The sequence below is a fragment of the Mytilus trossulus genome, chromosome 3, assembly GCF_036588685.1.
Source record: "Mytilus trossulus isolate FHL-02 chromosome 3, PNRI_Mtr1.1.1.hap1, whole genome shotgun sequence".
NCBI classification, from domain to species: domain Eukaryota; kingdom Metazoa; phylum Mollusca; class Bivalvia; order Mytilida; family Mytilidae; genus Mytilus; species Mytilus trossulus.
In genome coordinates, this window is record NC_086375.1 from 4,487,354 (window position 1) to 4,631,532 (window position 144,179).

The 144,179-nt window shown below is 31.9% G+C and overlaps 7 protein-coding genes across 11 annotated transcripts; 4 read left to right on the forward strand and 3 right to left on the reverse strand.

Annotated features, from left to right (window-relative positions):
- Positions 1 to 2,955: 2,955 nt before the first annotated feature.
- LOC134710022 (uncharacterized) lies at positions 2,956 to 15,728 on the reverse strand. The gene is made up of 5 exons (XM_063570168.1): positions 15,527 to 15,728; positions 10,376 to 10,454; positions 9,527 to 9,687; positions 5,897 to 6,022; positions 2,956 to 4,488 (listed from the first exon to the last, which is right to left on the reverse strand). Exons 1-5 carry the CDS (start codon positions 15,710 to 15,712, stop codon positions 4,285 to 4,287), a joined length of 756 nt encoding a protein of 251 aa, XP_063426238.1. The 5' UTR covers positions 15,713 to 15,728; the 3' UTR covers positions 2,956 to 4,284.
- A 16-nt stretch (positions 15,729 to 15,744) lies between these two features.
- On the forward strand, positions 15,745 to 17,014 carry LOC134710020 (phytanoyl-CoA dioxygenase, peroxisomal-like). Its single transcript, XM_063570167.1, has one exon. It carries the CDS (start codon positions 15,799 to 15,801, stop codon positions 16,804 to 16,806), a length of 1,008 nt encoding a protein of 335 aa, XP_063426237.1. The 5' UTR covers positions 15,745 to 15,798; the 3' UTR covers positions 16,807 to 17,014.
- An 829-nt stretch (positions 17,015 to 17,843) lies between these two features.
- On the forward strand, positions 17,844 to 20,542 carry LOC134709894 (protein SON-like). The gene is made up of 3 exons (XM_063570021.1): positions 17,844 to 17,859; positions 18,762 to 19,645; positions 19,706 to 20,542. The coding sequence occupies exons 1-3, from the start codon at positions 17,844 to 17,846 to the stop codon at positions 20,540 to 20,542; spliced, it is 1,737 nt and encodes a 578-aa protein (XP_063426091.1).
- A 10,850-nt stretch (positions 20,543 to 31,392) lies between these two features.
- On the reverse strand, positions 31,393 to 82,703 carry LOC134710023 (HEAT repeat-containing protein 5B-like). Its single transcript, XM_063570169.1, has 38 exons — positions 82,609 to 82,703; positions 71,190 to 71,327; positions 70,341 to 70,552; positions 69,022 to 69,130; positions 62,567 to 62,716; positions 61,986 to 62,163; positions 58,924 to 59,069; positions 58,266 to 58,515; positions 57,610 to 57,759; positions 56,811 to 57,061; positions 56,314 to 56,425; positions 55,426 to 55,578; positions 54,498 to 54,597; positions 53,695 to 53,804; positions 53,233 to 53,396; positions 51,488 to 51,520; positions 50,105 to 50,179; positions 49,519 to 49,725; positions 47,317 to 47,385; positions 46,907 to 47,028; positions 46,555 to 46,714; positions 44,058 to 44,247; positions 43,435 to 43,604; positions 42,838 to 43,156; positions 42,181 to 42,304; positions 41,857 to 41,975; positions 41,457 to 41,560; positions 40,364 to 40,441; positions 39,717 to 39,962; positions 38,953 to 39,142; positions 38,257 to 38,481; positions 37,606 to 37,768; positions 37,235 to 37,347; positions 36,468 to 36,764; positions 35,771 to 35,995; positions 34,476 to 34,627; positions 33,327 to 33,540; positions 31,393 to 32,400 (listed from the first exon to the last, which is right to left on the reverse strand). The coding sequence occupies exons 2-38, from the start codon at positions 71,313 to 71,315 to the stop codon at positions 32,075 to 32,077; spliced, it is 6,132 nt and encodes a 2,043-aa protein (XP_063426239.1). The 5' UTR covers positions 71,316 to 71,327; positions 82,609 to 82,703; the 3' UTR covers positions 31,393 to 32,074.
- A 1,292-nt stretch (positions 82,704 to 83,995) lies between these two features.
- Positions 83,996 to 112,294, forward strand: LOC134710024 (nephrocystin-1-like). Of its 5 annotated transcripts, none has more exons than XM_063570171.1 (30): positions 83,996 to 84,137; positions 84,946 to 85,034; positions 85,308 to 85,368; positions 85,971 to 86,045; positions 86,363 to 86,389; positions 86,442 to 86,476; positions 87,814 to 87,953; positions 90,662 to 90,785; positions 91,031 to 91,253; positions 91,691 to 91,785; positions 92,550 to 92,619; positions 93,146 to 93,182; positions 93,963 to 94,026; positions 94,623 to 94,665; positions 96,573 to 96,590; positions 99,860 to 99,944; positions 100,557 to 100,651; positions 100,862 to 100,937; positions 101,430 to 101,482; positions 102,559 to 102,633; positions 103,298 to 103,370; positions 104,023 to 104,060; positions 104,741 to 104,761; positions 105,298 to 105,315; positions 107,855 to 107,937; positions 108,472 to 108,548; positions 110,539 to 110,638; positions 110,955 to 111,067; positions 111,447 to 111,520; positions 112,183 to 112,294. In XM_063570171.1, exons 1-30 carry the CDS (start codon positions 84,075 to 84,077, stop codon positions 112,267 to 112,269), a joined length of 2,232 nt encoding a protein of 743 aa, XP_063426241.1. In that variant the 5' UTR covers positions 83,996 to 84,074; the 3' UTR covers positions 112,270 to 112,294. The 5 variants fall into 5 exon arrangements, with proteins under 5 accessions (XP_063426241.1, XP_063426242.1, XP_063426240.1 ...); XM_063570172.1 differs by lacking the exon at positions 96,573 to 96,590 and adding an exon at positions 97,208 to 97,222; XM_063570170.1 differs by lacking the exon at positions 96,573 to 96,590 and adding an exon at positions 98,195 to 98,221.
- Positions 112,295 to 117,776: 5,482 nt separating this feature from the next.
- LOC134710025 (nephrocystin-1-like) lies at positions 117,777 to 119,761 on the forward strand. The gene is made up of 3 exons (XM_063570175.1): positions 117,777 to 117,922; positions 118,520 to 118,678; positions 119,257 to 119,761. Exons 1-3 carry the CDS (start codon positions 117,821 to 117,823, stop codon positions 119,272 to 119,274), a joined length of 279 nt encoding a protein of 92 aa, XP_063426245.1. The 5' UTR covers positions 117,777 to 117,820; the 3' UTR covers positions 119,275 to 119,761.
- Positions 119,762 to 122,705: 2,944 nt separating this feature from the next.
- On the reverse strand, positions 122,706 to 132,746 carry LOC134709180 (BPTI/Kunitz domain-containing protein 4-like). The gene is made up of 3 exons (XM_063569359.1): positions 132,473 to 132,746; positions 124,628 to 124,717; positions 122,706 to 122,905 (listed from the first exon to the last, which is right to left on the reverse strand). The coding sequence occupies exons 1-3, from the start codon at positions 132,549 to 132,551 to the stop codon at positions 122,808 to 122,810; spliced, it is 267 nt and encodes an 88-aa protein (XP_063425429.1). The 5' UTR covers positions 132,552 to 132,746; the 3' UTR covers positions 122,706 to 122,807.
- Positions 132,747 to 144,179: the final 11,433 nt, after the last annotated feature.

Consider the following 144,179-nt stretch of genomic DNA (forward strand, 5'->3'; position numbering starts at 1 on the left):
GAGAGGGTAAGGAAATTTGAGATGTCACTGAAAAATGAAGATGTATTGGATAGGGACAGAAATTTAGCCAAAGGGTAGAGAAGTCAATGATTAAAATCACAATCTTTTAAATATATAATGGAAAATATAAACACCTTTTTTTCCTTCTTTCTCTGGATTTGTATGGGTGTAAAACATATTAGGCAGTTGTGCCATACTTCTGACAACACAAACCCTTGAAAGTTAGAAGGCTTGAATATTTTTTTAACATTGATATTTTTGACATTTTTTTTAACAGAATCTCATTCTGTAAATGCTGTTATTTTCTACCAGTAATAATTAAAGTTTTCATGTTCTGAAGTTATGGTTGACATAAGGATGAGAAACGGCAACCCCTTTAAACTAGACCAATGACACAGGAATATAAATTGTGTCCATTTTTGGAAACATAGCATAACAGAACAACAATATGCATCCATAGAATACCATGCCTTTTTTTTTAATATCTCTATCTCATCTCTATATTTAGTGATTCTGAAAATGTGGGTAAATATCATAATTTTGCAAATATTCTATACAAAGTCACATCACAATAAACATGTGTACTGAATTTATGTGACCACAACTTCAAGACAGACCAGAAAGAATAATATTATGTCCCTCTTCTTTCATAGATGAGGCCAAAAAAATAAAGATTAGTTATTGCAGGCTTGAGTTTTGAGCAAAGATGTTACAACTGTCTTAATCTAGGCTTTACAAATATAAAGAAAATGTTTGTCTGCATCCAGAAATGATGTATTATTGGTTAGTGTTATGATACTAACCACCCTAATAAAGTTTGAGTGATCCTTCCCCTTTAAGAATTCCTATAATTTTTGGAATTTTGATACCAAATGTGTAAAATATGATTAAGAAAATCATATAATGACCTGAGCTTTCTCATTGGCATTAAAATCTTTATTGCCAGCCCTTCATTTTAATTGATTAATTGTTTTTGTTAGTGTTTAATGCCACTATCAACATATTTGGCTATTTTGTGGTAGTCAGATTTCATTGCAGGAAGCCAGAGTGCAAGAATTGAATGAAATGTACCGGACACCAGGTAGGGTTGCAACCCACAACCTCAAGTGTTGAAAGGCCAGTGATAAAATTGTTGGTGTACTTAAACCACTAATGAACAGTCGCCACTCATTCACTTTGACATATAAATGTGCAGCCATATCTTTTTGAAAATGGGATGTTAACACTGATGCCTCACACATTACTGTGTCACCCTATTCTCACACTTCTCATCATTCAAGTCAATAAAATTAAATAGATCTACCAAATGAATTCATTGATATTTTGATCTTTTTCCTATATATACAGGACATATTTAAACTGGAAAGTATCAGCAAATCACCATCTGTCAATCACTTAGTGCACATCTGGTAAATTGTTTTGAGTAAAAGACAAGTGTATGCATATCATGTTTATCAATCATGGACTTTTGACAAGGTCATTTTGTTATATATGGACCTGTTCAGATTATATTGACCCTGGTTGAAGTACTAGTGTCAATATAATATAACTTCATAGTATTCTTGTATTCTTATCACTTGCATTTAACATCAAATTTTAGAAATCTCCTAATAAACTTGCACCTGTCCTAAGTCAGGAACCTGATGTTCAGTGGCTGTTGTTTTTTTATGTGGTTCATAAGTGTTTCCTGTTTCTTATTTTTTGTATAGATAATGATTATACTGTGGCTTTTCAGGTTTGAATGGTTTTACACTAGTCATTTTAGGGGCCCTTTACAGCTTTACTGCTTTCTGTTTTGTTTAGACAAGGCTCTGTGTTGAAGACCATAGTTGACCTAGAATGTTTGTTTTTTTAATTGTGACTTGGATGGAGAGTAGTTTCATTGGCACTCATACCACATCTTCTTATATCTATTTATGCAATGAAATATCAAAACTAATTTTAAACTTCGTTTTTATTCTTATATATTATATACAATGTATATGCATATATACATCTTTTTTGTGTTTTTTTTCCCTCTCCATTACAATTACATATATCAAAACCTAAAAGGCTTATATAATATGCAATATTAATATCATTTACTAGTTAAGCTTAAGACACCCAATTCATTGCAAAACTATCACATACCTTTTCTAATGTCATTCTAGTATCAATACAGGGGGAGATAATTCAAATTAACATTTCTGCAAAATGCTTGTTAATAAACAATCAAATTTATGAAGTGCTATTTTAATATTTCTGCAAATGTTGCACCTTCTCATGTAATTAAGGTAGTACCTAACACTTTAACTGAAATTAATTTTGGCTCTTTTAATTTTCTTAAAATTTTGACAGAGTATTTACTTTGACCCTTTGACAAAAATATAAAAATTTGAACCAACCATTTTATCAGAAAAATTACACTGGTTATATAGCAGTTTGAAAAACACTTATTTTGATCATTGAGAAGCTTAATATTCCCTTATGAACACAACGTCATTAAAACGTTCTGCTGATTTTACAGAGTTATCTCCCTGTAGTGTTAGGTACCATCTTAAACATATAAATACATATTTCTAGGTTGATTTTTTAATTTTTGTAAAAGTAGCCAATGTAATTAACTATATAAAAGAGAGTTATATTTTTTTTTTAGGGAGGTCATGATATAAAAGACAGGAAGCATCTAAATTAATTACATATAAATTATGCTTAAAAAATATTGATGGTTTTTGAGATTCAACCTTATCTCTTGCTTTTGTTTTAGGTGAAATTTTTAAAGATTCTGAACTAAAGTTTATCAAATTTGTATACATGAATTGGGAATAGATGTCAGATGTACAGCAATTAGACCAGGCCCCTAGTCAGGAATTTCAAAGGGGGGTATTTGGATGCACAAACTTGTCTTTAACAGTCACAATTTGAACAGAAGTTGACTTTAACAGTGCAGCTGCTTATTTGTTTTCAAGGGGTGGGTGGGGTGGGGGGGTTCGTCTGAACCCCCTGGTTACGGGTATGTAGACAGCAAATAAAAAGAACACAATACATGGTCAAATTCATTGCTGACCTGCTCTTATCAAAGCTAAATTTATACAACATAAAAGCTACAATAATATACATGTATTTAAATCAGTTCTTATATAAAGAAATTAACAGTCTTAACTGCTGTAACTTTCTATACATGTAAGACAAAAAATAAGACAAAACAAATACAGATAACCAAGCATTGCACTCTACATTTGACAAACCCAATAATCAGGAAATGCAAGTAGGAGGGTCTGAAAGGGGTTTATAGTGAAGAGAATAAGCAGCCAATACTATGTAGAGAAAAATGGACATAAAGAATAAGGAAAAATTGACCAAGAATACTAAAGAGAGCGAGAAAAATAGGCCAAGAACACTAAAAAGAGAGAAAAAAAGGGTAAAAAACACTAAAAAAAAGGAGAAATGGGGTGCTTTTAAATATAAAGAATAAGAGAAATGTGACCTAAAAAAAAGAAGAACCTTATCAATTTTGTATCCTTTTTTTATTTCTAAAATATTAAATAGACATGATTTTAGCAAATGGTGAAAAGCAGCAGAAATTACTGTGCTAGAAAGTCAAATCACTATATGAATAATAATTGAGGTTATTAATGACCTTGACTGGCTATTAAAGCTCTCATGTGGTGGCTTAACACTACAGAGAGTTTGCTGAAGACAAGTTTGATTTCAAAAATAAAAATTTTTAGGGTTTGAAATTAAATGGCATGGCTATATGAAGAGCAAAGTGAGGTTTTGAAATTTTAATTTTAATGTAAAATTCTATGTATGTCATGGGAATACCAAATTTTAACAGTTTGACTTTGAATTAATGTTATTAAGATAAAACGATAGATACGTAATTGCATTGCCGTACCAATATATTCCAATGTTTTAACCTTTTTCCCTTGCTTTTGAAAGAGGATATTTTTGCCCCCTAAGAAATCAATGGAATCCTGATTTGACTCTGTGATCACTTATTCAGAAAACCTTTAAAACAAGAAAAAAAGAGAATACAATAGAAGGACATGACACACAAAATCGTTTCATGCTCGGCAAAAAATCCACACAAAAAACAAAGTGCCAAAGTCACAGTGCTTTTATTGCCGTTCTTTATCTCAAAGTCACAGTGAGGCCTTCAACATGAATAAAGTCTAGATTCTAATTATAAACAGAAAGAAGTAAGGTAATAAATGTAAAAAAATCACATAAAATGCATCACAGCACATTTTGAAATTTAAATACATGCATTAATCTGGTAAAATAATTGTCAATAGTACATTATTATTCCGACAGCTTCAACCTTGTCCGTGGTTTACTAACTGTGTGTAATCTAGGAGAAAATCTCAGTTTTTTCGATGAAACTGTCTGTTTTTCTATTTTCTTTGATGGTGTAGTCTGTAAAGTGTTCATTTTTGATGAATTATTTCTTTTTATTTTCATCACAGCTCGTAAATTCTCTGCTTTTGTTACTTCTCTTCCAGAGGTCTGAAAGAAAAAAAGTTTATTATTTTAATCTATTTATTCTAGAACAGTGAGAATATGCATATATCCTAATAATTCAAAAAAAAGGCAAGCACTTGGTGTGTTTCAAACGTCTTATCCTAATGCTAGCCATTCAGGTTAGAGGTTTTGGTTTACTTGCTTGCTTTGTATAAATGTTTGCTCTAATAATATTGTAATTAAGATTGACATATGCTATCAATGTATAGATAAGGCTTCAGCTTGCATACATTTTATTTACAGATGTTATTGGAAGTTAAGCAAGTTTACAAGTTGGAGCCCTGTCTATCTATTGACTGAAGATGTCAAGCTTGAGCAAACATTTATACAACACAAGCAAACCAACCAAACCCTTTAACTTGCTAGCATAAGGAGAACAGCCTTATTTCGTGAACACACAAGCCCTGACCCCTAGCAAATGAGAGTACATTTGGTAGGATAAGAATTATTGTCTAGGAGAGGACAACATTTTTTCAATGATTTTTATAGCGTGCTGTTAGTTTTTCTTTGGCATGGGCAAATGTCTTAATCAACAGCACATGGATACAATAAACCATGTTGATCTTTATATACATGTAGTTGAAATTGATTAATTATTTCAGACTTAATACCCCTGTGATAATATGTCATACAAATTCAGGATGAGAACTTATCAACAATTGATACAATAGGCTATGATGGGTAAATGTACATGATGTAACATAGACTATATTAGTCTTGGAGGTGTTTCTTTTAAATTTGGTTCATTTGTATTTTCCAGAGTTTAGCCTGGCGCCCATTTCTCTGATCTACATGTAGTAAACTTTATTGTTATGCGAGAAGCCTGTCTCCAGGTGCAGGATTTTTTCTTGGGGTTGAATACCCATTGGTGACCGTAAGACTATTTTCTACTCTTTGGTTGGGTTGTCTTTTTGGCACATTCCGCTTTCCTTAGGTGAATAAATTGACTTCAAATAAGGAAATGTAAATATTAATGCATGTCTGAAATGATGCAAATGTCTAGTCATATAACATTCAATAATGGATATTTTTCTGGTGACATTTTACGGCTAGTGACATGGAGAATTTCAATTGCAAGAAGACATTGTTAATTTTAGAATACAATTTCTTGTTTCTGTGTAAAAATAATATAAATTGTTGGGTTCTTCAAGCATGTACAAATGCATTCTTTTGCTGTCTAGTTTGAATTTGCCTTGTAAGAATCTAAAGGACTATGGGTAATCTTATTGTTTGTACACTAATATAATAAAGTCAAGTCATTGGTCGAATTTTCATGGTTGAGTACGTTATAAACCAATCATAATTAGGTATGGTGTACACTTTTGAAAGTATTACCCATAATGCAGTCCTAGATTCTGGAAAGACGAATTATTTGAGTAAAATCTGTACATACCTTTAGTATTGATGACAATGTAGATTCTGTGTCTTTCAAACGATCTAAAACTTCCTGTGACGACAACACATTATCTGGTAGGGGTAAAGGCTCTGTTTTAGGGTTACATATTACCTTCAACTGGCCCTAAAAAAAAGAGTCAAATTTACTTCAATAACAGTAAACACATTAAATGTAATCACATGTCCCTGCCAATGCATATATTTTATTAGTTCTATAGCAAGAATTGAAAGATTACCCAGGACTTGATATGAAATGTCCCTCAACAAAAAGATGCAGTCAAATAATAACAAGAGTGCACACGCTGAAATGTCTCGCCTTCTGTACTAATCATTGATATTATGTTGAAAGTCCTAAGTATAATGCTTTATTACAACTGTCACATTAACTTAACATTAATTAAGATAACTAAACAAAGACCAATGAACCTTGAAAATGAGGTCAAGGTCAGATGAACCATGCCAGGCAGACATGTACAGCTAACAGTGCTTCTATACAATATATATAGTTGACCTATTACTTATTGTTGAAGAAAAATAGACCAAAACACAAAAACTTAACTCTGTGCAATGAACCGTGAAAATGAGGTCATTGTCAAATAAAACCTGCGCAACTGACATAAAGATCATAAAATATTTCCATACACCAAATATAGTTGACCTATGGCATATAGTATTAGATAAAAATACCAAAACTCAAAACTAACTATAAGTTATAACCACCGAACCATGAAAATGAGGTCAAGGTCAAATGACAACTGCCAGTTGGACATGTATACCTTACAGTCCTTCCATACACCGAATATACCAGCCCTATTGTATCTGAGATATGGACTTGACCACCAAAACTTAACCTTGTTCACTAATCCATGAAATGAGGTCAAGGTCAAGTGAAAACTGTCTGACAGACATGAGGACCTTGCAAGGTACGCACATATCAGATATAGTTATCCTATTACTTATAATAAGAGAGAATTCAACATTACAATAAATCTGAACTTTTTTTTCAAGTGGTCACTGAATCATGAAAATGAGGTCAAGGACATTGGACATGTGACTGACGGAAACTTCGTAACATGAGGCATCTATATACAAAGTATGAAGCATCCAGGTCTTCCACTTTCTAAAATATAAAGCTTTTAAGAAGTTAGCTAACGCCGCCGCCACCGTTGCCGCCGGATCACTATCCCTATGTCGAGCTTTCTGCAACAAAAGTTGCAGGCTCGACAAAAATGGACAAATGAAATGCAATATACCCTTGTTTACCATTTATGTGTGGTCAAGACTGAAATGTATTGAAAATCTACATACATTTTTTACATTTGTCATTTTAGGACCTTTTATAGCTGACTATGCAGTATGAGCTTTGCTCATTGTTGAAGGCCTTATGGTGGCCTTATGGTGACCTACAGTTGTTAATTTCTCATCACTTGGCGTCAGTCTTCGTTGTCCTGCGGTTACTTTTACAAAAATCTTCTCTGAAACTACTGGGTCAAATTTAACCATACTTGGCCAGAATCATCATTGGGGTTTCTAGTTTTAAAAATGTGTCCAGTGATACGGCCAACCAACCAAGATGGACGCCATGGCTAAAGATAGAACATAGGGGTGAAATGCAGTTTTTGGCTTATAACTCAACAAGAGGCTGTCACAACGACAGCAAACCGGATTTATTAGCATTTATTTGTGTCCTGGCAATATCACAAGAACCATTACTGATGATTGGTGAAAGTGAAAATCGTCAATATCAAATTTGACCTCTATTTTGTCATCAGTATCAACATATTAAAATTTGAAAAGCTTAGATTGAATGGTTTGTGAGTAAATGCAACAACGTGAATGGAAACACCATTTTAAGATCTTTTAAGAACCATAACTCCTGAACGGTAAAAGTCAAAATCGTCATTATTGAACTTGACCTCTATTTTGTCATCAGTAACAACATATTAAAATTTGAAAAGCTTTGGTTGAATGGTTCATGAGAAAATGCACGGACACGAATGGAAACACCATTTTTCAATCTTTCAAGAACCATAACTCCTAAACGGTAAAAGTCAAAATCGTCATTATTGAACTTGACCTCCATTTTGTCACCAGTAACAACATATTAAAATTTGAAAAGCTTAGATTGAATGGTTTGTGAGTAAATGCAACAACGTGAATGGAAACACCATTTTAAGATCTTTTAAGAACCATAACTCCTGAACGGTAAAAGTCAAAATCGTCATTATTGAACTTGACCTCTATTTTGTCATCAGTAACAACATATTAAAATTTGAAAAGCTTTGGTTGAATGGTTCATGAGAAAATGCACGGACACGAATGGAAACACCATTTTTCAATCTTTCAAGAACCATAACTCCTGAACAGTAAAAGTCAAAATCGTCATTATTGAACTTGACCTCCATTTTGTTACCAGTAACAACATATTAAAATTTGGGAAGCTTTCATAGAACTGTAAATGCGTAAATGCACGGACACGACTGGAAACGCCATTTTTCAATCTTTCAAGAACCATAACTCCTGAATGGTAAAAGTCAAAATCGTCATTATTGAACTTGACCTTCATTTAGTTGTCAGTAACAACATATGAAAATTTTAAAAGCTTTGGTTGAACAGTTCATGAGTTAATGCACGGACAACATTTGATTGCCGCCCGCCCGCAAGCATCCCCAATTTAATAACCGACATTTTTGTCACAAAAATCTGGTTAAAAACCAAAGCATTAAGAGCAGTCTGAAATGGGGTAAAAGTGTTCATCAGGTCAAGATCTATCTGCCCTGAAATTTTCAGATGAATCGGACATTACTTTGTTGCCCCTGAATTGGTAATTTTAAGGAAATTTTGCCGTTTTTGGTTATTAGCTTGAATATTATTATAGATAAAGATAAACTGTAAACAGAAATAATGTTCAGCAAAGTAAGATCTACAAATAAGTCAACATGACCAAAATGGTCAGTTTACCACTTTAGGAGTTTTTGCCCTTTATAGTCAATATTTAACCATTTTAAAAAAAATCTTAGTAATCTTCTCCTCTGAAACTACTTGGCCAAATTAAACCAAACTTGGCCATAATCATCATTGGGGTATCTGGTTAAAAAAAATGTGTCCGGTAACTAGGCCAATAAACCAAGATGGCTACCATGGCTAAAAATAGAACATGGGGGTAAAATGCAGTTTTTGGCTTATAACTCAAAAACCAAAGCATTTAGAGCAGTCTTCATGCTGAGTGGCAGTCCAGGCTTGTAAAATTGCTTGTTATTATCTTAAATATTATTATAGATAGAGATAAACTGTAAACAGCAATAATGTACACCAAAGTAAGAACTAAAAATAAGTCAACATGATCAAAATAGTCAATTGACCCCCTAAGGAGTTATTGCCCTTCATAGTCAATTTTTAACAATTTTTATAAAACTTTTCATTAACATTTTCCAAAGAAACTACTGTTATAGAAAGAGATAATTTAAAGCAGCAAGAATGTTAGTAAAGTAAGATCTACAAACACCTCATCACCAACACACAATTTTGTCAAGAATCCATCTGTGTCCATTGTTTAATATTCACATAGACCAAGGTGAGTGACACAGGCTCTTTAGAGCCTCTAGTTTATACATACAAATGTACTTACTAGTTTACATAACTGTTTAGCAGTAAGACGCGACAAACAGGACCTGTATCTTGATGGACAATGTTTCCTTTTTGCAGCTACTTCTGTGACTGTCTGATGGAGCTGATTGGTCAGTTCTCCATTGATGTATTCTTTCTTCTCTACATCTACAGGTTCAAACTCTGTAATAATTAAATACGCCACATATTAGGTATTCTCTCTTTATCTACAGGTTCAAATTCTGTGGTAATTAAATATGCAATATATTTGGTATTCTGTAGTGGTTAATTTTTCTACTTACCTTGATTTAAGCTTAAAAGTCTAATGAAAGGAACCACTTCTTGTGTTCATCCAAGTTCAATAAGGGAGCTATATATATATATAAGCTACCATTTGATTTTTATGGATGAAAAATTGTGTCCTGCAATTTTTTGGGTTGCATAATGCAATCTGTCATACCTTTTTATTTTTCATTCCAATTTGGGCCTATCTTTTTTAGTTTTATAAATTTGTTATTTCTGACATTTTTTTTACATAAATGGTCTTCCTACCTTTTTTTTAACTCAAAACTTATGAACCACTGTACAGTAATTACCATGTCTCATACATGTATACTGTGACTTTCGTGGTAGGCAAGACAAAAAGAGATCGTTCAAAATTAACTCTTCAGAAATAAAAAAAACAACCTGTAGAGCAAACAGTTTTTTATTTGACCTAAATATAATTCATAATAATACATAGTTTGGAACTAGGTCTCTAGATGAAGGAAACAGAATCTACTGATTCTTCAATTAAGCACATTATTTTCAAAAAGTTGTCTGAATGAAAATCAATGCATTGTACAGAATTCTTACATTACAGAATTCTTACCTGTGGTATCATTACCATTACTCTCACTCCATGACTGTCCATCTATGGACACACATTCATGCAAAGCACCCTCATAAACCTGAAAGTAACAAGAACATATGAACACCTTTAAATTAAGTTTTTTCCATTTTTTTTATTGTCCCTCATTTGCGCAGACATCTCTTTCTTTCTTTTAGTCCATTGGTCATGAGACTTTGAGTACAATATATGTATCATGGATATCATGTATATATTTATCTAGTAAAATATAGGAAGGAAAAGTTTAAATTATACAATAGCTTTTTAATTTTATATAGTTCTTAATATACATCTATAATACTAAAATTACGAGGTCCAATTTGTCAGCCGTCATCACGTAAAAACGACGAATCAAAGAATTCAACTTTATATATAACTTACTTAGTACAAAGGTGTAGATTAAAAATTACACCACTCCAGGCCCTTTTGTTTTCCACGTAATTAATATTGCCAATAATTAAGAAGTTCCGGGTCGAGTCCTATACCAATACCAATAGTATAATCACCTGTTACTTATTACCTTATCTGTACGTTCCGCATCTGACAGGGACACCACCAAACAGTGTTTGCAGGATTAATATGCTATATACACGGGTCATAATCACAGGGTTGACACTACTAAATTGTCAAATTGTTACCTATTGTAGTATTTTAATCAGTAAGGCCAACCTTAAAAATATGTTTGTTTGCAGTTTTCTGACTGTACCTTCAGACTGAAGGGTCGGTAGGTAGGAAAAATATTTTATTTTATCAGCCAAAATACAGTTTAAACAAGCAGTTACACTAAACCAAGTTTCTTGTGAAGAAAAAAAAACAATTTTAAAACAACAAACACTGGACATGCTGAAAACCAACATCAAATGAACAAGCATTTTCAGATAAGAAACTTTTTAACCAAAACTGAAACTTTAACATAGTGTCATTATCCAATTTATGACATAAAATATGGTATAATTATTAAATTCTGGAACACTTATAAACAAGGAATGTCATAGATGTAGGAAGATGTGGTGTGAGTGCCAATGAGACAACTCTCCATCCAAATAACAATTTAAAAATTAAACCATTATAGGTTAAAGTACGGCCTTCAACACGGAGCCTTGGCTCACACCGAACAACAAGCTATAAAGGGCCCCAAAATTACTAGTGTAAAACCATTCAAACGGGAAAACCAACGGTCTAATGACTAGAACTGTTTTAAAGAAATATTCAGACATGTATGCTACTCGACTAGAATGTTTTCATGAGAAGAGTATTTTCATCAGAAAAATGTATATATTATAGATTTATAAGACAAGTATTAAAGAGTGTATTTTTAATAATAACAAAAATAACCATTGAATCTTCCTCAATTGAAAAAAAGGCAACTTGAAAAAAAGTATTAAGACATCCGACTGTTTTCATATTTCTAACAATATTTAATTATATGTGTCAGATAAGGTTGTATTTTTGCCAGGCTTTAATGAAAACCAAAGAAATCTAAAGTTTGGGGTAAAATCCATAGCACCCCATTAAAAGTAAATGGTCTGTACTGAAATGTAATTAATGCATAAAAAAAATTGGCAGCATAGCTCTTAAGGACATGTTTTAATAGAATCCACACAGGCCACACAGTTTGGGTATATGTAATATTGTAAGAAAGAGAATAATTGCAATGAATGGGGCAGCCCCCCCTTATCATAAAGAAGCATACTCGTTGCAATCGAAGATAGATTTAATATAGAGAGAGTATATTTATTTTTCAAGCTAACCATTCATTTTCTCTACATCTTTGTGTAGTTAAGGTTGCTTCTTATTGATTTGACATGATCTATATCCATTAACATTTCAAATGAGCCCTTCCTCCGTACAGGCTTGTTTACAGATATCCATGAAGATTTAAGTCACGGAGGAGTGGTTTCATCTTTGTCGTCTTCACAACGATTTGAATAAAAATATGCCATACTTCAATCTGGCGATTCTGCTGTCGAATTATTTAACCTTTGAAATTGGTTCCATAAAGTCAGGCTCCACAGATTCTGAACCCGATTTGTGTGAGACAGAATGGTTATTGTGTCAGTTATGAATATCCGCTGCATCATCGTCAATGATATCATCACACATCATTACATGTACCTGAATCTGTATAAACAGTTTACTAATAAACTTTTTTGTTTGTTATTTGTCTTGAAATTGACACGAGACTTCAGCGTAAAGTACTCCTCCGTGACTTCATGGATACCTGTAAACAATTTCCATGTGCTTTATCATTAAATGGTCACATGAACGCTTGACGGGAAGCTAAGAAAAACCGAACTTGAAATGCGTAATTGACCCAGATTTTAAATCATTTCCGGAAAGGACCCAAAGTTCCGGATCGCTTCAATTGTGGTACCGTATAAAAAAAATTCTTCAAATTTAAAGCAATAAAATGTTCAGAGTCGGAAGGATTTTCAAGGGTCGGTCGGTAAACTGCAAACAAACAATATTTTAATTTAAGCCTAAGACATTCTAAGATAACAATACGTTTACTAAAAATCTGGACTAAAAATAAGGCGTTTAGGTACAGTTTTCAATTTGTTAGCGGGCATGAGTGACGTAAAACAGCGAATCAAAGAATTCAACTTAATTTATAACTACATTTAATATAGGACAATGCTGTTGATTAAAAAATACTCCATTCCAGGACTTTTTGTTTTCCAAATAGTATTTATCATGAACAATAAATGATAAGTTCCAGTTCGACGGGTTCAAACAGAAAGCAGAGAAAACTGTGTATCTTATAATCGGCATGATTTTATCAGATGACAATACTAATTCTAAAGTAAGGCCTGCGCATAGTTATATATTTTAATTCAGTCACAGACCTGCAATGTCATGGGTGTGTTCTAGTGTACATGTATATGAAAAAAAAACATAATCTGATGATAGCATTTCTTTGTTTACAACTAATTAAATCTCTAAAATCTGGACCAAAATCATAACATTACTGTATTTCTGTTTCTTTTTTTTAACAGATTTTGAAGTTGATATATGTTTGAATTTAAAATATCATTCATGAATACAGACTTCATTCCCATACACATATTATTAAATATGTATAATTGACCAATCACTTTTGTTTATGGAACATGACTAAAGTGATGCTTGGTCGAACATAGTCCAAAAATTTTGTCTTGGAAGGCTAATTTCATTTTTTGCTTAACACCATCTTGCGACAATTTATGGCGTCAAAGAAAAAAATTATCATAGCCTTCCAAATTGTCATAATTATCTGGACTAGGCCGAGCAGTGCCCAGCGTCAAAGAAAAAAAATTATAATAGCCTTTCAAAGACTTTATGATTATTTGGACAAACAGTCTTTAGTCTTTAGAAGTGTCAACTTGACACTATAATCTCTCTGTAATTTGAATCACACTGGTAAATTTACGTCACTTTTGTATAAAACTCATTGGTACATTTGTATTTATAATGTGGCACTGCAGAAAAAAATTTGTAAGGGTTCCGCGGAACCCAGTGTCTCGCCTACTTTTGCTGTAAATTCCAGGCTCAACAAAATCGAGGGAAAAAATCAATAAAAATATTCTGCTTGATACTATCTTTTGATTGTAAGAAGAATCTGTCCAAGTTTGGTAAAAATCCAGGATAGTTTATGAATCTAATAAATATTTTAAAAACTTTAACTGCAGACTGGATGTAATGTTAACTGGAAGAAAAACTAAGTCCATTTATAAGTAAAATACAGATACACAGGTACAAAATATTAACAAAATTTCCTTCTTGATACTAGCTTTTGATCATAAACAAGCTTCTGTCCAACTTTGGTACAAATTAAAAATAATATACCCACAGAGTTAATGTTGCAGGCAGAAAATCTAAGTCCATTTAAAGTAGAATACGGAAAAAATGGATTTATCGTTTTACAAATTTACTTCTGAAAACTATCTTATGATCATAAACAAGCTTCTGTCCAAGTTTGGTACAAACCAAGAATAGTTTAAGAAAGTTATTAAAATTTTAAAAACTTTAACCACAGAGTGAATGTAATGTTTTCCCACAGAAAAACTAAGTCCATTTATAAGTAAAATACGAAAAAAACAGAATTTTATTTTTACAAAATTTACTTCTGGATACTAACTAATGATCATAAACAAGCTTCTGACCAAGTTTGGTAGAAATCCAGGATAGTTTAAGAAAGATATTAAAATTTCAAAAACTTTAACCACAGAGTGAATGTAATGTTTTCCCGCAGAAAAATTAAGTCCATTTATAAGTAAAATACGGAAAAAATGGAATTTTATTTTCACAAAATTTACTTCTGGATACTATCTTATGATCATAAACAAGCTTCTGTCCAAGTTTGGTACAAATCCAGTATGGTTTAAGAAAGTTTTTAATATTTCAAAAACTTTAACCACAGAGTGAATATTTGTGGACGCCGCCGACGACGACGCCGACGGAATGTAGGATCGCTTAGTCTCGCTTTTTCGACTAAAGTCGAAGGCTCGACAAAAATATGTAACTAATTAAATAATTAAATAATTAATTACCCAAAAAAATTAAATTAAAATTGAATAAATAATTAACCCTTATAAAACCTTAACTATCTATTTTGTGAACCTTCCAGTATCTTTAATAAAGACCCCTAACAAATGTTGAATATCTTCTATGTGATGTTTGTAAATATCATTTTCTGTTGTTGCTAACAATACTTCAGATTCAAGTGTTAGTTTTGCTGTTATGAAGTAGAGTGCTGAGCGGAGTTTTTCTCTAGCCTCCTCATAATTTTCACAATCCAGTAGGTAATGGTCAACTGTTTCTACTTGTCCACAGCTGCATTTGTCGATGAGTGCTGGGCATATTGTTGATTTGTAAAAGTTTAAATTGCAATATCCTGTGCCCATGATATGCCAATAGCCAAAATATTTCTCGTTTCAATATTTTTGTAGTTTTCATTTGGGAAAAATTGTTATTTTCTTTCACAGGTATCACCTGCATTATAACAAAGTGCAGGAATAAATTTTTTCCATTAGTTTAGCACCGAATAAACAACAGGTTACATAGATTATCCTTTAGTTTAAATCTTTAAAATGCCACAAAAACAAAACAAAATTCTGACTTGAAAATTATTCGAATATTTGTATGGATTGTTACCTCTTTAAAACATTTTTCCCAATGACATTTTTGGTTTTCATTAATTTCATAAGAACTTGTTGTCGCTTCAGTAGCTGAAATTATAATCTCTTCAATCAGAACATCTGTACACTTTCTACTTTTAACTTCGATTTTCGAAGTGCGGAAATCCGCCATTTTTAAATATGCCGCAATTTCATTGCGCATGCGTATTTCCGATTACAACAAATCAGGAAACAGACACGTATTGCTTTCGTTTTACAAACGTGCCAGTTGTTGACCTTGCACTGTTTATGTTCGAAGTCCAAAAAGAGAAAATGGCAGCCCGACTGAAAACGCTTTTTGGTCACATTCAGGAACATAAGACACCAACTGATGTCTCAACAGTCTTAACACATGCTAGTACATACACTGGAACTTATAAGTATACTCTGAATTCACCAAGGTTGACAGAAAAACAGAGACAGTTCTATGAAGATAATGGGTATTTGGTCATTAAAAAACTTGTTCCTGAGTACAGCTTGCAGAAGTACAGAGAAAGATTTGAACAGATATGTAAAAAGGAAGTTGTAGTACCTGGTTTGACCATTATGAGGGACGTTGCCATTTCGAAAGATGAGTTTGTACCAGGACAAAAAGCTGTAACCAAAATCCAGAACTTTCAGTTAGATGAAGAACTATTTGAGTATTGTAAATTTCCAGAGGTATTGGACTATGTGGAAGCTATTGTTGGAAGCAATATCAAGGCAATCCATACTATGCTGATTAACAAACCGCCAGATCCAGGTAGGAAAACCTCCAGACATCCGATGCACCAGGATCTCCATTACTTCCCAATGAAACCACCGGAGAAGATCGTCTGTTCCTGGACTGCAATGCAAAAAGTTAATCGTGAAAACGGTTGCTTAGTTGTACTTCCTGGTACCCACAAAGGTACATTACTTCAACATGATTATCCTGAATGGGAGGGTGGTGTTAATAAGATGTACCATGGTGTGAGAGATTATGATCCCAGCATGCCGCGTTCACATCTTGATATGGAGGCTGGTGACACAGTTTTCTTCCATCCTCTTTTGATACATGGATCAGGAATGAACAGGACAAAAGACTTTAGAAAGTCCATTTCATGCCACTATGCCAGCAGTGATATCGAATTTGCAGAACAAGATTCCCAGAGTACAATATCTGAGGAAATACTTGATTTGATAGTTAAACAGTACAAGGTTCCCAGGGACAGCGTTAAATATGAGGACATATGGAAAATCAAAAGCCGTACTGTTAAAGGACATTCCGATTGGTAATGTAAAATTTACATTTTCAAAAGTGTTAGTCTAAATTATTCAAGTGATACATGAACAAGATGGAGGTGTGACTTTAATTTTAGTTAACATATTAATTATTTGGACATCATATATCTATGATTTAGTTCTGAAATGCATGTACATGCATATTCAAAATGACATTTGATTTTCTGAAATGAAATAAATGACTTGACTTATATGCTTAATTGCTAGGTTGACTTTGATTCAAATATGTAGAGATTTTGTACATAATTATTTAAATTTATTAATTTTTCGTTGTAAATTTTAATTTATATTTGATCATTTGTATTACTATTATTTCTTACGTGATTATCATGATTATTTTGCAAATGTTTTAAGTCTAAATAATAAATATTGAAATTTATTTATTCTGCATATTCTATGGTTAAATGAAGAAAAGTATAGTTTTTGGTATTGATTGTTGAGCTTATAATATAAGTGTTTTCAAAACTTTTTTGTTTGAACTCAAATAAAATACATGTTCTGTAGCTAACATATTATGGATTTTAATTTTCACTTAGAAATTTGTTATTTGCAAACATAGAATTTTTCTGTGGTGGCAATCACCACTTTGATATTTTTTTATAAGTATTATAAAGAAGATTTAAAGGTACGAAAAAATGTATATTTTCAAGATGAAACCAATTTACCCCTCTTTTTAAAAACGTACAATACTATAGGTTTTATCAGATTAGACAGAAGTACTGATTTTAGTATTTAAATTAAATATTTTATTTTAAAAAAACCCATCAGATATGTGATCCAATTACAGACTGTATATTAAACAAATAAACTGACTAAACAAACAAATCTTATCAGGATACAATGTTTACTTATGATGTATAAATGACAAATAACTCATGATTTTAACAAATAAATTTATCAGTTATCATGTACATGTAGTACATTGTATTATCAAAGTAGAAATATTGTATTTTTTTCTATAAATGCATATGTACAGGTACATTGTACTAAATATTAACAGGTACATTTTTCCTATAAAGTATGAATATAAAATGTGCAGTATCATAGGTAATTAAGGACAACCAGACTAAATTTTTATCTTTAAATTAAGCAGTAATGCTTAAATTCAACCTAAATATTTAGAAATTTGACACATTGTATATTTGATTTACTATAGCCATTGACAAATGATTGAACAAATATATGTTCAAAAAGATTGTGATTTTTACATAATTTATTAAAGATTATTAATTTTGTTTGATTTCTATTATTTTCATTCACCAATTTTGACAATGTTTGTATAAGGTGTCAAGCTGCTGTTGGAGACCTAGTATGGAAACTGATGATATAAATGAATCATAAGTAAAGAGCAGAAGTAGAATTTTTGTGACATTGTCCCCTACACCATTCTGAGCATCTATTGTCTGTACATGTATCTGTCTGTTCTTCCTTGTAAGTCCTCTCAATTCATGCAAGATATTTATGAAATTTATATCAAAGGTTTATAATTTTGTCAGCAATGTCTTGGACAAATTCTGAAAATCAGTTCCAAGCAACTATTTTTACAGGAGATTCTGACCAGATTTTTCAATGGTCACTAACTTTAACAATCAAATGAAAGACAGAAAATAATTTGCATAGCATGGTCAATACAGGACTACTACCACAGGAATCAACAGCGGTTTGTTAAATGAAGAAAATAAAAACACCATTTACATCTTTAACATAGAGGTTCTATAAAGTCTTATCTTAACATTTAATTGAAATCTGAAGTCAACTAATATCAACTTCTCAGGAAAAATTGACCATCCACAATTTGGCTCTTCTGTTTTTACCCTGTTTTATTTTCAATGATCTTATATATTTATATCATGGCTCTCTTTATTTTAAAAGTCCTGAATACCTGCCAAAACATTAGTATTAATCATACTTCTATAAAACAGATTTGAAACCAAAAAATAATTAAAAAGAAAAGACATCCACAGGTCAAAGACACCAAAACAGACATCCACCAATCAAAGACACCAAAACCATAACAGACATCCACAGGTCAAAGACACCAAAACCAAAACAGACATCCACCAATCAAAGACACCAAAACCAAAACAGACATCCACAGGTCAAAGACACCAAAACCAAAACAGACATCCACAGGTCAAAGACACCAAAACCAAAACAGACATCCACAGGTCAAAGACACCAAAACCAAAACAGACATCCACCAATCAAAGACACCAAAACCATAACAGACATCCACAGGTCAAAGACACCAAAACCAAAACAGACATCCACAGGTCAAAGACACCAAAACCAAAACAGACATCCACAGGTCAAAGACACCAAAACCAAATCAGACATCCACAGGTCAAAGACACCAAAACCAAAACAGACATCCACCGGTCAAAGACACCAAAACCAAAACAGACATCCACCAATCAAAGACACCAAAACCATAACAGACATCCACAGGTCAAAGACACCAAAACCAAAACAGACATCCACAGGTCAAAGACACCAAAACCAAATCAGACATCCACAGGTCAAAGACACCAAAACCAAAACAGACATCCACAGGTCAAAGACACCAAAACCAAAACAGACATCCACCAATCAAAGACACCAAAACCATAACAGACATCCACAGGTCAAAGACACCAAAACCAAAACAGACATCCACAGGTCAAAGACACCAAAACCAAAACAGACATCCACCAATCAAAGACACCAAAACCAAAACAGACATCCACAGGTCAAAGACACCAAAACCAAAACAGACATCCACAGGTCAAAGACACCAAAACCAAATCAGACATCCACAGGTCAAAGACACCAAAACCAAAACAGACATCCACAGGTCAAAGACACCAAAACCAAAACAGACATCCACCAATCAAAGACACCAAAACCATAACAGACATCCACAGGTCAAAGACACCAAAACCAAAACAGACATCCACAGGTCAAAGACACCAAAACCAAAACAGACATCCACAGGTCAAAGACACCAAAACCAAAACAGACATCCACCAATCAAAGACACCAAAACCATAACAGACATCCACAGGTCAAAGACACCAAAACCAAAACAGACATCCACAGGTCAAAGACACCAAAACCAAATCAGACATCCACAGGTCAAAGACACCAAAACCAAAACAGACATCCACCGGTCAAAGACACCAAAACCAAAACAGACATCCACCAATCAAAGACACCAAAACCAAAACAGACATCCACCGGTCAAAGACACCAAAACCAAAACAGACATCCACAGGTCAAAGACACCAAAACCAAAACAGACATCCACCGGTCAAAGACACCAAAACCAAAACAGACATCCACAGGTCAAAGACACCAAAACCATTACAGACATCCACCGGTCAAAGACACCAAAACCAAAACAGACATCCACAGGTCAAAGACACCAAAACCAAAACAGACATCCACAGTTCAAAGACACCAAAACCAAAACAGACATCCACAGGTTAAAGACACTAAAACCAAAACAGACATCCACCGGTCAAAGAAACCAAAATCAAAACAGACATCCATAGACAGACATTCACAGGCCAAAGACACAAAATTCAGAACAGACAGCCACAGGCCAAAGACACAAAAATCAAAACAGACATCCACAGGTCAAAGATACCAAAATCAGAACAGACATCCACAGGCCAAAACACCAAAATCAGAACAGACATGCACAGGACAAAGACACCAAAATCTGAACAGACATTCACAGGCCAAATAACCCAAATCAAAACAGATATTTACAGGTCAAAGACAACAAATTCAGAACAGACATCCACAGGCCAAAAACACCAAAATCAGAACAGACATGCACAGACCAAAGACACCAAAATCTGAACAGAGATCCATAGGCCAAATTACCAAAATCAGAACAGACATGCACTGGTCAAAGACACTAAAATCAGAATGTGTATTCATAAGTCAAAGACACAATAGACATTCCAAGGTCAAAGACACCAAAGTCAGAATAGACATCCACAGGCCAAAGACTGTTTTAATATTAGTGTCTTTGACATGTGGATGTGTTCTAATTTTGGCATCTTTGACATATTGATATCTGTTTTTATTTTGGTGTCTTTGACAGGTGAATGTCTGTTCTTATTTTGGTTTCTTTGACAGGTGGATGTCTGTTCTTGTTTTTATGTCTTTGAAAGATGGATGTCTGTTCTTATTTTGGTTTCTTTGACAGGTGGATGTCTGTTCTTATTTTGGTTTCTTTGACAGGTGGATGTCTGTTCTTATTTTGATGTCTTTGACAGGTAGATATCTGTTCTTATTTTGATGTCTTTGACAGTTAGATATCTGTTCTTTTTTTGGTGTCTTTGACAGGTGGATATCTGTTCTTATTTTGTTGTCTTTAACAGAAGGTTGTCTGTTCTTATTTGGGTATTTGACAGGTAGATGTCTTCTTATTTTGGTTTCTTTGACAGATGGATATCTGTTCTTATTTTGATGTCTTTGACAGGTGGATATCTGTTCTTATTTTGATGTCTTTGACAGGTGGATGTCTGTTCTTATTTTGTTTTCTGTGACAGGTGGATATCTGTTCTTATTTTGGTGTCTTTGACAGGTGGATGTCTGTTCTTATTTTGTTGTCCATGACAGGTGGATGTCTGTTCTTGTTTTGTTGTCTTTGACAGTTGGATATCTGTTCTTATTTTGATGTCTTTGACAAGTGGATGTCTGTTCTTATTTTGATGTCTTGGATAGGTGAATATCTGTTCTTATTTTGATGTCTTTGACAGGTGGATGTCTGTTCTTATTTTGTTTTCTTTGACAGGAGGATGTCTGTTTCATTTTGATATCTTTGACAGGTGGATGTCTGTTCTTATTTTGATGTCTTTGACAGGTAGATGTCTGTTCTTATTTTGATGTCTTTGACAGGTAGATGTCTGTTTTTATTTTGATGTCTTTGACAAGTGGATGTCTGTTTTTATTTTGATGTCTTTGACAGGTGGATGTCTGTTCTTATTTTGATGTCTTTGACAGGTGGATATCTCTTCTTGTTTTGCTGATCTTGACAGGTAGATGTCTGTTCTTATTTTGATGTCTTTGACAGGTGGATGTCTGTTCTTATTTAGATGTCTTTGAAAGGAGGATGTCTGTTCTTGTTTTGCTGACTTTGACAGGTGGATATCTGTTTTTATTTTGGTGTTTTTGGCAGGTGGATATCTGTTCTCATTTTGGTGTCTTTGACAGGTAGATTTCGTTCTTGTCTTGGTATTTTTGACAGATGAATACCTGTTCTTATTTTAGTGTCTTTGACCAGTGGAAGTCTGTTCTTATTTTGATGTCATTGACAGGTGGATGTCTGTTTTTACTTTGTTGCCTTTACAGGTGGATATTTGTTCTTATTTTTCGTTGACAGGTGGATATCTGTTCTTGTTTTGATGTCTTTGAAAGGTGGATGTCTGTTTTCATTTTGATATCTTTGACAGGTGGATGTCTGTTCTTATTTTGATGTCTTTGACAGGTGGATGTCTGTTCCTGTTTTTGTGTCTTTGACAGGTGGATGTCTGTGTTTATTTTGGTGTCTTTGACAGGTGGATGTCTGTTCTTATTTTGGTGTCTTTGACATGTGGATGTCTGTTCTTATGTTGGTGTATTTGACAGGTGGATATCTGTTCTTGTTTGTGTGTCTTTGACAGGAGGATGTCTGTTCTTATTTTGGTGTATTTGACAGATGGATATCTGTTCTTATTTTGGTGTATTTGACAGGTGGATGTCTGTTCTTATTTTGGTGTATTTTAAAGGTGGATGTCTGTTCCTTTTTTTTGGTGTCTTTAACAGGTGGATGTCTGTTCTTATTTTGGTGTATTTGACAGATGGATATCTAATCTTTTTTTGGTTTATTTAACATGTGGATGTCTGTTCTTATTTGTGTGTCTTTGACAGGTGGATGTCTGTTCTTTTTTTGTGTGTCTTTGACATGTGGATGTCTGTTCTTTTTTTGTGTGTCTTTGACAGGTGGGTGTCTGTTCTCATTTTGGTGTCTTCAACAGGTGGATGTCTGTTCTTATTTTGGTGTCTTTGACAGGTGGATATCTGTTCTTATTTTGGTGTCTTTGACAGGTGGATATCTGTTCTCATTTTGATGTCTTTGACAGGTAGATATCTGTTCTTATTTTGATGTCTTTGACAAGTGGATATCTGTTTTTATTTTGATGTCTTTGACAGGTGGATGTCTGTTCTTATTTTGATGTCTTTGACAGGTGGATGTCTGTTCTTATTTTGATGTCTTTGACAGGCAGATGTCTGTTCTTATTTTGATGTCTTTGACAGGCAGATATCTGTTCTTATTTTGGTATTTTTGGCAGGTGGATATCTGTTCTCATTTTGGTGTCTTTGACAGGTAGATTTCGTTCTTGTCTTGGTATTTTTGACAGATGAATACCTGTTCTTATTTTAGTGTCTTTGACCAGTGGAAGTCTGTTCTTATTTTGATGTCATTGACAGGTGGATGTCTGTTTTTACTTTGTTGCCTTTACAGGTGGATATTTGTTCTTATTTTTCGTTGACAGGTGGATATCTGTTCTTGTTTTGATGTCTTTGAAAGGTGGATGTCTGTTTTCATTTTGATATCTTTGACAGGTGGATGTCTGTTCTTATTTTGATGTCTTTGACAGGTGGATGTCTGTTCCTGTTTTTGTGTCTTTGACAGGTGGATGTCTGTGTTTATTTTGGTGTCTTTGACAGGTGGATGTCTGTTCTTATTTTGGTGTCTTTGACATGTGGATGTCTGTTCTTATGTTGGTGTATTTGACAGGTGGATATCTGTTCTTGTTTGTGTGTCTTTGACAGGAGGATGTCTGTTCTTATTTTGGTGTATTTGACAGATGGATATCTGTTCTTATTTTGGTGTATTTGACAGGTGGATGTCTGTTCTTATTTTGGTGTATTTTAAAGGTGGATGTCTGTTCCTTTTTTTTGGTGTCTTTAACAGGTGGATATTTGTTCTTATTTTTCGTTGACAGGTGGATATCTGTTCTTGTTTTGATGTCTTTGAAAGGTGGATGTCTGTTTTCATTTTGATATCTTTGACAGGTGGATGTCTGTTCTTATTTTGATGTCTTTGACAGGTGGATGTCTGTTCCTGTTTTTGTGTCTTTGACAGGTGGATGTCTGTGTTTATTTTGGTGTCTTTGACAGGTGGATGTCTGTTCTTATTTTGGTGTCTTTGACATGTGGATGTCTGTTCTTATGTTGGTGTATTTGACAGGTGGATATCTGTTCTTGTTTGTGTGTCTTTGACAGGAGGATGTCTGTTCTTATTTTGGTGTATTTGACAGATGGATATCTGTTCTTATTTTGGTGTATTTGACAGGTGGATGTCTGTTCTTATTTTGGTGTATTTTAAAGGTGGATGTCTGTTCCTTTTTTTTGGTGTCTTTAACAGGTGGATGTCTGTTCTTATTTTGGTGTATTTGACAGATGGATATCTAATCTTTTTTTGGTTTATTTAACATGTGGATGTCTGTTCTTATTTGTGTGTCTTTGACAGGTGGATGTCTGTTCTTTTTTTGTGTGTCTTTGACATGTGGATGTCTGTTCTTATTTTGATGTCTTTGACAAGTGGAAATCTGTTCTTATTTTGATGTCTTTGACAGGTGAATGTCTGTTCTTATTTTTGTGTCTTTAACATATTGATGTCTGTTCTTATTTTGGTGTCTTTGACAGGTGGATATCTGTTCTCATTTTGGTGTCTTTGACAGGTAGATATCTGTTCTTATTTTGATGTCTTTGACAAGTGGATATCTGTTTTTATTTTGATGTCTTTGACAGGTGGATGTCTGTTCTTATTTTGATGTCTTTGACAGGTGGATGTCTGTTCTTATTTTGATGTCTTTGACAGGCAGATGTCTGTTCTTATTTTGATGTCTTTGACAGGCAGATATCTGTTCTTATTTTTGTGTCTTCAACATATTGATGTCTGTTCTTATTTTTGTGTCTTCACAGGTGGATGTCTGTTCTTATTTTGTTGTCTTTGACATATTGATATCTGTTCTTATTTTAATGCCCTTGACAGAAGGATATCTGTTCATATTTTGGTGTATTTTACAGGTGCATGTCTGTTTATATTTTGATGTCTTTGACAGGTGGATATCTGTTCTTATTTTGATGTCTTTGACAGGTGGATATCTGTTCTTATTTTGATGTCTTTGACCGGTGGATGTCTGTTCTTGTTTTTGTGTCTATGACAGGTGGATATCTGTTCTTATTTTGATGTCTTTAACAGGTGAATGTCTGTTCTTATTTTTGTGTCTTTAACATATTGATGTCTGTTCTTATTTTGGTGTCTTTGACAAGTGGATGTCTGTTCTTATTTTGATGTCTTTGAAAGGAGGATGTCTGTTGTTATTTTAATGTCTTTGACCGGTGAATATCTATTCTTATTTTGATGTCTTGGACAGGTGGATATCTGTTCTTATTTTGTTGTGTTTGACAGTTGGATATCTGTTCTTATTTTGATGTCTTGGACAGGTGGAAATCTGTTCTTATTTTGTTGTGTTTGACAGGCGATATCTGTTCTTATTTTAATGTCTTGGACAGGTAGATATCTGTTCTTATTTTGTTGTCTTTGACAGGTGGATATCTGTTCTTGTTTTTATGCGTTGACAGGTGGATATCTGTTCTTATTTTGATGTCTTTGTTAGGTGAATATCTGTTCTTATTTTTGTGTCTTTGACAGGTGGATATCTGTTCTTATTTTGATGTCTTTGACAGGTGAATGTCTGTTCTTATTTTTGTGTCTTTAACATATTGATGTCTGTTTTTATTTTGGTGTCTTTCACAAGTGGATATCTGTTCTTATTTTGATGTCTTTGAAAGGAGGATGTCTGTTCTTATTTTGGTGTCTTTGACAGGTGGATATCTGCTCTTATTTTTATGTCTTTGATAGGTGGATATCTATTCTCATTTTGATGTCTTGGACAGGTGGATATCTGTTCTTATTTTGTTGTCTTTGACAGATGGATATCTGTTCTTATTTTGATGTCTTGGACAGGTGGATGTCTGTTCTTATTTTGTTGTGTTTGACAGGTGATATCTGTTCTTATTTTGATGTCTTTGACAGGTGGATATCTGTTCTTATTTTGATGTCTTTGACAGGTGAATGTCTGTTCTTATTTTAATGTCTTTGACAGGTGATATCTGTTCTTATTTTGATGTCTTTGACAGTTGGATATCTGTTCTTATTTTGATGTCTTGGACAGGTGGATATCTGTTCTTATGTTGTTGTCTTTGACAGGTGGATATCTGTTCTTGTTTTTATGCGTTGACAGGTGGATATCTGTTCTTATTTTGATGTCTTTGTTAGGTGAATATCTGTTCTTATTTTTGTGTCTTTGACAGGTGGATATCTGTTCTTGTTTTGATGTCTTTGACAGGTGGATGTCTGTTCTTGTTTTGATGTCTTGGACTGGTTGATATCTGTTCTTGTTTTGATGTCTTTGTTAGGTGAATATCTGTTTTTATTTTTGTGTCTTTGACAAGTGGATGTCTGTTCTTATTTTGTTGTCTTTGACAGGTGGATGTCTGTACTTATTTTGGTGTCTTTGACAGGTGGATGTCTGTTCTTATTTTGGTGTCTTTGACAGGTGGATGTCTGTTCTTATTTTGGTGTCTTTGACAGGTGGATGTCTGTTCTTATTTTGGTGTCTTTGACAGGTGGATGTCTGTTCTTATATTGTTGTCTTTGACAGGTGGATATCTGCTCTTATTTTGGTGTCTTTGACAGGTGGATGTCTGTTCTTATTTTGGTGTCTTTGACAGGTGGATGTCTGTTCTTATTTTGGTGTCTTTGACAGGTGGATATCTGTTCTTATTTTGTTGTCTTTGACAGGTGGATATCTGTACTTATTTTGTTGTCTTTGATAGGTGGATGTCTGTTCTTATTTTGTTGTCTTTGATAGGTGGATGTCTATTCTTATTTTGGTGTCTTTGACAGGTGGATATCTGTTCTTATTTTGGTGTCTTTGACAGGTGGATATCTGTTCTTATTTTGGTGTCTTTGACAGGTGGATGTCTGTTCTTATTTTGTTGTCTTTGACAGGTGGATGTCTGTTCTTATTTTGATGTTTTTGACCGGTGTATGTCTGTTCTTATTTTGGTGTCTTTGGCAGGTGGATGTCTGTTCTTATCTTGATGTCTTTGAAAGGTGGATGTCTGTACTTATTTTGTTGTCCTTGACCTGTTGATGTCTGTTCTTATTTTGGTGTCTTTGACAGGTGGATATCTATTCTTATTTTGTTGTCTTTGACAGGTGGATGTCTGTACTTATTTTGTTGTCGTTGACCTGTTGATGTCTGTTCTTATTTTGTTGTCTTTGGCAGGTTGAATTCCTTCTGTTGTTGGTGTCTTTGACAGGTGGATGTCTGTTCATATCTTGATGTCTTTGACAGGTGGATGTCTGTACTTATTTTGTTGTCATTGACCTGTTGATGTCTGTTTTTATTTTGGTGTCTTTGACAGGTGGATATCTATTCTTATTTTGTTGTCTTTGACAGGTGGATGTCTGTTCTTATTTTGTTGTCTTTGACAGGTGGATGTCTGTTCTTATTTTGGTGTCTTTGACAGGTGGATGTCTGTTCTTATTTTGGTGTCTTTGACAGGTGGACATCTGTTCTTATTTTGGTGTCTTTGACAGGTGGATGACTGTTCTTATTTTGATGTCTTTGACAGGTGGATATCTGTTCTTATTTTGATGTTTTTGACCGGTGGATGTCTGGTCTTATTTTGGTGTCTTTGAAACATCCACATGCCTATGACACTAAAATCAAAACAGACATCTTGTTCTGACTTTTGTGTCTTTGACCTGAGAAAGTCTGTTTTGATTTTAGTTCTTGTTTTGTTGTTTGTTTGGCCTGTGGGTATCCCTGACCTGTGGATATTGTTCTTACTTTGGGGTCTTTGACCAGTTGATGTCCAATTTTTGAGTATTTTTTTAAACTAGCAATTTTGTCATAGTTGCTACATTGACCATTGATCTTTACACAAGCATTTGATGTTTTGTTCAAACCAACAAAATCCATGTCAATTGTTACCCAATTTAAATATAATAAATACATAGAAGGTTCCCTGTAAACAAATCATAAACTTTATTTGTCTCCACCGTTGAATGCAGCAACAGCCTATATATAACTCACATCTATGACTTTGTTGCGACGAGACAAAAAAAAATCAAATATGTAGCTTGTAGCATAGATTTATTAATGATACTGTCTTGGACAATTATGACAAAACATTTATGATATGATAATAGCAATGAGCTCAGCCCACGTTATGTTACAATGTTACATAAGCAAATAGTAAACTAATATTTTGTACATAAATTTTATAATAATTACATTGAAGAAAAATATCCATACACAACAAAGTTATATATCCTTTAACAATTCAGGTATATTTGTGAATAAAAAAAAAATAGGAATCAAAATAATTAATGTGTTGTTCAGTCCCTCATTACTAGTTTGTCAACATTGGAATTCTTGGATAATTAACACATCAAAATTAAGGTGAAAAAAAGATACTCAGTGTGCTTCTCGTACATCTAATAAAAATTAAAGAACCTTAATGAGCACGCTCACATACCCCACGTCCCCACATTGTCATTGGAGAAATTAAATAAGTGTAAGAAAAAAAAATTGTATAAGAAAAATTAATTTCCTGCCAATATGCACATCTACATAGTATGTCCTTATTATCTACAAAATTTCATGAAATTCTGTTGTGTGGATTCAGAGGAGTTGAGATGACAAACTATTGCAGAAGTACATTGAAGCAAATAAGTTCAAAGGGGCGTAACTCCTAGAAAAAAAAAATGAATCGCAATTTTCCATTGATATGCACAACTACATAGTATGTCCTTATTATCTAAAAAGGTTTCGTGAAATTCTGTTGTGTGGTTTGAGAAGAGTTGCGATGACAAACTGTTGCAGTAGTACATTGAAGCAAATTAGTTCAATGGGGCGTAACTCCTAGAAAAAAAATTGAATCGCAATTTCCCGTCGATATGCACAACTACATAGTATGTCCTTATTATCTGAAAAGGTTTCGTGAAATTCTGTTGTGTGGTTTGAAAGGAGTTGCGATGACAAGAAACAGGACTGACGGACAGACTGACGGACAGACTGATGGACTGACGGACTAACTGACGGACGGGTCAAAAACATTATACCCTCCGCAACTCGTTGTGTGGGGTATAATAAATTTCTATGCGTTTTTCATGAAAATAAATGACCTTGAGGTAAATAGATGTGAAACATTACCAAACAAGAATGTGTCCATGGTACACGGATGCCCCATCAGCACTGTCATTTTTCTATGTTCAATCTTCCATGAAATTGGGGTCAAAACTCTAATTCTGCATAAATGCATAAATATATCTTTGGACGAGAAACAAAAAAAAAAATATTTCATAAATGATTTTAACTATGATTTACATACATAAAAAAAATCTTAGGTATTTAAAGAAACAAAGTCATCTCAATACATGAATTAACCAATGAACAGTGACAAACAAAAATTAAAGAATTCATTGTTCAAAATAATGACGATGAAACAAATATGTCATCAATAAATTTCTTTTAATGGTACACAATTCCACACTTCATTTATATAAACAACCAATCAAAACACTTCATTTATTCAAACAACCAATCAAAACATTTCATTTAATCAAACAACCAATCATAGCACACTCTAGATATGATCTTATTTCACATTTATTATAATGATAGCACTATATACCAAAAACATTTAAAGCTTTCACACATATAGCCTGCTATAAATATGAAATGGAAGACTTTCATGAGCTATAATTATATAAGATACAATAAATTAAATATCTTTTTACACCTCTACAAAATTCTTGATGTCTTAATGAATAACTATTTGGAATTAATCTTCATTAACAATAGCCTTTCTAAAAATAAATTGTTAAATTATGTTCTATGAAAACAAAACTATTTGTTCAAATCTCTGGTAAAATTGTATATATAATGATATAAGAATCAGATAAGTTTGATATAAAAAATAGTTTTACCATTTTCTTTTCATGCCGTTTTAATTTTTTTTGCGCAAAAATCTTGTTTTGAATATCAGCATGACTGGAAATTGCATATTACAAAATGTATGCATAGCTTGATTGAAAAGCATGCAAAATACTTCCCCTAGCGAAACAATTTAGTGCTTTCTATAGGATTTTTATTAATTGCCCAATCTTATAGTACAAAAATGCTCTTTTTTATCACAGATTCTATTTCTTCCCTGCAATGTGAGATAACACTGTTAAAAATCATTTAAATGACATCTAATATCAACTTTACAAAACTTTAATGCCAAGTGTTAGACAGAAGTAATAGAGATCTGCAACTCTGTAGGAAAAGATGGTCAATTTCAGAGTTAGCGATAATACAAATAATGAATAACTAAAAGGGGGAGGTAATGGCAAAAAGACTCTCAAAAACCAAAAGACATTCAAAAACAGACACCACCACTGTCCAATGATATGTGATAACAGGACAAGACAAGTCTGAACTTCACAGCAAACCAAAGACTGATCAAAAGACAAACCCCATCAGAAAACAAAGAAGGCCATCAAGAAACAAAACATTTTTACTTGTTTTTTTCTGAATACTGTGAATTCACTCATTTTCGTGGGTATCAATTTTCGTGGATTATGGAAAACGTACATATTTGAGGATACTTAATTTCGTAAAATTTGCCAAAGATTACATACAAGTCTACAGGAAATTTCTCACGAAATCAGAGAAAATTGGTATCCAACAAATACTAATAATAACACATTACTTTAACAAGTTACATACATTGTATCATTGTGACAGAAAACAACAACTTCATTCTTAATAACAGCACCTAAATCATATGTACATAAATCCTAAGTATGACAGTCTGTTTTTTACAATAGTTAATACCAATCTATAAATACTTATGTACATTTATATATATAGTTTTTTTAATTTATATTTACACATTTATATAAAAATATTTTTACATATCACAGATATTGATTTTGTTCTGATTACATTTAGAACTACATGTAATAAATTTAATTATAAGGGTTTAAGAAAAAAACAAAGAATGCTACACAGACATTGCACAACTTTTGATCTGAACCCACTTTGCTAAAATGAAAACAGGAAAATAATGCAAGAAACTAGTTCAAAGAAGACATGAATATAAATGGTGTTCTATTAATGCCTGACAAATAAGCAACAGTAAACTGACACTGCATGCCCAGTAAAAACTTTATTGCCCAACATGTGTTTTAAAGTAAATGACCATTTTCAACAAAAAATTGCTTAATTACAAAATTATCATTGTTTGCATTGTAAAATTATTGAACTTGCATCAGATAATGGATTAACTTTAGTTATATTGCAAGACATGCATTGCATTTGAAATTCTCAGATCCAGACATCCTAGCATTTACATTTGTCAGGAGGTGATGAAATCCGGATTCCTCTAGATTTTTCATCTATTTGAAGGGGATAACTGATTATTTATATTGCCAATTATTTTTTAACCAGAGGTTATAGTATGTTAAAAAATCAAAATGGAGATAGTATATAGTGTCTTTAACAGTATTAAAAGAGTAAAATTACTATATTCAACTGGTTATGATATATATCAATTAAATTAATTTGCAATAAGTCTATGGAAAATCTAGAGGAATCTTATCCGCATCACCTATCAACATTGTTTACATAACAAAAATGCTAATCATTGATTGGTCAGTTACATGTTGTGATGTCACTGCAGATCTGAGAATTATCAACTACTGGGTGAATGCTTGAGAAAATATTAACCAGAATGCACTAATATCAACTAACTTAACTTCTGTTTATGAAAGCTCGAGAAAATATTACCCAGAATGCACTAATAACAACTAACCTAAACTTCTGTTTATGAAAGCTTGAGAAAATATTACCCAGAATGCACTTATAACAACTAACCTAAACTTCTGTTTATGAAAGCTTAAGAAAATATTACCCAGAATGCAATAATATCAACTAACTTAACTTCTGTTTATGAAAGCTTGAGAAAATATTACCCAGAATGCACTAATAACAACTAACCTAAACTTCTGTTTATGAAAGCTTGAGAAAATATTACCCAGAATGCACTAATATCAACTAACCTAAACTTCTTTCCATTCTCAATTTTATTCTGTGTAATCAAAAGATGACAATAGCTATCAATGGTATACAAATAATGATCTACTGTGTAGTCTTTAACCTGTATAATTCCCAAAATTTGTCTTTAACGTAATCCTTGGTTTAACAGGTACACTGGTAGCCTTTAGGTCATGTGAATTAGATTTAGATAAAGCCATATTTTTAGCTGTCTGACTGAGTTTTATAGCACTTTCAAGTTTTGATTTAAGAATGGATTGTCCTGCCATTATTGTACGGAATTCCGTTGGATATTGTGGTCCTATTTTCATCAATCGTTGTAATGAATCTTCATGGAGTGTTCCCCTAGCTGTAGATGCACTGTCAAAATCATCCAATAGAAATGAAACAAGAATAGGAATAAATATAGTCAGCACTGTTAATTCTGAAATAAAAAAAAAATCTTTTATGTTTCACAAGAATCTTTAATTATGATTGGCTGACAACAGTGTAAGGAATTAGTATTTTATTTCTCAATGAAATATTTATGACTGCATGTGCTTCCCATGAGAAGGTTACAACAATGCATTGGAAAACAAACTAAAAATGTGCTTCGGTAAACTCTTTAACATCCTAATAAAATCATACTAAGAAGCATTTATTAATTTTAATTTTTAAATAAATTAAAAATAGAATTCTACATCTCAATGGTTTGATATGGTATCAAATGAAAAAACCCAACTTAATTTATTTGACTACACTATTGAATGCAATTTTTACTGTTTCTCTTTTATCCTAACATATTCATCAGTAATACCTATGTTCAAACATATGAAAGTAATCAATAAACAATACAAAACTGTTTGCTAAGTAAAATATGGTCTGACGTATTCAACAACTGTTCAATCACGTCAATAGTTTACAAATTTCGAGTTAAAATAGATTTTACACTATAAGGATTGTAAACTTACTAAGAATGATTTTTTTTTTAAAACAAATTTCAAATTTCTGATAAAGAGGCCAATGAGCAATATAAGGTGAGAGTAAGAAGAAATTTAATAGGTCATTGGTTAATTTAAGGATATTGGTCTTTTTGATCAAAGAAAGAATGTTGGTAGTGGCAAGATATTGAAAGTCACTTCCTGACCTCCCCCTCCACTGTAATGGAATAGTCCTCTGAAGTAAGTGAGAAATTATTGACTTACTTTTATCATCATCAGCTAATGGCACTAATGATTCAAACGCACCCAATGATGCTATTACAATATTTAATTCATCGTCCACTTACTTTTATCATCATTAGCTAATGGCACTAATGATTCGAACGCACCCAATGATGTTATAACAATATTTAATTCATCGTCCACTTACTTTTATCATCATTAGCTAATGGCACTAATGATTCGAACGCACCCAATGATGCTATAACAATATTTAATTCGTCATCCACAACTGCTACATTGTCTTTAACACGTAACAAATATTCTGCTAACTTTGGAGCGAAACCTTTAATGAAGCCACCAGCACGCTCTTTACCTAAATGTTGTATTATTGAAGTAAACATCTGGATACTTTTTAGTTGAATCTAAAAATAAAAAGAATTGTCAGTGAACAAGAAGTATATCAATGTAAAGATTTTCTACGTTTTCTGTACATTTTACATAATTGTTGCAAACAAATAGTTATCATCAAAATAAATCACTAGAAGTAGAATCAATATAATTAATGTTATTAATTCGTATATTTTAACAAATTTGATTCGTTTAGAGATAGTCACATGTTAAACTATATTTTCGAAGGAAGAGAGAAAACGGTGGATAGCAAAAAGCATATTGACCTGCAAAAAGCATATCACACGGTTATTTTTAGAATATCTAAAAACCGATATACTTTGTGACGTCATGTAATGAATTTCAAGATATTGTTTAATGTTTTATAACAGATGATATCTGTCATCGATTATTTGACAAAAAAAATTTAAATACGTAAGATGTAAAAAAAAAAAAAAAAAGTTAATGAAATAACAACTAATATGTGGTTGTTACTGTCAAGGAGACAATGTAATATCTATAAAATTCCAATAATCCTAAATGACGATTTTGATACAAATATGGTCGGAAATTAATAATATAACAAATATAGCCTTTGTATGAGGTCAATACAGGATATATCGACCCAAAGAAGTATATCGACCTCGGACTTCGTCCTCAGTCAATATACTTCTTTCAGGTCAATATATCCTTGTATCCTCATACAAAGGCTGTATTTGTATAGTACATCCACATGAGTCTTACTTTTGATAAAACAAGATGATAGGGGTATTTCATAAGACTAAAATTTACTTGTTTTGCTAATTGTTGAAGGCTGCATAATGACCTATAGTTGGTAGTATTTATGTCATTTGGACTCTGGTAGAGATTTGTCTCATTACAATTGATGCAGAATTATATTTAAAACTGCAAGTCCAATATAATGATTCCTAATTTACCTGACATAGATGAGAAGAATAAGTATGCATACCTCATATATATGTGAGGCCCAGGTGTTTAGAAACATATCCAGACATTGATTCCTGATATCCATACAGTCAACAATTTCTGGAGGTGCATATAATAAAAATATTGTAACAGTTCCTAATAAAGTCACATCATCCATGGCAGGTTTCTCTTCAGCTGTAAAAGATGAAAAATAGGGTTAGAATTTTTTAGCCATTATTTTAAACCAAAACCAATAACAACTGCAGTACTGTGGGTTCATTTATTTTCGTGGGTATCAATTTTCGTGGATTACTGAAAACTTACATATTCATGGATATTTGATTTCGTGGTTTTGCCACTCTCTGTACACAATGCCTATTGAAAATATGATATTTGTTGAACATCTGAATTCGTGGTTTACCAGTACCAACGAAACCCACGAAAATTGGTATCCAACGAATAATAATGAATCCACAGTATACAAGATAGAAGATTACAGTACATACATGTAAATCATGAAATGAGTTGTTATATCAAAACAATAAGTTTACTTTTAGTATTTTATTCTCTTCAAGAAATTACGGTAAAGCTAAGTTCTAAAATCAATAACAAACAATAAACACATAAATCTTCTTTTATCTGTGTGGGGAAAAAAAATGTCACACAAAAGAAAGAACAGTTTTTGCCATTGATCTTCATGCCTTTCTGTATTCTCTCATTTTAATTTGTGGGATTTTCCTCGCTGTATTCAAGACCCATTGATGGCTTTTGGCTATTATCTGCTCTGTAGTTGGGTTGTAGTTTCTTTGACACATTCCCCATTTAAACTCTCAATTTTATTATTTGAATCAGCTACCTATTTTGTTAAGCCACATCAATTTTATAATTCAAAAGATATTCAATAAATAATTGAAAGGTGAAAACAGATTTAAGTGAATATAGTTTATACTAAAAAATTTCCCCCCTCAGAAACAGACAATGGAGGATGCAAAATCTTGATCAAAGTGAGGTAAAACAAGAATGTGTCCTCAGTACACAAATGCCCCACTCACACTATCATTTTCTATGTTCAGTGGACCGTGAAATTGGCATAAAAACTGTAATTTTGCATTAAAATTAATAAGATCATATCATAGGGAACATGTGCACTAAGTTTGAATGGATTGGACATCAACTTCATCAAAACTACCTCGACCAAAAACTTTAACCTGAAGCGGGACAGATGGATGGACAGACAAATGAACAGACAGAGGAACGAACGGACCCACAGACCGGAAAACAAAATGCCCCTCTACTATATTAGGAGGGACATTAAATATGTATAAGAAATAGACTTACTTTGGTTAGCACTATTGAGAACAGTTTTGAGAGCACTCTGTAACAACTGTGACCATCGTCCAGAGATAGTATCGTCAGAGAGGAATGATGAGGTACAAAGTGATTTCAGCGTGCATAAACATGAGCTAACAACAGCAGGTGATTTCCTCTCGGCAGACTTGGAAGACATTTCTCTTAACACACCCGTAATCAAATACAAAACTGTAGGTAGGACATTGGTACTACCTGAAATAATAAAAACAGATAGTAAGAAAGTAGTTTAAAAAAATCATACATACCTTTTTATAAAATTCTTTCTTCTTCTATCTGTTATCATATGATTTCTACAGTGCGAGCAACAATAGTTAGTCAAGAGTAGGGTTTTTTAAGAAATGAAAGTGTATCATTACTTTTGCATTTTAAAACAATAAATTTCTGTGCTGATGGGTCAATGAGTACCTTTTTAATTAGCTGCATACTATAGATTCATTATTATTTGTGCATTTTGTAGGTATAGGTCAACCACAAATTCAAGCTTTCAATGAACTAAAATCTTCATATGAGCTTGAAAGCAAACTTCCATAAACCATGAAACCAAGTATCCAGGAAAATTGAACTTTTTCTAATCCACAAAAATTGGTACTAAAGAAATGAAATTATCCACTGTAATGATAAAAGCTGTAACTTAAAGACTAGTTATGTATCCTGTATTACTTACCTGCAGGTGAACACAGACTGGGCAGATCTCCTAGTACAGACACTACAGCAGCCATCAGTTGACAACACTCGTCTGACAAACGTCGTGCAGGAGCCTGGAAACCAGTTGTGGGAGCTGAGGGGTTCAATACAGGGATATGTTTTGATATGACACACATACAGGCCTCTAATGCAGCAAAGACAAGAGATTTTCCTTGTTCTATTTCCCCTGATTCCCCTCCTTCTCCAACTGTAACATTACTATCTGTGGTATCCATGGACTCTGTACTACTCTCGGTACTCACAGGAGATTCTTTCTCTAAAAACATACAATTAAATAATGACAAAATATTTAAAACCTTCTTAGAGGAGTTATTTCCCTTTGATTATTACAAAATTTCTCTGATTAATGCATAAAATTCGTTTTTAAAAAAAGCAAGTTTTCTGCAATGATTTTAAAAATTGGAAATTATTTTTTAAATACTCACTGTTCCGTAATAAGAATGGTGAAACATTTTCATTTATTAGAATCAATTGCTTTTTCATTTCAAGTATGCCATGTTGGTTGATTGTCAGGAGAGATCTTATAAAGTGTTGATATTACTTATCAACTATATACTATTTAAATGGAGGTGGCCAAGTAAAGAGGGATTGCCAAAATCCCCATAAAACCAATATACTTCCTTTGTCATACATCAATTAATGAACACAACAAACTTCCCTTCCTCCTGTCCACCATTAATTTAAATGAGATAGCCTTTATTACGAGTCTGGGACATTGTACTGTACCTTTATTAAAGATTTTCTGTGAGTCTAAGAAATCTGTGTAACTAAGGATAACTTGTTTTACTACATCAGCAGCTACTAAATGAAGTTGTAGATTTTCTCTTGTTAGGAATGTTCTGTAAACAAACAAATAAAACAATTTATAAATAAATATTAATCAGAGCTTTTTAATTTGTTTTAAGGAAAGCAGTTTATCATTTGTCTGATCATTTTATAGCTTGAAGAAAGACAATTCATGAAACATTTGATGGCTTCGATTGACAAAAGACTAATACCTGGTCTGGAAAAGATTTATAACATGATAAAAGTCTGTAGATAAAATATACTTTGTTTAAACATCAATTTTTCAAATATTGCAGTATAATCAGACTCACCTATGCATCACAGTTAGAATTTCTACAGATAATACCGGATCTTCAGCGATGTATTTACGTGGCCAATCAGAGACAACCATTGCATGTAATCCTTTTAACAAGGACATAAAATTCAGTTCAGGTATAATAGTTGTATGATTGGTTAAAGCTTCCATTGTTACACCTGTAAATATTATTTATTTATAATTTATTCATCTTTCATCAATATATATTTTCATCAACAAAAATATCTTTTTATTGTACATTCTTCTGTATACTTTTTGTTATTATCAAGTGTAAAAAGGTGATAGTGCAAACTAGTGTAATGCTGTTTATGTACCTGTAGAATGTCACAAACTAGAGCTATCATAGCCTCTGTTTAATTGATTCACAGCCCCTAAGTGTTTATTTCATTTTCTTCACAAATACAATTAAGATTTACATGTTAAACAGATATCAGTCTACCGTCTATTGGTGAAGACCATGTGTATCTTTTGCATTTTTGGTGTCTCAAATTAGTTGTCTCTTTGAAGAATGCTTTTACTCATATACATTATAAAGCCCACATAACCAACTTCTCCAAGTGCCTCTCATGCATGCATAAAACTTGTTCTGGAATAGCTCTGGTATATAATGACAACTATGTCCCCAAAACAACAATATTGTTTTTACCTAAGAGTAAGAAAAATCTTTCTTTATTCACATCATTCATGTTAGCTGGAACATTGTTCTCATTGCCATCATCTTTATCTTTATTTGTAAATTCTGTCTCTTTTAGCCATATGGTTAATGCATGTAGTATAGAAGGCCAACATTGTTTATAATGCTGCTTAGCCGACTCTATTGTATCTGGATGATAGAATGTTCCACCTTCTGATGGCAACTGACTCGAGTATTCTACAACAAAATAATTCATACATGAGAAATGAAAAAGAAAAATATTTTCAAAAGGGGGTGGTTACTTTTTGTTTAGATGTACAAAATGATTTTTAAAGATTCTTTTTCAAGCATAATTGAAGATATATATAAATATAATTTGGATAACTTCAGTAAGGTTATCTAAAGCTACTTACCCATAAATGTTGAGATTGTGAATTTATTTTTAACCATTTATCTATCATTTCACACCTTATACCATGTGTGACTAGATTCTTTCTTTGACATATTCCAATTGACTTTATTATCTTTCTTTCTTTTTTTTAGCAAAAATAAATTTTCCACAGTTTCTGCATTGTGTGTATCATTAATTCATAAAATGAAATTTTGATAAATATAATATTTGTAAATTGTATATAAAACGGGGACGTAATAATAAAATATATGAATTCTATCCAGAAGCAGATGACACTAAAACACCTGCAAACTTACCCGAGGGAAGTGAGAGATAGCCATAATCCCTGAGAGCCCCATACCAATTCTGACTAAGGGTAGGTAACTCTGGTTTGACAAGAGATAATAAACTTTCTCTAGAGTTGTCACTATATTCATCGTCAAACTTAGATTTATTATTTACTCCTTTTTCATTCTCTTTATCTCTTTCAACAGCTACAATGTAAACCTGTAAAAAAAAATAGAATTCATTGAGATTGATATATACATCAAAACACTACCTTACATGACAAAACAAAAAGAAATCTTCAATTCCACATACTATCCTCATCAATAGATTTTTGTTTGGTTTATAGGTGTTTTACTTTCAGAAATTTAGCTATACCATGGCAATCTGGGTTTTTGTTGGTGGAAGCCAAGTTATCCGATGAGACCCACTGATTTTGGTAGAAAAACTGGTTATCCTTGCCATTTAAGATCAGTATTACACAGTGCGGCGATAGCGGCCTTTTTACACACAACCTCAGATGACAGACTTGTGATCAACAGACAATATAGACCATTTGGCCACCAACAATTGTCTTCAATAATAGATTGCAATAGTAGAGACTAACTAAATCTGAAAGACATTACAATACAATTTGCCATTTAGACAACAAGTTCTATACTATGTAGTACATACTCAAAATATCAAGTGGATTTATTTAAACATTGCAGTACTTTATCTTCTGTACAAATACACATTACACATGTATGACGTTAATTATTAACATATATGTGTGGGTATAAAACTTAATACTAACCTCTGCCCAAGCTCGTAATACTGCTAGTTTTTCCATTGTGACTGCACTTTCGTTGTATATTTGTGACTGTGATTTTCCTGAGTTAAGTTTTGCTAATGAGGATACAAGTAGTTGATGAACTCTGCGTAAATCATTTAAATCCCTGGCAACACCACTTCCAATCCATGTACTACATACATTACAAGCTGCTGCAGTCACATCCGAGGGTGTGTCTTGAGAGAAAGCTGGTCGCAATGCTGCACTAACCTATGAAATGAGAATATATCATAGATCTCTACTTTAAATTTTAAATGTAATACACATATTAAACAGTAAAACAAGTAGTGTGGATTCATTATAATTCATGAAGGTACCAATTTTCCTAAAATTGGAGAGTATAGAGCAACAGATTTTTTGTTATAAGTACAAAAATGTATTCAAAGTAGTATGTATATTTTTATTGGCTTGTACACAGTACTTTGAAAATCCATGTAAACAAAATTTCATGACAACACAATTCTTCTCAGATCAAAAACACCATTTCCTAAAGAAATACAGTACTTTATACCAAAAGGAGTAAAAATGGTGATCTTTCATGCAATCTGAAGCAATTATCAAGAGCAAATAACAAATGAATATATCCCCATAATATCAACTTAAAAACATACCTGTGCTTGAAACTGTTCTAAGATCACATGACCTGGAAATTCTGGTTCTGGTACCTTAGCAAACTTCATAATAACATCCTGAAATAGAATATAAGGTTTTCAAAATTACTATTCATACATAGGGAAAACCTTAAACTTGTAGTATAAAAATAAAATTGAGGATGGAAATTAGGAATATGTCAAAGAGACAACAACCCGATCATAGAGCAGACAACTGCCGAACACAACCAATAGGTCTTCAATAACCTGCCATGGGTTTTAATATGCCTCTATCTTTTATTATAACTGTTACAGACACACAAATTATATATTCATCAACTCCTTTTTTTCAAATTTACAATAGAAAACAAAAAATAACTTTTCTGAAACAAGAATGTGTCCACAGTACACGGATACCCCACTTGCACTATCATTTTCTATGTTTAGTGGACCGTGAAATTGGAATTAATTCTGTAATATGGCATTAAAATTAGAATGACGTTATCAAAGGAAACATGTATACTAAGTTTCTATACTAAGTTTCAAGTTGATTTGGACATCAACTTCATCAAAAACTACCCTGACCAAAAACTTTAACCTGAAGCGGGACAGATGGACAAACGAACGGACGCACAGACCAGAAAGCAAAATGCCCCTCTACTATCGTAGGTGGGGCATAAAAATATGATCTGCCTTTGTTTATTTGTTAGGGCATCTATACACGTTATCGCTATTTGTCCTTCATTACTGGAAATCACACCGGTTCCCGTAAAAATTTTTACATCATAAAACAAACTATCTGACGCCATAATGGAAAAGTAATTGTAGTGTGCGTCAAAAGTTCAAGCAACCGGGTCAGCCGGGATTAGTGATAAGGTGTATTGCTTTTTAAATGTGATAAAGTGAATGCCTGCACAGAATTAATTCACAGATGCATGTGCTATTTACATGTACACCATTACAGTACCAAAATTACAGGTGACAGTAGATATAACTAAATTACAGTTCTCTAATGATACAAATATTATTTGTGAAGTAAAATTCTATCATTACTTTATATCAGGATATAAAGGTCTGTCATTATGTGAATTTTAGGAATTTAATTTAAGATTACCTGTAAAGCAGAGAGTCCAGCAAGTCTAAGTTGGTTGCTGTCTGAGGTAGCTGCTATGAAGGCCATCCTGACCAATTCTGACAGATGTAACACTAAGTAATTCACTAAAATTATACATACATCACTAATAAGTACAAGGTTATTTCAATTTTACATTCTTTTTATGCTTTTTTGAAACAAGATTTTTGTGTTTTTATCCTCATTTTCTAAAAATTAACGAAGGCTGTTTATTTTCTCTTTGAATTGTTTTAAATTTGTTATTTCGGGGCTTTTTATAGCTATGTAGATGTAATTTTCTACCTCAATTGGACTGTTGTGAAAAGTTGTCTTACTAGCAATCAGGCTACATCTTTTTTATAAGTAAGTATATGTATAAAACGACTTTTAACTTAGTTTATACCTTGACCAGTTGTATTCTTGAGGTTCCTTGCTTTTTCCAGATCAAAATGTGTATCATCTACTTCACAGGCTGTTACAATCATTCTTAAACATTCAGTAGCAAACACTCGAGTCGGCCATCTACAAGTAAATATAAAGAAGTAATGATAATAATTTCAATAATTGAAGAGTAGGTAATAGGTAGGTAATGTTGGTTTTTTTTAGCCTGTACAGGGTTCATACTACTACATACTAGAAGTGACTTCTCTTTCTTAATCTGGCAGTGTAGAAAATCCAAGTGGTTAAGATAACAAAAAAGTACTTTACTATTAAAATCTGAACCAACCTTGGAGCTACAGTAGGGTGAGTTACATCAGCTTCTAAAGCAGTAAATGTTTCATTGTCATCTTCATCTTCAGAATCTTTATCATCTAAATCATTATCTCCATCCTGTAAACTACTGGTTGTGTCTGGAAAAAATAAACAAAAATATTTTATCTTATTTTATTTGTGGTTTAACGCCACTTTTAAGCACTGCATTAAGGCTTTTGCGTCACAGCCAGGTTTTATTGGTGGAGGAAGCCAGAGTGCTCTGAGAAAATCACTGACCTTCGAAAATAAATGAAGTTTTATCTTATAAAAACACATTTTTTTTCTCACAAAATGGATTGATAGTTCCTTATTCTTTGAGTGTTTCACATGTGTCTAATTTTTGCACAGCATCATTTAAACTGCCAATTATTAATTCAAAACTGTGAAACACAAAAATTAGATATTTGGGTTTTTATGTTTTGAGTGTGTTTGAGATAATGACACCCTCTATTATTGAAGACTGCAGGCTTCCCTGTATATTTTTTTTCTTTATTTTTGTCATTGGAATGCTGTCTCATTGATACACATAGAACTTTTTTCTATTAATTTAATTTTTATTTGAACCAGACATTCCAAAACTTATTAGTACCAAGAAATTAAGTTTTCCTCTTGATCACATTCCTTCACATACCTGTTGATGCTGAGAGGACGTCTTTAAGAAGTTTGAGCCATCGAGTGAGATTACGGGTGGCCAGTGCTTGTAATAAGCTATCAATGGTGTCCTGTACGTCTGATATCAGTTTACCATCCGTCTCTGTATCCATCATCCCAAATAACGACCCCTCTAATCCCGTGTCAGTAATAAAGGAATCAGGTTGTCCTTCCTTCCCTTCACTGACGGCTAGAGTTAGGGCCTGCTCACTGACCTCCCCAGCCTCTCTTGTCACCAGCTGACGTAAACAGCCCACAGCAGCTCTTCGTAACAATAAATGACCACTGGCTAAATTCTCCTGTAAATAGAATAAAAACATTACAACATGTGTTTCTCTAGAAACTTATTAATTTTTCTTTCCTTGTTTTTGGTGGGTAAAGTGTTGCTCAATTGTAAATCGTGCATTGTGTATGAGTTTCATTAAATTTGGATGAAAAAAAAATAATGACCGATAGAAGAATATTAAAATGTAACATTTGATGCCCCAATTTCGTAGGTTCAAATTTAAAACATTTAAATTGACAATGGCCAACTTCTGACTTATTTTCAAATTTGATTTCAGTAACAATAACTTACACAAAGCTGAGGAATTAATGATGTCAGATTGACGTGACGGGGAGCGAACATATGTAATTGTTGTAGACATGTGATGGCCTCAGCGTTGACTAAAGAGTCCTGATGGCACTGCATAATAGCACAGCACACCATACAGTATAATCTGGCTGTGGCTATTGAACCACTGTTTCCTACAATGAAAATAATTTTATATTATCACTATAAATAGATTCATTAAAAGTAAGCAGTGACTTAATTGTAAAAGGTTTAATTACTCTAGATTAAAACTATTTTACAATAATTATACAGTGGAATGAACATTTCTCCATATACACATTTGCTGTAATTAGTTTGACTCACAGTTAAATCATACCATTGTTCAGATGAATCTGTGACGTGTGTTGGTAAAATACAGTAAATTCATAATTTTTCCACGAAAAAAACAATATTTGTGAAGTCTGTTGGTTTGGGTAAACCACAAATTTAAATGTTCACAATGTGAAAATATTCTATAGGTTTGAATCAACACTTAAGCAAAACTACAAATTCAAATATCAATGAAAATATATTTTTCCTCAATCCACAAAAATTAGAATCAGCAGAAATATATGAGCCCTCATTAATCTTATTTCCCTAATGTTTACCTTGTAATTCAGGTCCTAATGATGTTATGAGTGCAGACAAACATTTCCCCAGGCATTGATGAACATCTACTGTAGAGGGAGGCACTGTCAGTAATAACTGTAACACTAAGGTCAAGGTAGGCTCCACGTAACTACGGAACATAGGACCTCCTGAATCAGCTATTAGTCCTAAAGCATGTAATGACCAAACCTGGAAAATATGAAAAGGGAGATATTTAAAACAGTCAGTTATTACACCAAAAGGAAGGTCTTATATAAAGATTGCATTTTGTAACATGAAAAACAAATTTTTAGTTATTCTTTTCTATAAAACAAAAGGTAAATTTGTACATGAAACACATATGATACCCTCACTTGCATATAACATTATTAAGGGGGCATATCTACAGAATGGTACTCAAATCTCAACTTGATTCCATAAGTTTTATAACATTTTGTTGAAGTAAACTAAAGTTAGAGAAGGATAACCATTTTTTGGACAACAGTACATATGTAGGGAAAGAGGTAAACCTTAATGTCCCCTCTCGTAAAAATCTAATGATCTGAAGACCATTTCCAACTATTCTTATTCAGCAATTTTTTAATGCAACTTGGCACAGACCTTTTTAAACTAGAGGCTCCAAAGAGCCTGTGTCGCTCACCTTGGTCTATGTGAATATTAAACAAAGGAAGCAGATGGATTCATGACAAAATTGTGTTTTGGTGATGGTGATGTGTTTGTAAATCTTACTTTACTAGTCTTGCTGCTTACATTTATCTCTATCTATAATGAACTTGGCCCAGTAGTTTCAGTGGAAAATGTTAATAAAAATTTACAAATTTTATGAAAATTGTTAAAAATTGACTATAAAGGACAATAACTCCTTAGGGGGTCAATTGACAATTTCGGTCATGTTGACTTATTTGGAAATCTTACTTTGCTGAACATAATTGCTGTTTACAGTTTATCTCTATCTATAATAAAATTTAAGATAATAACCAAAAACAGCAAAATTTCCTTAAAATTACCGATTCAGGGGCAGCAACCCAACAATGGGTTGTCAGATTCATCTGAAAATTATAGGGCAGATAGATCTTGATCTGATTAATAATTTTACCCCGTGTTGGATTTGCTCTAAATGCTTTGGTTTTTGAGTTATAAGCCAAAAACTGCATTTTACCCCTATGTTCTATTTTTAGCTGTGGCGGCCATCTTGATTTGATAGTCAGGTCACCGGACACATTTTTAAAACAAGATACCCCATAGATGATGATTGCCAAGTCTGGATTAATTTGGCCCAGTAGTTTCAGAGGAGAAATTTTTGTAAAAGATAACTAAGATTTACGAAAAATGGTTAAAAATTGACTATAAAGGGCAATAACTCCTAAACGGGTCAACTGACCATTTCGGTCATGTTGACTTAGTTGTAAATCCTACTTTACTAAACATTATTGCTGTTTACAGTTTATCTCTATCTATAATAATATTCAAGATAATAACCAAAAACTGCAAAATTTCCACAAAATTACCAATTCAGAGGCAGCAACCCAACAACGGGTTGACCGATTCATCTGAAAATTTTAAGGCAGATAGATCTTGACCTGATAAACATTTTTACCCCATGTAAGATTTCCTCTAAATGCTTTGGTTTTTGAGTTATAAGCCAAAAACTGCATTTTACCCCTATGTTCTATTTTTTGCCCTGGCGGCCATCTTGGTTGGATGACCGGGTCACGCTACACATTTTTTAAACTAGATACCCCAATGATGATTGTGGCCAAGTTTGGTTCAATTTGGCCCAGTAGTTTCAGAGGAGAAGATTTTTGTAAAAGATGACTAAGATTTACGAAAAATGGTTAAAAATTGACTATAAAGGGCAATAACTCCTAAACGGGTCAACTGACCATTTCGGTCATGTTGACTTATTTGTAAATCCTACTTTACTAAACATTATTGCTGTTTACAGTTTATCTCTATCTATAATAATATTCAAGATAATAACCAAAAACTGCAAAATTTCCACAAAATTACCAATTCAGGGGCAGCAACCCAACAACGGGTTGACCGATTCATCTGAAAATTTCAGGGCAGATAGATCTTGACCTGATAAACATTTTTACCCCATGTCAGATTTCCTCTAAATGCTTTGGTTTTTGAGTTATAAGCCAAAAACTGCATTTTACCCCTATGTTCTATTTTTAGCCGTGGCGGCCATCTTGGTTGGTTGACCGGGTCACGCCACACATTTTTTAAACTAGATACCCCAATGATGATTGTGGCCAAGTTTGGTTCAATTTGGCACAGTAGTTTCAGAGGAGAAGATTTTTGTAAAAGTTAACAACGACGACGGACGACGGACGACGGACGACGGACGCAAAGTGATGGGAAAAGCTCACTTGGCCCTTCGGGCCAGGTGAGCTAAAAATAGTAAAACAAGTAAGATCTTTACATTTTTTCTACATGAAACTTTTTCTGTGATGAAAAGGTAGGAATGTAAAACACATCTTATTAATTTACCTGCACAACTGGTGAACTGGAATCTTGTGCTAGGGCTAAGAGTATGCTAACACTTGTATTCAGATGTTGTCCTGACCCCATCCCTCCAACATATCTGTGAAGACAACCCAGAGCAAGGGAATGTCCAGTCCTGCTAACTACATCTCTGGCGGACTTCAAACTAAAAAAAGAAAGTATATTATAATGTGGAATGATTATCAATCCTTGAGTACCAATTTTTCACTGGTATAAGGAAGCCACACATATAAATGTTCAATTGGCTAAATAAATAAATAAACTCTAGTAAAACCGCAAAATAAATACCAAAATTGTTACTCACGAAAATAACTCTATTTAGACAATGCACACTAACCTATTAAAGCTACTTTGTGCCATATCAGCAATAAATCTACTATCTCCAACCACCTGAGCTATTCTACCCAAGGCCTCTCCTGCAGCACATCTTAAGATTGGGTTCTGACTTCCTAAAGCACCCTGTAAATAAAGTTAGGTACATTTATAGATATACATTAAATTCTAGCATCTCTATTGAAAATTCTCATAGTCTGTTAGATTATCACTGTGCTTTACAAAAGTTCAAATGTAATAAATATTGCTCTGCAAAGTGAAAAGAGAAAACCACAAAATTTTTCATTTCTTGTAAAATTAAAACCGCTTTATATTTGAGTGGTAACATGGTTTTGACAAAACAGAAAAGTATTGAAATATTTCATCAGATTTGTTCCCTGCTTTATTTAAATGATGAATCAGTAAAGACTTTACCAATATAAGGTTGAAAGCTGCCTGTCTAACATCATCTGGTCCAACACTGGTCTTTGTTTCAGCCAAACTCTGAAAACATAAAAGTCAAATATTATTGTCAAGTTGAAAAGTGTTGATTAACCATCTTACACACCCAAGCAGAGTACCCCTTATCACCTTTGAAAGGTACTTTCTAGACAAACTTTAACAAACATAATACACAAATTTACTTTGTTTTGACTGTTGTCTAACCTTTATGATTTTATATTTTGTATGTATGCATGCACATAGGAACTCATAAATACAGTCCATGCGCTCTCAGGGGGAACAGACTAACTGAAGAGATATCTGTATAAACCAAGGCCCCAAAGTTTCCATGCTAGTTAAACATGGTCTGTGTACCAGTGATGTGCTTGGGAAGCTGAAAAATATAGATTCCACAACTGCAACTAGTGTATTACGATATTTCTCCACTCGAGACAGTTAAATTTTAATATTTAAAGCGCGAGGCTTGCTGAGCTTATTAAATAATTAAAATTCATCTGTTGAGAGTGGACAAAATTGTAATACACAAGTTAAAGTGGTGGAATCTGTTTCTCTTATGATTTTTATCCTTCCTTTTCATAGATTTGAGGAAAGTTGTGTACTTTGAGGTGACGTCATTAGGCATGGTTGCCTTTTTAGCTCACCTGGCCCGAAGGGCCAAGTGAGCTTTTCTCATCACTTGGCGTCCAGCGTCCAGCGTCGGTCGTCGTCCTGCGTTAACTTTTACAAAAATCTTCTCCTCTGAAACTACTGGGCCAAATTTAACCAAACTTGGCCACAATCATCATTGGGGTATCTAGTTTAAAAATTGTGTCCGGTGACCCCGCCAACTAACCAAGATGGCCGCCATGGCTATAAATAGAACATAGGGGTAAAATGCAGTTTTTGGCTTATAACTCAAAAACCAAAGCATTTAGGGCAAATCTGACATGGGGTAATATTGTTAATCAGGTTAAGATCTATCTGCCCTGAAATTTTCAGATGAATCTGACATTCCGTTGTTAGGTTGCTGCCCCTGAATTGGTAATTTTAAGGAAATTTTGTTGTTTTTGGTTATTATCTTGAATATTATTTTAGATAGAGATAAACTGTAAAAAGCAATAATGTTCAGCAAAGTAAGATCTACAAAAAAGTCAACTTGACAAAAAATGATCAGTTGACCACTTTAGGAGTTATTGCCCTTTATAGTCAATTTTTAACCATTTTTCGTAAATCTTAGTAATCTTTTAGAAAAATCTTCTCCCCTGAAACTGCTGGGCCAAATTATTTGAAACTTGGCCACAATCATTATTGGGGTATCTAGTTTAAAAATTGTGTCCGGTGACCTGGCCATCAAACCAAGATGGCCGCCACGGCTAAAAATAGAACATAGGGGTAAAATGCAGTTTTTGGCTTATAACTCAAAAACCAAATAATTTAGAGAAAATCTGACATGAAGTAAAATTGTTAATCAGGTCAAGATCTATCTGCCCTGAAATTTTCAGATGAATTGGACAACCTGTTTTTGGGTTGCGGCCCCTGAATTGGTAATTTTAAGGAAATTTTGCTGTTTTTGGTTATTATATTGAATATTATTATAGATATAGGTAAACTGTAAGCAGCAATAATGTTCAGCAAAGTAAGATCTACAAATAAGTCAACATGAACGAAATGGTCAATTGACCCCTGTAGGAGTTATTGACCTTTGTAGTCAATTTTCAATCTGCTTCCTTTGTTTAATATTCACATAGACCAAGGTGAGCGACACAGGCTCTTTAGAGCCTCTAGTTTCATGATGTCACAATAAGAAAATTCAAAAGAAAACAAGAAAATTTAACGTCAAATTTAATTCCAACCAATCATTCGCTGAGAACAGATTTTTCACTAGTAAGGAGAATTATTTTTTCACACGGGTCAGGAAATGTGAAAAAAGCAAAAAAATTAGAGAAACACCTACTTAAGTATTGGAAATTCCAATACCCTGAGTAAGGATTAAAATTCAGGACCTTCAGCACTCTAGTTATCAGTCTTAATCACTTGAAATTGAACCAGATTTTAAATATTTGAACTGCTCATTATTACTAAAGTGTTGATTTAACTTTAATGAACACAACACTGCAGTAAATATATTCATCTGTACAGCCTGTTGTCTGAATGATTTGGCTTGTTTAATGCATTCATTATAAAGTGTAGATTTACCTTTAATGAACACAACACTGCAGTAAATATGTTCATCTGTACAGCCTGCTGTCTGAATGATTTGGCTTGTCTGATGCATTCGTTAAAGTGTTGTAACATCTGAAACCTGTGTTTATGTGCCACACGTGGGAATACTGATCCATACAACTTGACAGAACTATCAATCACTGCTACACCCAATGGCAGAGGTCCTGGAACTGGGTCACTCTGAAAAATAATTACTTGATATGAACTTCTCATATCATTTAAATTTGATTATTCAAAAGGTTTTGTGAAGTTTTTCATTATATATGTAACCCTTCTACTTACTTCACCCCCCACCCCCCCCCCCCCCCCCTTCCCTCTCCCCCGAGTTTAAATGGTAAAAAAAATTATTCCTGCTTCAGAGTGGCATTGTTTGAAGCCCAATAATACCTCATCTTTTCTATTAAATTACCTCTCCAACTTAATTTGTAGAATAACAATAAGATAATTCTGCAAGAGTTTTCTCAACTAAGCTTGTTGATTACTTGTGTAGGAATTTAAAACTAGCCAGACTGACCAGATGATATCATGATATATATCAAATGGACAAAGAAAGACTTACCAGAGGGCATCTTTGATATAACGAGTGTGAATCATGTTCTAATGCTCCAGACCCTGATGCACTGTTTGGTTGAAGCTGAAAGAAAAAATATTTTAAGTCATAACAAAATATCAACAATAATTTGTGAAAGTAAGTTGTGTGCATTCAAGAATATAACAATAACAGTTTTCTGAGCACAGAAATTGAAACTTTTTTAAAAGTCATTGTATCATATTTTGCTAATGGTTTTGTAAAACGCCATTTAAGCTAGTGTTGACCTACTCTGAAGCACAGTTATTTGTGCCAAACAAAAAACCTACACTACATTGTGTATAAAATTCATTAAATTTTTGCATGATATGAATGTAAATAATGTATTTTTTAAACATGTGTTTTAAAGAATATACACAAGTTTTAGTCATTACTTGTCAGATTGTTTATCTTAATTATTGGGAAAGATAGGAAATGAGGTGGATGTACCGCAATTTCATAAATATTTAATTTTTGTTTTTTCCATATTTTTGTATTAAAAATTTTGTTTACATTATTGTCAAAAAGCTATGGTTTTGAATTCATTTTCTTAATTTTATTTCTCAAAACACTAGGTTAGACTAGGTACGCCAAAAAGGGACTCATTATTGGTTTTGATTCCCTTTTTTGGACAATTCTAAATTTCAGAAAAGAGAGATTTCAAGAGCTGACATTTATCATAAACTCATTACAGTCTTCAGCAAAAAAAAATAACAATCACTTATTCATAGAAGAAAATAATGTCATATCAAAAGACAAAAGTATACTCCATGCTTTTTAATCAAACAGTTATCTAAGGTTAAATATCAGAAAACATTTTAAACAATGCACAATGATGTTTTATCATTGGAAAAAAATCAAAGCTGAAGAGTCAAAGGTATACATCATGCCATGGATATAATCAACACTTTACCATGCAGATTTCAAAAACATACAATTCTTCTGTTCAAATATGAAATAACTGCCAAGAATAAACCTTTCATTCTTTTTTAAAAACTCATACAAGAATTCACAGTCTCATTTTTTATTGACAAGTTTAAAATTAAAAAAGCTTCTATTTATTTGTAAATCATGAAGAAATTCTTACAAACGCTTCAATGAATCTAAAATTCAGCCAAGTTGCATTTTGATCCAGAACCTTATCTTAAGAAACGTTAACTCAAAAACCTTTCCAAATGAAAAAAAAAAAGAATTAAATAAATAAAAAGTTTTGCAGGTAAAGATCACCCTATTGCCAAAACTATACTAAAAGAATTTCTAAATAAAATTTTTTTTTTACAAACACAATCAAAAGATTTAAGGAAGAATTATGCAACTGGGCTCTGAGAAGCCATGCGGACATTGATTCATTCATAGGTTAGTCAGTGTACTTACTACATTTGAATCCACTTTACGTTCAGGTTCAAACTATAATAGTTCACACAAAGTTAAATTAATTCTTTGATCTTAATTGATCTGTTACCTTGACAGCTATTAATATGCTTCACTTTTATTCTTTCGATACCTTCCATTTAAAGTTAAAGATTTACAACTTAGGTTCAGCCTTCAGTCAACTGACCAAATCATATCATATGTCGATCAACCATGCTAAAAATAATTTGTCAGAAAAAAGGAATAGTAGCACAGGTTTTTAGAGAAAAGAAAAATCCTGCGAGTTTTAATCTTCTGTGTTAAAATCAATTTATATCAAATCATTGCCTGAACATGACAAGTAGAGAGTTTTTTTAAAGGTGCTAGCTTTTTTTTAAATGGATGTTCAATCTATCATTTATTTACTTGTCCTAACAAGCTTTTGCTGAACAATTAAGGATAACCTCCTCAAAACTTCAAAATCTCATTTCGATAGTTGGGCAAGTGAAATAGGAAAGGGAATTTGTTGTCTGAAATTTTTGCAGGATTTTTTAATTCCTATCTACATAAAAATTTCACTTTCTATATTGTTGATTAAAATGAGACTGTAAATTCTATACAAAAATTTGCCAAACATAAAAGAAAAAAAAGGCAGTACAAAATGCAGCATTTCACAGACATATATAAATTGTGGTCAAGATATTAGTTTAATTAATAGCATTTCAATTGTATGGAAAAAGGTTTGCATTTATAGTTCTTATTCTTAAATGATCTTCAGCTGGGTTGCTAGGCACATGCTTGCAATAGCGTCTTTCATTTTAGAAAATTTCATAGTAATATATACTAAATAAGGCTTGACACTTAAAAGTCTTCTGCAATATTTAAATTATTTCAAAGGTCAATGAACTTGCTGCAAGGAGTATAATAATAATAGCCTGTCATGTATACTGTGGATTTTTTTTTTTTTTCGTGGGTACAAATTTTCGTGGATAGAGGAAAAATTACAAGTTTGTTGATATTTGAATTCGTGGTTTTGGCAAAGTTTGCATATAAACCTAGAGAAAATATATTATTCATTGAACATTTAATTGGTTCTTCTTTGCCCACGAAAATTGGTATCCAATTAATAATAATGAATCCACAGTAATTTTCAAATTGGGAACCTTAAAGTTACCACATGGATTGTGAAAGTGAGGTTAATAATATATGATAAATGAGATATTTACAATACATGGACATATCTAACACATCCTGTGACAATGACTCAAAATATTTAACTTATTTAAAAGCTTGAAAGTGGAGATACTGTGGATTTATTAATATTTGTTGAATACCAATTTTACTTGAATTTCATGGGTACGAGAGAACCATGAATTTAAACGTTCAACGTTTTCTAAAGGAATGAATGCAGACTTTGCTACAACCACAAAATTAAATACCCACGAGTATGCAAGTTTTCCTCAAACCCCGAAAGTTGGTATCCACGATAATATATGAATCCACAGTGGTATATGGAAAGATTTGTAATTTTTATTGTTGCTTCAAATCCTGCTGTAAAAAGTGAATTCACTTCTTGTGTAACTACCAGTGAGACAAAAACTATATACGCAATGATTAAATATCCTAAATTGGTCCAGAGTCTTACTCTATTTTAATTAAAAGTATAGACCCCACTCCTTTCTTTTCCAAAACATAAGCCAACGAAAAAGAAAATGAACAAAGCTTTTTTTTTATTTATGTATGATATTACATCAGCATTATTTTTATACCTGATCTTCTATAGCTTTATGGTCAGTTTCCTGTAACCATGATCCTAATATAACACTATCGTCCACGTGACAGAGAGATCTCAGGAGTGATGTTGTTGTATTGGCTGGATTATCTGTCAATGTGAACTCGGCCACCAACTCTCTCAGCAATACTGTATAGGTAGCTGCAACAATAAACAATAATATCACATCAGAATTTTACTAAAACATTGAACTTGTCTAATGCAATAAAACTGTTGGACCTCATAAAATTTATTTGACAGTTCTAGAGAATATGATCCTAACATGAGAGTGTCATTTGACAACAAAATTTACAAACAAACTACTTGAATTCAAAGCAAAAACAGATCTTTTAATTTTCTCTGATTATTAATTGTTTGTATTTCTCAATGTCTTTAAATTTCTTGATGTATTAAATTAAGACTCTCCTCGAATAATCATGTGATTTAAATAAATACCTACCCTCAAATGTGTCTGGAGGGAGTAACGATAAGACATCATATAAGCGCAACCTAACCATAGCAGCACTGGCCTTCAACTGGGAGCCACACTGTTTTATAACACCAGGGATACTGCAAAATAAATATAGATTACATTTAAACTCTTTATTTCTTATAAAAAATACAGCAAATTATGCAATTATTGCCAGTTTTTTAATATTGAAAAAAAATTTAAACGACTGACGATGGCTATAACAAAACCTCATGTCCTTAATCTTATTTATAACCAAATCTTGTGATTGGTTAGTAAATTTAACCTGCAGCATTTACAATTAATCTTAAAGTCTGAGTTATCAGTGATGATTGTTTATTGATTGTTGGTCTTTAATGCCACTTTCAGAACTATCGGCTAATTCATGGATGTCAGTTTAAATAGAGTCCCTGAAGAAAATCACTGACCTTCAGCAGGAAATCTGACAATCATAGTACATAAATTTTGGAATGTAAAACCCCTGCCCTATACAGTATTGGACTACAACCTGAGAGTTGATAGGCTAGTGACACAGTAGATGAACTACATATGCCAGTCAGCCACAGAGGACCCTTTTAATCAATTAAGGCAGGTGACATTTATAATACTGTGCTTGTTTATTGGTACCGGAGATAACTTTAAAGGATCAACATACATTTTAAGGTCATCAAATTAGAAATTTTAAACAGTTGATTTAGTACCGACTTTTAGCCATCAAAATGGAAAAAATCCTCCTTTATTAATGAAAATATAATGTCCATATAATTTTTTTTAATGCATTTAATGGTACCTACTGTGAAAACATGAGAAGTGCACACTCTAGAGGTGCAAGTAATCTTCTAATAACATCCTCTGTGACCAATTCTCTACAGTTCAGCAAGAAACTGTACATAGCTGTTATCAAATAGAAAATTATATACATGAACAAACAGTGCAAAGAAATGAATTAAACACAAATGAATATTATAACATTAACAGATATGAAGTAAAGGATAAAAATCAATGAAATTGAAAAGTGATTTAAATTATGCTGTTGTTATCTAAATTGAAGATTAAAATATCTTATTTCTTATGAAAAATCTCATTGAAATCAAGTTGAAATGCCAATTATTCAGCAATATTGAAGAAATTGGTGCTAAAAATAGAAACCAATTTATTGTATTTACAGAAAAGTCTGAAAATACACCAAGCTTATCTAATTATAATGTTATGAAAACATTTATTACATCATATACTACTGTGATGCTATAATTAATCCTAAGATAACATTTTTGGTGGATTTTCTAAATAAAGGTGAATCAAGAATTTTAGAGGTTCAATAAAGTATAAACTTTTAAAAGACTTTGGCAAAATAACAAACAGAATATTCAGAAAAACACAATTTTTCTTGATCCACAAAATATTGGTACTCAGGAAAGGTATCAACCATATACACAATCCATATGCTCAGTTGATTCAGCTTGCATCAGATGAGTTAATTTGAAAGTTTTCTGAATTGTACTTGGTAAATTTTACAATACACCTTATTGCTATTTGTCTGCCATTAATTGATATCACAAAAGTTCCCGTAAATTTTCACGTCATAATAGAAAATATCTGAAAAGTGATTGTTGTATGACATCAAAAGTTCAAATGAAACATATTCTTGGGTCAAACAGAACAGATTTCCAAATAGTGATAAGGTGAATGCAAAAGAAATGCCACTAATTTTCTATTTCTTACCTCCTAGTGCACCAGCCCTTGCCTCTAAAGTGACCTGCCAAGTAAAAGCGTCACCTCTTACTTTCTCAGATTCTAATTCCTTGTTAGATCTGGGGAATGCATTTCTCCATAGTAACAACATTCTGGGTAAATGGTTCTTCACAACTGGTGTTCCTAAACAATAATAATCACAAAATATAATATAACTGTCAATCACTGAAGGTTCTCTAATAATAAACCTTTGAGATATTTTTTTAGCATTTTTTAATCTTAATAGTATAATGCTAAAGTTGAAATCCACTTAAGATTAAAATCCTTTTAAATTATGAAACTTCGTTATATATTTTTCGTATTCAAACTATGCGCCTATATTTAATAATGGCTAAATTCAATCTCTAATGTGCATATGCACATTTGAATTTTTTAGTGTCCATGCATTTCTTAAACAACCAAAAAAGCTTTTCATAGGTAAAATCAATAATTAATGAAATTCCAGTTACAATGTATGCCCTTATAAAATGTGAACTTAATCTGGTTTATCAGGGATTCATCCTTTCAAATATTGGTTCTATCAAAACAAATAATTCTAGATGTAATAGTTGTTAAAATTTTCAAACACAAAACCAACGAACACTTTCTGATTTACACAGGGCCTCGGTAGCCAAGTGGTCTATGTAGTTCTATTACTATAATCACTAGCCAGTCAACACTGAGGTTGTGAGTTCGAACCCCCCTCTTGCTGTTGCACTCAACTCTAATCTTAATTGACTATAGGGCTGTCAGTTTTCCTATCAAAGGTCGGTGGTTTTCTCCAGGTACTCTGACTTCCTCTGACAATAAAACCGGGCCACCACAAAAAGCCCAAAAAGTGGTGTTAATACACCGACAATGAATCAACTAATGCTTTACCCAATGTCATCAAAGATCCAAATAACAACCATCCAGACTGTGTTCTCTGTAGAGATAATCTACTGTTCTGTGATGCAGTCCTCAGTAACTCCTCCGCCAAATTAAATAATTGCTGAAAGAGTCAAAATATATCATGTTAATAAAACATAGAGTGATATAGTCAACTAGACAGCAATCAAATAAGGAAAAGGAAATATTCAGGTCAGTATAAAACAAGAGCAAGTATCAGTACATGTTAAGCTCTAAATTGCCTACAGCCTTGGAAAGATATGAATAAAACAACTATGGTTAATATTATTTAATTTGAGAAGTTTGAGCTGAAATAATCCTTTTCTTTATATTTGAGTTTTTATTCAGTTTGTTTCTTCTTGTAAGCACATATTTTATCATTAAATGCATAAGTTTATACACAAGGGAAAAATCATAGAAAAAGATAAAAGAAATATTGTAAATCATTATTACAGTGTGCCAATCATTTAATTATTGATAATTTTTACCTTTCCCTTTGCGTGAGGTATTCCCAGAGGACATTGGTAAATGCCGCCCAAAAGGGCAGCTATAGCACTACTGTATCCAGACACTGCCTCAGGGGAACTCTTCAATTTATCCATTCTCTCTACACACCGATCTAATAAAGGAGTCAACTGTGAGGGTAGAGCTCGAGCTATACATCCAAGACACCATGACGCTGAGAGTCGGGAGGCTGGACTGGGGTGTATCAATACTGACACAACTGGTTCTATAATACCTACAATTTAAAACACATTTTGTATATTTGTAGGCCATAGGTATAAGAATGTACCGTATTTGGTCATGTATAGTCTGCATTTGTGTATATATTGCGTTCCCCCTTTTCATCCCTAAAATTGTCAGATTTGGCAACTGTTCTTTGAAATGATGCAATAATGAAGAAAAAGGTTATCAGAGCCTTTAGCAATGTTTAATATGCATCCCCTCTCCTCCCAATTATATTTCATGGGTTTGAAAGTGTGTATAAAACAGGCTCTTACATGGTACATCTTAAGTTAATTCTATACAGGTGAATTTTATTAAGAGTCAAATTTTTCTTAATTCCTTCAATGTATTTTAAACAGTATGCAAAATTACTTAAATCAAAGCATACCATCAATCTGAAAGGGTACAAAACATAATCATGTTAACCGTCGGACCACCAGTTAACTAAATCTACTGATCTGACGTAAATTTTAATGGTCTGACATAAATACTAATGGTCTGACGTAAATTTTACTGCTCTCAGACCACCAGACCAGTGCTTATTTCGACCCCTGACCATACCTGTTGCTGGTTCTGCTACTAAGGGACTAGCTGAAGTTCCTAATCTAAGAACAAGACTTCCCAACTCGTGTAGAGCACACACCAGCACATGTTGCCCACCTAGTATACTTTGTGACTTGGCGTCATTGGCACTATCCACTGCTGCCTCCCCTAAAATAAAGGTAATGATTCATGCATAGTCTGAATATAGTTTTTTACTTAGTTTGAAGATTTAATATATATTTTTATAGCCATGTAATAAGGGAGACAAACCTGTGGGTTTTTTTTAATTTAACAAAATACATGTTAATATTTTAAGCGATTTCAAGCAGTAAAATAATAACCCTGTAATTTTTTTCTGAGTCATATAAATAAAATCTTGGGTGTTTTATTTTATTTTTATAAATCATTTTAGAAAGATGAAGTGACCTAGTTATAATTTTTAATACATGTAATACAAAAAATAATTCATTTTTTAAAACATTTTTGATGAAGCTCATTTAACTTTGATTAAGTTTCCAGACACTTCCTATGAAAAAAACATTGAATATTATATACTTAACGAAGGAGAAAGATAAATCACAAATAGATCAAAAGCTATACAGTACAAGGAAATTCATCATAAAACTTTCTATGATAAGTTTTTTGACAATATGAATGATTTATTTATATCTCACCAACAGTATTCATTTGTTTGATTATAATTTGGCATATTTCCTTGGCAGCTGCAATCTGAGCTTTCTCTCCCAGTAATTCACCAATACAACATCGCATTATAAATAGGACACACTTCCTGGCATAGACAGCATCCACATGGGTGGGTGTGGCTTTAGGATTGGCCACCAGGTTAAGGACATGGTTTAGAAAAAGAGAAATGTTTCGTTCCAACCATAAACCTCCCATTGTTCTTACAAACCCTATGTAAGCCTGAAAAGACGGGAAAAAATAAATCAGGAATATTAAATGCCAATGGACATAATACATAAAAGATATCAATAGGACAGTACTATATTTAAAGCTATTAATCTTTTTGTGTGACTAGTACAAATAAGGGTCTCAATTTAATCATTGAAAATTTTATTAGACTCTTTAATGGTAACTGTCTACTTGACCAAATGTCCAGGAACTAGCCATACAGTGACCTATTAATGCTAAACTTCCACAACATCCATTCTGGTGGAAAGTTGCATGAGGCAAATGATATCTTTTTATTTTTATATCTGACACTTTCTAAATCAGGCATTCTTTTTTTTTCTAAGGTCAAACCTTTCATTTGTGTGACATTTTAAAAGAGAAAGGATGAAACTATTGCAATCTTTCATTCATTCTACTCACATGTGTAATGCCCACTCTGATTTCTCGGTTTATTTCTTTAGAGCTGCCTTTAATCATTTCACCAGAACTCTTTAAGAAACCAATACCTCCTTTAAGGAAACCTGATGCCAGGAGAGTTAGAACATCTTCTACTTTAACAAGCTTAGCTTTACCTGTAAAAGAGGAAATGTTTTACAGAATTATTGACTGTTTTTAAACTCCAAAGTACAAAATAATAAAGAGGTACCTCAAATATGAAAAATTAAAAAATTTAGAAAAATAAAATAGTTGGAATAAGGAATGATGAATTTACTGCAAGAAATGTAGAATAACCTATCAAAAAATTACCAGACTCTGAATCACCCCTATATAACTACTGTTTGTGGTTGCATTTTACCACACCCCTTTTGAGACTAAGAGGTCACTAGTTAATTGGGGAATTTAACAGAGCTTTGTGAAACCAGACTTACAAACAGTTGCAGTAATTAAATTAAATTATTAAGTCATTATTATTTCCAATTCAGCATAAGTATATTTCATTTTTTTAAAATAAATTTCATACATCCTATAACTTGAATTTATTCAAGGTAAAATATAGCACAAAATGGAGAATATTTCCAATAACCAACTTAAAAGGAGACTAAGTTACTTCTTATGTGTGCATGAAAAATAATGTGGTGTTTTTTTTCTTTCTCAAAGATTCTCAAAGGATTAGGATTAATTCTCTGGTATATGTTTTTTGTTTGTTGGGTTGCTGCCTTTATGCTATTCATATCATGTTTGATAATTACACCTGCGTTTTTATGATTTTTCACAAAGAAATAATACATTATTATATTTATTCATTAACTAAATTTTGTATTCAGTCATTATTTGTTCACAGTGAGATTTAATAACAAATCTATCGTCAAATACTGCACTCTATGTCAACACAATCAGGACTAATGATGTGGAGAATAAACAATTATTAATTTCTTCAAATATTACAAATATTTACTCTGGCTTCAAGAACCTGACTATTCACCTATAGATAATGACAATTATGTAATCCCATCCCAGAAATTATCTATCATTTCTATGGAATTCTATTTATCCAAGAAATTATCTATCATTTCTATGGAATTCTGTTTATCAATCATTTAAACATGCTACAACATTAATTATACATCAAACTAAAATAGATTTGATCTTTGAGAAATGTTTTGATAAGCAAACTATGTTAAAGTATAATTTCATGTAATTACATTGCAATTTGAGGGGTAAAAAAATAATAATAAATGTATTTTTATTATGTCACCCGATCGACAATGTCGGGTGACATATTGCTTTTCCTCTGTTTCTTTTTCTGTATTATTATGTCACCCGATCGACAATGTCGGGTGACATATTGCTTTTCCTCTGTTTCTTTTTCTGTATTATTATTATTCTTCCACCTATTTTGTCCGGCAGTTTTCTCGGAGCCAATGGAACCAATCGTAATGATAGTTCACTATAATGAGGAACACCAATTCTAGTTATTATTCTTCCACCTATTTTGTCCGGCAGTTTTCTCGGAGCCAATGGAACCAATCGTAATGATAGTTCACTATAATGAGGAACACCAAATTTCGGGTTGCAGTATGGTCTAAGACCATAAAAAATGGCTGCCGTTACCATGGAAACGGAACAATTGTGAAAAATTCCAGTTTTTGGTTAAAATGTATTATTTGGAGTTGCTTTAACTTAGAATCATTATATTTTGATACAATGTAGGTGCCGGGCATATACTGGTTTTGGATGATTTTGGCAATCATTGGAACTATCATGTTGCCATGGAAACTACACCAAAAATTTCCAAAATATCAAAATGCTCCAAATTTAATAAAACTCCACAGTAACGATGAGCAACATTGTTAGATGTGCAATTTGGCATTGGAATTTCAAAAATGTCTGCTGTTACCATGGAAACAACTCAAAAATGGTCAAAATGCTTCAAAAACCTTAAAGTGGCATTTACTTTCTTAAAATGGTAGGTCAAATCCATTGTAACTTTGATGGTATGTTCCTTCCCATGTACCAATGTGGTATCTGCCATTAGAAATTTGGAATGGTATCTGTTACCATAGAAACCAGCCAAAATGTCAAAAATTTCAAAATGCTCCAAAATTGGTGAAACTTAATATATATGTTGACTGTCAAGTCTGCATGAGATTTTTGAAGTTGGAATTTCCAAAATGCCCACTGTTGCCATGGAAACTGCAGAAATGTCAAATATTTCCAAAATGCTTCAAACTTATGAAACTTAATATTATTGTTAACTACCATGTATAGATGAGACTTTTGACTTCAGAATTTTCAAAATGGCTGCCGCTGCCATGGAAACAAAAGAAATGTGAAAGTTTTGACAATGCTTAAAATGTACTCAAAATTTACAGAAAGATTTATCACAATGTCATGAATGTGTTGATCTGCATTCACTGTTAAATTGTTTTCAAATGGCTGCCGCTTAGTGGCAATAGGGTGACATCCGCTATTGCTTGCAATGGCAATTCTAGTTATATTTGCTTTTAATAATTCCTAATTATGTAAATCAATAGACTGTAAATTAATGAATCTGGTTTTCATTCGTTTGCCGAATAAAGAGCTTTTGATCTTTGTGTTTTTTATATTTTTATTTGGTTCACAGGCTCATAAACTTTGTGGTTCTAGGACATATTTTTGCTCATGAACTTCTCTACTTTGTAAAATTTAAGACTTTTATTTATTGGTCCACAAAAATTACAACTTGTTGTTTCTAATCATGAACCATGGAAAATTCAGATGTTTCAAATTTGTATTTTGCTCATACAGTGAAAAAAATGTCAATTTTCTACTTTAATAAAGATCTTCTTTTTTATATTTTATATGCACAAAATAAGTTTGACAATAACGCAATCATCCTACAATACATCTTAGCTCTGAAACAAAGGGTGATAACAACACTTACCCACAGGTGTAAGGGAGATAACAACACTTACCGACAGGTGTAGGGGAGATAACAACACTTACCAACAGGTGTAAGGGAGATAACTACACTTACCCACAGGTGTAAGGGAGATAACTACACTTACCCACAGGTGTCTTCACAGACTGGGCAGAATAAAGCAGTTCACCAAGAAGTTTACCAATAGCACAACGTGCATCATAATTAGATCCATCTAAAGCTCGGAAACAAAGGGAAGTAACTGTTTCTAGTTCTGCTGTATACATAAACTGTGCTTCTTTAACCAACTGCATCATACACTGAAAGGAGCATTAGAAATGAAAGAGAGGTACATTCAGTGCTTAGTCTATTGTATAATTTTATGGGTACATTTTTTTTTTTTATAATACATGTACATGGAATACAGGGATTACAAGAAAGTCGCGTTTAGATCACAGCAGGTCATCATCCAGGAAAAAATATTATGACCCCTTAGCTTAAAATAATTAAAGTAGTAGAGACCCAATATCAGTTTGATAACTTTGCAGGTATTTCCATGATAACTAATTGATTATTAGCAACATGGTGGTGACTGAATTAAACTGATCTATAAAGTCATGGCTCTTCAAAGATTCCAAAATTTATATCAAGACACTGAGTTAATTTTTGTATCATGACTGGAAAATATCACCATATCATACAATACCCATAATTTGTATGTACCTTTGCTGCTGAACATCTTACAGACATGGCCCTATCTGTCATACACTGTTTAGCTGCCTTATATATGTCTTTGTATATCCCACCTCCTGCAGACCCCAGACCTCCAATTACCTTCTCCAAGGTCAACATTATCTCACTACGTCCTTGACTCTGAAAAATAAAAAGTTATTAATCATTTCATATATATTATTGAAATTTATCCCTTCAACTCATAGGATTTCTGTCTTGGCAATGTTATTATATTTCTTGAAAGTAGACATCTTATCATAAGTGGCAGAAACTATTAAAATTCACAAATTATTGAGTGCATCATTGCAATCATTGCAATAATTCAAGAATGAACAAAAAATGATTTTTGCAGTTTAAAAAAAAATCTGCTTATTATGTCCATGTTTCAGTTTTTACTCAGAATGCTATTTGAGTAGTTCTTATCATTGTGATACTCATCAAGTCGCAGTATTCACTTTAATAAAAACCTGGCAATAATTTCTGTATTTACAGGCACCTAAATATAAACACAAACAAGTGAATCCTGCAAAAGTTTTTGAGTCAATGAGCTATGATTTAGAAGATAAGGCCATATACATCCCCATGGAATTGAGATCTGCAAAAGCTAATTGTATGTATATATGTACTCAAGATTCCGCCAGTTTAGACGAACCCCTTGATTGACTGCAAGGGTACAGCGGATCCATGTACACTCCCTAAGGATTAATGGAGATGTTATAAAAAAGAAGATGTGGTACAGTTGCCAATGAGACAACTATCCACAAAAGACCAAAATGACACAGTCATTAACAACTATAGGTCACCGTACGGCCTTTAACAATGACCAAAGCCCATACCGCATAGTCAGCTATAAAAGGCCCCAATAAGACAATGTAAAACAATTCAAACGAGAAAACTAACGTATAATGTGTCCTTTACAATATTATCCCATCACCAAAACAATCCCCACCCAACACTGCCCAAGGGAGCGTGTAAGACACCGGGAAGTCTGTTATTGTGGTGGAGGAAGCTGAAGTACACAGAGAGAACCACCGGGCCACTCAGTGGAAACCAGAAAGATATCAGAAGATTGATCTCCAGGTCAAAGTAGGGGACAACTTTGACCAACCAAGGCCCCAAGTACCCATTCTAGTTTAAACTCCGGTCTGGGTACCAGAGATGTGTGTGAGAGGATGAAATTTACCCTTCTGATGTACTGATATTTTTAGCACCCCAAGTGAGAATGGAACACGGGACCTTCCAACACTGTTGCCATTGGCCTTAACCACTAGACCACAAACTCACATAATGAAAATGTATACCCAAATATCATGCTCCTTAACTAACCTAATTAAAAGATTTTATTTTAACAAACTAGGTTAAAGTTTCAGTCAATACACCACTTTGGAGGTAGGGCCAATTAATCTCCATTGAAATGAGCTGTGTCAATGTTCATTCAATTGCATACCAAATACCATTGACCTATCATTTTCCTCAAACTGACCTAATCACAAACCCTATAATAGGTACCAGTCTTGTATTACAACTCCAATTTCCGGTGCATGTCAAAACATGGATGGAAACAAAATAGTGCATTTTTTTCTGAATTTTTTTCTGAACTCATTTTTTTCTGTTTGATTATAGGTTTATGCTGAATTGAAACATATATATAGACTTTAAAAAAAATCTTGCATCTTTTGGGGAAATCAATCCAGGAAAGTGGAAGGATATCATGGTTACTGAAAGTGGTGCGGCCTAGTAAAAATGGCAAACAGAAAGTAGAAAAAAAATGTTTTGACTTCAGGATTGCGTAACTTTTTATTCTTCGTGGCAACATCCCCTTTTTTTTCGATTAAATCACAATTTCACATTAGTACATACATAATATGAACATGATTTTTTTTTCTATGTAGCATTTTTTATTTTTTTATTTTCAAAGATCAGCTGTTTAGCATGTAAGCCTATGGAGCAGTCAATTACAAGACTGCAACCATAATTATTGATGCTTCTGAACCAGGTCAATTAAGTCTAAGACACCAGATAATAAATTTTAATACTCCAAGTCTATTGACCCATAATACCATTGACATTAAGTGTTTAATGAAACAAAATATATTTCCATGGCAACTGATTTAAAATTATTGACAATCAAAATAGTTTAATTTCAGGATTAAAACCAATTTTTTAACAAATATTTGAGATTTTGCACTGGAATTTCTCCTTAGAATAGAAATATCTCAATATTATCTTAGAATTCCCAAAGGAATATGTACATGTATTTAATTTAGTGTTTAATAATCTTTAAGTCTACGTCAATCCCTATTGATTGAAGTGATTACTACAGCATATTTCTAACCCAGATAATTTCACTTAACAATCAATCAGCCTAGTGGAAATCAACAACATAATAGCTGGAGATGGAAAGTCATGTAAAATTATAGAAAATCAAAATCGATGCCAAAGTGTCCATCAATTCACCATTCCATTTGCTATAATTATTTGAGATCAATATTAATAACAATACGCAAATTTCCTTCTCCTCAATACACAGGAAGTGATTTACCTTGATAATTAACCTGTAAGCTGTCAATTAAGGTAACTGAACAGGTGCTTTGTAATATGATAACTTCATTACTCCCATAATAATCACGTTAATCTCTCAATTTACAAAATTTTAAAGTCTCTGTTTAAAAACACTTAGATGTATAAGATAAACCTTCAGGGTGTTAACATGAATGGGTGTATCTAATCAACACAAATATATTATTGATGTAGAATGATAATTTTTAATATTTAAGGATGGAGTCTTCAGTGATATGACCATAGGCTATTGAATAGCATGATAAATGTAGGGTATCCAATTTCATTTAATGGCATTTTGGTTTTAGTATATTTTCTACATGTTCCAGAAAAGCTAGACAGTACAATTTAATCCCTATAACCTCGCTGGACCTACCCCTCCTTTAGAAAACCCATTCCTAACTCTTTATGTTTGGGAAACATATTGAACGATCTTGAACCCCTAACCCAGACTAAATCTACAGCCCTTTAAATGTATCTACAGTGCAATTTTGGGGAAAGCTTCATTCAGATATATGTATTTGATATCAAAATGTAAGTTCTTATTATTGCTATACTCAAGTAGTCCCATCATTTGCATTAATAAAATTCTCACAATAATTTCTGAATTTACACTACAGTATTCAATAGACCATTGTCCTGTCTATTAACGCTCATGAAATTACTATCCAACAATCGGGTATAAACTATACCTTATTTTCACAGAACAATCATTTCTTTCTAGTCAATTACCAGTCTATTAAGTGATTAATGAGATGTCTGTCAGAGATGATGTTTTCATCAGAACAGGTGCTGTCTATTATCATTGATTCATCACTTAACCTGCATGACCAGAAGTGCTTTCATTATGACCTCAGATAACCTTCCAATTCTTAACAGTTCAAATTGGTCCACTTTTGATAGCCAATAATATATAGGTGTTAAGGGTTTCTTGCCACAGACATTCAGAATTTGTGGGTCATGATTTATTTTTTGTCACATGTCCAAAAAAACATTTGTAAGGGTTCCACGGAACCCAGTGTCTCGCCTACTTTAGCTGATAATCGCAGACTCAACAAAATTGAATTAGGAAAAAAATCAATAAAAATTTACTTCTTGATACTATCTTATGATTAGAAACAAGCTTCAGTCCAAGTTTGGTACAAATCCAGGCTAGTTTAAGAAAGGGGGGTTCCCTAAATGATAACAAGGATTTGAGTAATTAATAAGGTATCTATCAGAGTATTTATATGGACAGGTGAAGCCTGTGTTATCACATCATCAACAAACTAATAAAATACTCAACCGACAGTTAAATGATCAACAAGTGGTTTATCTATTTAATACATTACACAGATATTACTTTCTCTTCTTACACTCTGAATAAAGATTACTTCTTGATACTATCTAATGATCAGAAACAAGCTTCAGTTACAAATCCAGGCTACTTTACGAAAAGGGGGGGGGGGGGGGGGGGTCCCTAAATGATAAAAAGGATTTGAGTAATTAATAAGGTATCAATCAGAGGATTTATATGGACAGGTGATGTCTGTGTTATCACATCATCAACAAACTAATAAAATACTTAACTGACAGTTAAATGATCAACAAGTGGTTTATCTATTTAATACATTACACAGATATTACTTTCTCTTCCTATATTCTGAATAAAGATTACTTTTTAATGTACTAAAGAATTTGTTGTTTTAGTTTATATTATGGTAGATCTTTGCCAAAGCCTGTAATTCATTGGCTTTAGTTTGCTGCAATATATCATACTTGTTTTTCCTTGTATTGTTTTATACATAAATCAGGCCTTTAATTTTCTCACTCAAATTGATTTTCATTTGCCATTTTGAGAGGCTCTTATAGCTTGAGGTGCAGGATGTGTTTTGTTCATTGTTGAAGGCGTTAAAGTGACTTATAATTGTTAACCTTCTATATTATTTGGTGGAGGGTTGTATCAGTGGTAGACGTACCAGATCTTCTTAATCTTATATTAGGAGAGATTTACTTTTTGTTCCTACATATATACATTCATGCAATAAAAAGATGTGTCTAGCTTATGAATTTGTTGTTAGTGGTATATCTTTGCCAATTTAGCTGTAGTTACTCTCTTTAAATCAATTCACAACTGTTTTTTTGCTGACATGTGTCTTCTGACATTACATGTTAAATGCATACCAGTCAGCACATATTTAAATCTTATTAATTTAATTTTGACTGATACATGATGAAGATTGAACTGAGACTTTACAAGCAGAAGATTTAACAGGGAACATTAACAGCCAACATGTTTCTGGCATTACAAGAGGAATGTACAGTTGGCATGTTTCTCATTTTAAATTTGTTTACATATAACATCTGCAAATCAATATGTTACAAATTTAGTTGTGAGGGTAATTTCTGCCAATCTAAAAATCTTTTTCTGTAAATGTGCTAGTCACAGCCTACTCGAGGATTACTTCTAAGAATAGAAACATATTTTGGTAGACATATGCATGTCACAGCAATTCAACAACAAATTAACAAAAGACATCTATAGTTAAGTTTTCTATACTGTCATCAATAGGCATGTGACTTTGCAGTATTAGACTTGGTACATGTCTTTTCTTTTTGATTTCTTTTGATTCTTACAAAGTGATATGTTTTCTCAAAACTGTCATGTAATACAGATTGCACCAGGAAATTGGCAAGCACCTTACAGTTGTTAATTTCTTTTAACAAAAAAGGGGGGATTTTTCTTAAACAAAAAATTGGATTCCAAAATTTGAAGGAAGTACTATTTTGATCATGGAGAGAGAAAAACAAATCTGATTGACAGTTTTTGCCTTTATATTTAATGTGAAGTCTTCAAACAAACAAATAACTTGATGCTAATTTTCTAACAAAAACATTAAAAAAAGCATAACGGTATGCAATGATGAGGTGTTTGATTTTTCACACCTGCAACACACATGTACAATCATTGACATTGTGTTATCACTTTTAGGTGTTTAGTATCTGTTATGATATCGCCTGTCAGACTAATGACAAAAGTTTTGATATTTATTGAACATCAGTGATAGGTTCATTTATGTTATACTTTGACTAATTTCATGGTAAAACCAAATCAACCTGGCACAATAGTATGTCTGGCATGACTGAAACTGGCTTCAAAACAACTAATTAATATTCCTCTCAACAAATTCTTTCTCAAGATTTATTATATCATGGTAGCTCTTATACAGATCACTCAACGAATCTCTTTTCAGAAGAGTTTTGGAAGGAGCTCAAGATCTCCCAGTATTATCTCATGCACGTAAGGCTATTACATAATTACTTCAGTGTATTCTAGATAATTACAAAATCTACTGTTTTTAAGTTCAGAGCAATCAATGCTTATTATTCAAACATTAGTTATTCCAAGTTAATAATCATGACGACCTTATCTTTATACAAGCTCTACTACTCCTCCCTCTTTTCATCTTTCTTTTTTTTAAACACAATGTAGCATCATTTGAGACTTAGAGGATTTAGACTTCAAAGTCACTATTATAACTCATAGACAAGTAACATTAGCAATGAGATTTTCTTTCTGAATTCAATTGCTAGGGACAAATGAGTGAGTAAGATTAGACATGTTAGAGGGATGACAAGTGTCACTTTTCAATCAGCTCAAACACCAAAAATATATTTAAAAAAAAAATGTGTCTGAGAACACCAATGCCCTCACTCAAGTTATGCAATTTTCCTAGATAAAAAGGGATATAACTCTACAATAACTAATGACTTACAACCGGAATTAGAACTCTATCTGTGTGTGTTGTGATGTGAATCTTTTAATAATTTACACCAGTGACTACTTCCCTTCTGAGTCTCCCTATAGCTACCCTCTATCCTACTACATGTAGAACAAGAATATTTACCTCAGCATTCTTTAAAGCCTTAATGAGTATTTGTACAGTATCTTCAAATGATCGTCCTGTCATCCGCCCGAGCTTTTCGTACATTGCTCCCAAGCAAGCAATGGCTGCACTGAAAATAGAAAGAATCAGATAATATACCAGATATACATGTATAAGGGACAACATTCATCTATCTGAATTCTTTTTGATTTTTCTGGAATCTTTTATCATAGAAAAACAAAGGATATGGGGTATCTTTTATTATGATTATCTGTGAATAAGTTGAAAAAAATTGTAAACATTTTAAATGTTTCTTCTTTCACTATTTCCCCAACAGAGCAGACATTGCATCTTGCAGTCAACATCTGAGACTTTTATTGTTGAGAAACTTACTCAAATCTAACATGAACCCTAGTTGAAACAATTCTAGTACAATATTTTATCCCATGACAAATCAAGATTACCCCCAGAAATCATAATAAACTGCATGGCTGAGTGTAGCTTGATACGTCCGCAGAGGTCTAACACCAAAAACAGTTGGAGCAAAAAAGGACACAATATTCAGGCTTGATACAGGTCTGAATTTGGACTCTATTTAAATATTTGCCATATTATAGGTTTCTGAATAAATGTAGTCAAAGAACTTGAAACAATTAAAGATTTCTTTCTGTTGCGCAATACAAAAGTTCTTTCATGTAAAGTTCTACATTTCACACTATAGAAAAGTTCTGAAGATATATTTAACTGATCTATAAAACTTCAGTATGTTGATGTTGATAGTACTTTATAATTAACAGAAAAAGCTCTCATTCATTAGGTTAATGAATATAAGATGCAAAACATTGGTTATCCTGACATTAGGCCATGCAAATGTGAATATTATAGACAGTAGTTCGATGTAAATATAGGAAAGACGGTCCACTTACGTCAGTACACCTTTCCTATATTGGTTAAATATAGGAAGGACCTATATGTGCTATTTACAATGTATAAAATTTAATTGTTGAGAGTTCTGGGTTTATTAGTAAACATGGTAACTAAAGGGCTAATATCAAAACAAAGTAGCCACTAAAATAAGTTTGTTTACAGTATGCAATAATGCAAATTAATTGAAATAAAGCATTTTTGGAGTATGGCCTTCAAATGCCAAGTTAATTGGCAACTATAAGTACAAATTATGTGCAAAATCCTCAGACCTGACACTACTGTTTTCACTGCAAGCACAACACAACAAGTTAATGCTCTGATTATTAAACAGATACATCAATTCATATAACAGTATAATGTAGCACTGCATCCATCATCGTCTAAACCCTAATTACTTATGACAACAGACTTACAGTTTCGTTGGCAGGAAGCTTGGAGAGTCATCCTTGTTCTTTATGATATCATTACATTTGCCGATCGTATGAAACAGGTCAAATGAATCGCCAACAACAAACAATGTGGCGAGGTTTCTGGCTAGTAGCTTTCTCGTTGGCGGACCCGGAGATTCACTTATTTGATTTATTAATTGTTCCACTAATTTCTTCTGTTTTTCTTTTATATCAGACTGAAAAAAAAAATATATAGATATGTGTGTTATGCCGTTTTTTGTTTGGTTTGGTTATCAACTCAAATTTAAATCCCAAATGATGCTCCCAAAATCAAATTTGCCAAACTACATGTATGAAGTTTCTCAGCTTCAAAATAATTCATCATTATTGATTTGGGGGGTGGTACATACTGAACCGTATGGAGTAGAAATTAATTAATAAATTGTCTAAAGAAAGCTTGAAAAGATTTAAATGGATGCAAGTATAGTAAATGTGTGAAACACTTCTGAATTTATATCAATTACTCCCAAGAAACATCTGAATGAATATTTGTAGGTTAAAAACAGAGCAACTGAGCTGAGAAGGGAAGGCTGATAAATGTGCAAACTGTTTAGACAACAACAACAAAATCCTGCACCCTGAAATATTCAACATAGATTGATACAAAGTCATAGTATATACATATAAAGAAACAAAACAATTTCAATAAGGGAAGTGTTCTGAAAGGACAAGGTACAATAAGACCTGTTATTGGCCCCCCTGTTTTTTCATTTTTCAAATTTTGTTTTGGAAAGCCCCAATGTCCTTTATCGAGGAACATGAAACAAAACCATGCATAAAATTACCAGACTATAACTTAATTCTTATACTTACTTTTTGTGCGGCAGATAGAACTTTATCCAGAAATCTCAGCCATTCAAATACAAATACAGGTCTTTTATTTTCTGGAATTTTTTTGAAAGCTTCTTCATTCAATAATAGACTATGTGCTAATTCCATTTTCCAAGGTTACTGAAATATTACAATTACTCACTGAAATACATGTAGATTCATGGCCATATTTCCACAAAAATTAATAACAAACTGCAGAATTTGTATAAATTCCAAAACGAAGTGAAAAGTACTGAAAATATCCACAAGGAAGAATGGTTTGATAATACCAACTAAGTACAAATTACATATATATATAAATAGATCTCCACTTAGTGCAACATATTAAAAATATCCACAAATTTATCCACAAATTCAAAGTTCTATGTCCAATTGAAATACCACAATAGGCAATCAGCAAAGTCTTGAAAATATCCTAAAATTATTAAGATATTCAACACATATTGTCAATACGATCACTCAACATTTTAAGTTAATGAACGTATGAAAATCAATCACAAATCATTTAGATGATTCTGATTTAACCAAAACATCAGCTACATGTATCAATCCATTTCACAATACATTCCATGACGTTATGAATATGCATCAAACCTGGTGTCTACGTGGAAGTACATGTTTGTTCTGAGTGGTTCTATAACATACAGATGTAGGTTTGTGACTGGGGAATGTTTATGATTATAAAATCTTTGTAATCAGTCAGTAACTACTGTACATCAAAAGAGGAGTGTTAACCAACTGTTAAATCTAAGTCTAATTAACTACTGATCAGGGAAATAGGATGCCCTTTGGACTGAAAGAAGATCCTTTTTATTTTTTGTCTTGTTTATCTTTTCTTTTTCTCTTTTTTCATGTTTCATATTCTTTTAACTTGTTTGATTTTCTTTTGTTTAGATTTTTTAGGGGGAGGGAGGGCAGATCTTTAACAAGTCTAATTAATTAATTACTGATCAGGAAATAAGATGCCCTTTGGATTGAAAGAAAGTACTCATTTATTTTTTTTCTTGTTTATCTTTTCTTTTCCATTTTTTCTTATTCTTCGTAGTTAATTGATTTTCTTTTGTTTAGTTATTTTAGCATGTTTAGGGGGAGGGGAAGGAAGAGAAAATGGCTTTAGATGTTAACCAAGTCTTATTAATTATCTATGTTCTGATCAGGAAATAGTTATGCAAAGGATGCCTTTTGTATTCAAAACAGACTTTTCTATTTTATCGTATGTTTTTATATGTTGTGATGTTATGCTATTGTTTCAGAAAAAGGGAGAAGGTTTGGGCCCATTAAAACGTTTAATCCCGCTGCAAATGTTTGCACCTGTCCTAAGTCAGGAATCTGATGTACAGTAGTTGTCGTTTGTTTATGTAATATATACGTGTTTCTCGTTTCTCGTTTTGTTTATATAGATTAGACCGTTGGTTTTCCCGTTTGAATGGTTTTACACTAGTAATTTTGGGGCCCTTTATAGCTTGTTGTTCGGTGTGAGCCAAGGCTCCGTGTTGAAGGCCGTACTTTAACCTATAATGGTTTAATTTTTAAATTGTTATTTGGATGGAGAGTTGTCTCATTGGCACTCACACCACATCATCCTATATCTATTTTCTCTTTATACATTTTCAAGAAAAAGGGGGATGTGGCATGAATACATCTTAAATATTTAAAATGTCAATCTATATGTTTGCTTTTCTTTAGTTTGTTAGTTTTTATTTTATGTAAATCTGGTACAAATGTAAAAAGTTCCAAATTCAATTAATCTTCATATAATATGGCGGCCTTCATTAATTAATGCCATTTAATTTTAAAACAAAATTGTGCTGCTTGTTCTTACTTTGGTCTTTTAGAATCTGAGCATATGTGTTTACACTCATGCCTTGTTCCTAGCCTTGTTCTAATAAAAAAATCCTAATGAATTTCTCGCTGGGTTTTATTATATAAATTTGTTAACCATGTGATCAATTAATCTTAACACTGTGATCAATAACATAGCAGGACTTTTTTAGTATTTTCCCATCCCCTTGAGTAAAATTTTCTATCATCAAATAAAGTCTTCCCACATCCCTGTGATGTCAAATGTTACGTCTAAATTGTAAAATCTATTGTCTAAATGGTAAAATCTATTATCTGTATGAAAAGAGACACATTATATATTATACAACTAACTTCATCTGTTATTGATTTCAAACTAGGACATCCAATCATTTGTCTACTGCATTCTCTATAGATGACTCATTTTTTGTTTACAGTCTATATAGCTATATTTCTATTGGTAAAAAATAGTCATACCATATATAGATCAATTTAATTTGTATGACATACTTTTGTAATTACAGCGGTTTGTGTAAGTAGGAGAATAAAAAGAAATCTCCTAATTACATACTAATGTTCCTGATGTTCAGTGGTTGTCGTTTGTTGATTTGGTTCATAACTAGTTCTAATTTTCTTGATTTTTATATAGATTAGACAGTTGGTTTAAAGATTTGAACGGTTTCACACTAGTCATTATAGCTTGCTGTTTGGTGTGAGAAAAGGTTCTACTTTGATCTATAATGGTTAACTTTTATTTTAAATTTACAAATTGTGACTGTGATGGACAGTTGTATGATTGGCATTCAACCCACATCTTCTTGTATATAAATCAGGATTTATTTATTTGTCATGGATACCAACTTTCGTGGACTCAGGAAAAATCATACTTTTGTGGCTATATAATTTCATGGTTTTGGCTGAGTTTGCATACAAGCATAAAGAAATTTGAACTTCGGTGAACATTTGAGTTCGAGGTTAACTCCCATCCACGAAATCCATGAATTTTTTTCTCACGAATAATAATGAATTCACAGTAGTAAAATGTATATAAAATTTACATGTAGATATGTGCATTTATCAAAAAAAAAAACAAAAAGTATGAAAGTATACAGATCTTTAGATTTATATAACAAAGAAGAGTGTAAAGTTTTAAGCATTAATAATAAATTGTTTTTGAGAAACGGTGTGACATGTAAAAAAAACCTTCCCCTTGTTTACAAAATACTTGATAACTCCAAATTTTTTTTTGAATCATCACCAAAAAGTATGCAGATCTTTAGATTAATTTAACAAAGAAGTGTGTAAAGATTTAAGCAATAATCGTGCGACATGTGAAAAAAACACAACCCTGTTTTAGTTACAAAGTGCTGTAACTCAAAAAGTTGTAATCTTATTTCCACCAAAAAGTAAACAGATCATTTAACCACCATATAAAGAAACAACTATATTAAGTTTCATGAAATTTGGATAAGTCATTCTCAAGTTACGAAGTGACATGTTGACGCCAGACAGACAGACGGACATTTGTATACCATAACACGTCAAGTCAAAATTTCGACGGGCGTATAAAAATTATGTGACACAAATCTGGTAAATTTTTTTTAAAGATTTTTCTGTCCCAAATATTACATATTTTGTTGTCTAAAACACAAAACTTATGACATATATATTGCAGCTACAATGAACATTTATACTGTTACAAAGCAATGGTCTTTAAATCAAAATGAAAATATGATACACCCAATACACTTCTACTTGTAAATTACTATCTCCTGGAAAGGGAAGTAACTCCAAGTTTTACTTACATGTACAAATGTACCCTCTCAAAAATCCAGGACTGGAGCTACCTTCATATGCATATTGAAATTTAGCTGGTGGTAATGTTGTTTTAACAAAAAAACAGATTTCACAGTCCCTGATGTTGCACATATTTATCAGCTGAAGGGGCAATAACCTAACAATCTTTTTTATTTTCCTTAACTCTTTGTAAATATCTTAGAAAAATGGAGGCTTGAGAGAAAATGTAATGATAATTCTTATAAAATTAAAGTTTCGATGTGGCATAACTCTTCTGAGAATATTATATTAAACTTGCGAAATTATCAGAGACATTGCTGAACAATGAAACCTTAGGCATAGTCTTGGTTAAAATCCGGCAATCATCATGATCATTAAACATATGTATGTGAGAGCCCTAACAATTATAATAATTTTTAAATTTAGTAAAAATTTAAATGTTACAACAGCAGTGTTCCAGCTAGGCCGTTTTCAGAGGGCGCGGCGCCCGCTCTTTCCCAAGTGCTACCCTGTGCCCTTTTAATAGTTTCCGGGGCGCCCTGCCTTTTTTGCAGATCAATTGTATATTTATTTGTTCGTCATGTTCGTATTGATATGATACGCTAATTACTAATTTTTACCTGGGGAAAAGTTTATGACTATGTTTACGACCCCAAGCTAATCAACGGTTACAACTGGTGTCAGAATCTGTTGTTATAGGTAATCCGTTTATCGGATGGGTCATTAATGATTATCAACATCAATTCATTCAAATAGAATCGGTCAGTCTGCAATTATCTTTGAAAAAATGTGCATACAACAACTTGGGCATTTTCATGTTTACCGTAGTTTCATGGAGGAAACGTAATGACAGAAAGTTGTAAACCATAATAAAATCGTTGAAGCTATTGTTTTACTGGTTTTCCGTGAATTAAACAGAAAATTCAGACGTATTTGACATTGACTGCCCTCATTTTTGATAAGAAAATAAGAAAATCGACCGCCATATTGTGATCCTATTTACGTACTGTTTATAATCCTCCAAAGAAGGAGCACACCCGAATAAAGAAAGATAACTCAATCTGATTTTTTCCTAGCAATCAGTAACCCATTATGATTAACATATTCTAAAATATGTCTACATGTACATACTTCTTGCTAAAGAATATAACTGTTTAGGTATTTTGAGTTATGGGAAAAGTTAAAGAGGGTCTTAGTAGCAGTGTTGGTAGGGTGCCTTGGTCATCTTTTTCTGTGTTCTTTATTTTGGATAAAAAAGATTACTGTTGCTATATATCCCAACATTTACATTTATTGAGCACAGCTGTTTTGTGCTGTATTGCCATTAATTACAGCAGGGGTAGAAAGGTGAAACGGGTAAAATGTGCCAGACCATAGAAACAGAATGAAACAGGTCACCTTTCAAAACATACTGCATATAAAGCTCAACTGTGCCAAGCAATGATTTAAAAACTTATGTGACAAGCTGCTTGACAAGTTTTTCAGCCTAAAAAGTAGAAAGATAGTTCTATATGGGCTAATGATGTTGTTCTTGTTCAACCTGTGATTCAACGAATGAACACAATGTTTGATTAATATCTTTTATTAAAACATGCCCTTTTCATATTATCATATCACACGTTAAATGCCCTTTTTCAGAATTGACACCCTGCCCTTTTTCAGAATTGGCACCCTGCCCTTTTAAAATCCTAGCTGGAAAACTGAACAGCAAGTAAAAATAAATGGGGAATGATACAGATGATGCCCAATCTTGCATATCATATAGAGAGAGAAATCCTGAAATTTCGAGCTTAAAAACATCTGATCCCAAAGTCCAGATAAAGGTCCTATCCCCCTCTATATAGGTATAAAGGGACATAAAAAACGGTAAAGTGCCAAAAAAGTCATTAAACAACTTATTTACGATTAAGTTCTTGTTTCACATTGTAATTATATTTGCATTCTAGTATAAGAATCTTAAAAGCACCAATCCTAGTATGCTTATTACTGTTTGAATTTGAGCTTTACTCTGTTCTCATTGTACACGTACACATGTACATTTGTACCAATGAATTTCTCCATTACAAACCATTGCTTAGAAAGCAAAATAAATATGGTGTATGTTTTTGATTAGTTATCAAAGGTACCAGGATTATAATTTAGTACTCCAGACAAGCGACACAAAGAAAACATTTCACCACTTTTTTGACGATCTTACTATTTACCATGTTTACTAAAAACTAGAGGCTCTAAAGAGCCTGTGTCGCTCACCTTGGTCTATGTGAATATTAAACAAAGGAAGCAGATTGAAAATTGACTACAAAGGTCAATAACTCCTACAGGGGTCAATTGACCATTTCGTTCATGTTGACTTATTTGTAGATCTTACTTTGCTGAACATTATTGCTGATTACAGTTTACCTATATCTATAATAATATTCAATATAAAACAGCAAAATTTCCTTAAAATTACCAATTCAGGGGCCGCAACCTAAAAACAGGTTGTCCAATTCATCTGAAAATTTCAGGGCAGATAGATCTTGACCTGATTAACAATTTTACTTCATGTCAGATTTTCTCTAAATTATTTGGTTTTTGAGTTATAAGCCAAAAACTGCATTTTACCCCTATGTTCTATTTTTAGCCGTGGCGGCCATCTTGGTTTGATGGCCAGGTCACCGGACACATTTTTTAAACAAGAAACCCCAAAGATGATTGTGGCCAATAGATATAGGAAGATGTGGTGTGAGTGCCAATGAGACAACTCTCCATCCAAATAACAATTTAAAAATTAAACCATTATAGGTTAAAGTACGGCCTTCAACACGGAGCCTTGGCTCACACCGAACAACAAGCTATAAAGGGCCCCAAAATTACTAGTGTAAAACCATTCAAACGGGAAAACCAACGGTCTAATCTATATAAACAAAACGAGAAACGAGAAACACGTATATATTACATAAACAAACGACAACTACTGTACATCAGATTCCTGACTTAGGACAGGTGCAAACATTTGCAGCGGGATTAAACGTTTTAATGGGCCCAAACCTTCTCCCTTTTTCTGAAACAATAGCATAACATCACAACATATAAAAACATACGATAAAATATCAATTAGCAGACTTAACTCAATCAAAAAACGTATGATTACACAAAGAACGAATAAATTTGATCTGCGATATCTGAATACAAATGCACAGTTAATTAAATATTAGAGACAAACAGTCATGACCAAAAGGCTATCAAACAAATTCAAACACACTGAGAAATATTTAACCAATCAATGTTCACTTTAGAAAAAAAACAGTTTTTTATAATCTTGAAGTTTATACAAATGTTGTAAGAATAAGTGAAAAATTGAAGATATAACAAATAATCAAAGCTGGTATACAGCCAAGATCCATATAAATAAAAAATGACAAAAAAGCATTATAAACAGTATCAACAGGTCGAATTAACAAGAAAATACGATTTGAGAGTACTCGCAGTTACTGACAGCTAGTTAAAAGCCAAAACCAATTAATAGTAAAAAATCATGCATCAGAGACTAAAATCGACTAAAACACATCACAGGGATTTAGTATTTTAACGTCATTAATAGTCAAAGAAGACATGACTTGTGCAATGCCAAAAATTAATGTATCGACAGGTAGTAGTATAGTGAAGAGCGACTTCTATAGAAATAAAAGTTAACGTGGCTGTGTCCCCTATACATCTCGCCTCAAAAGATAATGAAATTTAGTTATGTTTTAATTTGCTAATGACAAAATCAATATTAGTGCCAATGTGAACTATATTCAGAGATCTAATTACAATATTGGTACGATAACCCTTACTTATAAGTTTGTTTAAAGGTTCGATGAGTTTACAAGGATCACATAGTGATTTCCTCGCTTTAAGTACAATATTACCATAAAATTTAGGATGAGAAATACCATCTTTAATAAGCTTTCTACAGGTATAGCCAAATTTACTAATCAAATCTTTGTATCTATGAAAGAATTTAGTAAAAGTTTTAAGTAATTTATGGTATCGAAATCCCTGACACAACAATTTACCAGTGATGCATTGATTACGTTCGTTAAAATCTATGACATCAGAACACACACGGGCAAACCAAACGAGTTGCGATATATAAACACCCTATGATGGAGCCAAAGGCACATCGCCGTCTAAAAAAGGAAAATTAACAATAGGAAATGAAAAATCGTCTCTTTTGTCGTAAATTTTAGTGTGAAGTTTCCCGTTTGAAATTGAAATGTCTAAATCTAGAAAAGGACAACTGCTGCTGTTTATGTTAGATTTAGTTAAAGTAAGTTCGTTTGGGTAAATTTCTGAAGTATATTTAGAGAACTCTGGATTATTCAACGAAAAAATATCATCCAGATAACGGTAGGTATTTTTGAATGTATCAACCAAATGTAACAATGATGGGTCTTTACTGAGTTTGGTCATAAACTGAGATTCATAGCAATATAGAAATAAATCTGCTATTAAAGGGGCACAGTTGGTGCCCATAGGAATACCTACTACCTGACGATACACTTTATCGCCGAAACGTACATAAATGTTATCAAGCAGAAAGTTTAAAGCTTCAATCATATCCTCACATTTCCAGTAAGTGTATCTAGCATACTTTCCTTTTTCGTTACAGAAAAAGGCCTTAAACGAGTTACAGCAAATAAAATTACAATGAGATTTTTCGAAAGACCATTTTATCAAATACAAAAACTTTTTCTTTATAAGATTGTGTGGAAGTGTAGTGTACAGAGTAGAAAAATCATAACTGTCAACAGAATTGTAAGGACCATTGAAAGCATGTATTTTATCTAAAACCTCTAAAGAATTTTTAACACTCCAAAAATAATTAATACCATTATTTTCATAAGTTTGGATCAATTTGGCACAGCAGTTTCAGAGAAGAAGATTTTAGTAAAAGATATATAAAATTTACGAAAAATTGTTAAAAATTGACTTTAAAGGGCAATAACTCCTAAAGAGGTCAACTGACCATTTTGGTCATGTTGACTTATTTGTAAATCTGACCTTGCTGAACATTATTGCTGTTTACAGTTTACCTATATCTATAATAATATTCAATATAATAACCAAAAAAACAGCAAAATTTCCTTAAAATTACCAATTCAGGGGCCGCAACCCAAAAACAGGTTGTCCAATTCATCTGAAAATTTCAGGGCAGATAGATCTCCACCTGATTAACAATTTTACCCAATGTCAGATTTGCTCTAAATGCTTTGGTTTTTGAGTTATAAGCCAAAAACTACATTTTACCCCTATGTTCTATTTATAGCCATGGCGGTCATCTTGGTTAGTTGGCGGGGTCACCAGACACAATTTTTAAACTAGATACCCCAATGATGATTGTGGCCAAGTTTCAAATAATTTGGCCCAGCAGTTTCAGAGGAGAAGATTTTTCTAAAAGATTACTAAGATTTACGAAAAATGGTTAAAAATTGACTATAAAGGGCAATAACTCCTAAAGTGGTCAACTGATCATTTTGGTCATGTTGACTTATTTGTAGATCTTACTTTGCTGAACATTATTGCTTGTACAGTTTATCTCTATCTGAAATAATATTCAAGATAATAACCAAAAACAACAAAATTTCCTTAAAATTACCAATTCAGGGGCAGCAACCTAACAACGGAATGTCAGATTCATCTGAAAATTTCAGGGCAGATAGATTTTAACCTGATTAACAATATTACCCCCATGTCAGATTTGCCCTAAATGCTTTGGTTTTTGAGTTATAAGCCAAAAACTGCATTTTACCCCTATGTTCTATTTATAGCCATGGCGGCCATCTTGGTTAGTTGGCGGGGTCACCGGACACAATTTTTAAACTAGATACCCCAATGATGATTGTGGCCAAGTTTGGTTAAATTTGGCCCAGTAGTTTCAGAGGAGAAGATTTTTGTAAAAGTTAACGCAGGACGACGACGACCTTCGGGCCAGGTGAGCTAAAAAGGTTCTAAAGCCTAAATTTAATACATGTAGAACAGTGGTTGCCAATCAGAAGCATTTATCTTAAAATTTGAAAAAAATATGTAGGATTCCTTATACATTTTTATATGTGATATAAGCTAAATTCTTATTACACTTGCATGTACATGTATGAAGAGCACATCACAAACACGGTTTCATATAGATTAAAATAAAAAAAAATAATGTTCCCACCCACCCCATTATTTTTTTTTAAATGTGGAAGAAAATTTACTTTTTGAATTTAGTTGGCCTTATGAGTATATGCATAATTTTCATAAAATTTTGTTTTTGTAAACTTTTTCCATTTTGAAAGGGACATGTACATGTATACATTGTAACTCTAGCATGTCTACAACAATAAAAGTGACACCCCAAAAATTTAAACTTGATCTGTATTTAGGGGTAATAAGCAATTAAGCATTGTGTATTTATATATAATTGGTAGAGACTAATTTAACTCAACTTAGAGAATGGAAACAAAAAATTCAACAATTTTTCCATTTAAAAAGGGGCACAACTCTAGAACAGTCAAAGTGACTGATACCACCAAAATTTAAACTTGATCTGTATTTTGTCATAAAAAGCCAGCCTTGACACATGCTTGAGGTCAAGTTTCAAACCTTTTGGTTGAGGTTAACTACAGTTTGAATATGGTAACTAAAAATTCAGCAATTTTTCCATGAAGGGGCATAACTTTAAAACAGTTAAAGTGACCTCACCAAAATTCAAACTTGATCTGTGGTAATAAGCAATGTGTATAAGTTTCATACTATTTGGTGGAGGCAAACTAAAGTTAGACAACTTTAGGATGTGCGAATGTTCATACAGACTTACAAGAGTAAAATTGCTACATGAAGTGGGTCTCATTGTGGTCTAAGCGTGACGTGGGATTGTCGATATTGTGTAAGTGTGACACGTAGAAGTCAAATTATTGTGTCGTAAAAACGGGAAATTACGTCTAGCGGGACCCGGGAAATGGCAAAAAATGAGAACTGCTAACATACATAGTGTAAGTGGAATACGGGAATCTGTCAAAATAGTAAGCGGGATCTGGGATCAGAACCCCCCCCCCCCCCAATGAGACCCCCATGTATGATGGAGGCATTAAAAGACAATTAAATGTGTTTTTAATTTGTATATTTAGAACAATTGAATTGATATTAAGATTTTTTATGCTAAATTTGTTTTCTTGTCAATAATTTATACTTCTTATTGCTAAATTATTATTCTTGTTGCTAATATGAGGGGGTCTCATTGGGGGGTTCCGATCCCAGATCCCGCTTACTGTTTTGTCGGATTCCTGTATCCCGCTTACACTATATACGTAAGCAATTATTATTATTTTGTCATTTCCCGGGTCCCACAAGACCTCATTTCCCGTTTTCACGACACAATAATTCGATTTTCACGTGTCACGCTTACAAAAAATCGTCAATCCCGCGTCACGCTTAGACCCCAATGAGACCCACATATAATTCTTCTTGTGACTTCTTGACAGGGATCTGGTTACTGCCATACGTATTTTAAAGATTTGCTGACTTTGAAACCATTCAAAAATAACACCTTTCTCATATAAGACCATATTAACACGGAACTATTCATACACTACAAGGCTATATGATATCAATTTATTTATCCTGCTGGTGATGTTGATAGAAATTAAAAATTGTTCATTTTGTAACTTGTTATTGGCAAGTCTGGCAAATATTTGCCTCCTATACTACATTCAATGAACTTCAAACGTAACCTAAATGATATACTTTTAAAGATTCGTTAAGAAAAGTAAATATAAATTGTAAAGAATGAAAAACTTACATTTTTCGCAAAACAATCCAAAATATAGCTGATTATGCCGACGATTTTAGCCACTTCCTGTTTACTCTTCTGCGCATGCGATGACGTAAATTTTTACATTGAAGTGTGTATTTACAATCAAGATTGGTCACCAATCAATTAAGAACATTATTGATTGATTGATTGATTGATTGATTGATTGATTGATTGATTGATTGATTGATTGATTGATTGATTGATTGATTGATTGATTGATAAAGATACGAAATATTTCTCACAAAAAAATTGAACTCCGAGGAAAATTAAAAAAAAAAAGACCCATATCAAATGGCAAAATCAAATGATAAATTCTATCAAACAAATGTGATTATCAAGTTTTTTCTTTCAATAGAGATTTACAATCAAATAATGTATCACCTACCACCCTTCCCACCAATACTCAGTGTAGGTGCTGCATAGATTTCAATGTACTTCTGTCTTCTCTGAAAATCTGAAACTGACTGTTCAAATGGTATATGTGTTGCTAGTACAGATGCGGATTTAGAGGAGGCAGCCCCCCCCCCCCTTTTTGGTGGAAAAATTTGTTTGCTTATATAGAAAATCACTGAAGCGTGACTAGAGCTGGCCCCCTTTTAGGTCAGTCAGTGGGCCCCCACTTATGAAAATTTCTGGATCCGCCACTGTGCTAGTATATTGAGTAAGAATGTCTCACATAATTAAAAAGGCTTGACTATAGATAAAGAAACTTTTTTTATTTGAAATTTTGATTTCTTAATAAGTCAATCCACTCATTTAAGACTACAGGTAATTACTGTGACACCAATACCAAACGACTTTTAGATTACTTAGTAGCTTCAGAAAGTGTCTACATAAAAACAGCATAAATTGCCTACTGACATATAAGAATAATTGTAAACCAACATTAAAAGTAACCAAAGAGATTGCAAATTAGACATATTTAAAGTTTCAATACTGTATGACAATAGGTATTAGAAACAAAATGCACTGGTTGACTTACACTAGCATGCTTTGGAAAATAATCATGGAACACCAACTTGACAGCAGCAGCTTGTTATCAATGTCAATTTTAATTAGTTTAATTAAGATATAAAGTTGTTTTTTATGAAATGAACCACCATAGATTATTTTTTAATTGAAAATATTTTCAATGGTATTTTTTAACTTGTAGTATTTTGTCCGGAAATTTAGTGCTACGCCAAACTTGGTTTTTATATTAAAATTTATATTAAAAATGATGCACAGTCACATAAATAATTAAATATAAAAATAGTTCTTTTATTTAATGCAAATACTATATTCATGTCTTTAAATAAATATAACTTACAAATATTTAGTATCTTTATTTTTAAGCTTCCGTATAGGCAGTTTATTTAAATAATTTCTACGGTGAACATCGGGGCTGTTTGCAAATGGAAGCTGTCAACAAATAAATTTTTGATTCCTCAGTAAAACACTTTAATTTTACCATGGGGAAAGAGCTTGGACCCCTACAAAAGTTTCAGAAAGAAGCTGATACATATAAGAAAAAGGTATTGCAACTTCTGTGATGAAAGGTCAATGAACAAATTAAAGAATTCAGAACGTTTTAGAAAAAACATGTTAAAACATGACCATCTCTACCAAAACCAAACTTTTGCTTTTAGTAAAAATTAATGCTTATAGTTATGTTCTTTTTTTCAATCAAGATATATGCCAGTAGGCCCCAAATCAATCAGGTCCTATATTCAGTTGATCAGAACCCAATAAAAAATATATTTATAGCGAATATTAATGAAGATGGATATAAATTGTAATTTAAATGTTATAGAATGTAAAACATTTGTAAAAGGTGAATGATAAAAAAAGTTGGCCATTTACGAATATTTTCATTAGGTACTATATTGATTATGTTTTCATTACAAGTTTTTAAGATTATTGGGTATAATTTTAATAAAAACATATCTAACAGAATTTAGTGCAATTAGATATAAATTCTTTAGGTATAAAGTTGATACTGCTTTTACCTGCAATTCCTGTGTGAAATTATTTCCCTGTTTGGATATTCATTTCATCTTTTAATCTCAGAAGTAACAATAATTATTTCTTATTGATACTTATCGTGGGTAACCATAGCCAGTGCCTTTCTGATTAGACATATAAAAGGGTATTTATGTTCATCATGTTCATCCTTTTAACATTTCCATTAATTTTTATGCCCCATTTATGGACACTGTTCCTTTGCTTTTTGAGTGTTTTTTTTTTGCTATTCATGTTCTAATCCTTTGTGTTTCTATTGTGTTATTTACAAAATAAAATTATTCTTTGTTGTTTAAACTCGTCTTAATTATGTATTTTTAGGTTGACAAACAAGCAAAGGATAGTACTAAAGCGGCAAACGACAAAAAAATAAAGACAGATGAAGAAAAACTAAAAGGCTTTTTTAAAGGGTATGTAATCATGGTAATTAAATACATTATGCAATGTCTAAATGACATAAAATATAAATCTCCTCATGGTTGATATATTAATTAATTGAATTAGATTATCAGACATTCATTGTATTACGAAAATGGAAGTTCTTTTATGTACATGCTTACAAAATTTCTAACAAGATATTGTTTGATTGAATTGAAAGAAAAATAGGTCTTAGGGTCACATGTTAACAAGTACTTGAAATGTGTAATTATTATAAAAATATATATCATCATTTCCTTTTTCAGGTGTTATGATCTCAAAGCTCAAGTTGATGACTTACTGAAGCAGGCTAATGAACTTTCAGAGGTAACTAAACATGAATACATGTCAATTGTAAAGTGTCATATCGAAGAAAGAAAAAAAGATACACTGTTTAAAGTATCTATTTTACACAAATCTAATACCGTAGGGGTCACAATGGCCAAGTGGTCTATGTAGTTCTACGACTGTTAACATTAGAAAGTCATCATTTTACTTGTGAGTTGGAACACCGCTCCTGTGGGTGCACTTGACTCAAATCTTAATTGACTAGGATTGTCAGTTTTCCTATCAAAGGTTGTGGTTTTCTCCAGGCACTCAGGCTTCCTCCACCTATGAAAACTGGCAGCCATGAAATAGCCAAAAAGTGGTGCTTAAAAGTGACGTTAAAATACCAACAATCAATCAATCAATCAAACTCATACCGTATTTCAGGCAAATTTATGATGTCACACTTGACTTTGGATGACTGGAACCGCAGTTAAGTCAAATACTTTGACCCTTTGACTACGTTACAACCACTGTACATGCATTTGTTATATTTTGATAATGTAATTTTCATCATTGTTGCTGCAGTTATACACATTAAATGTGACATTGACTTCTCTAAAAAATAACTTGTTTTATTTTACTTGATTGCTATTTTGTAGGAAAATGAGCCAAGCAAAATAAAAGATTTTGAAAAGAAGAAAACAACAGAAGTAAACAGAATTACAACATGGCAGGTAGGCAACAGGCAAACATAATTTGATTTAAAATAAAAAGAGGTACATTACAGTCTTAGGTTACAAAATTTCTTACAATAATTATGAAATATATTTATTATTTATATTTTTAGGGAAATCAATGTTTAAAGACAAATATGAATTTCTGCATGAAAATATCATATGGCTATATAGTACAAAATGACACTGACTTTCAGTACATAAGGATTTCATAGTTATGACATTTCATAAAAATATTTCATAATAACCATTAAAAAAAAATGTACACATTTACGAAATTTCAGCATTTTATTTCTTGAATTTTTCATTCTTAACAGACGCAGTTACAGACAGCAATGGACAAAGTTTTACCAGATGAGAAAGGTGTCTCTTATCTCAAGTAAGTAAATGACAGAGGTTTTACCAGATGAGAAAGGTGTCGCTTATCTCAAGTAAGTAAATGACAGAGGTTTTACAAGATGAGAAAGGTGTCGCTTATCTCAAGTAAGTAAATGAAAGTATTGGGATATCTTAAGTAAGATAAATTTATTTATTTGAGCTTTACTACATGGATACCATTACACCTCATCTTCATTTTATCAAAGCTACAACATTTTATCAGAAAAAAACATGTTACTGTGGATTCATTTATTTTCGTGGTCACAAATTTTCGTGGTTTGAGGAAAACATATTCGTGGATATTGAATTTCGTGGTTTTGGCAAAGTCTACGCTCATTCCTTTACAAAATTTGTATTTCGTTGAACATTTGAATTCATGGTTCTCCTGTACCCACGAAATCTATGAAAATTGGTATCCAACGAATATTAATGAATCCACAGTATCCTTTTTCATTTTTTTTCAGCAATTGTAGCTGAGAGGCAGGGTATTATGGAACCTTTTTTTTTTAATTCAAAATGACAGATGTGAATAAAGTTTACAAAGGTTTTTTTCGGTCATGCTTGTTAATCTTCTAATGAGACTGGTCATTGTATTGATTGTTGTACTCTAAATGTCTGGTGTCATTGAGACTGTACACCCTTTCCTCTTGACCTTCCCTTTAAATACAGAACAGAGAGAAATTCTGATGAAGGATCTTAGATGTCTCCTTGGTATTGCATATGATGTTATTATTTACATCTGGTAAACCAAACTTATTGTATAAAAAGGTGCATATACTGTAAACCAACTTATTTTAGCGAGCGATTTATTTTCGCGAGTAGAAAATTAACGCGAATATAAATCGTCACGAATGTGTAAAACTTGGATCTTTCCTTGTTAAACTATATCCAGAAATTAGAAAATCGCAAAATTAAATAGCCGCGAAATAGTTTACAAAGGGTAAAACGCGAAATAAAGTATCCGCGAAAATAAGTTGGTTTACAGTAATGAAATATGTATTCAATTGGTCTTGAGAAATATCTTGTCAAATGCTATTAAATAGTGTATTTGCAGCATATTTTTCACCTCTTCATTACTAATTTTTCAGTTATTAATTTTGTCATTCCATTTCAATAGCTTGACTTGAAAAGTACTGTAGATTTTAAAACATTGCAAGCTTGTTATACTATATAATGTGGAGTTACTGGAGTAGACTTCATAAGTATGGTTTACTGGTGTCCAATCTAATTTTACTTTAGGTAACGAAAATGTTTTAAACAAAATGTCCAGTGCCAGTGGCAAGTATTGCATATTTTTTTTGAGAACTATACTTTGTTACAATTACAAAGGTTAATATTAATAGGTTTCTTGCTTAAGCATAGTATAGACAGGTTTTACTGTATTTTGTAGGGAACTAAAAGGTGAAGGTGAAGAAGAAGAGGACGAAGAAGAAGGAGAAGACGAGGAAGAAGGAGAGGATGAAGAAGAAGGGGAAGACGAAGAAGAAGGAGAAGATGAAGAGGATGAGGAAACTACACATGAAGAGATAGGTATGGAAATTGAGAATTGTTTATCAAAATTAAAGAGAATATTAACATATATGTGAAGGTTTTTAAAATGGTATACCTAATTTTCTGTCTATGAAGGAAAACTTGTTATTGGAGGAAAAGCAACCTAATAAGTTAGGAAATAATGAATTTAAAAATAAGTACTGATGTTACAAAAAGGATTAAATTTTTTAGATTTTTAGCTCACCTGGCTGAAAGGCCAAGTGAGCTTTTCCCATCACTTGGCGTCCGGCGTCGGCGTCGTCCTGCGTCCGTCGTCGTTAACTTTTACAAAAATCTTCTCCTCTGAAACTACTGGGCCAAATTAAACCAAACTTGGCCACAATCATCATTGATGTATCTAGTTTAAAGTTTGTGTTTAATTACCCGGCCAATCATCCAAGATGGCAGCCATGGCTAAAAATAGAACATAGGGGTAAAATGCAGTTTTCAGCTTATAACTCAAAAACCAAAGCATTTAGAGCAAATCTGACATGGGTAAAATTGTTTATCAGGTCAAGATCTATCTGCCCTGAAATTTTCAGATGAATCAGACAACCCATTGTTGGGTTGCTGCCCCTAAATTGGTAATTTTAAGGAAATTTTACTGTTTTTGGTTATTATCTTGAATATTATTATAGATGGAGATAAACTGTAAACAGCAATAATGTTCAGCAAAGTAAGATTTACTAATAAGTCAACATGACCAAAATGGTCAGTTGACCCCTTTAGGAATTATTGCTCTTTATAGTCAATTTTTAACCATTTTTCGTAAATATCCATGATCTTTTACAAAAATCTTCTCCTCTGAAACTACCGGCCCAAATTAAATTTAACTTGGCCACATTCATCATTGATGTATCTAGTTTAAAGTTTGTGTTTAATTACCCGGCCAACCATCCAAGATGGCCGCCTTGGCTAAAAATAGAACATAGGGGTAAAATGCAGTTTTCGGCTTATAACTCAAAAACCAAAGAATTAAGAGCAAATCTGACATGGGGTAAAATTGTTTATCAGGTGAAGATCTATCTGCCTTGTAATTTTCAGATGAATCAGACAACCCATTGTTGGGTTGCTGCCCCTAAATTGGTAATTTTAAGGAAATTTTACTGTTTTTGGTTATTTTAAGGAAATTTTACTGTTTTTGGTTATCATCTTGAATATTATTATAGATGGAGATAAACTGTAAACAGCAATAATGTTCAGCAAAGTAAGATTTACAAATAAGTCAACATGACCAAAATGGTCAGTTGACCCCTTTAGGAATTATTGCTCTTTATAGTCAATTTTTAACCATTTTTCGTAAATATCCATGATCTTTTACAAAAATCTTCTCCTCTGAAACTACCGGCCCAAATTAAATTTAACTTGGCCACATTCATCATTGATGTATCTAGTTTAAAGTTTGTGTTTAATTACCCGGCCCACCATCCAAGATGGCCGCCTTGGCTAAAAATAGAACATAGGGGTAAAATGCAGTTTTCGGCTTATAACTCAAAAACCAAAGAATTAAGAGCAAATCTGACATGGGGTAAAATTGTTTATCAGGTGAAGATATATCTGCCTTGTAATTTTCAGATGAATCAGACAACCCATTGTTGGGTTGCTGCCCCTAAATTGGTAATTTTAAGGAAATTTTACTGTTTTTGGTTATCATCTTGAATATTATTATAGATGGAGATAAATTGTAAACAGCAATAATGTTCAGCAAAGTAAGATTTACAAATAAGTCAACATGACCAAAATGGTCAGTTGATCCCTTTAGGAGTTATTGCCCTTTATAGTCAATTTTTAACCATTTTTCTTAAATATCCATGATCTTTTACAAAAATCTTCTCCTCTGAAACTACCGGGCCAAATTAATCCAAACTTGGCCACAATCATCATTGATGTATTTGTATAAAGTTTGTGTTTAATTACCCGGCCAACCATGCAAGATGGCCGCCATGGCTAAACATAGAACATAGGGGTAAAATGCAGTTTTTGGCTTATAACTCAAAAACCAAAGCATTTAGAGCAAATCTGACATGGGTTAAAATTGTTTATCAGGTCAAGATCTAACTGCCCTGAAATTTTCAGATGAATCAGACAACCCATCAATTGGTAATTTTAAGGAAATTTTGCTGTTTTTGGTTATCATCTTGAATATTATTATAGATGGAGATAAACTGTAAACAGCAATAATGTACAGCAATTTAAGACTAAAAAATAAGTCAAATGACCAAAATGGTCAATTGACCCCCTAAGAAGTTATTGTCCTTTACAATCAATCTTTAACAATTTTCATAAAATTTGTAAATTTTTACTAACATTTTCCACTGAAACTACACGGACAAGTTCATTATAGATAGAGATAATTGTAAGCAGCAAGAATGTTCAGTAAAGTAAGATGTACAAACACATCACAATCACCTAAACACAATTTTGTCATGAACTGTCTGCTTCCTTTTTATTTAATTCACATATACCAAGGTGGGCGACACAGGCTCTTTAGAGCCTCTAGTTTTGTTAGTGTTTAAAGCCACTTTTAACATTTTTTTTTATATCATGGTGGACAGATTTTATAAGAGTAGAAACCTAGACAGGACTATGGTCAGGAAAGCTGACAACACTTGTTCCAAAACAAAATTGAAGAGATATTTTTCTTTTTAAACAATAAGTATGCAAATCAAATTGAAATTTAAAATTTTATCTAAAAAACTCAATTTTAGGAAAGGGCAAACCAGTTGAGAAATTAAAAATAGAAAGAAAAGATGATGATGAGGAGGAGGACGAGGATGAATATGAGACAGACGAAGATGAATATGAAACGGAGGAAGACGAAGCAACAGATCAGTAAGTAAAGACGTGCTTACACTTGTATGTAAATTTGTCTGCCATTACTTAAAATCACACAAGTTTCTGTAAAATTTGACATCACAATTTTATAAATTTGATGTCACAAATAAAAAAAAAATCTGAATTTACAGTTTCAACATATATATTGCCATCGAAGTCACAATTAATTTATTTGAGAAAAGTATTCAATAATTCACAGGCTTTAATAATTTTTTAAAAATGAAAATATTTTGTAAACTCAGTAAGAAACCTACAGAAACAAAGAAAGAGAAAATGCAGAAAGAAGAGAAAGAAGCTGACGAGGAAGAGGAGGAAGAAGATGATGATGAAGAAGAGAATGAAGATGAGGAAGAGGGAGAAACGGAGGACGATGATGAAGAAGAGGAGGAGGAGGAAACAGAAAAGAAGGGAAAGAAGAAAAAGAAAAAAGATGCAGCAGAAGATACACTTGAAGTTACCACTGGAGTGAGTTACATGTTATGAATAATAGAAATAACTTTAAGTACTATCATTTTACATGACAATGATTATATTTTTTCATAATACAATCCCAAGGCAAAACTGGCAATGATAATTTGGGGTAAGACAAAAAATCTTTAGGCAAAGAAAAACTTGTTCTATAATAACTGTCAATAAGGGTATAAAATTCAAAAGAAGTGAAAAGATTACCAATGAGGTAAATATCCACCAGATACCAAATCTCTAGATGTATGCAAATATAGGCCACTGTACTGCCTTTAACAATGAGTGATATGATAATGAGTTTTGTCTTATGTTTATGATAGTCTAGACCACTTCAAATTGATTTTTACATGTTTTTTTTTTTATTTTAGGCTAAATTTCAATGTTCATATTCATTAAAATTGTATAAATTTTTAAGCTTTTTTATTTAATTTTTTTAGGGACGAATGTTTGAAGCTGTGTGTGAATATGCAGGAGACCAACCTGGAGATTTATCATTTAAAGTTGGAGATGTATTAACTATTGTACAAACAAGGTAGGTAGTCACTCTTCTCTCAGAGTTATCTCCCATTCAGTATTTATAATAATTTTTCCCATTTTATATTTTTTGGATTTTTTATAGCCCTCAATATGTTTGATTAAGAATTCTATTTTGATATAATGATGTCTTTTGTACATTTTCAAACCAACTGTTTGCACAAATTAAGGAAGATAAAACTGTTATTAAAAATAATTTTCAACATTTTACAAATGGCATGATATAAATCACAATTAATTTCCTGGTAAGATGTTATCTGCTTTTGTTATTTAATCAATCCTTCAATAATGCCAAGGATATACACAAATACTACATGATGTCATTTCCGTAAAATAAATTCAGAAATGGTGTTGCATAATTTGTTGCTTGTTCTGATCATTCCAAACTTCATTTTGGATGAAGTTAAAACTAAGGAAATAAGTTGAAATACTGCTTCATTGCATTCAAACTCTAATAGACATTTTAAAAGCATTAGTCAAAAAGCTATTAAGAAATACAGTGGATTTATTTATTTTTGTGGGTATTTATATTTTGTAGATTAAGAAAAACTAACATTTTCGTTGATATTTGATATCATGGTTTGCCAAAGACTGCAAACATTATAAAACTGTAATTTTTTAATTTTAATTTGTAATTTCCCTGTACCTTTGAAAAGCATGATAATGGTTTCTGACAAATAATAATGAGTCCACATTAGTATTGTTTTACAAGAAAAGACATCCATGTTCATCCATGTTCATCTTAACTTTATTATATTACAGGGAAGATGGTTGGTGGGAAGCAGAGAATGAAAATGGAGATAGAGGAGTGGTGCCCTCTACATTTTTACAAGTAAGAATAAACTTATCATCAACATCAATTAAATTTTCCAAGCCAGACTCATCTTAGCATTGATGTACAAAAGGCTCATCAGTAATGCTCAGATAAAACAATCGGAACATAGAATTAATTTATAATTCATAAAATAGATGAAATATTTTCACCTTTGTTTTTTTATTATAAAAAAGTAGATGTGGTATGATTGCCACTGAGACAACTATCCACAAAAGACCAAAATGACACAAACATTAACAACTACAGGTCACTGTACGGCCTTCAACAATGAGTAAAGCCCATACCGCATAGTCAGCTATAAAAGTCCAAGATAAGACAATGCAAAACAATTCAAATGGCCTTATTTATGTAAAAAAATGAACGAAAAACAAATATTTAACACATAAACAAAGGACAACCACTGAATTACAGGCTCCTGACTTGGGACATTGTCTTTATATAGTGTTATGTTGTTTAATGATATGTTTTAGACATTGACAATTATTTTATCTCCATTTTCTAAGCATTTTACATTTGATTGCAGGAATATAACAAGTACAAAGATTTACAGAAAGATGATGGTATGTAAAACAGATAATGAATAAGTGTTACGCAATACATACTGCTTAGCTCAAGGGGAAATAACTCAAAGTGAAAGAGCTAGGCCAACAAAAATAATGGAGTTTACATTTTGAAAATCCTTATCCAAATCATCAAGATGGGGGCCAATTTGAAGTATTTTCAGTGTAAATAATGTTAATGAACTGCTGTTTTGTACTATAATCATTAGACATTTTAGCTGAAAATGTTCAAAACATGCAATTTGAAATTGTGAATTATTTCCCTTTAACATTCTTTTGAAATTTTTTTTACCAATCTTAATAATATGATTTATTTTTATATTTTAATAATGTAGCCAACAAAATATGAAAAGGCTGTTGAAGTTGAACTAACCAATATAAATCAATTTATCACAAATGAGAACTTTTTGAACCTATACAAATTATTTTCATAGGCAAGATGAAACTCTAAATTCTAGGAAAATTTAAATCCTTGTTGAAAATAGAAATCTTTGTTTATGTACAGAGTTATTGGTGTAAATATAATCATGAGTATAATCCCTAACCACATATAAATCAAATAGCAACTTAGTTTTACATTTACTCTAAACTAAACACTTGATTTGCTAATTCTTGATTACTAAGGGTTCTTCAATAAATGATCATTTAATTTCAATGCCCACCAGCATGAAGAGGATTGGTGAGGGTGAGGGGAAGTAACTTCAATTAAAATGTTGATACTCGGACAGATAATGCTTGTTATACGGTATGCATGTTTCATTATAATAAGTTATATTACAGATGAGGAGGAAGAGGAGGAGGAAGAAGAAACAGGAGATCAAGAAGGAGGGGAGACAAGTAGAAGGTATACATATAATATTTGCAATATTTCAAGTCAAGACTGATGAGATGAACAGTTGGTCTTTTTCTGAATATTTTAATTAATGAATACTAAAATTTATAATACATGTATCTCAGTCAAATACAGTGAAATAATTTCACTAAAACATCACTAAACATTTAATGGGAGGGTTCACAATTGGGCCTTTGAAACATAGCATTATGGTTAATTTTATATTCCTTTTCCATTTCATTAGGAAGTTTTGATTTTGATTCCTAAGTGATCTACAGACAAACCTTTTGTATAATAACAAAACCTAACACATTACAATACTAGCAATATTAAAATCATTACAATACTAGCAATATTAAAATCATTACAATAATTTCTGAATTTCAATATTCCTTTTTCTAATATAATCTCAATGTTGAAATGAATTGTCATTGATATGGTTATATTTATAAATTTACTGTTATAAAATTTTAGAATTATTTGAAATACTAAGGCTTTTCTTCCTCAGGCAGAGATGACCTAGTAGCTGCGTGTCTGGTGTATATTCTAAATTTAGTCCTGGTATCTATGATGAGTTTATTTGCATGTATTTTTGTTTCTTATTTCAGTGGTAAAAAGCATTGGGGAAGTATCAAGAAGGCTGTCAATGAGGTATGTTTAATTTAATGGACGCCATGTGATTAAATTTTCAGTGGTACAATGTTTTGAAAAGATGGAAAAACATTAGAACAGGATTGCAGCAGTATTTTTTTTTTTGTAATAAGCAAACCAAAATTCATCTATTTTCTTTATTTGAATAAAATTTAAGAAAGTAGACCTAGATTAAAGGGACATATCTCTGAAAAAAGTCACTGGTATGTTTATGTCAACCATTTTCATACATATATTGTAAGCTTTTTAAAAACACAGATTAATTTATTTCTGTTTCTAATGGGTGCTTAAAACAGTATTGGAAAAATTATCTATTACCAATTCATTACTGATTTTAGAATAAAATCCTCCTGAAAAAGAAGTTTATCAGCATAAACACAAAATTTTGGATTACAAAAAAAGTGCTTCAAAGAATCAGTATGCTGCAATAATCCTGTTACACCAAATTCATCACGTCTGTGTATTGACATTTGGTTTGACTTAATTATTTTATGGTTTAAGTTTGCTTTTTTTCAATGGTAATTAGTTAGAAAGTAAGATATGCATGTTTTTTTGGTAATTGTTTAGGTTTGTTAGATACATGTATTTTACTGAGAATTTCTATAGGAAGCACTGATACATGTTTATAAGATCTTCTTAGCTAGATAAATTTCTGAATTAACATTTGGGTTTTTAGTGACACAAAGTTTAACAATCATGACCGTGTTTAACAATTAACACAGAACCATTGATCACATGTTATTTAATCAGAGTTCGTGAAAAGTGGCAGTCCTCAGGATTTTACCACCAAAATTTTGAATAGGACTGACACACTTTTAGTATTTTTCAATAGAATTAATATTGAGGACCAGCAGATTTTCTTCAAGGATCACCAAAGAAAAAAAGATTTTGCAAACTCTGTTTAAAAGCATTATATTTTTAAAGATTTGGATAAAATCAATGATTTTCTTTTTTTCTAAAAAGAAAGTCTCTGTAAATGTGTTGTATGAAAAAACAGTATATTTTAAGGATATAAACATATTCAACTTATCGTTTAATTTTAAGGGTCTATAATGAAACTTGGTATCATCTTACAACTATAACACAACATCATAAAAACAAAATATTTAAACTACAGATTTTTGGTTGAGACAGGTTGACAGTTTCATGGGAACACTGATGCTCAATTAATCTTTTTCTGTTAGGAAAATGTAACCCTTCTTTTCATGAAAGTATCTCTAGTTAAATGAAATGATAAACAGTTATTAATGATAGTTAAAAAAATGTTTCCTGGTATACACATATACATGTACTTAATAGTCATTAATTAAATTGCCTCTGACAAGAAATATACTCAGATCTCAAAATTTGTGCTTGAAACAGGAAATCCAAGTAATAATAGTACTCAATTTTTTTATGACTGATAGTCCTTATATTTATAAAAAATAAACTTTTCATACATAATGTATTGGCCCTGTTTTTTCAGTATTTGCCCTGTTAGAAAAGCAATATTAACTCTTGATTTATATTGACATTGGAATGTTTTCAGTATTGCACATGGTGAATTATCTGTATTAGGGCTGAATTGCTCATATCATTTAGTAAATAAAATTAAATTACACAATCAGTTGCTCATTGTTTGGGCTGTTCCAGAAATTGTTATGTTCCCCAATGGAAGACACATTTTTAACCGCCAGCACCCAAAGAATTAAAATAAATTAAAACAACACTCTCTTTGCATTTTTGTATTTCAAATACAATACAACTACCCACGTAAATTTGAAAAAAAATGCTTTACCTAAGAGGGGCATAGTATTTTCTGGAACAGCCTTTAACAGTTTTCTGAGTTTGGTTGTACATGTATGTGTTTTGTGTGAAGTGTTCTAATTAATCAATATTCACAATAAATGTATTTGTAAATAATAAAGTCATTTAGAGATAAAAAAGTGAGTATAAATGAGTGTTCTCTCATATTTAATTAACATTCTTTTCCTTCAGATCTCTGATAAAATAATTCTTTAATACACTAAGAGGACTTCTGAGTCCATTCTTTTTAAAACTAACAATATTTTTCAGGGGGATAGATATCTCTCTTTTTGAGTGGATCATATTATATAATTTAACAAATTTTGGATTAAAAACCTTATAATGAAGATAAATTGTTTTGTTTGCTGCACCCGTCATTTCTTTATGAAATTAATGTAAAAAAACAACATTGTTTATTTAATTTTTTTCACAAACAAACAAAAAATGGCTTCTGCATAATCTGTTTGTTTACAAACGGACAATCTTTTAAATATATGATGCATTTCTCTTTCCCTTTTTTCAAGAATTAAAAGGACAACAGCAAACAAAGAATTTTGTAATGATGTTATTGTTTTAAAATATTCTAACATAACTAACAAGAATTATAAAAAAAATCTATATTGTCTGCTTTGAATTCTTTTCCCAAATATTGACTTTATTTTAGCCTTTTTTGGGGCTATCTGCGTTTAAATCATATGTTGCAGCTGTTTATTTATTATTTCATGTATGTAATCCTAAATTTGTGATGTTTTATAAGGACTTAAAAGATGAGGTAAGGGATAGTCTATAATGTCACTGGACACAGTCTGACATTTCTGTCACATTTGTCATGGAGTTCTATCACTTTTGTCCTGGAGTTTTTTCAAAATCGTCCTTGAGTTGTCACACTTATCCTGATTTTCTATCACAATGATAAAGATCCTAAATCACATCACTCTCACTTTCTAACTATAAAAAATATTATTTTTGATGTGAACACTGTAAACTTTTATGAATCTTGCTAAAAATACAGTTGGGCAATGCAAAGTTGACTTTTACCACACATATGATTATAACTATTTTTAACCCTTTCCTCCATGGATTTTTTTTTCACATGCTTGATTCGCATAGGATATTTTGGAATGAGATCTAGTTGAATTATCAGTCTGACAAATAGTTTGTATGAAAACTAGAAATTTAAGTGTGTATACAGATAATAATTTTTCAGATAGATATTGAAATATAAATCATATTCCTGAGGGGTAATAACAAGCAGTGGCGTATCCAGAAATTTTCATAAGTGGGGGCCCACTGACTGACCTAAGAAGGGGCCCGCTCCAGTCACGCTTCAATGATTCCCTATATAAGCAACCAAATTTTTTCCCTAAAAGGGGGGATGGAGTCCCCTGCCCCCCCCCCCTAAATCCGCCTCTGATAACTATAAATATCAGGTAAAATTATATAGCCACTGCACTATAAAGGCCAATATGGTTAAATTTAACACCCACAAGTTATTTCAATTATTCTTTAACTTTCAAGACATTAAAAAAAGTTTAGGGAAGGGTTTAATGATTAAATGTCTACAATAAGAGTGAAAACAGCTTATACTGTTTCGCAAATATAAGAATAAGGAATATTTCAGGACTGCTTATATCTGAATGAATGCTCATTTTCTACAATATTATTGTGTATCTTTTTTTTTTCTTGCACTTAACCCTTTTTTGCTTTGTTATTTATATAACGTTATTATGATGTTAAATTTCAGTATACTCATATGAACCTTAGGCTGATGGTAAACAATGTTGGCATATTGCCATTGGTTTTTGTTATACAATTTTACTTTCAAGTCCTTTTTTCATTGTGTGCATGATACTTTTAAAATGTAAAAAGTTCTGACAATTTTGTTATTTATGTTGTTTTTATATCTTTATTTAAGATATCAATTCAATTTAACAAGTAAAATAAAAAAAAAATGCCCACAATAAAAATTTACCCATTAACATATACTTTGACACCTTAGACAGTTAAGTTATTAGCATTTATGTCACACGTACTTTATTCATAGTCAATTTTAAATATTCAAAAAAAGTGAAAGTAAAGTCAGAGTTCACGAAAAGTAGTGGTCCTCATCATTTTACCACCAAAGTTTTCCATAGGACTGACACAATTTTAGTTTTTTTCAATAGAATTAATAGTGAGGACTAGCAGATTTTCTTCAAGGGCTACCAGGGAAAAAAAGATTCTGCGAACTCTGGTCAAGGACAATGCAAACCCAGTGGGAGATGCTTTATACCCTGTTTGCATCCACTTGTTTTTACTTTGAATACAGGTCATCCTAAGGTCCAGATTAAATTGACCTTGTAAGAGGGGGCGTTATAATTAAGAAATAATTCCTTCGTGTCATGCTCTATGCTCATTTTAACATGGGTAGGCATTATATTTGTCGATATTTTACACTGAGCGTTAGCGAGGTGTAAAATGTGGTCAAATATAATGCCTACCCATGTTAAAATGAGCATAGAGCATGACACGAAGGAATTATTTGGATTCTAATAGGACAAATACAGTATTTTTATAGGTCGAAGCGTACGAAAATACCGTAAAATTTGTGGCTTTTCCCGTTTCCTCCCAGAGGAGTTTGTGCATTACATTTCATATTTGATAAGTTAAAAAAACTATGAACAGGGTAAATATATATTGTTTTATAAAATTATATAATAAAAATTTATGCTAGCTGCTTAAATATATACATTTTAAAGATAGCTATGGAAATAACGTTAATATACATAGTAAGTTTGTGCGCATGTGTCAAACATATTTTTTATGCTCATTAGAACACGGCTTTGTTACAAAGCGTAATAAGGACGTCATATTAGAATTTAGTTTCAAAATGCATTTTACAAATTTCCTGTTTACAAAACTTTGAATTTTTCGAAAAACTAAGGATTTTCATATCCCAGATATAGATTACCTTAGACGTATTTGGCACAACTTTTTAGAATTTTGAATCATCAATGCTCTTCAACTTTGAACTTGTTTGGCTTTATAATATTTTGATATGAGCGTCACCAATGAGTCTTATGTAGACGAAATGCACGTCTGGCTTACAAATCCTGGTACCTTTGATAACTATGTATAACTAAAGAGGTACATAGAAGGTATCCGAACAAGACAGGTTTTTCTCTTTGTAGAGGTGATATTTATATATGGTAGGTTTGATTGTTTTATATTAACTGAACATTGGGATTATACAATTTACAATATTATATCTAAACTAAATCAAATAACTATGTATAGTTAGGATGTTAATTTAACTAAACTACAAATATTAGTCTAGAATTGTATACTTTAGAGATATAGACAGCCTAAAATTACGTCTTCTGATGAAGGGACTGGATGTGTTTAACATATGATTTATTTGCTATTTCAGACAAGTGCCACAGATGTTCTTCATGCTTTAGGAGCAATGCCTTCAGGATTTAGACCTTCTACATTGAAACCTTTATCTGTCAGAGGTACAGTTGATATAATAATTTATTTTTAACAATTTTAAATAGTTTTGTAAAGAGTTATTTCCCATTTTTAGTATGTTTTCGATTGAACAGTTGACCTATATCTGAACTTTTATATTTTTGTATTTACATCTTTTTATTCACATCCCTTTGTATGGAAAGGTACTTAATTTGTATGTACTAAAAATAAAAATTTCAAATACAAATTGAAATTGAAAGTTACATACTTGTTCCCTTTTGACGAATGTGACCATAGAAAAAAATATACCCTGTTCTAGACTGTATAAAATAGATGCTGTTCTAGACCTCGGTTCTAGACTTTAACTTAAACAGCTGAATATTTAAAGCGATCCTGTACTAGTAAAAAAATACTTTCAAATTGTTAAAAAAAGACCCTGTTCTAACCAGCAGGGCATGAAAAAACAACCCTGTTCTAACCAGCAGGACATGAAAAAGGGACTCTGTTCTAATCAGCAGAGCACAAAAAAGGGACCATGTGTTGTGGCACACTCATGCCACTAAAAATATAAGAAGTAACCCCGGGAGAAGGACATAGAAAGATGGTCTCCTACCTTTTTTACCACATTTTAATATGTATCTTTTAATTTATTTCAGATGATACATACAAAATGAAGAATTACTTGGCACCTAAACTTAGTAAATCTAACTTGTTCTATAGAGATCTATTCTATGATCCTACAAAATCTCAGGTAAAAAAATGCTTTTTAAAATATATTAGTTAAAATATTCAAAAAAAATATTCAAATCTTAAGTGAAAAATATTACTAAAATTTCTGATATTCGAAAAAATCTTATTAATGAAAATGTTGGTTTTTTTTGCACTTATATTTATTTTTATAAGAAAAATGTTTACTACTGAACTGATCGTGTAAATAACATAGAACAATTATATTTTACAGATAATGCCAAGAAATAGTAAATTTGACAGAGTTATAACTATAACAAGTTGTAGACAGATTCCTACACCATCAAAAGGTAGTACAATCTTTTTACAAGCAAAAAGTTTTTAGATTTCTACAGAAGTATATACATCAGCATTGAAATTTTTCTTATTTTATGTATCTGACAGCACACTTTTGTCCTTATAGATGGAATTTCTTGGTCAAACTTTTCATATTTGCTATTTAAAAAATAAAATACACAAAATATCAGAATCTGGTTTAACTTATTTCTCTCAAAATTGTCTGGAAATTTTTTAAGTAAATGCCTTTTAATAGAGTTTTCTAAGATATTTAGTGTAGAGTTGAGATAATTTGGGCACACAGTAAAAAAAATGATTTTGAAAACAGAAGAAAATTAATAATGTAAATACATGTAATGACTTTTAGTTGTGTGCATCCTTGTCCAGGTGAATATTTGTCTCATTGGTCAGCATACTCTGTCTAATTATTTTCATATCAAAGACTTCTTAAACACTGACCACTTAGGGGATTATGGGTAATTGATTGACTATGTTTATCATTTCAGCTATTTCTGTACGGTCAAGATATGTCCGAGTTTGTTTGTTTGATGGACAAAATGTAAGTTGTGCTTGATTGTGTGTTGTTCCAAATTCGATACATTTTTTTAAAGACTTTGAACATTAAATCAATCATGATATGTAAAGCATGTGCATTCATGTTATGTATTCAATGGATAATTTTGCATGACTTTAAGTATGGCACATTGCAATAATTCTGTACATGCATTTGTATTTTAAGAATAAAATTTTACAAAAATGAAACTCATATATTGTAACAGCTCTTCTACAAAATCATGTTAAGCAAAACTTTGATCAACTTGCTAAGTTTGATTGGATGTTTTTAAACGACAGGTAAGTAGTCTGTTTACTATATACTGGAATGTGATTGGACAATAAACATTAACTTCATTTCATGTCAATTTTTATTGTCCAATCAAATCCCAGTATATATAAAACAGATTGAAACTCTGCAAACCTATTGTTTACAAACATCCCCAAACATAGCAAGCAAGTTGTTCAAATGTTTGCTTTGCATGCTTTTATAGAAGATCTGTAATCAACATTTAGGAGGTAACTGTATTGTATTTTAAGCTCCAACGGCATCAACTGGGGATTTGATGGTTGCAAATTAAGTTTACTGGCGACGCTTTGGCGGAGACAGTAAACGGGTATTTGCAACCATCAAATCCCCAATTGATGCCGTCGGAGCTTAAAATACAATAATGTTATCTCCATTCTAATGAAACTGACAGAAAACAACGTTTAAACATGTATTTAAAATCTGTCATATGCCGTCTGCGCTTGCGCGTACGTCCCATAGCATCAATTGTCAATTGATGCCATGTAAATAAGTGACGTTATCCAATCAAAATGAACGTTATAAACGTTGTTGCATTAGAATCTGAATTTACAGTTTGCAAGTATATTTGATGACAGAATGTTGATTTACAAAAGTTTGACATTAAAAATCACAAAATAATTTGCTGTGTGTTTTCTTTGCCATTACAATGAAATATTTTTCAGTTTATACAAGTCTGAAATTCACTGAATACAATATATATCTAAATAATGATTTATATATGTGTTTTTTGTTGATTTGTGTCAAGTTTAGGATATTTCTATTTTCTTTTTCAGGTATTAAGTAATATTCATGTGTTGAAGGTGAATTCTGTGGACAAAGAAGAAAAGACCTGGTCATTTACCACAAAAGTAAGACAAATTCTAATGTTGTTTTCATTTTACACTAACTCCATTCACCTCTTCATTTAACAACTGAAGATTCTAGAGTTTTTATGCTCCACCTAAGGATATTATGTTTTTAAGTCTGTGGGTCCCTTTGTTTTTGAGTAATTATTTTTTGAGTGAGACATGTCCAAGATGTTCCTAAATATATATGTGTTTAACAGGAACAATTCAGGCTGCTACTCTTCAATTGCTACTTTAATGTTTGGAAGCCTAGAAAAATTGTCAACTGCTCATTCAAAATTAGTGTATATCAATGCCATAAAGCTTTCAGATAACTTACTGTCTCATAGAAAGAGCACTAATCAAAAGCCTTGATTTGTCACACTTTTTTGTATCCTACAAAGAGTTCAGGCTTTCATGTTTTGTAAACCTTATACCGTATAGCGGGTTATTTTCGCGGGTGTAAAATTTCGCGATTTTCATTGAACAAGGTATACGAAATATTTTGGCAGTTATTATTTAAAAAACATTTATTAATACCTTTGTATGTACACCTTTCATTTGGCGGAATAAATTTTGGTGATTTAGTTCTGTCCATGAAAATAAGCGAAAATTGGCACCCCGCGAAAAATAACCCGCTATACGGTATATAAACTAAAACATTAACACATATATTTATATTTAACAGATATCAGATGTAATGGATCCTTTACAACACGCTGAAATATTTGTCAGAACCAATAAACTTCCAGAAAAAATAGGTCAGTAGGTCATAGATCATTAGTCTATAAGGAAATATATATTGTTTTAAGCCAAGTGACCGAAACAGGTCTCTAAAGTCAGAAAACCTGAATAAAACAACAATTTCTCTGTAATTGTAATAGTTAATCTTGCATTTTTGTCAATTGTTCAGCAGTTGCAGGAAAAGGCCCTTTATGCCAAATGTTTCACCACAAACAACAGCTAGGGTAAAATTTCAGCATAATGGGCCAACCTTAAATAAAAACAATTCAAGCCACCATACAGTATTTCTATTCAAATAGGTCATACTGCAATTCTTTTGAATTGGATTGCGAAAGCAAATATTTGTTTTTTCCTGTAATGAAATATTGTATTGATATACAAAACTTATTACTTGAATTAGTTATATGCTTGAAGATATACAATAACACACTCAGACAGGTTTATTCAAAGTTTAACTTGTGTTGCTTTTATTTTAAGATAACGAGATTTCAACAATTCTTATCAATGTTTGTTTATGCTTCCATGTTATATATATATCTTTATTCCCTCCAATAATGAAGAGCATTAGTTAGATAGATAGTTAAAGTAAAGTTGGAGGATAGGATAATATATTTACAAACAATTATTACTTTAAACTTGGTTTAACATTCTTTCTTTTGTTTTTGGAAGGAATATTATTTGAACTTGGATTTACCTTTGTAAGAAATGTAAGTATTCTTTATCAATACTTTAAAATTCCTCATTTAATAATAATTTGATTTGAATAAAACCAATTGCAAGAAATGTATATATACATGTACATATATTGTTATTAATGATTAAAATTTTAAGTCCTAGTTAATATTTTTAGTTGGAAACCATGATAGTTATTCTTATTGCTTTATTTATATTTTATATTACAAGTCCAAACAATCACTTCACTACCAATTTCAATCCAATTTTTATATATAAGTTTTTCATACTTTCAGCAATTAAATTATTTGAGTTTATAAAGCTATGCATTAATCTTTAAAATTAATTCAATGTGTGGTTGTTGCATTTATATGATTTTAATGTATTAAAGAAAACGCCACTAGAAGAGTTATCTCCACTTAGCATTGCAAAAAAAAATATTTCTGTAAGATTTTAATTGCTTTTCACATAGCCTTTTTACTACAATAACTCATTCCTACTCAAATTGAAACAGTTAATAGGTATTTATCATTTATATGATAAACAGTTGTTACACAAAATGATGTAAAAGGACAGAATTTGTTTTGTAAGCACTAACTGCATATATAAATGTACTTACTTATAAAGTTTGTAAACAAGTAAGCATGATGCCGCTTTCTGGCTCGGCTATGATAATACATGTACATAATATAACATGCTACTTTGATAATAACAGTCAACGGACACCGAATCTAGAGTAAGTATCATAATAAATGGACTATAGCAAAAATAGTACTTCAGTAGATTAAGTATCAACAAGATGTTCTAATTATTAAATATATGTTCGTAGGTTTGATTAGCTTGAAAGAAATGCAAAAAAATGGGGATTTTTTCTATCAAGAAGCAGTGTCTATAGATTTTGATTTTGTTAAATTGGGGAATGTAAATATAACGCTGCCACCTCAAAATTTAATACTAAAATTGAGAATAGAAATGGGGAATGTTTCAAAGAGACAACAACCCAACCATAGAGCAGACCACTTTAGTTATTTTTTCAGTGAGTTCCCACATTTTGAAAGTAATATAAGTCAGAAAAACGTAGTATTTGAAAATAGCAATGCATTTATTCCATATGCATAAAAAGATATAGTTTTTGCAATAGTTCAAATCACTGTATCACTAACTTAGTTGTTATGGCAACACTAAAATGTTATTATTCACCTCCACCAATTATTGTCTCCCTTTGCTTGTAAAAATGTCTGCATAATTTAGTTTATTATTTTAACTTTTAAGATGACAACATCAAGAAAGGTAGTAGTTTTGTTGTTGAAGATTGTGATTGAAAATATTAACCTGCAGTGTGATCCACACAATGAATTGGATATTATGAAAGTGGCATTTTAAACACATTATTTATTACCTTTGAAAATTAATTCACATAAGTTACTTCCCTTAGAACATTGTTTGTTGTTGGAGATTGTGATTGCTACTATTAACTCACAGGTTGATGCACAGGATGATGTGGATATGAATGAAGCATTTTATACCTTTTATCACCTTTGATATTTAATTCACAAAAGTTACTTCCCTTTGAGCAATGTGATTGCAAGAATATGGGATCTCCTAGAAATTCACAAAGAGTTATTTCCCCTTGAACACTGGGATTGCACAAATATTGTTTCACCTGTAAATTCACAAAGTAATATCCCTTTTAAATATTTATTGTATTTTGTATTACATTTGTAAAGTAATTCACAAAAACTGATTGATTTAAAGTACAAATTATAATCCACTGTATGCTAATTATTTATTGCTTACTTAACATTATACCTGCTGCATGTCAAAGTTAAATAAGAGATTTGTTTATATTTTAGCATTGCTAGGCAACAGCAAAATTATAATGTATAAAGATCATCATATTTAAATTATAACATATAAGAGTGAAACAATATACTTAGTTTCTCCAAAACCTTGTGGTTAAATTGAAGCACATATTTTAGATTGTGTTCAAAAATTTCTTTGGCAGTCTATTATCTGATGCTGGTTTATAGTATTTATCAAAGGTTCCAGGATTATAATTTAGTACGCCAGAAGTGTGTTTTGTCTACATAAGACTCATCAGTGATGCTCATATCAAAATATTTATAAAGCCAAATAAGTTCAAAGTTGAAGAGCATTGAGGGTCCAAAATTTCCCAAAAGTTGTGCAAAATACTGCTAAGGTAATCTATGCCTGGGATAAAAAAAATCCTTAGTTTTTCGAAGAATTCACAGTTTTTTAAACAGGAAATTTGTAAAAATGACCGTAGTATTGATATCCATGTCAACACTGAAATGTTGACTACTGAGCTGGTGGCATCGACCCATAGTGGTAATCTATGCCTGGGATAAGAAAATCCTTAAGTTATCGAAAAAGAAAAAAAATTCTTAGTGGGTCCAAATTTTAATGGATTGAGGAAAGACTGTATATTAGTGGATTTTGATTTTGTGGATTGCCAAAATCTGCTTTAAAGACTGCAGATAAAAAAATAATGCATCTTTGAATTTTGAAATTTGTGTTTCACCTATATTCACAAAATCAACAAAAATTGATACCCCACAAAAAATTATAAATCTGTAGATATTTTTATGTATGGAAAGTTATTTTAAGTAACATGGCTTATGATAGAAACATGATTTTATGTCCTTTGTGTTGCACCCATTGTGGTATTTTTGTTTGTAGAAATTTGAATTTTTAACTTATGTAGTTGCTTGTAAATAAAATTAACAGTTCAAGTATAATGTGTTACCATATTTAAGTTAGGACAAACAATGTTTTTAACATTTAAGGAATGACTGTAATATTTTTTCTGTATATGAAGAAATAGCCACTCTTTTATAAAAGCAGCACAATGTTTAGCCAGCAACAGTCGATCAAAAGATTAAACAATAATTTTATTAGCTTTTCTCTAGAGGAAGCTATTTAGAAAAAAGATGATAGTGGTTGAATTTGTTGACCTTGCTGAGGTCATTTGTCATGATGATTCAGGTTAATAATTCAAGAGTTAATTGAGATTGATCTGAACTATTTAAATATTCTCTGCTATGGGTTTTTATTTTTATTGGTACAAATATTAGTGAACTTTAAAGGAAAAGTTGTATTTTCATGGATATTTGAATTCATGGTTTTGCCAAATTCTGCACACAATCCTAAATAGAATTTGTACTTCCTTGAACATTAAAAATTGGTGTTTTTTTTCATCGTGTTGTTCTAAATTTTATGGATTTGGTGGGTTCAGGTTTAACCAGAAATTTTAATGTTATATAAAATACAAATTCCTATGGGCTTTTGTTTAGAATTTGTCAAACCATACATTCAAGTAATCATGAAAGTTTATTTTTTCCTTGACAAATGAGAATTGGTTCCTTTAAAATTAAATGAAACCGTAGTATCAGATTTTTCCAACAGCCCATGTGAGGATGTGACATTCTGGTGGTATTCACTACTTAGAAAAATATGGACTCACAGTTTTGTAGTTTAACTTTAGATATAATGTGCTGTAGAATAATATGTACAATTTTAAGATATAACTATTAATTACACCTCATGTAAGAATCCTGGATTTTAATTGGTTGATAGCCAGCATATTTTTCACCAATTTTTCACCAATTTACTGTATTCAAATTAGTATTGTTCTTACGGCTTGGAAATTTAACATTCTCTCGACAGGTATTTTTGCAAATACCCCTCCTTAACATGATATATCTGTTTGATATTTTACATACATGTATAAATGTTTTTTCCATCATAGTCGCACATAGTATTTTTATCTATAGCTTTTTGAAGACCTTAATTTTTGCCTATTTTTCAGAGCACTGAAGAGCCTGGGGAGTGTAGTTGTGGGTGGGTTTTACTGGATCTTTATGAACCCACTGGTGGTCTGATCATGAACAAGTAAGTATGGGGATCCGATTCCTGGTCTGTAATTTGATCTGTAATTGACCGTACCCAGAGATTTGGAAGTCTGATGATTAACAAGTGAATCTGGTGATTGTTAGGTTGTGAAAGTACAGAAGAAAATGGGACAGGAAAGACAAGGGACTGAACAGATTGTTAAGAGAAAGATAGGATGTAGGAAAGGGAGGTTATTTTTAGAGCAGTGAGGGCATAGGAAAGGGAAGGCTGTCATTTTGTGTTTATTCTTGTTCCAAATTCCACAGGAACAGTTTAACAACTTTTGTTAGTAGTACTTACTTTGCTTTATTTTCTATGACCTTTATTAAAAGTATTATCCTTAGTTCCTATGATCTTAATGACAAAACCATGTGCATCACACCATGTTGACCCCCCATGCGGTATATTGAGCCCCTACTGTGGACCTTGGGTTTCAGAAATCCAAGCTATTCTGGCTCCTTAACAGTGATAATACTCCAATAAGTAGTTTGTAGGTATTTAACATAACATAACAACTTTATACATCTGTTACAGGACTTTTGATCTATATGTAAACGGAGGAACACCATATGAGAAGAATGTAGAAGTTGATCCTGCCATTAGTCGTAGAAGTAAGTTACACAGTATATATTTGACTTTTTAATCTTTTGTATATTTTTATGCCATACTTAGAGCCAATATGTTTTTCAGTCTGTGCCTCTGTTTGTTTTGAACGGTTGACTGATTGTCCATCCGTCTGTCCCGCTTCAGATTAATCATTTTGGTCTAAGTAGTTTTGATGAAGTTGAAGTCCAATCAACTTGAAACTAGGTTCACATGTTTCCTATGATATGATCTTTCTAATTTAAATGCCACATTATAGTTTTCCCTCAATTTCACAGTCCACTGAACATAAAAAAAGGTTAATGGGGTTGGGGCATCCGTGTATTATAGACACATTCTGTTTTACCTTTATTTCATATAACTTGATAAACTTGATCTGTGTCATTAACCATTATCTTGATGTATGGTAGTAGGTTAAATGTATTTTCTAAAAACAAACGAATTCTATAAATTGACAATTATATAGTTATGATATGCTAACGTAGATTTATTGCATAGTTGAGATTTTGGACTTAAAGAATTTGAATTGGAGAATCTCTTTGGAAAGATTTTAACATGGAACAACACAGGGAGGTTTAGAATAAGAATATAAATTATATTTACTCTGTATGTATGTAGATAATTATTTATTTGTTTATTTTTGCAGCATGTAAGTAGTGTGTAAATGCATTTGTGAAGCACCTTAATCACATTGATATGATTGTCCAAATATTCATAATCTCATTGTTACAAAATAACCTCAATATTCATGTGCATTTTTAAAGCAAATTTGCAGGTCTGCATTGGATTCAGTAATGTTCACTTGGTGCTCATTAATTTCTTGCATAAACAACAGAGTGTGAAAAATGAGAAAAATAAGATAAAACAAGTACTTGCACTATTCCTGTCACTGTTTGTGGTGAAACCTACCTAATTTGTTTGTCATTTATAACAATTAACCTATCGTTTTTGTTGGTGTGATTGTTATTTTGTAATTAAGCGAAAAACAAATTTTAGTTTCTGAAGATATCTTCATTTCCTGTTTATGATTTGGAACAATATTTGTATCTTATCCTTGCATAAATATACAAGCACCTTAATTTTATCATGCCAGATCAGCTTTCAATAATAATATAAAATTTAGAATGGAAATGGGGAATGTGTCAAAGAGAGAACAACCCGACCAAAGACCAAAAAGCATCCAAAAGGCCACCAATAAGTTTTCAACACAACAAGAAAATCCTGTACCTGATGCCGTGCTTCAGATGGCCCTTTAACAAATATGTATACTAGTTCAGCAATACTTAACTCCAAAACTTATAAATGAACTAAAATTAAAAATCAAACAAGATTAGCAAAGGCTAGAGGCTCCAGACTTTGGGAAAGGTGCCAAAAATGTGGTGGGGTAAAACAAGGACATCTCAATCCTCCTCCTATACCTTGAGCCAATGAAGAAAAACAAACACACAGCAATAGGCACAGTAAAACTCAGTTTTAAAGAAGAAACAATGAATTACACTTATGTTCAGTGCAATATCTAAAATCTAAGTAATTTTACACACATGATTTAATAGTAATATGTATTGATCCTGTCAAAAGAAGTATTTGAGATGAATTTAAATATATATCAATCGTCTTTCCCTATGCCTATATCACCCTGCTCTGTCGCTCAGTAATTCTGGTATCAATACCAGGCATTATCAGCGACGTCACAATGTGAGAGAAGAAGTTATCAGCGACATCACAATGCAAGAGGAGTTGTTATCAAGCTTGCTTTTGTCAAGGGTAAAACTGTCTTAGTGAGTGAGAAAAAGACCAGTTATAGAAAGATAAACAGATAATTAGGTTTTCTTCGTATAGATATCGTAAAATATCAGCCGCTCAACACAATGTGAAACTTTTTAGCTCGTTCACTATGCTCACTTGACAAAAAGGTTCACATTGTGGCTCGTGACTGATATTTTACGATATCATTGTGTAGAAAACCTGATAATATGTATATATATAATTATTTTTCAGCTACATCCAATGCCTTCATGTCACTAATATCTGGTAATAAACAACCAAGACTAAACATCAAGGTACAGGTTCCTAAAAGGGAACTCAAAGAACAGTTAGAGTAAGTTTATTCCTTATCAAGAAATAAAATCTTGACCAGTATTTTTTTTCAGTATTTTAGTTATTTCTTGAAAGCTATTTTTTAGCTGTTTGTCTGTTTACCGGCTTATTTATTTGATAGTTAGTACTTCTTGAACTTCTTTGTATTTCTGAAAACATATCAACTTATGAAAAACATAGCTTTAGGATGCTTATGTTTTAAAGAATAATTAGTTTATTTTCTAAGAAAGTCTTATTTAAATGTCGTATATGCAGTAAAATAATTACAATATAACTCCATGCATTTCAAAATAGTCAGAAAAATGTTATTTTTACAGTTTACTGCCAGACATTCTGATAGGAAATGCATCATTGATTAGCATGTATTCATACTATCGTCAAATCTTAGCAGACACATTACTGAAAGATAGAGTAGACCTTGAATCTACAGGTAAGTTGTGTTTATGCCCCACCCTATACCTAACATACATGTTTTTACGCTATTTTCATATCTCAGTTCATGATGAAGTCATGAGTGAAAAGTATATGGAAAAACGTTTTTTCCAGTTAATATTTGTTAAAAAAGTAAAATTTTGACAAGAAATCATTTTTTACTCAAACGAAAAATAGAATAGCTGAATTTTGAGGAGACAGGTTTCAAAGATGGAAAAGCACTCAATAATATATTTCAAACATGTTAATAAATGAATTCAAGCCGAAGAATTTGATTTTTTACGATATAGGTTTCAAAGATGGAAAAGCACTCAATAATATATTTCAAACATGTTAATAAATGAATTCAAGCCGAAGAATTTGATTTTTTATTTTAGAGTTGATTCACAGTCCCTTCCTTGCTACATTCCCTGCAACTGCTGACCAGATGGATTTAATGAAGATATTTAGAGTGAGTTTACACACTTTAACTTACATATAACATTGAGATGGTATTTATTCAAATATGTCCAACAGTCACAAACACACAAAAAACACCTACTGCTTAAAGTGAATTAAGAAATGACAATTTGTAATTCTCAATAAGTTTAAGACAGTTATGGTGGGACTGCATGAGTTGCTTCCCTTGTGATTATAGAACCAAAATCATGTAGCATTGCAATGCTTGGAAGCTAAACAGCCAATGCATTTGCCTGCTTGAAAATTAATCTTAATGTATAAAAGTAGCATCAAAACATCACATTGTCAAAATAAATCCCAATTTCTTTAAAACTTGATAGCATTGATATCGTTAAGCAAACTTTAGTTTTATGTTCTTTTTACACACCTAAATGAAGTCATGCATTTATTTTAGTGATTGCTAAACAATGGGCAATTAATGTGGCATGAATTTAAAAATAAAAAGATGTGGAAGGTATGCTTACCAAGGAGACTAACAATCCACCAAAGTTCAAATAAAGTGGATGCAAGATTGATATTTCATGAAATTCTGCAGATTAATTCCAAACCTTTCAGTTACAGTTTTCTTAATTTTTCTATAACCAAAAAAAAAATAAATGTATTAAAGTATCTGCTGTAGAAAATGTCAGACATTTATTATGATTCTGTTGACAGGAAGCTTGGATAGAAAGAACAAAAATCATCAGGGCACCAGAAAAGGTAAAAGATAAAAATAGATTTAGTACATTATTTTTAGTTTAGTATCTATAGTATAATTTAAACTGTTCTGTACACTGAGTAAAAAAAATAAAAAATAATTTTAATTTCATATTTCAAAAAAAATTTAAATACATTAGTGTAACCCACATAAAATAAATTTTTAATCAACAAAACTAATATTGTAAAGTTTATTTCCTCACATTTGTTTATTTTTAATGTCATGTTGGGATTTTAGTTACTGTGGATTCATTTATTTTCGTGGGTACTAATTTTTCGTGGATTTACGAAAACTTGCATGTTCATGGATATTTTATTTCGTGGTTTTGCAATAGTGTGTATACAAGCCTATATGAAATTTGTAATTTGTTGAATATGCAATTTTGGGGTTCATCTGTACCAACGAAATACATGAAAATTTGTATCCAAGGAATAATAATGAATACACAGCAGAATATGTTGTTTAACTTTTTTACTCAGTGAATTTGTTAGTAATCACTATAAGATAAACGTAGGCTAGAGGGATTGGGTCAGATGCTTCTTTATACTTGGTATATAGAACCCTCATGTTATGAAGTTTCCGTCAGTCACATATCTAATGTCCTGACTTCATTTTCATGGTTCAGTGACCACTTGAAAAAAAAAGATAAGATTTTTTATAATGTTCAATTCTCTCTCATTATAAGTAATTCAACAACTATTTTAGGTATGTGCCTTCCTTGCAAGGTCCTCATGACCGTCAGACAGTTTTCACTTGACCTCGACCTCATTTCATGGATCAGTGAACAAGATTAAGTTTTGGTGGTCAAGTACATATCTCAGATACTATAAGCAATAGGTCTACTATATTTGATGTATGGAATGAACGTAAGGTGTACATGTCTAGCTGGTAGGTGTCATCTGACATTGACCTCATTTTCATGGTTCAGTGGTCAAAGTTAAGTTTTTGTGTTTTGGTCTTTTATCTAATACTATATGCAATAGGTTAACTGTATTATGTATGGAAATATTTAATGATCTATATGTTAGCCCTGCAATATCAATGATTAGTAAAGAAGGCATTTCAGCATGTGCACTCTTGTTTAAATTTATATATTATTCAAGGAATATGTATGCTGTGCCCTTTAATTCATATTGCATGATTCATATAATACATATCATATTATGACACAGATTTCAATATATCCTTGCATGGTTGCTGAATTTTTTATTTTTATATATTTAAAAATCAATATTTCACAATATGTATACTGGATTTATAATTAGAAATAATGCCTCCTTGATAGTATCATATATACTTTAACTTTTGTCCATAGAAATGTAGAGTTATGGCACTTGCCTTGGTGATATTGTTATTCGTTTTCCTGTATACCATTTTTGTGCTTTGAGAAATGAATATCTGATATTTTTATGTAATGTGATCTTCTTTGAACATTTGAATTATTGGTTTATTGATAACCATATAATTCACAAAAAATCCAATCATACAAATTATGATTAATCTACAGTATCTAAATATATGCTGATGATTTTTATTGATTTACCTATGGAGTTACATCCCTTTGATTTTGTAAATAATGAAGTATATATTTTTTATTTTTGCATGTACAGCTTGTAAGTAGCTTGTGTGAATGCATGGTAATATCACATTGTTATGTTATTAATTACACACTCTAATGCAATATTTTGCTACAACAATTTTTATTGGACAATATCAGCAAATTTTCTAAGTAAATTTGTTACATCAATTGTGATTAGACAATTTAAACAAATTTTTTAAGTAAATTTGTTACATCAATTTTGATTAGACATTATCAACAAATTTTCAAAGTAAATTTGTAACATTAAATTTGATTGGACAATATCAGCAAATTTTCTGAGTAAATTTGTTACATCAATTGTTATTGGACAATATAAACAAATTGCTTATCTATGGTTAATTCCATTGATTCTGCACCCATTTGTTTGACTTCATTACCAGTGATGAGAAAAAGTTATTCCTTCCATTTTATCAAACTGTGCGATATTTTAATATTTGCTTATACCTGTATTATTATCTTTTGATTTAATAGATGTAAATAATAGTATACTGGCTTTACTAATTAGTAGCCATTAATCTAAGTGTAAAATTCATAATGATCCCAACAAAATATAGAAATACACTACAGGTTTCTCCAAATTTTTAAATTTTTGTTCCAAGTTTTCATATCTAATTTACCTGTCTTACTTGAAAAGTGTTTTTTTGCAGTGTTCATTGTTATGAAATTTTGCAATTAATTTTGTTTTGATTTTCCTTTACAATGTGTTTATATTTGTTAATTTGCTAGTAGTTGTTAATTTCTGTGATTGGTCTTTTGTGAAAAGATGTCTCATTGGCAATCATACCATCTTTTATCTAGTTAGTTTGAAATGGACCACGAAAAGCAAAATGTGTATGCAACCATCGGTTTCTTTTTTCAGAGTTGTCAAAAAATACTGTTTGATTTAGATGTTAATGTCATTAGTGAGGTATATAGACTACAAACAGTGTACAAAATACTTTTCATGTTTGACAAAGATTTTTTATTGATTTATTGTGTCTTCATTCTACACAAATTGAGCATTCTTATTGCATTCCTTATCATCCAACTTTATACCTGTTCCGGACCATATGAGTATTTGGACCATACGCGTATGGTCATGACCATATGGGTATATACTCATATGGTCCGACCATACGCGTATGGTCGGGGTAATTAACACTCTGTTACAGTTTACTTTTCATACTTCTAAACTCTTCATATGGTATGACCGTTCATTCAAAATACGCTATCATAAAGGTAATTTTATCATTATATTATAATAAAAAGATAAAGCTAAATAATAATAAAAAGTTTCACATAGTTACTTAATTTTACGTAATTGTCAAATTTAAAGTAAACACATTTTATACCGATGGTCATTACCGATTTGTTATTACGAGTAATGGCAATATGTCGACTTAAAAATTAAATTCCAAAAATTTCTTAATGAACTGTTACATAAGAAGTCACTGGAAAGTAGCATACTATTAATTTATTTAAGTTGTGTTGTGAAGATGGTGTACTGCAGTCATTTTACGATATTTGAGATCTAGAGCTTCTTAAAAACACCGTAGACATCAGAATTGCCAAAGACCTCGGTATCACTGAACGCAGCTGCAAAAAAGGCTTGTTTTTCACTCGCAAACAAAATGTGTAAATGAAAAAGATCGTGCTCAAATTTCTTGCAAATGCAAAAAAGCTATGATACCGTGTGGAAGTGAATGTCATCCAAACCTAAATGCAGGAATGTAACTAGCGATGAAAACTAACTATGGCATCAATATTAAATTTTACGTATTTTTTTTTATTATAAAATTACAAAAATTGTCATGTTTTAAACCATCACTGTTTTTTTTAGATAAAGTTTTTGTATTATTGAAACGTTTATAATGTAATTTGAAAAAAATATATATACCTATATGGTCCAAATACTCATATGGTCCGGCCCGTTAATAACCAAACGAGTATTATACTCATATGGTCCGACCATACGCGTACGGTCGGACCATATGAGTATACGCATATGGTCATGACCATACGCGTATGGTCCAAATACTCATATGGTCCGGAACATACCCATAATATCATGGATACTGGGTTGATCATTACCAATATGATTTTAAAATAGACCCTGTGTCCCGTTTCACTTGACAACACTGTGTTCTACTATTTGTTCTGATAATTATTGCATAATTCAATGAAAATTCTGCCTCCATGTTTTTGTAGGTGCAATGTATCAATAGGACAAAACTTAATTATCCCAAAAAGGTATTCCAAAGTGAAAGTAGACCAGCACATTGTATTGTTAAATGTTAGTGCAGCCTGGGCAGAGGATCTGTTTTTGAATCTTATTGGATCATGTCATATATAAGTTTTAACCTAATACAAAAGTTCTGAGTGCAATATATGAAACATTGTGATTATTTTATTTATATTCAACATATAAGTATATGTATACTGTTACTGTTTTAATCTGGTTTTGGGAGATAGTGTTTGCAATGGATGAAAGGGAGTTATCTGCCCTTCATTGCACAATTCTTTGATTATCACACCATAAAGTGTTGATGTGTTTGAAAAGTAGAATTTGGCAGTTGGAAGTGAACTTCACAATTTGATGACATCAGATGACTTGTCAATTTTGTAGTTAGAACCTTGTTTGTCTGTTTATATGTAATACTGGTTAAGGTTGTTTCTTAGAAACATACTAAGATTTCTGACACCTTATTTGTGCCATCTGCCTTGATGATTTGAAAATACTGGTGGAATATTTTCATGTAACAAATAAGGTAACACAGGAATCAGATGGTTTGTGAATAATGTATAACCAAACAGACCAAGGGCAAAGAAAAAAAAAGCATGTCATCTTCCTTAAACACATTTTAGTGACAATACACCAAACTTGTAGCTACATTGCATGACATTGTCTCCCTGAAAAACTAAATTTTTAATATGATTATTTCCATTCTATTGATCTCAAACCCCTCTTGAATGGTTACAGTTCTTAATACAGTGTATTATCCTCTCTCTCAATATATACAATGATCATAATGTAAACTATGGAATTTTTTTTTTATGGTATCAATATTTGGAATTGATGAAACCTTGTACTTATGTTGATATTTTATTTTGTGGTTTTGCCACTTACTTTGTTTACAAGTATATAGGAAATTTATAATTCATTGAACATTTAAATTTGTGGTTAAATTGAAATCAGGAATATTTGGTAACCTAAGCATCAGCTGTGTTCAAAGACCCATACTGACAAGGCAGTACAGAGGGTCGGATTATTTTCAATGGTACCAAATAACATGGAATGTAAATAAAAATGTGTTTTCATGAATATCAAATGTCTTTGTTTGAACGAATTCTGATTACAAACCATGTATGTACTTTGTTGAATTCTTAAATTCATAATTCATTTTTACCAAGAATAAACTTAAATTATTACCCCACAAAAAGTTGGAATCCAAAACAGTTTTCAACAATTGTTGGAATCACCTATGGTATACCTGAATGTGTTTGTATTTATTGATACACAGTCAAATCTGTAAATAAAGATCACCCTCAAGGCCAGAAAAAACTTACTTTATCAGAGAAGTGTCCTTTGGTATTAAATGTACTGAGTGGTGGATAAGGATGACTTCATTGATTTTGGTCTATTTTTTGTGAATTTTTACATGATCCAAAAATATTTTCAAACAATATACTGATAAAATTCTGTTTTGTCAACTGTGATGCCCATTATTAGGTTAGAACTAATTCATTGTTTTCTTTTAATGCTCCTCATTGCAACAGATCATGACAGCATTTCTGAAAATTAGCATAATTAACACCAAAATATAAATGTAAAATTCATAAGAGGACTCATGAAAGATTTCTCTCCCCTTAATATCTGGATGAACACATGTTTTATGTATTGTTTATTGATCCCAATACATATTTAGAGAGATGGAATACCCTCACTTTCATTTCTCGATGAACACATGTTTTATGTATGGTTTTCCTTTTACTTATTTTAGAGAGACATAGAGTACATGAAGACAGAGTTTGCCTTGGTCTACCAGAGTAGTGTGTATCCATTGGTTCATCTGTCTGCATTACCTCCATGGTTACCAGGAGATTTACTTGTAGAGATGGTAAATATTTATAAAATGGACAAAAGATTTTGGTTCCATCTGTTCTCTCATCTACTCATTTATTTCTTAAAAGATGATACTATAGGATTTTTTTTAGAAACGTTTTGCATTGATATAAAGATATATTTGTTTAATGTTACTAAGTTTTACTGATACTGTTCAGTATAAAATATAGTTGTTTTTTTTTTGTTTTTTTTTATTTACATATGATGCTTTTTTTAGCAGTACAGATTAAGAAAAAGATAAAAAGCGATTGTAAAAAGCAATACTGTCCGTCTGTGCAGCATATATTCTGTTTCTTCATTTTGGTAGATGATGGAAAGTTTTTGTTTTTTTGTTTGTTTGGGTTATTTTTTGGGAAAAGGCGATAATTTTAAATGGCAAATGGTCATTGTAAAATTTACATACTAGTAGGCAGCAAATTTTTAACTGAACACTTAAGCTACAATCTTCATAACAATGTTAGATTTTAACTATAGATACTGTATAAAAAATATAATTGTAATCTTCTATTAAGATGAGAACTCATTGCTTTCACCAGGCAGTTTGGGTTATAAATAATCTTCATACAAAATAAATCTATTTTCTTTACAACAGAAAAGACAAGAAGAAATTGCCAAATTCCAAAAAATGAAGTTGGACAAAAAAGGCATATTGGCTATGCTGTTATCAGCTGATGTGGAATATCAACCATTTGATATGAAGGAAGTGGCATTTAATGTGATTGGTCAATTTTGTCATAATGATCCAATGGCTGTAAGTAAAATTAGATGTGATTGGTATTTTTTTTCAAAATGATCTATTGACTAAAAATAAAGTTAAAAGCGATTGGTTAAATTTGTCAGAGTGATCTATTGACTTCTACTCATGTTGAATGTGATTGGTCAATTTTATTAATAAATATAGAACAATATGGTCCAAAAATTTAAAACTTTGAAAATAACAACATGAAGAATTACTGTAAGATAAAATTTTGGACAAACATTTAAAAATGCAGAATTAGATTCTTCATTCAGTCATAATCAATTTTAAATAGGAGGGATGTCAAAGAAACTGCAACTCAACAGTAAAAACAATTTTAAAAAATTGCACCAGTATGATACAGTTTGGGTAATTTTTTAAAGCACAGAAATTAAAACTAAAATTCTATAATTTATAAGACAATTAATGCTAGTTAAACATTAAAAGGTCAATTCTGTGAACACTTCTACATTAAGTAACAGGAACAAAATGTAACAACTGTGCTGATACACAACCATTTGGTAGTGTGAAACTTATATATTGTAAGTTACTAACTTTATGTCAGAAATCTAAGTTCTGTTTATTGATTTCAGATTGCAATCCAAAGTTAATATTTGTACAGGAACTACAACAAAGAAGCATCTGTGATATGAACTATTTTTTAGGCAGCAGAGTGAGCCAGGATCTGATTTTAGATACTCTGTCAAACTGGGTGCTGACAGTATAATAGTTGTCGATCAATTAACTAAATAATGTTGTGTAGACCACAGGGTCTGGCACTAACAGAAGTCCTGCAATGTAATTTTGGTCAGCCGATAGGAATGAAGTTGCCCAGCAGGGCATTTTAAGGTTATGAAATTTATCAAAAGAAATGCCTTAATTCTGTGAAATAACTATGTGCTAGATTTTATGTTTTTGTGTTTTGTAATTGGATATTTGTGTCAAAAAAACATTTGTATGTTCTTCATATCATTATACATTGGTCCTTCCGATCACCTTATAAATAAAATAGTGTTGAGTCTTTGATCCGTCCAGGCTTTGGCAATTTTATGTTTTTAGAAATTATAATTTATTTATATGCTGTATTTTTATAATTTGTATATATGATATTAAATTTATGAAATATGAAAAGGTGTAATTTCTCTATCCTCTACTTTGGAATTATTATTTAAAAGATCTGCCAAACTGCCAAATATGACTGAAATCATCGAATGATTCTGTATAGAAACAAATCCAGGTAAGAAAATTGACAGCTTTTATTTTATTCACTTAAAAAAATCGATTTTGTTAAAATAAGGTAAAATCATTTATTATGAATTATTCACTTGCAAGTGAAAAATTCTACCTCATTGAATCCGTATGCATGTGAACTTCAATTTTACCCCTAAGCTTGAGATGGATGACACATGAATTGTATGTGTAAAGTAATTGAAAGGAAAATAATATCAACATTGCAAGTGAAACAAAGGTAAATCATTTGATTGACTGATTCGATCCACCAAAAATCATTCTTATACAGGTAAAAACTATGATAAACATTTATTTTTCATCTATAATTTGAAATTAAATTAAACATAGACAAATCCAACAGCACGACTTTGCTTAATCTATATATATCTACATTTATGTTTACATCTCTTATATGGTCATCTCAATAATTAATTAGATGGCGTCTCATCTAAAAAAAACAAAATACTTGTAACAAAGCTATGTATTATCATGGCCGTTCCCTGTTAATTTTTTTAGACCTGATAGTTTGGATAAATGTTTTACATTCTTATAAATCAAATATAAGAATTTGATTAAAATCGGTGAACATGAATTTGACAGCTAGTGCCCCTTTAATCTACTGGGCTACTTACAAAATGCCTCAGTCAAACACTCAACACCAATAAAACTGTGAATAGGAGGGGTGGGAGCCTGTTCTGAGTCTTAAATGCAATGGTTGTCCTTTTGTGTTTTTTTATTGTTCTGTATTTTAAATTGGGTTATAATTTTTCTGGTTTGAATTGTTTAACATTTTTCATTTCAGAACCTTTTATAGCTAATGTTGTGGTATTGGTTTTGCTTATTCTTTCAGTAACCTATCATTGTCAACTTCTATGTCAATTGCTTTCTGGTGGAAAGTTGTCTTTTTGATCATTCCACATCTTCTTATTTTTATATAAATGTGAAAGTAATATAAAGTTTCTATATTTACTAAACATTTATAGGAAGAGACTGATTTCATTGAGCTGCATCTCCTCTGAAACGATACACATATTCATAACAATATGTATAAATGTATAGTGTTTTGTACAATCTTTTTTTCCACAGAAAACAATTTCTTTTTAAGAAAATAACACAAATCTCAGACAGTTATAGATCCGTGTTTCATATGCTTTCTTGCATGGCCAGGAAATTTAAAAGCTCTTTGTCTCAACATTTGTGTAATTGTATCACGATTTCGTGGGCATGGCTTCTTCTAGTAAGTGTAAAACACACATGTATTTAATGTGAAAATATACGTAAAGTGGAATTTCTACCTTAGGCACTAAACGATGTATAAATCTGAATTCAGTAGGATCCAGAATCCTCGTAGTTCTAATAAAAATTCCAATTTCTACAAGTAGATATAAGGATTCAGAGAAATCCAGTGGAAATCCAAATGTGCTCAATTAATATAGGCAAACATGTTTGTTTGGACCCTGAAGTTAGATTCAATAGTGTTTAAGGTGTACCCCTATTTTTATATGTTTACTTATTATTTTTACCCGACTGTCATACCAGTGAGATGTTAAGCTAGCTATGAAATCAAGTTTAATCCACCATTTTCTACATACGAAAATGTCTCTCCCAAATCAGGAATATATTAACTCCTCAAAACGTTACAAATGTGTTGTCAATCAAGAAATCAAGCATCTTGATAATGTCAGTTTCAGAGATTTTTTTGTTTGAATCAGAGTGATTCTTTACAAAGCAGGATTTATACTTCCCTAAGACAATATACTTGTATCTACGTTCGCCATTCTTTTTAATGAAACTAAGTAATACCAAGTTTTTCTATTTGTCTTTTAGTTTGGAATTGGAAAAACTTTTGAAAAGCGTAGAAAATTTAAATGTTTTAATACTATTGCAAGATGAGAGAGTCTTAAATTGTGTGTACTCTTAAAGATCTTTGGAATTTTTTAGTATCCACATCTGATTCAGACAAACAATAGAATGGGCAGTTTCATAATAACTTTGGAGCCCGGCTTTGATTGCTGAAAAAATAGATGTTAATAAATTAGAAAAGGGTTTCGTCGAGCACTTGGAAGACCAAGCAATATACCGTTGTTTGTAAGGACACTATATTGTGTCGTGTGTACTATTGTTTGTCTTTTTCTCCTTTCATTTTTAGCCATGGCGTTGTCAGTTTATTATCGATTTCTGAGTTTGACTGTCCCTCTGGTATCTTTCGTCCCTCTTTTATGTAGTTCATGTATCTAATACAGTGATTGAAGATCCAGTTCTTCATCTTTGGTTGAAATTTCAAAAGAACATAGAACAGACCTGTGATTATCTAGGATTTCATCTTCGCTAAGTGTCGTGAGGGTATTTGTTGAGTTTCAAGTGAATTGTCAATACCTAATTCATTTATCAAGCAGGTAATGTAATGATAAAGTTTACACACAACAATGATGTTGTTTAAGGCTTTATCTGCTGGGACAACAACACATTTGTCATGGAGGTAGGACAAGTGTTTTGCAACATTTGGGTCTAAAATTATGACGCTTGGGTATTGATAGACCCATTTAGTTTCTTAATTCGGATCTTTATCAACGACCTCAGAGCCTTAATCCATGAATTAATGACAAATCTAGAGAGAATAATTTTCTATCAAATTTTTAATAGCCTATATATTTAAAAGAAGGAAAAGCACACTTTTTTTTTTTTTGCTTTTTAAATTCTAGTATTTATATACTATTAACGTATTACAGTATTTTAAAACGCTTCCTTTGTGAAACAGCAGCGAACATCCTTACTTTTTTAAGATAAAATGGCCATGAATAAAGCTAACATATAAAAATCTAGGTTTATTCTTAATGATTCTCAAAAACAATAACAGAAATAATCACTCAGTAATGTGGCACTAATAAAGTGTATATTCGGGTTTCTTCGGTTTTTACATTGGCCATTTACACCGACAACTTCTACATCCAGTGCTGTCTCTGGCTAGTACGTATCCAAACATACAGTATCTACATGTTATCTGTGGACAGCCTGAAAAAAACAAAAAATATTCGAACATACAATGTCTACATGTTATTTGTGAACAGCATGGAAAATGAAAATTTGCAGACGTACAAAATCAACATGTTATATGGTAATCGCAAGAAATTTGTACAACGGTAGTTTACCAAAGAATTCATCATGAAAAAAATTCTAGGGAACAATAAAAAATTAAGAGAATTATCTGATTCAATTCGGGAGACTGTAATTCAGTGGTTGTCTTTTGTTGTTGTATATACAGTTCAACCCACCATTTTTTTCTTTTTAAAAAACGTCCTGTACCAAGTCAGGAATATGACCATAGTTATATTATAGTTCGTTTCGGTTTGTTATCTGTTTACGTTGTGTTTCTGTTGTGTCGTTTGTTTCCTCTTATATTTGAGTGTGAATTCGCACTGCCATAAGACGTGTCATGGTATTTTTCTATCCCAAATTCATGTCTTTAGTTTTGATGTTATATTTGTTATTCTCATCGGATTTTGTCTAATGCATAGTTCGTTTCTGTGTGTTACATTTTAATGTTGTGTCGTTGTTCCCCTCTTATATTGAATGCGTTTCCCTTAGTTTTAGTTTGTAACCCGGATTTGTTTGTTTTTTCTATCGATTTATGAGTTTCGAACAGCTGTATACTTCTGTTGCCTTTACATATCATTTTTGTTTTTCGTTCATTGTTTTACATATACAACTGGCCGTTGTATTTTTCGTATGAATTGTTTTACATTTGTCATTTCGGGTCATTATATGGCTGGCTATGTGGTATGGGTTTAACTCATTGTTGAAGACTGTAGTATGACCTATATTTGTTTATGTATGTGTCCTTTTGGTCTGTTGTGGAGAGTTGTATCATTAGCAATCATACCATATCTTCTTATTTTTATATGACGTTGTTTCTATTTATTTTGTTTTGTCTTTGAGAAGGTTCTGTATGTGTATAGTACAAAAACAAGGCTTGATGCAGGTAATCACAATATACCACTTCGAGTTCATCCGTCACCGGAGAAAACTAGTCAATTATACGCGCCTTTGTGACGTCATTTACCAGATAGAGGCGCTCGCCTGTATCCCTGCACTATAAACGTTCATCAAGCGACTATGTGATCGTCATTGTGCAGTGTAAACTAGAAATAATATTTGTTCCGTAGGTAACTTATCACAATTCTCTAATGACAGCAGTGCAGATTGTCAATTATGAGAGTTTGATTTGCCGAATTATTCGTGCAATATAACTTTATAGTTTTTCAACCACTCGCTCAACATTGAAACTGAAGTCATGACGCACCTAAACGCACGAGTGACGTTCACTAAAACCAAGTTTTTGACGGAAATGCATCGAACTCGAAAGTTGTCTATTAGGACAAAATGAAATATCGTTTGACTTTCGAAATATCTATCAACCGTAATCAGCAAATATACTGCCGGTCAAAAAAGTCACAATTTTGATGACTTTGTCGTCAGTGTATTTCTTATTGACATCAGTTGGGGTTATCAAAAAATGGCATTTTTCATGACATTAATCAAGGAATTTGTATCTTACATTCACATTTTGTGGATATGGTTTTATTCTATTTTATGTTCCGTTGATTTGCCATGTGATTATGGACTTTCCGAATTGATTTTTCTCTAAGTTCAGTATTTTTGTGATTTTACTTTTTGCTACTTGTCTAACACACCTAAAAGATAACACTATCATGTAAAATGATTTACTAAACTTACATTTACACATAGGACAAAGCAGTGCTGCCTGGGATTTTGATATGGCGCATATATGTTTACAACTAACAAAACATTGAGGATCTGCTATTGCTGAAAAAGAGTAAATATATACATATATACAATGCTTTATTTTTGTGAAGCCCAGGTGGTCGTGTGGTCTAGCGGGACGGCTGCAGTGCAGACGATTTGGTGTCACGATATCTCAGTAGCATGGGTTCGAATCCCGGCGAGGGAAGAACAAAAAAATTGCGAAAGAAAATTTACAGATCTAACATTGTTGGGTTGATGTTAAGAAGAGTTATATATACATATAAACATATATCAATACAAGTAAAAAAAAGTATCTAGATACAAGGCTGATTGCTTATTTATGATTTCAACACATATTGTCTACAAAAGACTCTTCAGTGATTCTCAAATAAAATAGTTAAAATGCCAAATTTGATATGAAGTTGAATAGCATTGATAAAGTATAAAGTAATTCGGTATTCAAGAGCTTGTAGCTGCTACTCAGACTTTAGAAAACATATCACCAACGTCTGAATTTTTTTTTACCTTGTTGATAAATACTCCATATCAACTTCTCAAATAACGAAGTAAAGACTCCAGGTACTGACGTTGTGTATCATTTCATTTTGCGTATCGTAGTCTTTTTTTTTTGTATTTGTATATTATTAAACTTTACTGTCGATATCTTTTGTAATAATGTTCCAGCTTGGCTCGGTACTTATATATCCTACTATTGTGTTATGTCTATTTTTTTATAAGCTTTGGTTTTCAAATATTTTGGCCACGAACATCACTGAAGAGACATGTATTGTCGAAATGCGCATCTGGTGCAAGAAAATTGGTACCTTAATTTTATTACTACCACTTGGTCGATGCCTCTGCGGGTGGATTATAAGTCCCCGAGGGTATCACCAGTCCAGTAACCAGTGCTTCGGTACTGGCATTCAAAACTACGGATTTTTTGTGTTATTAATATGTGCTGCTACAAAATATTAAAAATTGTAATAAATTAAGGAATGTATCTCCCTCATGCAAAGCTCTGATTCCTTTCACGGATTTGGCAATACTTTTTGGACCTTTTGGATTATAGCTCTTCATCTTTTATATAAGCTTTTGATTTCAAATATTTTGGCCACGAGCATCACTGAAGACACATGTATTGTCGAAATGCGCATCTGGTGCAAGAAAATTGGTACCGTTAATTCTATTATATTCTTGTATTTCATTTTTGCTTGTGTTATTTGTCTATATTTCATTTTGTTTTTCATTGTTGACATAATTGTCTGATTTTATAATGATTATGTTTATCACAGAATATTATCGGCTGTATACCCATTTTAGACATTTTGGCATATCTGTTGTTTGTTCTATATTCGGCGTTAATCGCGTTCACGATCCGTAAAACATTTCATTTATGATTTAGTTATATATTTAGCTATTGAAAAAAAAATAAAGTAGCAAAAATACCAAAGTCCGAGGAAAAGTCAAAACGGATGAAATGAAATGACAAAATCAAAAGCTCAACCACATCACATTAATAACTCATCATAGATACCAGGACTAAATTTTGTATATACGCCAGACGCGCGTTTTGTCTACAAAAGACTCATCAGTGATGCTAGAATCCAAAAAGGTTAAAAAGGCTAAATATTGAAAGTACGAAGTTGAAGAGCATTTAGGACCAAAATTCCTAAAAATTTGGATATTACAGCTAAGGTAATCTATTTCTGAGGTAGAAAAGCCTTAGTATTTCAAAAAATTCAAAATTTTGTAAACAGTTAAGTTATAAATATAACCATATAAATGATACTTCATGTCAGCACAAAAAGTGCTGACCACTAATGGATAACAAATATAATTTTCCTGAATTGGTACAGATAGTGTATAAGTAATACTATCATCATATAAATTGTCCCTCATAATAGATGTACCATGTGAAACATGTGAAAGAAATACTCTGTTATATTGTTTCCACTGGAACAACATTTCACAATTTTACGGACGCCATCACGAGTTGGTTGACCGTTATGGAATAACCGTTTCACAAATGATATCGGATATGTTCCTTACGTCGTAACTACAATCCTCTTCCCTTTCATGAATTTGACCTACCGAATTAGACTATTTACCGGATTTGTAATCACATAAGCAACACGACGGGTGCCGCATGTGGAGCAGGATCTGCTTACCATTCCGAAGCACCTGAGATCACCCCTAGTTTTTGGTGGGGTTCGTGTTGTTTATTCTTTAGTTTTCTATGTTGTGTCATGTGTACTATTGTTTTCCTGTTTGTCTTTTTCATTTTTAGCCATGGCGTTGTCAGTTTGTTTTAGATTTACGAGTTTGACTGTCCCTTTGGTATCTTTCGTCCCTCTTTCAGTACTACTAGAGAATAAATGATATATTGATATTTTTTCCCAACGGAAACATATATCATTGCGTTTGTTTTTGTAGCAGTTCAGTGTTTGTGTTGTTTCTCTTATAGTTGATGTGTTTCCCTCAGTTTTGATTTGTTACCCGGATTTGTTCCCGCTTAATCGATCTATGACTGTTAAACAGCGATATACTACTGTTGCCGTTATTTCGAGCACAATTTGAACTTTCTTACTTATGTTAGGCAGAACCAATATATGTTGACAATACGACATAATTTCGAAATTATAATTATCATTGTGGTTAATTTACCAATCTATGCTTATCAATATGCGATTGTCACCTGCTGACGTTAACTGCAATATTCCAATAATTATAATGAATGGTTGATTAACCGATAATTCATGTGTATTCACCTTAGTCGGCGTATTTGGCATATTGTTTTGTCCTGTGAATATGGTTACATAAAGGGGCAATAGTTTATTTCAATTGAATTACTCACAATTATAATATTCTTTGGAAAAAATGAAAACAACACCCAATTAATAATTCTTATTTTTTTTCACTTTACATTTTTCGCTTGAATCTTAAAAGGAACAACACTTCTAAGTTATGATTAAAAAAAAACAAATAGAAAATCATAAAACGAAATAATGATTGATTATCTGCAAACATAAAAAAGGGACAAAAACAGATAGCCGAGGGTCCTTCTTTATATCATAAAATGAGCGGTATATTTTTCGTATTTTCATTATCCTACTTCCTTGGTGTTTTTAGCAAGATACCCTACCCCCCCCCCCCCCCCCCCCTATAAGCCATTTATCACCCATTGTACAGGATTAAATCATTTATCAGAGGAAGTTCATAATGAATGATTAATGTAATTGTCTGGTTAATGTTCAACAAAATACGTGATATATAATATAAAGGTAAAAACAAGGTAAAAAGTGGGTCAACCGTAACGAAAGAACAGATATATGATTCCTCATCACTGCCTGAAAATAAGAGGTTATGTTATGTAGGGCGAGAAAGAAGAAGATATAATGCGATAGTATTTTAGGACCTCTGAAATCGAAAACAAATCTACCAATTGACATGTTTAAAATGTTTACAAGACTTTAGCTATTTTTCTTAGATTTTTTAGAATTAACATTAGGGTTTCAAATTAAAAAAAAAATGTTATATCACTTTGAGAATTTTTCATTAATCAAAGGCTTTACCCTAAATGATATCTTGATACTAATATGGATAAAACATCTTTCGTTAAAACCTTGACTTGTATCCAATTTGTCCTAAAACTATTTTTAATTTTGACATTTTAAGTCAAATATGTCATTGTCGACATGTTTATGACACCATAGTGACATAGTGACATAAACTATTCCGAATGCACTTATTCGATCATCATAAAAAATGTTTGACAATATTTCGAAAGGCATAAAGGATATTCTACTTTTCATTAAGGTATCAGAGAGAATACATCCCAGATCAGATAACTAACTCTTATGGAATCTCGTTCTCCTTTTTAAACGGTCACACACGTGACCTGTATGAAAAAAGAGGTATTGGATGATAACCAACGAGACATCTATTCAACAGAACCAAAATGACATAGATGTAAGCAGCTATAGGGAACATGTACGACCTACGAGCTTGTTTTCACGATTAGTATTATGAGAAAAATTTGAATTGTGTGCGGATTATATATTGAGAAGGCAAACTGTGTATTATTAAAGAAAACAATACGATAGGATTTTGAACTAGATGAAAAGTAAAATCACAAAAATACTGAACTCCGAGGAAAATTCAATCGAAAAGTCCTTAATCACATGGCAAAATCAAATGACAAAACACATCAAAGACGAATGAACAACAACTGTCATATTCCTGACTTGGTACAGGCATTTTCAAATTTAGAAAATGGTGGATTGAAACTGGTTTTATAGCGCTAAACCTCTCACTTGTACGACAGTCTCGTCAAATTCCGTTATATTTACAACGATGTGTGAACAAAACAGACATACTAAATAAAATAGTCAAAATATGGGTCCAGCAGTCATCACTGTGTTACAATTTTGAAAGGAACAATTTTACAAAAAAGCACAAAAGCATCTGAATTATGGTGAATAGTTGTCTCATTTGCAGTCATACCACATATTCCTATTTTTATATTGTTTTAAAATACTTTCAGAAAACAAAAATTAAAAAGTTTGCTCTAAACGAAATGTCTAAGTTACTTCCCCTTAAACACTTTCTGCATTTGTATGAATGTTATATATAACTTCAATATATTAGTTCTGAAGGTATCATCAGATCATTATATTGTACTTCGGTTCTGACACTATTTTTAACAAACCTTTCTAGTATTGTCCGGTTATAAATTTAAAAATTATAAAGAAAATAAGGTTTTACCCCCATCATGCAAAGTTGAATTTGAGGAAGCGGGTTTGGCTTTTTTCAAGGTGCTTTTGGTCAATAGCTCTACATCTGTTTCGGTTGCTCGCTTTCCAATACTCGGCTTTTAGAGTTCCTGATGAGGGCAAATCCAGAATAGAAACGGACGAACAAACTTAATAACGTGTTGTATTTTTTATAACTTGCTTATATTGATTTCATCAAATATTTGCGTAAGTGTCGCGATTGAAAGAAAAGAAGCTTCTTTTTTTATTTTCTAGTATCTGTTTAAGGTTGACATAACTAAATATCATATTATGTAAACTTTTTAACATGTTGTATCATATTTTGAGTTGCTTGGACTGATATAGAAGCATCTTTCCATTCATGTAAGAATGGATAAAGGTAACACACCGGTTTATTTTTGTCGAGCCTTCGACTTAAGTAGAAAAAGCGAGACATAAGGATCCTACATTCCGTCGGCGTCGGCAACGGCGTCCACACATATTCAAGTTTTGTTTTCAATCTTAATCCGTATTCTGATTTTAAATGGACTTAGTTTTTTCTGAGGTGAAACATTACATTCACTCTGTGGTTCAAATTCAGTTTAAAATTTTAATAACTTTCTTATACTATTTTTGATTTGTACAAAACTTGAACAGAAGCTTCTTGTCCAGTCGTTTTCGAAGTGTTTTGTTATTTGATTTTGCCATGTGATTATCGACTTTCAGAATTGATTTTCCTCTAAGTTCAGTATTTTGGTAATTTTACTTTTTGTTTATGATCAAAAGCTAGTATCTAGTAAGAAATTTTGTTAAAATTTTGTACCTTTGTATCTGTATTTTACTTATAAATAAACTTTTTAAAAACATTTATTAGATTCATAAACTATCCTAGATTTTTACCAAACTTGGACAGAAGCTTCATACAATCAAAAGATAGTATCAAGAGAAGTGTTGTCAAATCGTACACTTTTGCCTAACCAGTTACTTTGATAATCAATTGACCGGTAGTTTAAATTGATGTTTGAAGACCTTATCAATAGTACCCTACACATTAGGATAAGAAGATGTGGTATGAAACTTAATGTGACTACCTTCCATCCAAGTCATACATGTACATTTATGTTTTTATTATAGATGAATTGCTTGATTTGCTTTTTACAGTTTTTGAAGTTAGTTTAAAGTATGACAAAGACTTGCACGAAGTAGATTGGCCATTCAGTTGTAGGTCTACACAATATAAGATCAAAAATAAAATAATGAAGTAAATCGTAAATAGTATTACTTATTTAAAGTTACTTTTAAAAAAATGTAACTAATTATGTTTTGTTAAGATCTTACCCCGAGCTGAGAGACAAGTTCTAATTGGTTTTATATTTTTGGATTAACAATAGCAATCAATATACTGGACAATTGAGCCGTCAAATTAACTACCACGACGACAATTTTTAAAGAAAATACAACTATTTAATGATTTCAATACACATGTATACCAAGCCTAATTGGAAAAAAGTCCGGTTAACCGGTTAGTGTTTTTGGTATTCGATATTCGGTCGTTCGACCGGTTAACCGGTTAACCGCTTAACAGTTGACAACAATAATCAAGAGGAATATAGTTATTGGTTTTTTTCCCTCAGGTTTGTAGAGCCTGCGATTTACAACTAAAGTAGGCGAGAAACCCTTATTAATTTTTAATATATCATTCCACAGCCATTAGGCATTGATAATCAGTACATAAAAAGCATTTTAAATGTCATGCACTAGTACAAATTAAGTCAAATGTAAACATAAGATTAGTGTTGAGATGGATGACTGTAGACTCGCTTGTGACTTTAAATTTAATTTATCATTCCTGAGTAATGGGACTTTTAAAAGTCATACTTGACACAATTCTTACACGACTAACAGAATCTTCATGCAGTTTTTTACCTACAAAGCCATTTGATTAGCCTCTGCCCTCAAAATATTCTATTTCATTTTTGCACCATTTCGATATGCACAATAAGGATGTATCATATGCTCTTAGAACAGCTGTTTATTTAGATATTAGTATTTAATACTTTCGCAAAATGCGCCATGTAAGAGACCTTTGGCAAAATGCGCACCTGGTACAGTAAAATTGACAACCTTAATTTTTTTCAAAATAGTATTTCAATTCGATTATTATATTATTTATGGTTATATATGCTGTCGTTTTACTCTCTAGTTATACAATTGTGTTCCCTTGTACAATCCTATGACATATATGATAACCTTGACCACCCTAGACTAGAAAACATTCTCCATGACCTAATGTGTATTCTATAGTTTTAGAAATAGCACCATAAAACACAGTACCATAAAGATACATACATATGTATTTATATAAAAAAGAAGATGTGGTGCGAGTGCCAATGAGACAACTGTCCACAAAAGACCAAAAAGAAACAAACATTAACAACTATAGGTCACCGTACAGCCTTCAACAATGAGCAAAGCCCATACCGCATAGTCAGCTATAAAAAGCCCCGATAAGACAATTTAAAACAATTCAAACGAGAAAACTAACGGCCTTATTTATGTAAAAAAAATGAACGAAAAACAAATATGTAACACATAAACAAATGACTTTAAACGAGATGTAATCTTGCAACTAATGTTATTAGAAAACATTTCTTACAATAATATTGATAAAAGATATCAATGAAAATAATGAAATAATGAAGTGATGAAATAAAGTAAGTAAAGTGATTTACAAAAACTTGTATTACTAAACAGTATTAATATAACTTTTATAAGAAACAATAAAATATACAAAAACACACAAATATGTTTTAATTTGTTTTTTCATTTAGTTATTGACATGCCATCTAAAAAATCATGTGAAAAATACCGATCACCGAAGAAAATTAAAAATGGAAAGTCCCTAGTCCAATTGCAAAATCAAAAGCTCAAGCACATAAAACAAATATTAAAGAAAATAAAGTAAATGAAGGAATCGACAAATATGGGCATTGCTAATAAAAAGTATCAATTATTATAAAAGAAACAACACATTACAGTAAAAGTTCATCTTCTGAAATCTTACCTTGGCTAAATAGGAAGGACAACGTAAGCATCAATGCGAAGATCTTCATTTTTATGAATGGTTTGGTCATCTTCAGCATTTTTATATAACTCCCACAGTGCTATATCGTTCTGTTCATTTGTGTCTACCAATTATTCGTGTCAATTACAGCCGTCATATTTAATTTACAGGTTAATAATCTCAATAGCGATTATCCCCAACATGATGAAATGCAATCACTAGTGTTCAAACCAATTGTAATGTCAACGTCTGTAATCCGATTAAACAGGTTGGGGTTAACATCACGCGTGGTCATATAAGACCACAAAGCTTAGCTGACATTTACTACTGAAATCAAAATTTCAACAAATATTTTTACATAATAATAACCGATACAAGGCAATGTATTTCCCATTTATATACTGAACGGCTTTATAAACGCGACACTCATTTTTTTGACTACTATGCATGCTTATAATACTTCTTTCTCCGTACAAAAAATCAAAATCTGACTTAACTGTGGTAATTGAACATACCGAATTTTTGAAGTCGCACGAATTTCTTAAAGCGAAATGTTGGTCCCATGAAAGATTGTTTCAGTTGTTTTGCTTTGTGAAACAGTTCTTTCAATCCTTGGCCTCACTTACACCAGTTTGAAAATGTTACATCTCCATTTTGCACAGACTGAGAAACAAAAAAAACTGAATTACCCCTTAAGAATACTGCAAGTATTAAAACATAAATGTGCTGCGACCATACTCTATGACTTAAGAAACTCGTCTTACTGTCATTCTGACAACGATACAAGTAGACAAGATTTGTTGCTGGCCATCGATGAACAGATAAACGTTTAGAGACAATGAAACGTCAACAGAATTTGATTACGCAACGTCATTTGCCAGACATGTTTACGGCCGAAACGTCAATTGCAAATCAAATTGCCGAGTGCCATTGAGTACAGTTTCATGCCATACATGTTTCCCATCAACGGAATTGTCAAAGAATCGACTGAAGGAAAACCTAAAAAGCCCTCAAGTTCCAACCGCATAATTGCCAAAACCAATTAATAGGTTGAACAAATGCAAAACCAGAAGGTGTAAAACAGAACCCAAAACATGTAACACATAATTTGTTGACCTTTCTGACAATTATTTTGGCGTTTGTTACATGCAGTCATCGCTTTTGACGGGGACACTTTTATTAAAAAATAACACAAAAATAATCTAGTGTTGCGTTTCTAAAGTCGGTCAGTATACTAGTCAACAAAAGAAACGATACACGACTTTGAAATAAAATTTATCAAAAAGTATTAAATATAAAACAAAATGAGACACACTAGTTTAAAAAGCTTTCATTTGCAATGTATGCACATGTGATAATGAAAATCCAAACTTGTCGGAAAGTATCTAAATTCCGTGTAAACGATCATAGGGTGCAAATTAGTTTTGCGGAAAGTTGAATAAAAATCGACACATAATTTTCTAAGTACTGAACAAAATTTCAAATTTGTTTAAAAATATTCAATATGCTAATCAAGTTATGTTCATGTTGTAACTAATGGGATGACATATTTTTTTTTCAAATTGTTTTAAGATTGTTATTGCTTTTTGAATATCGCTCTACAGATACTGTCTATGGTAAATCAGTTGATAATGTATACATTTTAACGATTTCTCGTGGGGCCGAACTTTGATTCACAAATAAACGAAGAAACTGTATGATTTTTAAAAACAAATTGATGGCAAACTCTGTCTTTACCTTTAAATGTAAATTTTGTAAACAAAAAAATCGCGAAAAACGTCACAAAAGCAAAAAAAAAATTTATATTTCCATAACGATTAAGTATAACTTCCTTCAATATTGGTCCAATGAACGGAAAACTTTATCTTTAATTTGAAAAAAAGTCTTGTATCGTTTCTTTTGTTGACTAGTATGTAATGAAGTTGATTTCACTGTACAAAGCTTAATAATTGCCCAATTGGTTTAATGTTTACACAGTGTTATTTTCTTATGAAAAAAGGCAAATACGAAAAATTTTTTTGGCAATGTTTGTAATTTCGAAAATCACGTTTTCACCAAAAGTCGATGATAGAACTTAAAACTTTAGACTTAAACATGATCTGCTTTGAAATTTGAATGCCTTTTTAGAAATTATTTTGTGTTATGCGTTTGTTTTTTCTACATTGGCTAGATGTATAGGGGGGTTAAGGTCCCAAAAACATGTTTAACCCCGCTGCAATTTTGCGCCTGTCCCAAGTCAGAAGCCTCTTGTCTTTGTTAGCATTTTAGTTTCTTGTGTATAATTCGGTGTTTAGTATGACGTCCATTATCACTGAACTAGTATACATAATTGTTAAGGGGCCAGCTGAATGACGCCTCCGGTGCGGGAGTTTTTCGCTTCATTGAAGACTCATTCGTGGCCTTCGGCTGTTGTCTGCTCTATGGTCGGGTTGTTGTCGCTTTGACATTTTCCCAATTTCCATTCTAAATTTTACCGTACTAACCCTTTTTTTTCAAAATTGTTAAACTAATGAATAAGAATCTGCAAACCAAAAAAAGAAAAATTTGGATTAAAAAATCAATAAAAATGCCTATATATATGAAAAAAGTAAAATCACAAAAATTACTGAACTCCGAGGAAAATTCAAAACGAAAATTCCATTATCAAATGGCAAAATCAAAGGCCCAAACACATCAAAGAATGGATTATAATTAACTGTCATATATAGAAAATGGTGGATAAAACCTGGTTTTATAGCGCTAAACCTCTCACGTATACGACAGTTGCTATCAAATTCCATAATACTGACAACGATGCGTGAACAAAACAAACAGACATGATGGGTACAAAAGTCAAAATTTTTGGGCTCACTGAGTAGTCAACATTGTGTTATAGTCTTAATCACAATTAATTAAATAAAGACAACAGTAGTATACCGCTGTTCGAAATTCATAAATCGATTTGGAAAAAAAATCAGGGTAACAAACTAAAACTGAGGGAAACGCATCAAATATAAGAGGATAACTACGACGCAACAGAAACACAACATTAAAATTTAACACACACAAAACGAACTATAATATTTGTATAACATATTTAATTATTTTAGGTGAATTATACCTATTATTCAATCAACCAAATCAAGCTAAGTAATATATACCCGAATGATTGTGGTTTATATCTCTAATGAATTGACTAATATGTTGTTAATACCGTATAGCGGGTTATTTTCGCTGGTGTAAAATTTCGCGATTTTCATTGAACAGGGTATCCGAAATATTTTGGCAGTTATTATTTTGGCGGATTAATTTTTTTTATTCATACCTTTGTATGTACACTTTTAATTTGGCGGAATTTATTTTGGCGATTTTGTTCTATCCGCGAAAATAAGCGAAAATTTGCACCCCGCGAAAATAACCCGCTATACGGTAGTACATGTAATTTTAAGATGTACTTTGGTAATGATTTGAAAATTTATTTCAGAAATTCGGACCCATCGATACAATCTTAAATATTTTGCTCCATAAAACCCATTTTTCTTTCATAAAAGACTTTAAATTAGAAATTAAAGGAGATTCTTAATCACTTTTCTTTCTATTTTGGAACCAAATAAAATCAATGTAAACATAAGTTTAAGACCGAATCAGCCTTTTCCTGCCATTTTTTAAATCTCAATATTTTTAAATGAGCTCCATTACCTATTAATATTTAAAGCTCTTCATTTACTGATGCTCTTTCAACTTAAAGTGTCGATTTTAATTTCATTACTTTTATATAAAATATAAAATTTCACCTAAGTAAATCTCAGTTTTGATTTTTTTAACGAAAGTTTGAAAAATAGATATTTTCACCCCCCCCCCCCCCCCCAAAAAAAAATATGTAATAAAAAAAATACCTACACGTGGTGCTATAAGAGATAAATTGGGTCGAAATTTTAGACATTTATTGAAATTTTCAGCTTTATGACAATTCTATTCTTTTGGTAAAAATACGAATTATTTTGGTGTCACTATTTAAACACCAATGGAATTTTGTTAAATTATTTGAAGAATATCCATAACATATACGTATGCTCTAGAATAGTATAATTTTTTTAGAAATATTTTTTTTTATCAAAGTTTTAGAGTTTTAGAATAAAAACAAGTGTTTATGCTGTATAAAGGCAACAGTAGTATACCGCTGTTCAAAGCTCATAAATCCATGGACAAAAAACAAAATCGGGGTAACAAACCAAAACCGAGGGAAACGCATTAAATATAAGAGGAGAACAACGACACAACACCGAAACGCAACACACACAGAAACGGACCAAGCATCAGACAAAACACCACGAGAATAACAAATATAACATGAAAACCAAATACATGAATTTGGGATAGACAAGTACCGTGCCACGTCTTATCTCAATATATTCGTTTATTTTAAAGAAAATTTGTTGATGAGTTTTTCATAAAAATGTGTTCTTATAACCTTCACACGTATTCAAGTCTAATGATGTTTGAAGGTTTTATCAGTTTGAATGATAAAATTACGTCGAAATATGCACATTTTCCGAGATGTCGCAGTTTGATGTATTTATAATGACATTTTTCGTTTTTACCATCAATACATCCCCTGTTATTGTACCGTATACCCCTAAACCCTTGAGGCAAATGATATTGAAAAACTTCAATACTTGAGGGGATATATTACAAAACGGAAATAAACAAATCGTAATCCGATCCTTAATATAATAGCTCTTTTATGACGTTGGTTAATTATTCCTATAATCTTGAAATCTATATTTAATAACAAACATCATTAATGTTCAGCTGTACATGATCTACAATCATGCAAAAATATTATCTTTTTATATGCGTTCTTGACACATTTTATTTGTTCAACAACAACAAATGGTTCTTTCTGCTGTTAACAATGTCCTTCAGTAGTCCAATATTCCCGTTAAAAGTCTCTGTTTGTTAAAACCAGACATCCAGGGTTGTTTTCTGATAAGCATCATTATATGAAATTAAAATTAGTTTTAATTACAGCTAAATTATAAAATTATCAAAAATGAAATGAAAAAAAGTATATCACAATGAAACCTATTTCTTTAACAGTTTACTACATATATCATCTAAAGTTAGACTTTTTAGTATTTTTCTTGCCATATTTTAGCATGTTTGTCCCTTTTTATAAAAGATAGACTCTCAGACGAAAATTTTAACATCAAACAGATCAGCTAAAGATAGATATACAGTCAGTAAGTATTTTAATCAAGTGTTTGTTGACTTCGAGTTTTTGCCCTTGTATGACAATGCTTACTTATCATTACATGTACATTATTGTTTAGAGAAAGGAACAACAGCAATAAACTGATTTTCAAAGTTGGTAAATTAATCATCAAGATAGAACAATATTTACCTTTAATGATTTTTAGACGAATTTTACCATGTGTGTTTATTAGAAACTACACTAAATAGACAAAATAGTAAACAGGAAAAGCAAATAATATGTGATCCAACGGTTAACGGGTATATAGACTTAATAATGATTTTAGACCAATTGCAGGACGAATACCGAAAACAATAATAGATGGACTGGAACCTTGACCAACAACACAAGTTCAACAAATAAGATAACACTAAATGAAGTCGTTAATTGACTTATCACGGTTTCTGTAAACATTAAAAATTGATGAAAATAGTTTATTTATGTGAGTATTCTTTTAACTAAGGCTGAACTATGTTATTTTGACAACTGTATTATCTTCCACTGCGTAAATTTAAAACTTTTGATATGCTTTTCTTTTCACCCATGAAAAGGTGCAAAAGATACCAAAGGACCAGTCAAACTCATAGATCGAAAATAAACTGACAACGCCATGAATAACATAGAAAAAGACAAACAGACAAATAGTAGACAAGACACAACATAGAAAACTAAAGACTAGGCAACAAGAACCTCACCAGGTGCTCCGGAAGGGTGTGTAGATCCTGCTCCACACATTACACCAGCCGTGTTGCTCATGTTATTACAAACCTGGTTAATAGTCTAATTCGGTTGATCTCATTCATAAAAATCTAACAACTAAAATTGATCGTTATTTAAATTGAAATGTTCCAGACTCGTATTTTCTTTTGTAAGATTTTTTTTCTGAAATTGATCGCTTTGATTATCTACGTGTTTCAAGTTAAATACTCGATCCTTCCGAACGTTAACTTTATCTTAATTAAATAGTGGTGAGGATACAGCTGAGACGAAGAGTGAACCATCCTTTACTTCTGTTCCTTTTCCTGATCATCTGTCTTCTTATTTTGTAAACAAAGAAATTAAAAAATAACAATGTTGTGAAACGGATTGAAATTGCCCCGAGTCTTAAATATTTCTGTCCACTCGGTACTTTTCATTCTGTAAGGCTGAAGCTTGTATATTATAGGTGTGTTTCAGGTGCTTCATTGGGAATATTGAAACGATATTAATCAGAATTTAAGGAGAAATTGTGGCTAACAGTTCATTAGATATCACGATGTAACTTACTGAATGGCAATCAAAATATAGAAGGTTTTTTTAAGATGACGTTTATATTCGAAGGTCATAAACATTTCTGAACTGCTATTTATTTCCCGTGGTCATCTTTAATATCCTATTTTAATTACATATAATATGCGTTCGGGAAATAACACAGACTAATAAAATCCTTGATTTTATATATTTTTATATTATTAAGTCATACAATCTGATCAACGTGAGCATTAGTATATGGTTCTCTATAATATTACCATCATAAATAGAGTCATCAAGAAATATAAACCGACTTCGTTTTTTGTATAATGATAAATATGTTACCGTGTTGGTAGTGGAAAACATAATCAAAATCAACGTTTTATGGCCTGCAACGCAATGAAGTTACGAATATTTCGACGTTTAGTTAGATTTTTTCACGAAGAACACAACTTTGAATGATATTTACCGTAAAAACGAATTCGGTGACCATATCTTTATTTTGTATCGTTATAACAGAAATGTATGCATCAACAACATATAGTTTTTAAGAAAAATCTGTGGAGTAGATTTTAAGACAAATTATTTCAACGATTTAAAGTGCTTTCTATACAAATTTTCACCCATTTTGTAAGAATTAAATCAGTAATATTTCATATGATAAATGAGATAAATGCATTATTTTTTCAATTTTCATTTGAAGTTAATCGAGTAAGAGTTGTATGCCCAATTTTACTGAAATCTGTGACAGCCCATTTACTGGTACTTGATCTTAGTCAGTTTATGACTGTTGAACAGCTGTATACTACTGTTGCTTTTATTTCTGTATGAGTTTCTATTTGTCAACTTTATTTTGTTCTCTTTGCTTAATTCAATGAAGTCCTACATCAACACACTTTTACAGACTACTGATAACATTGAAAAAATTTCATATAACAAAAATGCCGAACTCCAATAAAATTCAAAACGGAGAGTGCCTTATCCTTTCGTTTCCCTTAGTTTTAGTTTGTAACCCGGATCTGGTTTTTTTCTCTATCGATTCATGAATTTCGAACAGCGGTATACTACTGGTGCCTTTATTTATCAAATGGCAAAATGAGACCCTCAAGTACATCAAACGAATGGAGAACACCTGTCATATTCCTGACCTGGTTTTATCCGCTTACTTGTATGACAGTCGGATATAATTTTATTGTGTTGACAACAATGTGAAAACAAAACGAACAAACAGAAAAATGTAAAAAAACACCATGTAGTACAGCAGTTGACATTTAATATAAGCGTATAATCACCACAAAACAAAATGTGTCCACAAAAAATGGCATTAGGACAAAGCAAATAAGCGAAAAGGAAAGACAAGAATGCCAAAAATGACCTAAGCACAATAACACAATAACAACCTTAGAACGACCTTAAACAATGAGCCCACAAATCATAGATGCAAAAGGACCACAGATGATAACTCTGGTATCCTTGGAGACATTTTTAAAGACAAAACAATAAACGAAAACTAAATATGACAAAGAATAAACAACGCAAACCACTTAAGAACATACCACTCACAAGTATTTTGTTTCATTTTTTAAGATAATAAACGAAATAAAATAACTTTTTTTCCAATTATAGCTGAACAATTATGAATTATCGTCTCACTCGCTTATAAAAAATTCAGTTTTACAACATTGAAAATCAGCAGCTGTCCACACTCATCAACAGAATGGTAACATAAATTCAAAGCATCAAGAAAATAAGCTGAGAAAGCCAAAAGATAGATGATGAAACTCAATATCCTTAAGAAACCATTTTGCTAGTAGAATGTTCCTTTTATGTCGAATATTCTATAACTCAATATGTGTCAAAATCTTGTTAAAATCCTATCATTTCTAACCTTGTTTATAAGAGTTTTATTGATAAAGACATGATCGGCCTTTCAATTTGACTTTGTGATTGTTCAGACTTGATAAATCTTTGCTCGATTGGCTTCAATAATAAATATTGAAAGAGTTAATATGTTGAATAGAATTGAATTGAATGTTGAGAATATTATACTTCCTAAAATTTAAACATAACTGATCAATTGCATGACATTTGTTGGGAATCCCAGCCTTCACATACATTCGAATTATATATACTATTGAAAATTTTACAAAAATATACATTTGAAATGCAAAATATAATTGACCAATTGTAAAACAATCATAATTTCATATACAAATATATATATATATCAGTATATCTATTAGTTGCGTATTAATGGGGGAATGGCTCTGTGGGTAGATTTTTATAAATAGTCTGCAATTATATGAGTGATACTTATATCGTGATCTATTATATCATTAATAATTTTCTCAAATTAGCAGCTGTTATCAAATAGTTTGTTTTAATGTATGTCGGCGTTTGATTTTGTACTTTAAACCATAACTGAAAATCTTATATAAAAAGGCAACATTGAAATTGCATATAAATCTAAGGAAATGTGGTATAAATTTTATATCTTGATAATAACTTTATATCCACCAGAGACTAAAGGTCGATTATATATGTTACCATTAGTTTTCAACAAGGAGCAGAACATTGATTTTGAGGTCGTTCCGTGTTACTATAGTTCCGTGCTTTCCTCTCATAGTTGATGTGTTCCCAATGGTTTTGGTGTGTGACCCAGATTTGTTTCAGTTAATTTAATAGGGAAAAATTCTAGTGAACAGCGGTATATTACAGTTACCCTTATTTCTCCCTTGCATAATAATTTTTTCTAACTACATTAAATATTTGTATCTGGCCATCCAAAGTATGCATACTTTGACATCAAACAAAAGAAAATCAAACGGTATCTACACAAAGCACAGAAGCAAAAATTAAAACATGATTACAAAAAATTACAACAGCACAACACGTTAGCGGAATGCATATGTACCAATTAAGCCACGAAAAGGATATTACGAAAAATGGACTTAAAAGTAAAGGTTATATAATTAATGATTTCCAAAGACAGATGAAAGAACAATATACAAGTAATACGTTATTATGATGACAAATAAAGGCAACAGTAGTATACAACTCGATTTAACTGAAACAAATCCGGGTCACAAACCAAAACCGAGGGAAACACGTCAATTATAGGAGGGAAACAACGGAACAACAAATGAATATTAAACATTTTTTTTGTAATTAAATGTTGCTTTGTTTATATTTGGTATGGTGCTCTACACAAAACAAAATGCAAAACACCCATAATACACTACCCGACACTGAATGAGAACTAAAGATTGGTCAGACGGAACCAAACGAGAAACAACGACGATGAACAGAGACCGTTTTTTTCGGCACCGTTGTAATTCTCTGACAAACTAGTAACATTTAAAATTCATAATACTGGTAAGTAGGGTTCTGTGATAAGACTTAAACGAGAAAAAGAAGGTGGGAATGTTTGACTGTAGTTGATAAGATATTCTGTAATTATCAATGCAGTCATAATGAAAGTTAACCTTCTGCTTTGAACTAGAGAGAAACACTGATCGAGTGGAATTTTGAAAGTGCAACTTCACAATGAAACAAGTCGACAGGAAAACAAACAACCATAAGCACACAAATTGTTTTGACGTAAAGCCCAGTCTTTATATTTATTTCCCCTAGGGTATCACAAGCTCAGTAGTCAGCACTTTTTGTACTGACATGAATTGTCATTGATATGGTTATATTTATAAATTTACTGTATAATTTTTTTTGATTTTTTTTAAATGCTAAGGCTTTTCCACCTCAGGCATAGATTAACCTAGCTGTATTTGGCAAAACTTTTTTGGTTCTCAATGATCTTCAATGGTTCGTACTTTAGTTGGCATTTTTAACTTTTTTGGATTCGAGCGTCACTGATAAGTCTTTTGTAGACGAAACGCGCGTCTGGCATATATACTAAATTTAGTCCTGGTATCTATGATGAGTTTATTTCTTACCAATAAACACCGCGTGCTAAACAGCGAGGTAGCAAATACTAATTTTCAAGACATTGGTTTGATCCAAGCGGGGTCGGAACCTGATACCTATCTCATTCGAAGACAATACTCTTAACCACAATTGGTAATTTAACACGACGGGTGCCACATGTGGAGCAGGATCTGCTTACCCTTCCGGAGCACCTGAGATCACCCCTAGTTTTTGGTGGGGTTGGTGTTGTTTATTCTTTAGGTTTCTATGTTGTGTCGTGTACTATTGTTTGTCTGTTTGTCTTTTTTTCATTTTTAGCCATGGCATTGTCAGTTTGTTTTAGATTTATGAGTTTTACTGTCCCTTTAGTATCTTTCGTCCCTCTTTTAGAAGGTATCAGGAAAGAAAAACAACACTGTTATTAAAAAAATATAACAATAACGTAACAAATAACAACAAAATAAATTCACATAATTTTCAATGCATACTGTCTTGCAAAGTTTCCTGCAGATTAGTAGATTTCCTATCCATCTTGTTGTACAAGATTTCCTGACATTCACATGAATTGCACCCCATTTTTTAGTATATTAAATTTCTTGACATTCACATGGTTGCACCCCATTTTGTTTTATTAGATTTCTTGACATTCACACGATTTGCATCCCATTTTGTCTTGTTTGTATCCCATGAAGCCACAGTTCTCTTTGCATATCTTATATGGACATAAAACAACAGGGATTAAGAGTGGAATATCTGAAAATATAAAATATATACTTATATTTTATAAAATGAACAAATTCAAATATCTCGTGTACATAATTGTTTATCAGATTAGGATGGCGCGCGCTGCCGTCTGTTTATCGTCTAAAAATTAAAAAAAATATCAATAAATTGTTTCGTGTCGTAACAGAAAATTATGAAACCGATTTTCAATTTAAAAACAGTCTAATTACAATGAAGGGATAATTGTGTCTGCTTCACACGCAAGTCACGCCCTTTCACATCGCTATCAGATGTTTTTTTTTTTAATTCCTGGTATTACTCAAAGGATCAATTTACATTGAACGGATCCATATACACGGACCATCCTATCGTTTAGGTTCCGACACGTAGGCCACACCAGTTTCATGTCTAATTAACATACAGGCAGCTTCCATTCTATAATGGTTTAGGCTTCGTCCAAATGTGTTTTAGTGGTGAAAGATTTTTTTTCATTTTTCATTTCTTATTTCTCAATGTAATAGGCCTATAATTTCTATGGAAAATATTTCTTCTTCAAATACAGGTGTTTGCCTATTGAATATATACATATTTCTTTTGAAA

What these genes read in the sequence shown, in the direction of transcription:
- LOC134709894 (XM_063570021.1), top strand. An exon ending in ACCAAAACAGACATCCACAG is followed by an intron (nt 19,646 to 19,705) that starts GTCAAAGACACC and finishes AAACCATAACAG; the next exon opens with ACATCCACAGGTCAAAGACA.
- LOC134710022 (XM_063570168.1), bottom strand. Translation starts at nt 15,712, where the DNA reads ATGCGCAATGAAATTGCGGCATATTTAAAAATGGCGGATTTCCGCACT. An exon ending in TAATGGTAATGATACCACAG is followed by an intron (nt 9,688 to 10,375) that starts GTAAGAATTCTG and finishes TAATTATTACAG; the next exon opens with AGTTTGAACCTGTAGATGTA. An exon ending in CATTGTCATCAATACTAAAG is followed by an intron (nt 4,489 to 5,896) that starts GTATGTACAGAT and finishes TTTTTCTTTCAG; the next exon opens with ACCTCTGGAAGAGAAGTAAC.
- LOC134710024 (XM_063570170.1), top strand. Translation starts at nt 84,075, where the DNA reads ATGGGGAAAGAGCTTGGACCCCTACAAAAGTTTCAGAAAGAAGCTGAT. An exon ending in CTGATACATATAAGAAAAAG is followed by an intron (nt 84,138 to 84,945) that starts GTATTGCAACTT and finishes ATGTATTTTTAG; the next exon opens with GTTGACAAACAAGCAAAGGA. An exon ending in TTAACTATTGTACAAACAAG is followed by an intron (nt 91,786 to 92,549) that starts GTAGGTAGTCAC and finishes ATTATATTACAG; the next exon opens with GGAAGATGGTTGGTGGGAAG.
- LOC134709180 (XM_063569359.1), bottom strand. Translation starts at nt 132,551, where the DNA reads ATGCTGAAGATGACCAAACCATTCATAAAAATGAAGATCTTCGCATTG. An exon ending in GTCCTTCCTATTTAGCCAAG is followed by an intron (nt 124,718 to 132,472) that starts GTAAGATTTCAG and finishes ACTCTTTTTCAG; the next exon opens with CAATAGCAGATCCTCAATGT. An exon ending in GCTTTGTCCTATGTGTAAAT is followed by an intron (nt 122,906 to 124,627) that starts GTAAGTTTAGTA and finishes TGTTTTTTTCAG; the next exon opens with GCTGTCCACAGATAACATGT.
- LOC134710020 (XM_063570167.1), top strand. Translation starts at nt 15,799, where the DNA reads ATGTTCGAAGTCCAAAAAGAGAAAATGGCAGCCCGACTGAAAACGCTT.
- LOC134710023 (XM_063570169.1), bottom strand. Translation starts at nt 71,315, where the DNA reads ATGGAATTAGCACATAGTCTATTATTGAATGAAGAAGCTTTCAAAAAA. An exon ending in CAGCTTTCAACCTTATATTG is followed by an intron (nt 47,029 to 47,316) that starts GTAAAGTCTTTA and finishes CTTTATTTACAG; the next exon opens with GGTGCTTTAGGAAGTCAGAA. An exon ending in TATTACGAGCTTGGGCAGAG is followed by an intron (nt 39,143 to 39,716) that starts GTTAGTATTAAG and finishes TTTTTTTTACAG; the next exon opens with GTTTACATTGTAGCTGTTGA.
- LOC134710025 (XM_063570175.1), top strand. Translation starts at nt 117,821, where the DNA reads ATGAAGACAGAGTTTGCCTTGGTCTACCAGAGTAGTGTGTATCCATTG. An exon ending in GAGATTTACTTGTAGAGATG is followed by an intron (nt 117,923 to 118,519) that starts GTAAATATTTAT and finishes TCTTTACAACAG; the next exon opens with AAAAGACAAGAAGAAATTGC.